The sequence below is a fragment of the Myzus persicae genome, unplaced genomic scaffold (assembly GCF_001856785.1).
Source record: "Myzus persicae strain clone G006 unplaced genomic scaffold, MPER_G0061.0, whole genome shotgun sequence".
NCBI lineage: Eukaryota > Metazoa > Arthropoda > Insecta > Hemiptera > Aphididae > Myzus > Myzus persicae.
Genome location: NW_019103881.1, coordinates 8,481 through 152,659, shown reverse-complemented (window position 1 = coordinate 152,659; position 144,179 = coordinate 8,481). Strand labels below are relative to the sequence as shown.

The 144,179-nt window shown below is 27.1% G+C and overlaps 3 protein-coding genes across 3 annotated transcripts; 1 reads left to right on the top strand and 2 right to left on the bottom strand.

Moving 5' to 3' along the window:
• The first annotated feature begins 27,012 nt into the window (after positions 1-27,012).
• On the top strand, positions 27,013-28,089 carry LOC111035839. Its single transcript, XM_022317630.1, has 3 exons — positions 27,013-27,327; positions 27,412-27,576; positions 27,658-28,089. Exons 1-3 carry the CDS (start codon positions 27,031-27,033, stop codon positions 28,087-28,089), a joined length of 894 nt encoding a protein of 297 aa, XP_022173322.1. The 5' UTR covers positions 27,013-27,030.
• A 31,825-nt stretch (positions 28,090-59,914) lies between these two features.
• On the bottom strand, positions 59,915-122,375 carry LOC111035837. The gene is made up of 6 exons (XM_022317628.1): positions 121,999-122,375; positions 92,803-93,815; positions 79,189-79,316; positions 76,372-76,534; positions 64,905-64,964; positions 59,915-61,796 (listed from the first exon to the last, which is right to left on the bottom strand). The coding sequence occupies exons 2-6, from the start codon at positions 93,770-93,772 to the stop codon at positions 61,363-61,365; spliced, it is 1,755 nt and encodes a 584-aa protein (XP_022173320.1). The 5' UTR covers positions 93,773-93,815; positions 121,999-122,375; the 3' UTR covers positions 59,915-61,362.
• Positions 122,376-127,883: 5,508 nt separating this feature from the next.
• Positions 127,884-137,852, bottom strand: LOC111035836 (flotillin-1). The gene is made up of 11 exons (XM_022317627.1): positions 137,486-137,852; positions 136,667-136,742; positions 135,252-135,342; positions 133,797-133,940; positions 133,072-133,191; positions 132,619-132,749; positions 132,441-132,525; positions 131,403-131,590; positions 129,233-129,443; positions 128,959-129,128; positions 127,884-128,585 (listed from the first exon to the last, which is right to left on the bottom strand). Exons 1-11 carry the CDS (start codon positions 137,535-137,537, stop codon positions 128,576-128,578), a joined length of 1,278 nt encoding a protein of 425 aa, XP_022173319.1. The 5' UTR covers positions 137,538-137,852; the 3' UTR covers positions 127,884-128,575.
• Positions 137,853-144,179: the final 6,327 nt, after the last annotated feature.

Here is a 144,179-nt window from a genome sequence, read left to right as displayed (position 1 = left end):
TTAGCATTTAAATTTGTTAATTTCAATTATAAATTGAATTCGTTCACTGGTCGAAAGATAAATACAAAAATTCTCATACTTGCTTTGAGGAACTAAATAAAAATATTTTTTTTGATTATCCGAATACATAATATGTACCTAGTTACCGAAAGGTCCAAGACTATCTATTGACCCTTGCTATAACTTAAATTTGTTGTATTTACCATTGATAGTAATTTTATCAAAAAAATTTAACTCTGAAACTATGTAAGAAAAAGCTTTCAAAAGTTTTAACTTATTTTTTAACAATTTAGACTTTAGGTTTAGTGTTAACATTCACAAGGCATAATTTATTTCTTATTGTATTGATTTCGTAAAAACAAATACACGTTCGATAAGTAGTTCACTCAATAATTCAAATTGTGTATGCAGGATAAAACAAATTGCATACAATATTATGTCAATAATATAATATATATTAATATCCCCATAGGAAATATGGAAGAAATACGGTAATAAATCATCTAAGTAGGTTATTAATTTTTTAATTTGATGTTTTGATATATTATTGTTTCCTATGTAGGTATATATTATATTGTACATCAAATATGTACCCATTTTATGTAATGACATTTATCATGTATCATATTGTCATCTCATCGCATATTAACATATTGTGTAGAGCCACATAGCGGTGAAATGGATCGAGTGTCTTAGTATGGAAAGAAATACAACTACAACAACATTCATTAAAGTACCTATTGGGAAATTTTTGCAGTAGTTTTGGTTCTCCAGATACTTATGTCCAAGATAACGATTGTCCGTTTGTGGTAATAAAATTTAGACAATTATAAGGTGAAAATTTGTTTATATAGTTAGTGTATTCACCTCTGTTAAATCCAGATTCAATTAAGTTGGCGGAACGCTTAGTTGAAAACACTAAAAATTCGGTTGATAAAGAATTTTGTGTGTAGAACGAGATGTAAAGAGAATTTAATGAAAGATTACTAATATATTAGTACTTTATCGAAGTACACCAACAACTTCAACAGGTTATTGTTTGTATACTCTATTTAAACCGAAAAAAAAAATAATGTTAAAACCACAGAGTAACATAGAAGAAAAAAATGGATCAAAACCATATTAGGTAATATTCGTTATTCACTATTTCAAAAAGAATGAGGTAAATAAAAAATGTTCGGTTCAAAATTATTTGATGGGGCAACAGTGGCTAACGAGGTGTATAATGAAAATAATAGAAACATAATATTATACATTTATAACGTTTAGTATTCAGTGAAATATGTTGATAAATGGATCACATTAATTCAAACAAGTCAATAAAAGAAACGTTTTTTAAATTAAAATTTGCATTAAGGTAAACTTGAGCAATATTAAGTATACAGTTTTAAACATAACTAAATAATAATATTGAAAATATATATACAATTGAATAGATCGTTATAAAGTAATTTATTGCACTGAATTATGTTTAAATTTCATTATACTGTTTTCTTTATTTAAAATTAAGGAGAGACATACGTCTTTGTATGTAATACACTAATACCATATTGTAATTTTATCGGGGAGTTGTATGTCAACGTTTAATCAAATAAAATTATCTTACTTATCTACCCACGGTCAAACGTGTATGTCAATACACTAGCATAGTCACCCCGAAGGTGGTAAGGTGCATTTCCTCCTCGGTTTTTCGAAATTTTTTTTTCAATTGAGTTTGTTTTTCATGGTAAATTACTATACAACAAATAGAAATTGATCGTACGAAAAAAAAGTCACCATTATACAAAATTCTATTAATCCAAGATAACAATTAATATTATATTTTATTTATTAATTACTATTATGTATGAACAAACTTACCCTTCCCTCCTTAGTTCTCATAGAACAATTACTGTTGGTGCCTATAATGCTGTACCCATCTTAATACCCGTCAAAGTTTAGAAGAATAGAATAATTATATAATTCTTAGAAATGATAAGCACATATGCAATTTGAAAGTTGTAAATTAACTTTTTTATTAAATTAGGAATATTTTATAGATATTAGATACCTATTCTAATTAAGACTAAAAAATAATTGACTTTGAAAAATGAAACTACAAAGGTGTTATGCATGGCAATATATAATAATATTTACTTGACAGTAAGTTGACATCATGCTGAAATATGATTTGTAATTTAAAATACCATAATTTAACTAAAAGGTGATTGATATATATATAAGAATAAGAGTACAAGACTGCAATAATAATACAACATGATATATTATTTAATAGTTTAATATAAAATATAACTTTCATTTTATCTGAAACACAAACAATGATAATTTAATATAACTAGTTCAAGTCACAACAAAGTAGAAACATTCATAAACTGACGTAATGCGACTTAAAGTTTAACAAACATTTCTAACCCATCAAAAATATTAATATAGGATTTAGATAATATCACAATATATTATTCTGAATTGTACATGCATAAAGTTGTAAAGGAACAAAATATTATTGTTAAAAATTATGTTTTATTATACTCAGTAAATTTTTTACTTAACTTTTAATTATTTGAAAAATACGTTGGTTAGATACTCAAACATATCTCTTATGATTTTTAAACTACCCATTGATTGTCTAGAAAATGACGAAAATCGAGGTACTTACTAAAATAAACCTATAAATAACATAATATATATTACATTCAAACCACAAATTTTTCAAACAGACTAAAAATGTCTATTATCCTTCGATTATTTCTGTTTGGAATAAATTTGGCTCACTTTATAATTGATCACTGTCAAATACAAGACATGCTAAGATATCCAAGTAAATGGATCTTTGTACGACAATTCCCAGCACAATTCTGCGTTGTAAATCGTCTTAGAAAAACGGTTTCGTCGTCGTCTCTCGGGACAATGTTGGTTGAAAATAATAATTACACAGTCGTTGATGTCCCTCGACGATGAATATCATCCCTTGAAAAAATAAAATGTGGTACCTAAGATTTAACTCTGTATATAAAAATATAAACTTAGCATGTATACAATTCAAAATAGATAACAATCTTACAAAATATTATTACAATGATTGTCTTATTTTTTGTGTTCATTTAGGTTTAGTTATCATCAACTACTACGCTAATATCAAATGCACGCGATAAATTGCTAACGTTAATTTTAATTAAAATGTGTAGTAATTTTAATAAGAAATTTCGGAGTGCAAACTGCATGTGTGTAACAAGCAATCACCTAAAATGGCGGGGCAATACTGTATGCTGGGACATATACAGATTGATTAAGGGGTAAAGTCACAAAGAATTTTGAATCGTGTTACCCTGTTGTAATTTCGAAGAAGTTAATTTTATATATGAGATAACTCCCAGATATTTTGTTGTCGGAGACCAGGATATGTTAGGATTTTGGGACGTCGAAGTGTAATACTGCTGTACTTTTTGAGGGGTTTAAGTCAACTTACCATTTTTTCACCCAATACTACCTTATATAATATATGTATACCTTTTTCAATTTCAGACTTCTAGGAAACTTAATAAGAAAATTTAAAGTTTATATAAATATATAATAAACAATTATTGACGTTAATGATAATTATAAAATACATTTGGCAAAATGCGCTCACATGTAAATGCCTTTTAAAATTAAAAAAAAAAAATGTATCATCGCAAAGAAAATAATAAAATAAAAATGAGGAAAGTAGATAACCTCTCTGCTGTACAGTAGGCGTTCAGTGTATCACGTCACGGAGTAAGTCTCTATAATATAAGTATATTATGTTAAATTTAAATTTAATGATAAATCATTCCTTAAGGTATACGATTCTGAGCGAAGACGATCTGTCAGCCTATTTATATTTTATACTATAAGTATATTTTATGATATATGTTTATTATTACTATAGTCTATAGTTATTTATTTTACTGTTAGTAATAATATAATACAGGTACCTAAGTTGAATTAATTGTTCCCAAAAACATTGCATTTATTGAACTATTGATATGTAATTATGATAATAGTACATATTTTTTATAGGTATCACATTAAATTATTAATAACTAATACTTCAATACTCACTTACCGTATAATGATGTAAATAGATCCGTGGTATTAAAAGGTAGCCAATGGGTCCCAATGGGTGATATGATAGGGAGTTTTTTGTACGGATATTTAGTAGGTTTTTATGTTGGTAGGATTGTAACACGTGGTTGTGTATGCATGGCAAAGATGTGTTGCTAAGAAACCCGGTGGTCACCCATCCGAGAGCTAGTAACGTGGACCGGTACGTACACTCAGATCGTTTTCGCAGATTGAGATAGTTACACATTAAAATTGTATTACATTTAAATCATTAAATTATATTTGCTTCCTACTATTGCACGGGTAACGATAACGTATACGTTGAATCGCCTGATATCAGTGATATTGTATGTGTCAGTTATATGAAAAAATTAATTTTGTATGACATTTTATGTTTATCAATTAACTTTAACCATAGCCATATTTATGAATGTCGTATAAATGAAAGCTTCATAATTTTATCTCGAAGATCGATACGATTATTGGTACGATAAATTTATTATAGCATTAAACGATTAGGTATTTAGTAATCATAGTTTATAAATTATAATAGTGTACCCACGATACTCTGGTGTACTGCATATGGATAAGTATACAAGGTAAAATGCCTACAGTTTATTTCAATTAAATTGATTTAAATAATGAAGAGATAATAGTATAATACATTGTAGCGTCAACTCCAGTTGTAATATATTCATTACTCAATGTTATTTTGAGATAATTTTTATTGAACTAAACAATGTAAATTTTTTTCAAATAATTAAGACCATATATTATATAATATTATTATGCATTTGTTCGGAAAATAATATGAAAAAGACAGAAATCACCGACTTCTCCGTCAAACTTTGGAGTAGGTATTTATACTATGGCATGTAAGAAGTGAAATGTAATATTATACATACCTACTTTTATACTTCGCGAAAACTTTTCTTACACGTATAGTGAATTTAATATAATATATATAAATTAATAAAATATAGATTAATATATCTATTACGCTTTTACAGAACATCTACTTTAAAACCTTTTCATCGGTGCAAACATTTAACAAAATGAATTTGTGTTGATACATTCAGTATAATAGGAAACGTAACCTTTAATAATGAAATACTTATTTATGGCCATATAAGACATTAATATATAGAGAACCACCAAAGTAATTCACATAAATTACACAACATACATTCGTAGACTGGACTACGTAATTCGGTGTGGAATAAAGTGTAGGTACTTAAAGTTAGGTAAATGAAGAAAACCTAGAGATTGTTTCGTAATTTGGTGTATAGTTAGGTACTAGGTACGCCTACCTAAATTGATTGTATAAGTATGTACGTTGTGATCAAATAAATTACCTTTTAAAATGTAAAACATCATCTATTGGTTTATTTATTATGTCAACTAATTTACAGAATAATAAATGTTAAATTAAATTTTTTTTTAATAATTTAAAAAAAGAATTTTCTTCACACATATTGTATTTTGTATCAATGTAAATTAATGCAAATAAATGTATTTATTTATTTACTTTAATTTAGTATACAAATGAGGATAAACGCATGTCTACTTTTAACTCACGCATTGAAGCTATGATTGAAAATAACATAGTCATGTAAAATAAAAAAGATGCATATCTTTAAAAACTTTTAACCAAATTGTTATTACGGGAAAAGGGAGATCTCATCCTCAGAATAATATTTCTGGGATATTTATACCCTCGGTAAACCCTTGGGTGACCACATCCATCAAGGGGCTTAAAAGTTTTTTTAGAAAAACTGTACAAAACAATATTGTATGTAAAGTTCATAATGTATCAGTATATGAAGTTAAATTTTGTATTTACAGTTATGTATAATAATATAATATGTGTACAAATTAGTTAGTTAATGAATTGTTATTGAAACAATTTTTTGTAACAAACAATATTATAATACATTTTGAAACTTCGTTTAAATTGTTGAGGACTATATACGACCTTGTTTTCATTTATTCTTTAATTTGTAGCTTTAGCTGTTATTATTTTTATTGATATATTTTACTATTATTTTTTTCACCAGACCAGTGTTTTAACCCGTATACTGTTGTTACATTAATTGACTTAAACCATTAACCACATTTGGGACGATCTGATACAAATTAATCTCGTTAACAGAGTTGTCATAATCATAATACTATAGCTGTGTGCACAATGCACATTGCACAGCATGCATCCTAATTTTAATTCAAAATGTACCCATCGTCTATTTAAACCAATAGGTACAGAATATAATGTCATGTTCAAAATATATTATTATCGATAGATCAAACTGTTTTCGTTCAATTAAAATTTAAGATATTAGACATATAAAAACAAAATATTATTACACTGAATAAACACCAATTGAAGGTGCATAACTGAGTATGAAAAAGTACAATGACGAGTCATAGTATAATACAATGTTTACATTATTACAGTTGTATTTGTTTAAAGGAAATGACACACTTGCATGTGTTGTCTCCGTTAGAATATACTACATTTTTGTTTAGCCCTTAATTTTTTGCCGTTAGCTATTATATTTTTTCTTTAAGTTTGAATAGTAGATAAATCAACTCAAATATTAAAGCCAACGACACAAAATTTCAACACTTGAATTTGGTATGATGTACGTTTTTAAGACGGAGACAACACAACATGTGCCCTCAGAACGGAATTATGTTGTATGTATAAATAATAATTCTAGTGGAATTTTAATATTTTAATATTAAAGGAGATTTTATTATTTTCTAGGTTTTTTCACAAATTTAAATAACTGTACTAATTTATTTTATTTTATAATTGAAGAAACAATTTTAAATTCTGAGTTAAACAATGAATTTAATAATAATTTAATATAAATGATAATACATATATATAGCTATACAAACAGTTTAAATATGTTTAAAACAGTAATAATGTCCGAACAAAATTATTGATTATCTAAGTATTGATTTATACGTTTTTTCTGTCTGGGTAGACACTTTACAGTAGAAAAAATGGTTCTATATTCAACTTTGAGGGTGGCCTCTGATAGAAAGTTGAATTTAGTTGGTACTTTAGAGTAGTCCACATTTGAAATTCCCAGTACATTTAAACATAAAAAAAATAGTGAAGACAGAAATTTTACGCTTAACTAGTTTATAACAAAATCGAAATTTTTTATTTGTTGTAATTCAAAAATATTTAACTGCAGATCAATATTTTCACCAAATATTTGTATTAGCATTTATACTAGAAAATACTACTTTCAAATTATTTTGGATAATTTTGCGTCTACATAAATACTTAAAATGTTCTAAATTTGTTGCTTCATTTTTTTAATGTATAGTAAATGTTGTTTTGTGATTAAAAATTTAAAGAAATTCATCAAAATCATGAAAATTTACTAATCTTTTAAAGTTGAAAATGTATAGTTTTTCTATTTTAATACCTAATTTTAAAAAATGTTTTACCATGAACACTGTACTAGTGATACTAGTCGGTATAAGTGGCGGTCAAATAATTTAGTCGATTGAGAGATGGGGATATGGACGATTTGGTTGTTATTTTAACATTCACTATTTGATTCTTAAATTTAAATTATTTATGGCTATACAATCTAGGTATATGAAATATTTAATAACTACATAAAAAAGAATTATTACCAAAGTTTGATGTGTGTAATAAATTACTATCTTAGATGATAAAATTATTTATAGAAAAATCTGTTTTATATGTTTATTAAAAAAATTCTTATGATAAATAACTGGTATATATGGTATAACACAAAAATTTTACTATCTACTACGAGTATAATATATCTTATACAAAATGTTAGAAATATTAAGAAAAAAAAAGTAGTATTAGTATAAGTAAACAGTAAAAATAGCAAAGGATTACGTATAAAAAGCTTGAGGAGAATGTGTAAACAGGTTCGTGATGAGAGTTAGAATTACTATAAGACTGAAGAGCTTTAAAAGAGTTGACTAATATAAACTAAACTGTATATAAATCAGGAAAGTACTGGAATAAAATCCTGAAATAAAAATATCTACTTCAAAAAAATTCTAAATTATATTTTAATGTAATTAAATTTATTTTATTTCATTGAGAATAATGTGACATATTCAACAGTAGTTTTCTTGCTTCGTGGCTTCAATTAGTTGTCCAATCGACGTTTGTCAAATTTGAGTTTTAGAATGATTGGGCAGTTTTAAATTTAAAACACTTCTTTCATTTCAAAATAATTTATTGTATACTTCAATTTCTATTTAAAATTATAATTATGACTACAATTCATAAATATAAAATCACATGCAATTGTTTACATTTTGTGATTTAACAGTTTGTGGTTATTTTATTTTAGTCAAAACGACCGAAGTTCAGATCATTTGTGAGTTTAAAATGTTGGAATATTGATTATTGTTAATAATATATAGTTATATTGTCATATTTTGTGTAACTACTGTTACAAAAATTAAATATGAATTATTTTTAAATTTAATAAAAGTAATAAAGTATAAGCTGTCTAGGTTACAATAAAAAAAGATTTAAATCATCTAAAAAATCATGGAAAATTAGAAAAAATCACAAATACCAATCATAAGTAGGTACTCGTACTACGCACCATAAACTCAAGTTTTACAACTCATCATATAAAATTCAAGTCTCCATCATGAAAAAATGATAATAGATATGTCGTTGGTATATTATAATAGTTATACATGGTTTTAGGTCAAAAGTTACTGTTATTTATTGCGACGTCATTAGTTGAAGCACACAAACTTATTCTTTGTATAATCTGCCTTTGTACAACATCAACTATAATATGCAAACCGTGTGTTCACTGTAAAAATAATGTAAACTATATAATTATTATAAAAAATTATGAAAATGATAATATTATATATTAATGAAAATAAATATTCATAGTACTTATATACATTTTTAATATTATTCGTAAATGAAATATGGGTCGGGTATTGTGGTAGTAGTAAAACTTTTATATTCAAGATTTACTCTGATATAAAACTTTAAAAGTGTTTTATATTTGCATTAATAAATAATGCAAATGGGTATTGATCTAATGTTTATTGTCAATAATAATACTTTATGGAATAATTCCTTTGCTGAACTGTACAACAAAAATAGTCTTAAAGCAACCAGCTTTTTCTACAAACTAATTCGTTTTGTTTAAAAAAACCCTGATTATTAAAAATATACTTAAAACATATTCATATACAATATAGGTATAATAATATATGTAAATTTATGTATAAATAATTGTATGAAAACATAAATTCAGTTTATCACACAATAAACTAATTTTTAACAGTAAACATCGATGAATTAAAAATAATAGATACCTGCCTATGCTCATATTATGTAACTTTTTGATTACTATTTTTTCAAAAACCTATTTGTTCATATCATTATTTAATAATAAATAATCAATAAGTTGTTGAGTAAAGGTTCGTATTTTGAAAATTTGTTTGATATTAAATATTTGCAATTTAAAAATATTATGTCAAGTTTATAATCATATTTTCTCCAATTAAAGATGAATTTTATTGACGTAAAAACGTAAAGATACGAGCATGTCTGAGATAGTTTATTAACAAGAATTTGAAATTGAATACAATAATTATGTCTATGACAATAATATTTGGTAATTTACTGTAAAAGGTTGTTACATAGAAAGATCAATCATGTTGTAAGTAAATTAAAGAGACAATATCAATTCTATAAACACAACTGACTTAATGGAGTGCATCGAAACGTTATAGTATTATTACATCAAACAAAATTTATTGAAATCAATCAGATTAATACTGTTGGTGTAGCAGATGTTTTTTTTTTTTTTAAGAGGATATTATAATTTATAAGTACGCCTACTTTTATGACTATTCTAGTTTTTCTCTCATAACCCTAAAAATAATTCTCTACAATAACTCTGAGGATCAATATGAAAATCATTCGCCTGTAGTGTTTGTGTGTGTTCGCTTCGTAGTGCATTAGCGACGCAACGTTTAATGAGTCTCGAATTTATTTACCAGCTGCTATCCAATTATTTAAACCCTTTACCGAATTAATACGAGTACTTATAGTAAATGTCACCGTGTCACCGGAGTAAAATTACGGTTTTCCGATTTCAAATAGGAATTCTGCACGAACGTTTTGCACCTTGAAAATGACTTGTTTTTATTTTTCTATAGCACTTAACCCAAGCACGCACCTGGTCACGATCCATCTAGTCTTATACCCCTACTACCATACTTTGTCAACGATGTCAAAATATCAACTTTATAGCAAGCCCACGTAATGTAAATAAAGATACTTTACTCCTAAAGGGCAATGCATAAAAGCCTCTGTTAAAAAAAAAAAAAAACAGTATAACTTAATATTTTTACAGTTCACTTGAATATAAATCCATCAAACAAGTAGGTACGTGTTAAATATCGCTTGTTCAAACAAACTGTTGTGTGATATTGAAAATAAGCGTCATTAATTAAATAAATAGGTATAATCACTTGATATTACATCCATAATAGCATCGCGGTATCTCATTAATAGCTTTCATTTTCAAAGTGAGTGTACCTTCGATAATTTAGGTATACTGACATTATGTATAATCGTCTTTAATAACTCTGACTTTAAAAGGAAGACAATACATTAATGTTGAAATGTAGCCAAATATACATAAATACATTTACAGAAGTTATGGTTAAGAAAATCGCAAGGTAACTTACATTAATAGAACGCCATGATTAAATTATGACTAGGTACCATCAACTATCAAGGTTTGTTATTGGTCCATTATAGCAGAATATCACATTTTTACACATTATAATAATATTTATATACACGCATGGAAAATCTAAATACGGGTTTCAGTATTTGGTTTACCTGTTAACTTAGCGATTGTACAACATTTTTAATGAGAATAATCAAGAATATAAAATATACCTTATGTTAAATGCTATAACTACAGTTATAACTGGGGGTTGCGAGGGTTGCAAAGTTAAAAAATTATTTCATACTTATCGTTGAAACGTAGTCTAATTAGACGTAATAGTAACCAGCATAGTCATAAGTCGGCGCCAATAAGGTGTGGATTATCTTCTTTGTCAAAAACTATCTTCCCAAATATTATTCAACAATAGTTTAATTCCCATTAGATATTAAATTTTAAGTTAGTAAAATAGGTTAACTCAGCTTGATTGGTGCTGCAGGATGTGATTTACAGGATTCCTGAATTCAAACCATATGGTCGAGTGCGGCCGTACGGAATTAAAATAAAATATAATATTTCTACAACACGAAGTATGAAAATCCACCGCTAGTGTAGAAATAAGGAACTATACAGTGCAGCATCGTCTGAAATTGATATTTGGTACCGAATCACGTATAGCATAGTATGCCGTTATGCATATTTTTTTGTTTATTGCACTCATTGACAGCTACTGAACGACTACATACAGCCACATCGATGCATAGCTTAAGAAATTGAGGTTGTTGTCGTTTTTCACCACGCCTTCCGGTGCCGTTCTATCGATTTTCGATCAAACAGTTTCCGCAAGTGCTAAAGTGTTACGTGGTGCAACAAAATCTCGTTGAAACGAATCTTTAAAATTCCATAAGTATGTCTATTTACTGGGAATTTTTTGTATGGTTATATTTACGTTTATAATTTTTTTTAAACAAATATTGTAATTTATTGGAAAACCGTTTATTTATTCGTCTCGTCATTACGTACCTACGAATCATGTAACGTTGAATGATATCCCGTTTGCTGTAACCATGTTCCTTAATAATAAACTGCGGAATTCATAAATATGTGATGGTTGGGGAAGGGTCAAATACCTAGGTATCTACCTGAATGTGAAAGTACTGAATAAGGAAAAGGTCACCAAGGCAACATCGAAGCTCATTTAAAATTTTCAGTTTTATAGGAACTCCATGAGCACACCTTTGAGGCTGGCGGTAAGCCATATCTACACAAACGACCCCAATTGTACTGTATAATGTTTAATTGTGCTTAAACATTTTTTTAGATATTTGGTCTTGACCAAAACATTAAGAGGGAAGAACGATTCGTACGATACGTAGCATGATGATGGTTCTAAAATATGTAATAATAATGTCACAGGAATTGTAGAAAACATTTTGTTTTTTAAATAGGTAATTTTTCTCAAACGTCATTTGATGTTAAAAATAAAGTTAATGTTCTAAGTTACTTAAGATAAATCGTAAAGCAAAAAATATACAATAAATATAGGTACAATATAATAATTGTACAATATTACAGTAGTTAATAAACTATACATTATTCTTAATTTTCATACATAGACAGTAGAAACTAGTTATTTTGATTTAGTTATTCACTGGATATTTTAAATTTTAAGAAAATCACCAGATGGATAGAAATAATGATAAATTTTAAATATGAGTAAGTAGTTAAATTGTTTGCATTTTTACAAATGTATCACTGCCTATTTAAAATGACTTGGCAGTTAGTTCCCGTTAATTTGTATTATAAATGGTGCCTACTAATCAATCAAAATATTATTTACTTATTATTATTTAGTATGCTGTAAAATATATAATAATATATAAAAATAAGATAGAATATTATTAATTACGATTTTATTGTGTGTTTGTTTTGAAATGAATGCATAATTTCACCAAGATAATGATAATGAAAAAAAATACGGATTTGTAAATCTAATTTATCTAAATGTTGTGAAATATTATGATTATTTTTAAATTTAAATTAATTTTTTACTTCCCTATTGTTATTAGTTAATGAAAGGGACTCATAGGTTAAGAAACACTGCATTACAATATTATATGATTAAATTGTAAACAGATAACATAGCAAGCAATATTTTTTAATATATATTTATAGAGTTTAGCTTAGAATTTAGAAACATAACATGTACATTGTACACAAGAAATAATGAAAAAATGTATGGGTCTTAGGTAACTACAAAATGAAGGTGATGATTTTTCAAATAGCTGATACACAAAAAGGCGTATGAGAGTCGTAAGAAATAATTCGGGTTGTATTTCATTTTACATTAAATCCTTCTGATGTTCTTTTTAAAACACTACAAAATTAACTGCATTTGAGTCACCTACGTCATAACTCATAAGGTTCAACTGAAAATAGTAGTGTCCCCGGATTTTTAAGTGGCGTGTCGCACACGGCACTTATGCCAGATTATTATTGCTTTTGTCTTGTTGCCGTTGTTCAGTGTTCTTGTTAGTCGTTTCCGGTACGTTTACAACAACATGTCAACAATACATGAGCAATTTAATGAGGCACATGCGATAAACGATTAATATTTGTATGGGGTTTGTTGTGAGACAAACAGTACAGCAGTGTTCCATATTTTATTAATTAATGCTGGAAAGGTGCATACATATCTAGTATATTGTTTGGTCTAACAATATTAGGTAGCCACCTAATTTTAATAAATTACGATTTATTAAAGTGTATATAATTTTTTCTGTTTACCCATTTTTTGATTTATCGTTTTTTCTTATTTCCAACCCTCAATACTTGTATGTTAGCGTTGTCCATTGGCGACTTCTATGGCCAAGATTATCGTATTATGCATAAATTATTAAATCCAGATGATGGATGATTTTTTGTAGGTCAATTATTAGGCTCTTCAGGTCAACACACATTCTGATCAATTCACCAGTTAAATTTAGTCTCATTTTAAACATAATATTTTTGACATATGATTTATTAACTCACATTTTAATTTTATACAGCAATTTTTAAAAATAAATCCGCATTATATTATAATACTAGATATATTATAGAATTGATAATATTTCTAATATTTAATGAATATTTTAATTAAAAATAAAATGTAACAGTTTGTGAAAATCACCAATTTACATTGTGAGGTCATTAATTTATTTATACATATTTTTAACTTTGCCATAATTTGATACTATGTTTAATAGCTTTTTTTAAAAATATTTCAAGAAATTTTATTTCTATTTTATTATTTGAGTTTATTGGTTTAAATTATAAATTATAAATTAAATATTTAAAATATTTCAATGCACCTACTCCTTTCAGTGTAAATACATAAATTTTTTTTTTAATTTCAGTGTATTTGAAACAAAATATTAATATACAGAAGTAAAAAAATCTGACAAAAGGATTGAATGAAAAAAAACTAGTACTTCAAACATAATAAGTAATTAATATTGTGTTCATAAAATATAGGAATACGGGAGTTCAAGATGGGTGCGCCCATGAAAGTTGGACAGAACATATGAATATTTGAATGATTTGTATTTAAACATACTAAAGCACTCTAGAGCTTGATGGATCAGTAGTCTGTCTTTTGTTTGCAAAAGGTCCAAATAAATAACAATTAACAATCCTCAACGTATAGCCGTTACATTTCTAACACACATTGATCCAAACTACTATAGTCATTTATGCTCTCATCGCAGGGAGTCATTCTCACCGCAATTTACACAACACATTCCGGTAATGTGCATTAAGTGTGACCCCATTAGCCACGAACACGAAAATTGATGCACAACAACGTATTTTGAAGTCTTACAACATTTCTTAGACGTTTTTGTGTGTTTCGTCTCATTGTAGTTTAATTTAAAAGTTCAATATGAAAAGTATGGTAACAAAATATACAAAACAATTTATGTTATATATATTATATGCAGTAATCTAATTTAATAGTATATAATACGAATATACATATACGATGCCCTCTGGCCTTACGCAAAGTTGATTTTAAGTTTATTTTTAATTTCAAAAATCGAAAAATTTCACCTGAACGATATTATATTGTAAATTTTCGGAACATATTTAATGAATAAAACAATAAAATCTAACTGGTTTTTTTTTAAATAGTGCTTTATTATGGTTATTTCATTAACTTATATTTAAGTTTGGTTATAACTATATTAATGGTAATTGGTACTATGTTAGTACTGTAACCATTTCCACAAGGGGATGTAGAGGGACATATGAGAGATAACTGTTTGTGGTGATAACTCTATTGAAACTGATTAAAAACATTTATTTTCTTGAGCATTATTGCAGGTCGATAATGCAACAAATTACAACAGTGGACAACCATGATTGTAATAAATGGAAATTATTTCCATTTGTTATTTTATCAAAAATGTATTTATTTTTATCGGATCGGATGTATTGTGTACTAATTGTAAATTAGAAAATAAAGGTTTGCATAAATTAAGTTTCATACAATTAATAAATTCACGATATTAAGAATCAATTATATAGTATAAATTAAAATAAAACATAAAATAATATAGGGAATTGTAAGGAAAAATAATTATATTATTTAATTCACAAAACTAATAGAAAATAGAAACATGATTCTAATTAAATATAATATGTATATAATATTATATATATAAAAGGTTTTATCAACATTTATTCTCATCAAGCGAATTCCCTGTAGTGCACATTTTAACAATGGCGTGTGGAGTATTTAATTGGATGGAAACAGTATTTTTCAATATTAGACTTACACTTAAATAACATTTCCTATTTGTACTGTTCTATGATTATTGTCTATTGAACACTAAAAAACATGGTTCTATAGTAATGACAACTAAGCCAGGTGCAGTGTTTAATATTATGTACTAGTTATAAAATATTATAATCTAACTAAATATTTTAAGCCATAAAAATCAATTTATATTCGTTGACATTCGGCACACACATTTTATTTAAAAAAATATTATATTTTAAATATTTTATTTGGATATACAAGGGGATTATTTTAAAGGTAAACACTCGTTTTCACGAAAAGTAATAACGTTTTTGGAAATATATTTTATGCATAATTTAAAGTCATTACTTGACAATATTTTTTTACTATATGTTTATGTTATTACTATTTGAATGTCAGCATACATTTTTGATTTTAAATCCTAAACTAGAATATTTCTTGAGAATTGAAATACAAATTCCACAAATATCGATTTAGTAGTTAATTGTATACATCTTGAAGTATTTAGAACTACTCGTTCAAATTTGATTCTTATACATTGAAATTACAAATCATAATTCAGTATAGCCAGTATACGTTATACCTATTATTTTTGTACTTACTACATCAGTTATACATTTATCATAAAAAAATTAATAATGCCCAATTATAAAAAAAAAAAATTAAAAATTACTGATCTTTAATAAATAATATTGTCTTTCGTTTATGAAACTACTTTTACTAGTGAAATAAAAATCATCTTCATTGTATTAATCATATAATGGTGTAGGAAATGTATACTATTCAGTATTCAGACAAATAAGATAGGTATACAATGAATAATTATAACTTTTAGTACAAAAACATATTTATGTATATCCTTGTGTAAATATTAAATACGGTTCAAAACTTTCAAAGAAATCTAAGTCGTAAGGAATTGTCGATACAATGGAAACTCTTCTCTATATTATTATAATATTATGGAGCTCGTTCACTCTATACAGAGTGATCCAGCTAAAGTATGCGCAATCTTTATCAAACAAGTCCTTGTTTACTTCTATACAAGTATGTGATTTTTCCATGTAATACATAATATTAGTATATCCTAAAGGCTCTTTTCTTAAACTCGTGTGTGTGTCCGAGTGTAGTTATTCGTCCACGTGGCTGTATAGTGTATACACATCTTAATAGCATTTTCCATAAAAATAGGCATACCATTAGTTTTCATAATATATGTACTTCTAATTCAGTACCTCATCAAACTACCAGCTATATTAAATTACAGATACACCGTGTAGTTGTCAACAATTCAGATCTATTGGCTATTAATGTGCTCTTGTATAAAACAACGTACAACGTCAATTCAGTCCATAATTCTGATAGAATATTAGAGCTTGGTATTTCTACTAAAATAAAATCTATCATATAAAACTATAGAATAATACTTTTGATTTATGTGAAACATAATAATATATTATGTATTAGGTACCATACAATGTACTTGTGACCTATGCACTCTGTATAATTTAGTTCAAAAATATCTTCAATATATATGAAATTCCTTGGTGAACCCGTAAATTCACCACTTTCCAAAAAATATTACATAGGTACCGTTTATATTATATTCATTGAATTTCATGGTTAAGTAACTTACAATAGAACTGAACATGGCAGCTTTTCAATCTCCAAATCTAAAAGAAAACTAAGAGTTTGATAGAATTCTAGGTCAGATATTGGAGTTCTAATACAACGTTTTAAAATGATTTTTAGCGGAACTTGGAACATTTACATTTTTTTGTATTTTTTTAATAATATTTTTACAATAACTACTAGGTAAGCAAATATAAAAACCTATTACCTAAAAGTACCGTTTAATTTGCAATCGAAATAATAGTGAACACTTTCAGCGCCCTTGCCATAAAAAGTCAATGTATTATTATTACTATTACAAACACTATTTATTTATTGAATTATTTATATGCAGTTTGCTTGGGTAATATTTTCTTTATGATGTTTACTTAATAAAATGGCCTATAGAATTGCGTTGCCAAATGATTTGTCAAATAAATTGTCTTGAATTGGTACTAAAAAGTCATTGACAGTATGATATAATTTATTGAAATAAAAATAAACCGGTCCATTGCCAAACAATAAGTTATTTACAAAACCCAACACTGTTTAAATAGCATATAATATACATAAATATTAAATACACGTTAGACACATTTCCGTTGGACTCTAACTAGGTAATAATAAGATATTGTTTTCATATATGTCATTAAATTACTTCCATATTATATTAAAATAAGATATAACATAGATCGTAATTGTTTGTTTGATAAATTATAATGTTAAGGGAAAAAAATGAAGCGTTCGATTGGAGAATGATATTGCAAATATTTTGAACCACACTATTACAATGACATAACCACAATGTAGTACAATACATCAGTATGTCAATTAACGTTATTGTTATTGACGCGGTAACTGGTAAGTATTACAAAAAATGACAATTATAATAATTATAAGTGTACTAGTGTACACGTATAATATCAGACAAGTAGGTACCCGTGTTCAAAGTACATTTCCCGGATGCAATATTTTTGACAGAATACTTTTTTTTAAATTCAAATTTCAGAGTTAAATTTAATATTTTTAGTGAATTCATTGGATGTACTAAAACATCTTTGTTATATATTTTATATTTATCTATATGTAATGGTCATTCCTATAATTATTAAAATTAAATCATATTTTACTAGTATATTATAATACGAATCTATGTTCTGTACAGGCCTACTACCATGTGAATTGTGATGTGCAAACTCAAAAGTTGTGTAAATTATCCATTGGTTAGGTTAGGTTAGGACCCAACTGTTAGGTGACCTAAAATTCACGTTAACTCTGTAGAGTTAATTAACTGTAAAATACGGATCGGATTCGTAATTAACCAATATAAGATAATTGTCTACAAAAATATTTTGAAAATATAAATGGAAGTCAGTGGTCTCACTGTTCTCAGTATTTCGGATAAATGATGAGGAAACGTTTAGACCTAAATATGCCTTAATCCATTGTTAATTCAAAATGTGTGCAAGTTTGTATTATAATTTCGACGTAAAAGGCGTTGTTACAAAATCACTATGCTGTTGGTGGTCGTGCGATAATCTATTTACTAATTCGAATTTATTCAACAAATTATGCCCGCAGGGCAGATATTCGACTTACATAATATGGGGTGCAACTGCAATAACACAATTATTATTATAATGATATACACTTGATCGTGGAAAAAGTTTACGGCTGGGTCTCGGCGCATGAACGTACGCGGCTTTTACGCGATGTTTCCGAATGTATGTTTAAGCCTTAAACATAAGATACATTGTGTGTATATAATATGTACCACATACGATATACAAGTATGTTCGATTTAATGGTTAACGAAGTGTGCGAATCGGCCGCTGGATATATAGGCACACGACGCAGGTGTGTTTATAACGAGATTTCACGATGAGTCACGGTGACGTCGATTATATTGGCGGCGGTGTGTCTGTCTCTCCGTCTCTTTCCGGCTCTATACCATCTACTAATTCATTCGGCCGCCGCGGTCCTGCATTAGCTTATTCCTGCCCGTTCTATGCATCGCATACATACCTACTCACGTCTATTCGCCTCACACGCGCACACACCCCGCCGCCGGCTTGTAGGCTGTAGGCTGATTTTGATATTTGCATATTGTATAGTGCCCCCCCCCGCGTTATTCCCCGCACATTGTTGTTCGATCAAGAGGTAATTTGAGAATGTAAATTTCTGCAAATCATCTCCATGCGCGCACGCTCACCACCGCCAAAGGGTGGTTGAAATAAATAAACGGAGAAAAAAACTGATCGAGGAGTTGTTGCGTAACATATTAATTATGCATAATATTGACATTCGCATACTTAATTTTATGTACCTATAGTTCTAAAGTTGTAAATTTCTAAAAATACCTTAAGTATATAAACAGTCCGAGCGTGCACGAGGCTCGTTCGAGTAGTATTTACGCATCTTTCACGTAACTTAAACATACGAACATTACGAACACATCACTTACAAGTGTACTACGACAAGATATAATAATATATATATATATATATATAATATTTGTTTTACAGAGTTTAAGTGTATTAGCATATTAGGTACTCGGCGTATTACCCATATAGTACCTATACATAATATTTATAATGATTATTTCCAGAACTATATTATGATTAAAAACAATAATGCATCACAAACTCTGTACTTTAGTCATTATCGATGACGAGTTACGCAGAGTTAGCAAGAAAATTTTTAACTTCAGTGTCGGGAAAAAATCAATTATTTTTCTAGTATGGGATTTGGATATAATAGAATATAGTATATCATTTATTTTTCAACAATATATACATCAATAACCTAAAGTTATAATAAATAAGTTATTTTATATAAATTCTATTTATGTTGCTTTTATTCAAAATGACATTATGAATTTGTTTTAATAGTTACAAATACTTACAATACATTTTTAAAATATTATAATATTAATTTCTACTATTACTAAGGTCTACTATTACTAATTACTACTTATTAGCATTGACATAATATTAATAATTCGATAAATATATATTTATTACATTACAAACCTTTGCTGTAGTTTTAAATAATAAATGGTTCAAACTACTAATTCAAAATATTAACAAAAACTAACCAACTGGGTCATTAATAATTATTTACCTATATAGTTATATTTTGTGAAATAATATCGTTATTGCACTATTTAATTGATAAACGAAATAGACAAACCATAAATTAGCCTAACAACGTCAAGTAGATCCTAAGTTTTTTTTCCAACCACTTTTACACTTGTAAACTTTTTTGGAATACCTGTATTATACTGTAATAGTGTAGTATTATACCGATTGACCACTGGTCATAAATTCATATTACATTATATTATGATTGTTATGCGTTATGACCAACAATCATTTTTGTAACACGAGATTTTTATCAAGACGAATATTATATATTATTATTGAACAAGAATAAACTTAAAGAAAAATGTGTAATTGGAATATGACTTTATTTGCATGTATACAGTATAATCTACAACTCTAACGCATTACCTTTATGTTATTTTGCAGCTATATAATTTAATTAGTTCTTTAATATATTATTTATATTTAGAAAATTTATTTGATTGAAAAATATAATAAAAATCATACACGTATAAATGTGTTATGTAGTAGTATTTTACATAATACAAGTATCTATCGTAAAATATAAACTGAGTTTGATCTAAATTCTAAGTACCTATTCATGTTTTGGTATTGTAGTAACAAATATTGTTATTTCCTTTATAATATGAAGCATTTTAAAATTTAAATACATATGGTAAGCTCATTCTGCTATAATGTTTATTACATCTATCATTCAATTTATTTACTATTGCATCTATATTTTAAAGAGGATAGGATACACTGAATATACATGGAAAATTAGTAGTTGAGCATCCGATACAGCTAGTATATTTTTTAATTGACAATGCACCCGATTACAAATAACTTTTTGCAGCTGCAGTCTTCACGGTCAATAAATCGCGTTCGAAATTCTTTATTATACAAACCTAAGCCTTTTAATGACAACTTCACAGTTCTTTTAGTCACAGTATTTTTTTCACGTTGACGTCACCATATCGTTTCGAATGCATTTAAACGTTTCAAAGTTTTAATTAAACATCGTCGTTTCAATAGGTTGAATTCTTTGGGGTTGTTTAACAATTGACATTTCTTTGTACAAGTAATTTTTATACGTATTACTTTAGGGGTGCTCGTTGAATTTATATTATATGTATGTATTCGGCTCCCCCGTATACGAACACCATAATAATTATTCATTTAAAATTCAACACCACTCTAACTAGGCGCATTGTGCCTATTTACCAACCGTTAGAATGCATTTTATTAATTTAATTACCCATATGGGGATGCCACATCAATGACTTGCACACAATTTTATTGTGAATACTATTCTCATATAAAATACTGCAGAGTCGGCAAATATTTATTTTTTTCATTTTTTTGTTTTGAAATCTCGTCATAAATACATTTAAAATTGTATTATTTTGCACATTAAAACATACATAAAATAAAAATATACTCTTATTACTCATGGTATTAATATAATACATAGTGCATAATGTATATTAAAAAATATGTATAATATTATATTAAATTAAATATGTGGTTCTTTAATAAAACATCTGAAAAAGAACATTTGTCATTACTCATCATTATATGCTCTAACGTGTACCTATATAGTATTATGTGGAATCAATGTTACCACTGAAAATAATATATAGTATCAACAGATCAAAGAAATAACAGCCATGGTACCCTTTATACATAAAAATATAAAATCAAATGAATATTTATTTTTAATCACCATCACACTCGTTAATCGTTATGTAAGCCCATTCAAATAACATACAATAATGGTCTTTGTCTAATGAATAAATTTCTCTGTTTATTTATTCTTGTACATATTCTACTCGCTTGAAAAAATATACGTTATGATGAAATATCATTAACATACATATTATGATTTTAAGATTTAATTTACATTAAGAATATTAATAATAATAACAACATTTTTTTAATAACTTTAGGTTGGTATTACATAAAGTTTAGATGCTTAAAATGATTTTCATTACATGTTAAGGGTGTAGGAATTTTTAATTTATACTACATACTAGAATGCATTTTCTTTGGACTTAAGTCAGTTGCGTAATATGGTCATGTGTAACATACTATTTAAATAAGAGTATTTATCACAAATGGTTATAAACGAAAATAATTATTTGTAGTTATCATAATTAAATTCAGGTATTTTAACTCTACTCACGCAATACATGTTATATACTTATATGATATTATATATGAACTTAGAACTATTAAATAATATAGCAAGAAAAGTATGTCTATAATCAATCCTCCCTCCCCTATTTTTATAAGAAATGTCAATAACTGTATCATTGTATCAACTGCAGGATACATTATTGTAAATATTTATAAAAAGATTAAGCTTTGCTACAGAAAGGAGTATCAATATGTATAAATGACTTGTACAAAATTTGAATTATCTATGCTTATATAATTTTTATCATCAATAAGATATTCCTAATTAAAAAAAAAAAACATAGACTCTTCAAACATTTTAAACCATCAGATTTTAAACCCAAAATATGTTGTATGAATAATATTAATGTATGAAGTATAAAACTGTTAACTAAATACAAACTGTTGATTCACTTTGATATAATAAATTACATAAATATGAATATTATATTATATCATTAGGTATAAAATTAAAATGTTGAGAACTCAGGTAGTTATTCTGCTATACAGTAGGTGTCAAGTGTACCCTTGATTGAATAAGTCACTGTTATGGATGTGTTAAATTTGAATTCAATGATAAATTATTTCATACGAAAAACGATTCTGAGTGGGGCTGTGCATCAGTCTATATCTCTAAGGATATATTATTATACATTTATATTGCTAATAAAATGAGAAAAAATAGGTTGGGGTGGTTTGTTAATATTATGAGGAGAGGTTACTCAAAGGCAGTGGAAGTTGCTAAGAAAATACATTTTAAAGGAAAGATAGAGAAAGACCGAAGAAAAGATGTACAGAATAGAAAATGATATTAAAATAGCTAGTGTAAGGAAATTAGGGATAGGGGACAGAGGCATATGGAGCTATAGCACAAGGGTGGCCAAACCCATAAAGTTGGGAGTGAAGGGTGAGAATATGAATAAGATATTACTATTGCCTATAAGTAATTTATTTTTCTATTAATACTACGGTCGGTTAACTAATTTTTGCAAAAAAACGAAACACTTGTGTTGTATACTTATATGCATAGTAATTATTATTATAATAATATAATATGATTAGCTGTTAATCTGTTATTAACTTATAAGTCAATACCGATTTAACACGTATTAACAGTGCAAAAAGTTTTGTGGCTTAAAAACCTTAAAATTAATCTAAGAACTTTGAAAATTTCACTGAGTGTAGTAAATAGTAAATAATAATATACGTAGTAACAAATAGTTTTAACTCCCCACGAATAATATTTTTTGAAATACAACAAAATAAACTTAACATTTATTTTCCGATTAATATCCTATTTCGTTTTAAATTTCTATATTAACTTATGTGGGATCTTGTATTAAGTTTTCAAGATTATTAAACAAGACAAAAATTATCATCAACACTTATTCTAGTTATTCTCATAATTTAAATTCAACATTAATAAATTTCAAAACTTTATAAATAACTCGAAATTAAAACAAAATATTTTGAAAATCTCATTCTGATGTATTAAAAATAATAGATAAGTAATAACTTATTTTTTTAGTTTCTACGCTTAATTTTTTTTGAATAATTACAAAATAACCAACATTTTTAGAGAATAAATCGTTATGACACTTTTGAATGGTGTCCAATATCTTCACCATTTGAACTTTAATCGCTCATAAACATTGATATGGCTAACGCTCATCTTTTTTTTTAATTTCGAGTAAAAAATACTATAAGGAATTATGTATTGCATTTTCAAAGTTTAGGGCTTAAAATTGAAAATGTTGTGAATTTTTAAAAACAAAATATCAATTTTATACCAGAAACCACCCATTTAATAACACGTTTTTTAAACATTTTATGTTTTGGTATAAGTAAGCTTATGGTGCTTATAAGATGTAATGTTTAACTATTATTTTCAATTTTATAACTTTAATTCTAATTCTATATTAAAACCATGAAATATCATTAAAATTAATAAGTTTATATTTGCTTAATTGTACCAATTACCTGCAATTAAAAATTAAGAAAAATTAAGAATACCCAAATTTAATGCTTAAAAAGATACTTATGTAAAATATGTATGTACGTATTACCATTGAAATGGTATATAATAGTTGTATAAGAATTGTATTGTTTAGAAAAAAAGGGTGGATAATGATCAAACAGTTTTAATAACTAGAGTTTGCAAAACATTACAAATTTGTGTGTACATAAGAAACTGTACCATTATATTCATGATGCATTATGAACTGTGAATACAATTGTCTATTTCTTTGCAGATCGTTCTGTTTTATTTATTCAATGATTTTTTTTTTTGGATTCATTAAAATCCAGGTTATAAAAAAACTGTTTTTGTGACAGGATAACCGATGGAGCACCGGCAGTCATTTATTATTTTTAGACATACCCAAATCTTAGGTACCTTCAAATCGACAAAAAGATTTACGATTATATAAATAAAAAAAGTTTATTCCGACAACTATCACGATTAATTATTTTCTGCGATCACTGCCTACGACTCTCAAGTCATTTGCAAACTTTTAAATTTAATTATATTTTAAATTTTAATTTAAAAACTATACTCGTATATACATGTATACATACACGATTATGTAGGCTTTATTTAGTTTATACTCGGTTATTTAATTCTACTTAATCAACGATTAAATTATATATATATATTGACGTAAAATTGATTTTGAATAATAAAAAATATTTTATTTATTTTTAATGTCCAATTACCTATTATTGTGTTTTGGTAAATTTTAGATCATAGTGATTGATATCACATACTATGTTTCGATTCTCATAAAAATTTGTTTTTTTTCAAATGATTTTTTAATTTTATTACTATTACTATATTATTTTAAAAATACTCATAACCTACTTTTAAATTAAAATATCGAAAAAAGCTTACGAGGGCCCTTACATCTAATAATATGTTTTCCAAACAATTTTATGGTATATAGACAATTCACTCTGGCTTAAAACATAACAGAGTTGAATAGATAATACCAACCACCTAGATATGCAATGTTGTATACTAATATGCATTAGTAAACCGGAGATAATAACACATGCAATTATGACGTTCTCATAAAAAAATATTTCCAATGCGATGATCAAAATAATACTTATGATAATTATAAGCTTATAACTTATAATTATGTAATTGTTGAATAATTATAATTAGATTAAAATATTTTCAAATAATACACAGTTTAAAATTATCTTGTACGAGTATATATTACATAATATTATGTATACTATGTCAAAAAGTGCGAGGCCCGGGTTGAAGGCCCTGCGTTAAGCTTAGGGACGGCCCTTGGTAAATATACTTACTAAAACCTACTCACGTATTACCGTTCTTTATGATTTGCTAGACTAGTGCCTGAGGATAACATCAATAATGACAACCATGAATACCAAGTGATGACAAATAGAACGCAAATACCTGCAAGTAAATACAAATGACGACGTTTTAACATCGCGTGATGTTAAGAGCATAAAAACGTCGACTGACGAACTGAGAATTACACGCTTTAGAGTCTTAACTCTTAAACTCAATGGAAAAAGGTTATTTAGACTGAAATCCTGCTAGGAAATTTATTTGTGTGTATAGGTTGTAGGCACGTGAACGAAAGACTTGAGTAAGTCGGTTCGATAAAACGGAACCGACACGATTTAAGTTTATCGCGGCACAAACACGTGAACACAGGTTTGTATTAAATGTTTGGACCAGTGCACCCAAAAATAAAAACAATAAAATAGATACATTCTTTTAAGAACACGAGGAGGACAGGTAAATTTTAAGTACAATACTACTTATATTAAAATATTAAATCAATCATTGAAAAAAATGCCGTCGCTGAATCAGATAAGATGTATAAATTGTATAAAATTCAAAAGAATATTTTTTATAACTACCAATTGATTTGTGATATATATGAAAAAAACATAATCATAAATATTACAAAAATCTTATTAACAGTTTGATAATACAGAAAATAAACCTGTGGGTAATATTTTATTATATTCAAAAACGTACAATTACATGTACTATTAAATAATATTATACTAGGAATAGTTAGCATTTAATACTTATTTAATAAAAACAATTCTTATTTCAAACATTATATTGTTAAACCTGTACTGAAAATATTACCTTTAAATAAATTACATGAATGGTTTTAGTTTCAAGGACATTTTTTACGTTTTATTTAATTTATTCTTCAAATTGTTATATTCATACACTGGTTCAAAAGTTATTTGCTATACAGTTATATTTGGTTGCAATGGAGTTCAAAGTATGTATTTATTTGTCACCAACATTTATTATTTAAAAATAATAAACAAGATAATTTATACATTATTTTATTTTTCATTAGTTTCACGAGTTTAATTATTTACTCATAATAGATAATCTGAAATCTAATTTAAATAAATATATAGAGGTACATTTTTTCTAATACATATTTTTATCAAAGAAATATAAATAAATAATTAAAATGGACACCGTGAGTATAAATTGGTTAAAAGGAAATATATCATACTTATGATGTTACCTATTGCGCAGGAAAATACAATTGATAATTGTCGATGCTACGGAAACCCAGCCAAAAAGGTTGCTGAACAAAAAGCTGCGCGTCCTCCACCTTGTTGTCCGTGTCCATGTCCCGCTGAAAAATGCAAAGTTACTTTACAAACTGTACAAAAGTTGGTCGAAGCAGAAAACAAAGATATTGAACTGTCTGAAGTTTTAGGCGGCATCACGATACTGGATGAACGAACACCGAAAAAGAAAATAATCGACATGTACGACGCCACGTCTAAAGAAAACCGTGAGGAGACCGTAAGGAACTTATATCATAATTGTTTATTCCACTGTAGACTGTGTTAAGTATTTACTCATCTGGTTAAATTATTGATATTTAAGGAAAACAGCGTAGATCCGCAGTATTTAGCGTATATAATGAGATCAATCGAGAACGGACTAAGCATGAAGACTGATCCGATCCAAGTTTACGAACACCTGTTTTCCAAAGGTAACCCCGACGCTCCTCTAGTAGCACTTGGTCCTACAGCAGCCATATCAACTGAAGTAAGGCGGTTTACATTACCCATTCACTGTTCAACGCATCACGCATACCAGTATTTACAATAATAATTGTTTTACGTGCAGGATATGGTCGTACCTCTTTCACCTCCAACCCTCATCAACGTGAAAGATCCGGAAATGGAAAAAGGCGCACGTCTGGACACTATTATTCCCAGAATCAACGTGGCCGTGGCAGAAGCGGCAGCAATAGATAATGTCGACGATTTGCAGGTATTGCTAGGAGGGAGTTTTCCCGACAAACAGTCGTCCTCAACCGATGACCAAGAGGCGCCCCGCAACATGTTGTTAGAAACTAAAGATCCCCATCAATCGGCGGCTGTGCTTAGGGGGTCTACGCCCCCTACTTGGTTCCCGGGCTACAACGTGGCTCTGCCGAACACTGCGCACCCGGCTTTGGAAACCGATCCAGAGGCTGTTCTGGATGAAGCTTGGTTTCACAGCCAGCCCCTGTCATTAAAATTAGAAGAGAAAGGCGCCAAGCTCATTGGGTCTTAGACATAAATAAAAATTCTACAATAATGTTAAATATCGGTGTTGTAAATAAATACATTTTTAAAAAATATAAGAAGAAATATAAACTAAACTCAAATTCGATATAATAACCAGATATTATTTGATATCTGTCCTGAGGGTCCTGTTATTAACCATATTATAATATTATAATATTCAATATCAAGATCAAACGAAAGCATAATATTATAGCCAAAACTTCAATTGCATTCATCGCTATACAAAACCAAAAAGTACCTACCTCGATGAATGATTCGATATTTGCTTAATTTTCTAGGTATTGAATTGTAATTAGTATTTATACAAAACAACATATTAATAATTACATTTTTAGAATCGTTAAATAGGACGGTATTACTATCAAAGTGTATTCATCAAACATTGTCAACGTTATTGTATCTAATTTTAACGATTATAGGTGCACTCCCTACCACAATCACTGACGCAGCCAATGTTAAGTATAAAGTTTTTTTTACAGTTTTTGTATATAAATTATATAAATAAGTAATACAAAATATAGGATAAAAAATGCAAAGTGGGCCATATACCAACCACCTTCGCTGTCCACAATAATATACATTTAAATTTTTACTTTTTAAAATGTTTTTTTCTATGCATTGATGTATTATTTATTTACCTATATTAAATATTAATATATGCGTATAGAGCAATGTTATAAAGAAATGGGATTTGCATAAAATGTTGGTTTCGATACATTAATCCTATTGTTATAAAAAAAACTATCCGTTGCAGCATGCTACGACATGACACGACATTTTACAGTTTTCCCAAACGGCAGACGAGAATAATAGAATATTATAACTTAATTGTTCGTCGACCGAACATTATCCGAACAATCAAAGCGAACGTAATGCTTTGAATATTAGAAACAACTGTTAATACGTCAAATGTGCGTGTGACACGATAACTGATCAGTGCAGATTGGATATACTGAAATGAAATTTGCTCTGCGTGTACTGTGTAGGCGTTATAGTTAACAATTACTATTAAATTATGTAATTCGATCGACATTAGTTTTGTGTATAAATATAATACTATACAAATCGGTTATTTATAAAGTATATAGTTATTGTCCATAAATAACGTGAATATTAACAAAAAAAACAAAATAAATTATAAGCTCAATAAAATATTTAAATAATTAAAAAAATTTTCGTTGGGATACAAAATTATTAAATTTATGGCGAATAGAAATAATAGTATCATCGAAAAGTCAAAAAAAACTATCATTGTACATTTATGTATCTAAGAAGACGGATTTAAATTTTAAAAGAAATCATTGCTTTTAACTTATAAGAAATGAAAATTAAATTAAAAAAACACTATAAAATGTAGATCTGTAGTTGGGAAACGACGTGGTTTACGAATACGACATAAATAAGAATTTTAAAAAAAACTTGCTAACTATATGCGGCTCCTTATGAAATAAATCCTACTTTAAAAAATTGAGTTCTAGCCCTTACAAATACCGCAAAACGATATTCGATGAAATGAAGTTTTTACAGCACAGCGTATACCTGCTTTTCGCGGTAATGTCTTTGAATTCTTTATCGTCTTATTCAAGATTGCGATTTCGAGAGTTTAGACTGCGAAGAAGGTTTATGCATATAGCATATTATACGCATATGTATTATAATATTCCGAGTATATATTATACCTACATTTCTGAATTCCATACAATCCGTTTAGTTCACCGTTAAGTAACTGTATATAGAAGTATAGAAATATTGTCTGTGTACGTTAGCAGCAGAGTGTGGTATTGTGTTCAAGAAATCGTATTTCCAGAAGACTAACGCTAAAGGTATCACATTTTCTTTTTATATAGGTATTAATTTAGCCACAGCATGTAGGTTTCAAACACATTTAAGTTTTGCTATTCGAAACTGACAATTCACAAAGTCACAAATACTTAAGTTCTTACACATTTTTCACTTTTAGATATTCATAACTATGTAACAACATTTTAAAATATAATGGGGTTATCACGTGAACAGTATTATAGCCGCTAATATAATTTGTCGTCTTTTCTAAAAGAGAACTGGAAATGTGTTGCCAGCTGACCTATGTCATTTACTGTGACACTAATACCGTATAAAGGTAAAATTTTCAGACGAAACCCATATCACAAAGTAGAAATTAATTTAAATGCACCTGTTTTGACCCAAACGGAATAAAGTATAGGTAGGTACTAACTAGGTAGATAAAATAGTATTTGTGTTTAATGTTTCAACCATTAGAATCTTATTTAAGTGTTTTGTTTGTTTTGATATCCATTTAAATTTAAAATTGAGTTTATTTTTCATACAATATATTTTTTTTATTTGTAAAATTCTAATTATACACAATTAGTATTTATTACTCCATTAGATAATTAAATTTATAATTTTTAATACTTATACCCGTAAGTAAATTAAAACAACTTTACTTCAACATAATAACTATTATGTATGATATGTATACTTTTTAGGTTTATAATGTATATTATACATATTTAACGTTATTATTACCTGATCATTAGAAAATGCTCAAAGATTGTTAATTAACTTATTTTTAAAAGTTGTTAAATGTTTAAATTTTAAAACTTTATGACGAAGTTATTTGTTATCCTTTTAATATAATTAATTATGTTTAAATAGTAATACGTACAATATAATAATAATATTATGTCCGTACAGTATAAGACATAAGCATTCAATAAATATTAGTATAAAATAATGGTTACGTGACAAAAATAGAAAAACATTTTAACGAAATTTAAAATTCACGGAACCCAGGAAACTCCATGAAATTCCAGCTACAATAACTCGTTTGCATGGAAACAAAATGGTAGGTCTTAGACGAAAACCTCAGGATCCATATAAAATATGAATCCGCAAATTGTTGCAATGATCGATTAGCTTTAAATTGTCATCAACTGTTACTTATTTTCCCCGACAACGAAATGTCAACAATATTATCATATTATATTATCGTTAGTAGGCAGGTACCTATATCGTTATAGAGTATGCAAATCCACGACATTTTGGTACCTAGGTACTTGCGAACACCTATAGCTGTACCGACCTCGCAGAATGCGGATGGATTCGGTCGATCGTGTTCGTGCGAAATTAAGTTTGAAATAAAATGGCATCACAAAGAAACTCGTTACACGACTGTGGTAATATATTGTGTGTACAGCACAATATAATATATCAGACGCGCATGTGCAATTGTATACCAACAATAAATACGCCGTAGCGTGTTAGGTACCTAAACGAGGCTCGTCTCAAGTGCAGCGTGGCTGTTTCGATTCGGTCGTCGAACAGCGAGCGTGCTCGAGACAAATATTTTATTGCGGTTTACACGGGAAATGTGCCGAAGAGAGGCGAGCGTATAGGACCGTGTTGGGGTGCAAGCAGGACCCAGAATATAGGTGGTGGGCTGCGTGAGGGGGGTGTTGAGACTGTTTAACGGAAAAAAAAAAAACCTCGAAACAACTTAAAACCATGACCGCAACGGCGTGGTGCTGCTGCCGCGGCGATGCGACGACGTTTACATTGTGCGTGCCAAACGAGGCGTGCCAAAGGCGTTTTTCGCGGACCTAAGTGCACGTGTTGGCGTGCGTGCGTGTGCGGAGACGTTGACCAGAAAATCTCAGCGGGTAATCGCTGGCGCACACATAACACCGATTCGAGCTGCGGCAGTCGACGCTGTAGCGTTTATATAATTATATATATATACATAATATATTGTATATTGTACGAATATATAGGACGGGTGACAAATAATGGGACGACGGTGGTATATAATATAATGATATAATGTAATAAAAGGAAATGAAATAAAACGGAATGGGACAAAAAAAANTTGTAAAAGGTAATAGAGGTAGAAAAAAAAAAAAAAAACGAAAGAAAAAAAAAATCGAAACCGAAAAAAAGCTGCTCACCCCGTGACAAGTGTGAAATTATCGTGAATTATTTACAAATACACGGGCTGGTGTGGCTTCCGAGGGGGATCGAAGTGAATGTTTTTCGCGGGTCGCTGCTGCAGCAGGGGTCCACCTAGCGACGGAGAGTTACTATACTACTGTTGTAGTAGTAGTAGCAGCTAGTGGTGGTACTCGAAAAGCGGTAACAAGCAATTATACACGCCGCAGCGGCACTCGAAAGCGTTCAATATTATTGCGCCCCTGGGCCCTTTGCCGCTGTTCTGCCGCCGCCACTACCGGCAGCGGAGAACACCGTCGCCGTTGATGTAGGGTTAGATTATTATTATTATTATTATTATTATTATAGTTGCTCAACGAAATTCGCGTGACGAAACACGACGACGATACACACAGAGTACAATAATAATATAATATAATATTAGATACCAGTGGGCCCGGTGTACATAATAGATCGCGCGACGCTCTCCGCGAGATGACCGGTTTTTATTGGTGTCATCCTCGCCGACCGATTATCGTCGTCGTCGTCGTCGTCCGAACGCACCCCTTGTAAACGTCGACAACAATAACCCCGCGGCGTATTATTAGGTATACATTTTATTAAAATGACATACAAACGACGATACGACACGACGGCTACGAGTGGAATTAATCATTTGCACGGCGCGAGAGGAGGGGATGGAAAGAGAGACCGACACTCTATACGACACAAACAAAATATGATAATTATGCGAAAAACCCATATACTTATTTCGTTTTTACAATAATGCATTCGTCCCAATATAAAGTATCCATCACAAATAGAAGGAGGGGCGGATTTTTATCACAAACGACCGTATATACATTAAACTATAGTTACCCACCTGCTTTTATATTATATTATTGCATTGTTTCAAAAATATAAAGATTTTCCAATATGATTTTATGATTGAAAATTGGAAACCATGGAAACGTGCAAGGGAATCAGTAATCACTGAATCTAATCATACGAGAACTGTTTGCCGATGATTAGAAGTAGCTCGATGTCTCGATGTATGCTTTTAGCACTAAATACTATTCATACCTATATAGGATTTCCGAGTAACGTATTTCCGAGGTACTTTGTGTGAACGTGAACGGGGTGAAAATGTTCTTGAAGACACAAGGCACGCACTGGATGAACTATTTACACAATTATAAGAGAAATTTGATTAAGACGGGCTTTTACGGTTGAAAAAGTCACACATGCCTCATGACTAGGGTTCCAAAAAATCTAATTAGTAAATGTAGGTTTATTGTACAACCAAACCGAGATATGCTGTAATGCCATTAAAAAGTCTACAGTTTGTATTCGATGTTTTACTTTCATTTTAAGAGTAAATTTGATTATTTTTACCAACTACGTTTTTAACTAAATTTTCACATCAGGAAAAAATCTGCTAGAATATTTTACAATCTTGTCGTATTATATTTACATGAATATTATACGCAAGTACCTAAATGGCTGAATACAAATAAGTAAAAAACTTTTTACTATTTAACTATTTGTAGGTATATTTATTTATTCATATGGGAGACGACCAAAGTGGAATTAATTTTAATTAATTGGCATATTTAACGAGATACATTTTTTTACATTTGCTTTTAAATGCAAACGAGATACTTTTTATCCAAAATTGCCAGTTAATTTTTCAATTAATTATTTATTTTCTCATAAAAGTCATGTTAACTTATTCGTGCTTGATAAAATATTCAAAACTGTAACAAGATTTTAACTGATTTAAGCTACCAAAAGATACATTTTAATTACCCCTCAGGCCTTGGATATATTTTATAATATTCGGAATAAAAAATCTGTAAAATTTAAGGATTGACAAAAAATACATTTTGTTGCATACACACATTTTATTACTGTTCGGGGAATAAAAAAACTACAAATGGAATAAAAAATTATACAACCACAAAAATAGATTTAATTTATTCCTCTACAAGGACTCATCAGATATCAAAACTAGTCAAGGAACATGATTTACATACCTACCTTCTCTAAAAAATTCCAATTCGCAACATTTTATCCTTTTTATGATAGGCACCATATTATAGATAATGCACAGTCCTATAAAGCAGATATTGCTACGTGGTTTGAATACACTTTGTGATCCATTAAATGAAAAATAACATAAAAACTATCATCTTTTATGACCATATCCGTTATATGTAATAAGTTAGTAACTAACTTATTAAACATTTAATAAAGTTTTAAAGCGTATACACATGCATTCAGTTTTAAATTAAATGATAAAAACCATAAATATTTTCTTACGATTTATTCATGTATGATGTATAATATTATTAATGTAATGTTATAAGCAAAATACTGAAGAAGCAGATCTAAAAAAAAAATGATTATGAATTTAAAAAAAAATATGATTCAAAAATTGAAATGTACATCTTTTAGTTTTTAAGAAGAAAAATATTATAATGTTACATACTGATATTATATTATTATAAATTATATTCCACAAACAGGTGGTTTTACCTAGATAATCAAATTGAATAATATTTCAATGTTTGTATTTTGCATATTTTATGAATGGAAAAATTCTTAATTTTCCAGTAACACATAAAACAATGGTAATATGTCAATAAATTCATAATCCTAGAAAAGTAATCATGTAGGTACAATATAATAATCCACTAATAGTGTATTATAAATACGTTATTCATTTAGTATTCGTATTTAATTTAAGATACTTTGATTTTGAAGTATTTTTTTAAATTGATGTATTTTTATATTAAAAACTATAGTATTCAGCTAAATGGAAATATTTTATTTTTACATTTTCCTGAAAATTTACATAAACAAAACGTTTGGGTAGGATAATTCTTTAAAAAAATATTGACTTAATTTAGCATTCTTATTTTTTATTTTATAAATACCATTTTCTCAGTATTGTGATAAGCTTCTAAGAACATTTGCTTCATCAACATTTGGTGTCCAAATTATTTTTCTCTGTTGTTGTAATTCAAAAGTCAAAACAGATTCAATCATCTTCAATTTATAAAATTAAAAGTGTACCGTACCATTCACAATCAGTTGTATTACTAAATTTAAAACCTCATTTTAAAGTATAAACATAAGCTTTTTAATATATTCTATTTTGTTTTTATGTTTTACATAATAAATTGATAGATCATATTTTATTCCTTGATATTTTCTTTTGTTTTATAAATTGTTTTAAAATTTGATATTTTTGGACAACAAATGTCATAAGTTAACTGTAAATGTTCACTTTTGAAAAATCAATAACTGTTGCTGCTTTAAATCTAAAAATCTATAACCTAAAATAATAATATTAATATCTGATATTTTATTTAGTTCATTAATTTACAAGAAAGTTATTTATTTATTTTAAATATTTATTATTTGGTGTACGAACTATGTAAGTGCCAAGTATTACAAAAAATTCTAGTAAAAGTTTTTTTATTTGGAAACAGTTATAATTTAGAGTTTAGAAAAAATCATCTATAGAGATTAAGAATTATTGAATGATGAATTCTATGTCATAAATTACCAAAAATGAATGAAAATATTTGTTAACTAGGTACCTGATTATTAATTTTGGTTTTTGAATAGAATTAATTTTAAAGACAATTATGTGGGTTTTGGTTTAATGACCTGTAGGCCGTAAGTCAATGTAATTACACAGTGTTATCTACCTAATATAATATATTATTATGTTACATTTAAAATCGTAATATAGGTATTTAATTTAATCGTTAATACCTAATCATTGTATGTTTATATTTATACAAATAATGTTGATTTAAAGCCAAATATTTTCAAATTTTGTAGTATTTTATTCCCATTATGTAACGGGTGATACAAACATATTATTATTATATTGGTTGGTCAGTAAACATTTCGCTGAGGCCAAGATGTCTACACAATAGAGACGTCGTTCATAATGATGATGTAGTGATCGTGCTTCATGGGTCTTTTTTTATAGATTACTTTTTATTTGTACAAAGGGTTAAATATTGAAAATTGAATAACATCCAATGTATTCACAGACGGCCAATAAATATTTTTATTATTTTATTATATAAGATAATATTATGTGTATTTTTTCAAATTATTATATTTATATTTTTAAAATTCTCCAACATCCTTCAATCAAAAACGAAGGACACTCCTGACACGTAGAATGCATATAAAGTGAAACAAACTTCAATCATACTTTGACCTTAATAATTTTTAATTCAATCATATTTTTGTTTTATTTAGACAAAGCTTCAAGCGCATTATTGTGGATGAACATACATAGGCATACGATATATAGCATATAATTTGTTTATTATTTTAGCACACAATATGTTTTTGTACACGAAATCGGACGAACGTGATTGTAAATAATAATAAAATGCTAATAACATTGTTTATTGGGTCCTAACATGAGCATTGTATTTTACCCGCGTCTCCGGTATACGCCAATTTTATTGTAAGTATATTATATGCCCACGTCATTCACAACGAAATTCGGCTCGGCTGTGCTTCCTACTATAATATATACTTTACAGTTTACACTGTTCAGTATTGGGACGATAATGCATATAGAAGGGTTGTGGACGGTGCGAGTAGTGGTATACGTATGTTATAAGCCCTCTTGGCAAACAAGCTGTGACGTGTGTGCATATAAGTATGCGATACACTATGTATACAATGTGTATGAAATGTGCATAGAAACATTTTTTACTTTAGTTAACACTCGATTTTACCTCCCTGAAAACTCTTCCATTGTTGACAGACGGCCTCGGCGGTAGGTGATCGGTAGGAAAAAAATGCCAAAAACCTGGTCGACGAGACTTTATATTATTATTTTCGTGTTTACCTGGGGGTCTCCTTTCAAACACGATTAATTTCATCCCTTCATTTATTATCGGCCCGCAGCATCTGACAGCGTATGTGTATATAATATATACGTATCGCAACAAAACCGCAACCGTATACGCGTCATTATATTTAGCGTATGATTGCTGTACACTGATACCTATATGTTATATATGTATATTGTATATGCATTTATACAACACTGACTGCGCCAATATTGGATATTTTTGATATTATCCATCCACTAGGGTAAATATAATGAAGTTTTTTGTGTCTTGTGTTTTTTTGTTTGTTTCCCACAACCCTTCCTTTTCGTGCAAAACAAAAGCCTTTGGTGCCCATCACGTAGACTGCAATACTACTATCGGAAAATCTTCGACGTCGTTGTCTTCGTCAATGCAGTAGTCGTCATTGACTGTTTTTTAGGAAAGAGTAATAAAAAAATAATAATAGTAATAATGATAATAGATATTATCTGACTGGTTATATTATTTCGATATCTATATCCAGTCATCAACAAAAACGGTAGGTACCTACCATTATTATAAGGATGAAATAAAAAGAGAAATGCTACTGTGGCCTTTGTTGAGCGATGTCACCGTCCGATAAACCTCCAACAGTACAATTTAATCAGTTAGCATGTACCTACAGCTCCGAAAAGTACTTGAGCGAAATCGTTGAAAACATAATATTGAATTCGAAGTGTGTGCTACTTCGGGGTATAATCGTATAATATGTTTTCTTGTATATTGTACTTCTACCACTGTTCAGTTGTCTCTACACTATGACATATTATTTGGAACGTCTACGGTGACATTCTTTTATCGGCACACAAGAGTGTCGTTAAGAATGTTTTTATCTTCGTTCATGTTCTTTATATTTTTAGAGTTTCGTAAAACATAAAACTGCAATTCGTTGAATACCAAACAATGACATCAAACAATTTTGATTTAGATTCTTGAATAGGTATGGTACGTTTATGATACATGGATTTCTGTTTTTGAAACTACATAATATTATAGTATTGCTGTAGACTATTTGAATATATAAAAGTCATGTTCCTTCATTGTTAGTATAAGATAATATATTCAATATTTTTTAATTTGAAGATATTAGTACAGAATATTATAGTAGGTATTATACTATCATATTAATATTTGTAAATGTACTTATCGTGTATGTGTATGCAAACATAAACGGTAAACTTAAGTTTATTTTCTGAAACTATTGTAACATTAGTTTTAGAGTATTTAAGTCACTGAATCGTCAAAAAAATACCAATACACTAACGAACTAATACGAACAACTAATATTTAATGAATAGATAAAAAATTAAAATCGAATAACAATCATTGTATTATTTTAATTTATTACCATTTAATCTATTCTGTAATATAACTTACAGTAAATGTATAAGTATTTATATTATTATAACCACAATATTGTAATCATACTTTGAAATAATTAATTTTAAAAATCCCATTTAAGGTGCATTGTGAATATTTTCTCCTAACCCAATATTTCAAAATTGGTTTGGTACATTTTATTTATATAAAAACACAAATATTAATTCGACAGTGATGATTGATGAATTATCATCGATAAATAATAATAATTAACTATCGCGCGTTGAGCAATACAAAGGGGGATGGGTAGTGCAACCTTTTCAGGGGCCCCTCTATCCTTAACTGTCAAAGGCCCTGCAAAAAAAAATTATAAACAAACAGTCAACAGCACACTGCGGCGAAAAAAAATAGTACACAGTAAATAAATAACTTAATATTAAAATAAATATACTTTTTTTGTACAAAATAAATAGTGTCTGTACTCATTATAGTGAATAATAAACCGTGTTTACTATATAGTAGGTGTTACTAAGAGGCGAATTAATTGTATTTGTTGGATTATTATTGTGCGCATAGGCACAATATACTATTCGTTAGCACACGATTGTCTTTATTTAAGCGTAAAGAGACGAATACTGTTAAAATAACAATATTCTAATTAGGTATTAAATATTAATAATATCTCAGTAGAATGTAAATCAAATAATTTTGTCTACATTTCAAGCTCTAAAATTGTGCCATCTGATATTTGTGTGTTAAAAATAGATACATGTATAAATATTATATATTATTAGAACCCCAATTTTTCCAACAGGACCAGGAACAAAAATATTGTATGAGAGGTGTGCTAATCATGCATACAAATCTATTCGAAAATCAACAGATTTCCGGATGGTATATTATGTAATTAATTGTAGTGACTTTGAATCGCTTTTATACCATTGCCATTTTCGGGCGATTAATCGCAATCGATTATAATGCGTTTTTCGGGATTCGCGATTTACGAACGTATGTAAATGATGCGTAGCATCACCCGGTGCAAAAAAAATAAAATGCAGTACTGTATTATAATATTAATATCCTACATAAGTGTGTGGATTTCATTGTGCGCATTCGGCCGGGAACGCGTATATAAAATAAACGTCGAACCGTTGATAGGTCGTACACGCTCGTGTGTGTGTATACGTACGTGTTTATTTTCGCGGGGGTCGTGATTTCGGCGACGACGGGGAGGAGAAGTAAAATTCAAGTATTATTGCCGTTTTCTCTACATTTATAATAATATAAAATGCATATATATATATATATATATATATATGTGCGCGTGTGTGTGCTGTGTAGTATAATACACAACGCGTTATTTTATTATTATTATTAATGATGATGGCCTGCCATCGGCACAGACACACGGGGCACGGAGCTCACCCACCATATGTCCGACGTGCACGTCGGTCACGTGGCCGCATAATTACAAGGCGCGTGTCGCGACTCCACATACACTATACATAATATAATGTTATATATTTTTTCCGGGCGCAGACCGATTTTTTTTTTTCGTCCGCCGGACAATAATAATACGTATAATACGCCGCGTACATCACGAGTGGTTCATTGTGACGGCGGCGGAGCTGGTCGGTAAATATCGGCTGGCACTGCAGTAAGTAATATCCGACGGCGGTAATGATAATAACAATAATAATAATAAAGCCATATATATATATAGATGCGCGTGTTTGTGTGTATACAGACGTCGGCCGAAGGGTTGGGTGTAAATAACGCAGTGGCCATATAATGGATTTAACGCATCGTTCGGCTTCGGGCTGTGCGCGTGCGTGCCTGTATGTGTGTGTGTGTGTGTGTGCGTGTGCGTGAGCACTGTGTGTAAATGTATATAAATATGTTCGAATGTGTGAGTGTAAAATTCACGATGACAACAACCACGAAGGTTTTTAAACCGACGTCAAACACACGCACGCACGCACAGGCCACCACTAGCAGTTATAATGGTACTCTGCTAATTGGCCGTCATCGCGCGCAAAATTGTCAGATAATTTCCCGTTTAAAAGTGATTTTCGTTTCCTCGCCGCACGACCACCCCGCCGTTGCCCACCCACTGACTCCACCCCCTAGACCATCCGGCCCGGATGCCGTTGACCCGTAAGCCGCTGGAATTGAGATCGATTTTTGCGATTCAATGACAAAAATATTAGGTAAGTATATTATTATTACGGTAGGTATATCATCACAGGATCGGATGTGTACAGCTTTGCGGCTGTTATGCCGATACCGAGTTTACAGAGGTCAACGTCCTCGTGTTGCCCCTAGCAGCAATTTTAATGGGCGACAAATATCAACAAATTGCATATTTATGCTTAAAAAAAAAAATAGACGAGATAAAACTAAAATAATGTATTGTATTTTTTATGTCTCAATTATATTGCCCAAGTTGGTGGAAGCTAAAAAATCTAAAAAAGAACCGGAGTTACACGTTATTATTGTATTATAACAAAATATTTTGACACTGTGGTAAAATTTATCATGTAGGTACGTTTTGCATATTGTTACAGACTGTTATATTTTATAATAATAATAAAATATTTAATAGATAACAACAGTCAACAAGTCTACGTGAATTTCATCATGAAACAACTCCATTACCTATATAACATTTTAAATACCAAGGAATTTCTTCAAGTCTAGGAATTGCTTACAAAAATCTAAAGGTTAAGAGCACAGAGCGATTACATTTTAATGACGAACCTTGGCCCTGCAAAAATTCGAACAATATTGACGGTGTTGCTCTAAAATTCTGGAACTTCTGGAGTAATCTTAATTGGAAACTTGTCATTAGAAAACACTTTAAAAGTTAAAAAACATTTTACTGACAAGGGTTGTTATTTTGAGTCGTGCAGATTAAGGATAATAAGGGGTTCAAATCACAACATTTCCGACGTATTCTTGAGTCAGAGTAAGACCACATTCAGGTCACGCAGTATTTTAAATCCTCAAATCGAAGTCAAATAAAAAATACCAAATATCAAAATAATGCAAAGCGCTAGTATTTTAAGTTTTAATTTAACAAACTCGATACCTACCAATAAGCTTTGACTGACTGATTGTTGTTGCAACGTTACAAAATAATATATAATGTTACGCTATTCCCACTATAAAATATATGCATAGTATATTATTAGTATTACTAATATATTCCGTGTAATGTGAATCCGAACTGCTAGAATAGATATAATATATTAATATGAGGACACGTTGAGGGTACCTACTAATAATGTATTTCATATTATACACACACATATATATATATATATGGATATGTACTATATACATTCGTCTACAGAGACTGTCCGGTCATCCTCGATGCTGCAGGGATAATCGGTTGCAGACGACATTCGCGATTGCCTAATTGATAATAATAATAATAATAATGTTGTCATCCTTTCACAGACTCCGAAATCAACATCATCGAAAATACATGTATAACGATGACCCGTGTGCTTGTAACTCGGCGAAGAATAAAGAACTTTCGTATTTTTGAATTTAATTCCTACAAGCCTACACAGGTCTACTATGGTCTATGGCACTATTATAGATAAAAACGAATACGTAGATACCTATGGTCTGTATACTAATATTTTTAGCTTATGTATAAAGCAATATTATATTATATATATATATTAATATACGTTGTATCTTATCCCTTTGATCCATTTTTAAATGTTTCGCATTTAATACTTCAGCTGTTTAACCAAGTTAAAAACACGACTGAAAACATATTAAATCGATATATTTATAGGCACAGAAAAAATGCGAGATTACATGAATACAAACAATTATTTTCTCTTCACTTTGATGCAAAAACATCGTTTAAAATTAATTAACAACGGAGGAATTGTAATGAAATTAATATTTTGTTGATAATACTTTTGATGTTATGTAGGTAATAACTAACAATGAATATAGTAATATGAATATGAAAGCACAAGAGTTTTGTTTCATAATAATCAATTGAATATAAGCATTGATCGATTAAAAGTAATGGAATGATATTATTACACATTGTTGTATATTCATTGCATCAACAGTACATGCATTATAAATTATACGGATTGACTGCTGAGTGGGTATAGAGCATTCGTTACGTTTTCCGAGTACTTCAGAAAAGGATAGTGATGTCGTATTATAATTGTTATTTATAATTTAAAAGAAATGATAATCATCGCGTTCGGAAAATGATTCTAAACTGGGTACGACGTAGCGACGTAGGTACCTACCTAAATATACTGTACTCAATGTATACACTGTATTTAACATTTCAAGTGACCATAGAAAAACCAAGGGCTACATTATTTTAAAAAATATCTTCAGTCTAAATAAGGTACAGTTTACTTTGCAAAAATTAAGGTTTCAAGACTAACTACTTTTTAATTGATTTAAATAAGATATCTTTTGATTATAGTAGTAGGCTTATATCTTAAATGCGAAAAAATTAAAAACAGCAATTATTTGAACCGTCTTTATAGGCACATAAAAATAACATCATTGAAACATTTTATTAAAACTGTAAAATGCTATTTTAGTACTCGTTCAGAAATTTGAAATATCTAGGGTTATTATTAATATTAATCTTAATTACAACACTGGGTAACTGCAGTTTTTATTACAGTTTTATTGAAAAATACTACCTCAATAAAATACCATCTGCGTCCAATTTCCAATTTATAGTGAGGATATGTGAAACTTTCAAAGTAATCCATCAACCTAAATCCATGTTGAAAAAAATGAAAAAGAAACTTATAGGTTGCTTGCTGAATTGTAGGTAATTATATCTAAAACAACCAACTTTTATCAATTAAAATTTAATTTTTTTTTTTATAAACAGATAATTATTTTTATAAGCCAATTACTAATCCACAGAAACATCGCGTACTTAATTTATTCTGGTAACATAAAACATTTAATTATTATTATTTATCTATAGATTATAAGATATGTGTCAACCATATTTTTTTTCAAATCGTATTTAGAACGTTATATAATATAATCTGTATTATTATTACTAAAATTTAAATTGTATATTTTCTGAAAAAAATTTAACCCTCCCCCCTTCCGTTTCAGATTTCTAGACATGTATCATTTTTAGTTGTTAGCAGATCTTAAATTATGTCTGCTCTTATTTTGAATACATATATTTTATGTTAAAATGTATACAATTCATTTATTGTGTAGCTCAGTAATAACGTCATCATGGCAACCAACGATATAAATGTACCTAAGTATGTTTTAGTATATTGGCAGGATAGAAATATCAATATTGATTTCAAATCTAATTTGTAACCTGGCCCTACTCGAAATGAAAAGGTCAAGGATAATTATAATAGTCAATTGTCATGCTCATCATTTATTTTCAGTTTATAATATATAAATTATTAATGCACGTAAAACTCAAACACTTGACACTGAAAATGTCATCAACAAATGTTTAATGTTTATAGAGTATTTTGATGTTTAAATAATTTATCGTGACCACATATTATACTTATTTAGAACTATGTTTGATTATACATAAATATTCAAAATATTTTTAGTAAAATAATTTTTGAATTTGCTTACAATAAATCATGTAAAACAGAATAATAATAACGTAACATAATATAAAAAAATATGAGTTAAATAACCGTTAAGTTTTAAATTATTCTTAATAAAAATAAAAAGATGAAATCACAATAATTTCATTATGAATTAGGTACCTATCGTTATAATTAAAATTTAATCATTTAATTTAATGTTCTAAATTCTGTTTTTTGCATTGCATGTGTTTATTATTAAGATTTGCAGATGAATAAAAATAAGTTGGCTTGATCGTACGCTCAATCTGCGGCAACGCTCTAAGCGTACGTACGGGTCGTCGTTGCTAGCACTCGGATGGGTAACCACCAGAGTTTTTAGCAACATATTCTTGCCACATATACAAATACGTATTTCAAATCAACTAATCACCCCTACAAACAGCTAACGCCACAGTTGCTGGGCTTTATATCAATATGACAAAAAAAAAGTTTTTATATTTAGATATTAATGTAATTTGTAGGGTGTTTTACATATTTCATCAAAAGTGAAAGTTTAAACGTTTGAATTTATTATCGAAACATGTGGTTGACCTGTGTCCTGTTTAGTTTTTACATTTTAAAAGTTTATAGAAATATAGGTAGCATATATATATGTGCGTCATCACACATTATGGCTTATTAATAATTAATACCAAAATGCATAGTTGTAAAGCCGATCAGATTACGCAAAATGAAATATTTGATGTTTAATAATAATATTATATATATGTATTATTTAATAGATTGAAAGTTGGCCGCACACGATTGGACGAGTTTTCAAACTGAGTCAGAGAAAACTTTTTGGCAATTAGGACACTAAAAATTATTCAGAACAAAATTTAATTTGCAACTTATTCCACATTCTACACTAACTTTTTGAAATCATACGTGGGTGGTGTATACACGTAGTCTATAAAAACCTTTGCCAAGTTTTTTACAAAAACTTTCAAGCTTTTGAAACTATAGGCGCGTCAAACTGACTCGTCTTCAACGCTCGATTGTAACGGCTAACTTTGCCACAATATTTCTGTTTTAATATATTTCTATTGGTACGTGTCAGTGCGTCTTTATTGCTTACTCAAATGCTTAGGTATTTCGTGGGCAAGAGTCGTTCACAACATAATAATATAGTACGAGGAGTATATACGTGTGCTCAGTAATATGGACTGACTTTACTACCTATATTAAATATTTTAATTTAATTTTCTTAGCTGAAATTGTGATTGTAATTTAAACTTGCCCTTCAGTTATAATAATACAGCAAACAATGTAATCAACAAAATATTTTTAAAAAAAATGAAACTGGGGAAGTTGCTAAGCTGTATAATTAATATACCTTGGTAATCTACTACTATATAGAAGGATTCGAAAGAATCGGAGTTGCCCGATTACGGCCCGAATACAGGTAGTCGCATTTTATCCCAAATATAAGTATCCCGATTGCGGCCCGTCCAAACACACATTGGTTTACAAAATAGCTCATAATTAATAAAATTAAGCATTTTGTATTAGACATATTTTTATATGCAACTCAAATACAATGTCTCGTTTATAATTGTTATCATAAATATACAAGTATTTCTTACAAGACTGTAAATAGTATATATTTAGTCTTACATTTTATCTATTTTTATTTATCTTTAATGGACTAGAAATTACCACTCCGAATATTGGTGATCATGGGAATTGTGAATACGATAGTTATATATTTATGCCAAAATACGTATCGGGATATTTATTTAGTTTTGATAACCACTGTATAGGTAGTTTCGTACCTAATGTGTACGGGCCGCAATTGGGATAGGCGAAAAGGTAAAATGGGCCGCAATCGGGAGACACCCGAAGGAACCTAGTCATCTAGAATTTTAATTCAATGATAAGTCATTGCATACGAAATATTGTTCTGAGCAGAAACGGCCTATGTAGTATATAGTAGGTCTCTATTTAAATTGATATTTTATATATTTGATTTAATGTATTACTACAGTAATACAGTTTGAATAATTTTTCAACAAAAATATCCCATAAATTATAAACTAACATAATTGTGAATAACCTATAAAGTCAACATCTGTCTACTAACTTATTAGAATGGTGTGAATAGGATTGTGATATAAATAGCTTACAACAAGTCTAAATATTTTGAAAACCTTTTTTTCCGAAAACTTATTTTAAAAGTACAAGCAATTTTTACTTTTCAGCCCCCTAAGCACCAACTCATTTTTCTGCCAGAAACCACTATCATTGTTGAATCATTTTCACTTGGTAGTTCAAAATGTAATGACAGTACCTGATACAAAAAAAAAATACACCACATTATTATAAAGCTAATGAATTCATCATTTCATTCAAAATCTAAAAGATATTAAATATGGAATGTTTTACAAGTTAAAATATTTATCTACCTACTGTAACTTGTAGTACATATTATTGTGTTTAATAATTTTCATTTAAAGCTATATAGCTATAAAAACCTACATATTAATATATTATACAATAATTCTTACAATGCATTAAGCGTACATTGTATATAGATATACATGACCAAATTACAATAAATAAATACCTACCTACAATTTCAACAACAAAACATGAAAATGTGAAAATAATGAAAAAAATCCCTATGATAAAATCCCATACCACACGTTTGTAAAGACACTAGTAAGCTATCATATGCATATCATAATCTCGGAAAAACTCCATAACTAAGCTTACACAAAATAAAGGGTTATAATTAATAAGTTACTTACTAACAAATCATAAGTTCGTCGTTGTGGTAAATACTGGGAAAAGTAAACTTGTGGCTATATATCAGCCTTGGAACTATCATTATTCGAAAAGGTAATAATTAGCATGTCGTAAGTATAATACAGGCCGCTCCACAAATAATGAACCGACTTTAGTCGTTAACATTTTTTAAAACTAAATATAATGTGAATGTATACATATATCTAACAATATCTACCTAAAGTACTTACAGAGTATCACTGTGATGGAGATAATTGATAATGCATCAATGACAATTGCAATGTGTTTGTTTCACATAGGTACCATTTATATAAAAAAATTAATTACTGTCGCAGTGTCGTTAATAATTACAGTTTCATCTCTTAAGTTTATGGTGTTCACCAACAGGTTTGGGTGTATATTTTATAACAATTGACATTATAGAAACCCCTAATGACGTCTATAGTTTAGTGCAATGGAATAACATAGTATTATTCTTGTTCTAGTTTTTTTTTTTAACTTTAATAAGATCTATATTGTTTACAAATTATATTTAATAGTGATACAAAGAGTTTTGATGAATCGTTTTATAGACCATTAGAGTATGATAAATCATAAACAATATAGTACAGCCTATATATATGATCAAATAGCCATATGAACGGAGACTCCCTTTTTACCGAGAGTACGGACTACGATGGGACCAGTTGAGGAAAGAGGGCGTTACCCTTGAGCGTTGTTTTCCGGGCGAAGCTAATCCGGTTTAGTTCAGAAACATGGCCGCGGGTACGTTTTATAGGTACCTAGTATTACCTACACGAATGCCACGGATACAAATAGCCGCTAGCCATAATAGTGTAAAAACTGGTCGTAATGCCTATTCTTCGGGCCATTAGGGTTTCATATGTTTATTCGGATAAACATTTGTCCCCACAGACAAATCCGGTGGTGTCACTGACGACAATATTTATGGTCTGCAAACAAAAGCGATTCGAATTATTATTGCTGTGGTTCGGCTGGGCTGTTAAACGACCGGTCTTGCCATGGTTGAGAGGGGTAGAGAACTGCAGAGATTATTAAATGCTCCATTTACTGTTGTAGTTATGTTGTATGCTGCTAATGTTTAATACACACGAGACTAATACATACTATAAAAGTACTATTCGGCCAAAAGTCGTTCGGTGCTTATTTTATATTTCGGATGTAAAAATATAAAAGATATTTTATTGTGCTATTTAAATAAAAAATTATAACTTGTACAAGGGCGTTTGGGACAAAAGAAGACAAATTTTGTTTTTATTAATTAGTTTTATTTACTAATTCTCTGTATAAATAATGCGACAACGATACAGCGGTATTTAATTGCAAAAAATTGTACGAGAAAAATTATTACAAAAAAATGAATTTAAATTAACGTATTTGAAAAAAATAACAAAAATGAAAGGCTGTAATGATCAATGATCACTTATCTCATTAAGTATAAAAAGTACCTATAATTAAGCTTTAAAAAGTGTTTATAGTGATAACTTCCTCTTATTAAAATAACCTCATATTATTTAATTATGTGATTAGGTACCTAATTTAATAAAAGTATTTTTTTCTTTACAAAGTTTTTGTTAATCAATCAATTTATAACAATTATAATTTATAGGTACTTATTTTGAATTTCAAACTAAATATTTACAGTTAAGTTATATAGAAGTTCATTTTTTTACAATAATGAGACAAAGATGATTAAAATATCAATATTTATTATTTTTATTACATAGTTGGAAGTAACTATCCATGTTTAATAATTTCATATTATATAACCGACATTAATATTGATACACGATGCATTTTTATAATCAGGAAACTTTAACGAATAACTAATAAATTGTACCCACAAGTTTTACAAGTCTTACCTATTATATTATATTGAAAAGTATCATTTGAATCAACTTAAAATAAATAGTAATAAATGTATTTATTATTATATTTTAAGTTATTTTAAATTGATTATTTCTATAATATTAAGTTATCCACTTTATTGTATATTATATTATTAAAAAAGAAATTGTTCCTAAAAATGTAATAAAACAATTCATTTATACCAAGTTGATGAAACATTAATTTATTAAAAATAATTTATTTTTATTTTTAATAAGATCATAATATTATTATTTAAAACTTTTAGTCTAGACTGAGTAGAATTTCAACTAGCCTTAATCAAAAAAAATAATTATAGGTAAGTTGAAACTCTTTCTGAAGTAATATAATATATAGCTTATAGTTTCCTGAACCTACCTAGTGAATAGCTGTACGTTTTATATTTTACAATACTATAATATTTTACTAGGTAAGTATCGTTAAAACCTATAACATCCTTTACAGATATTTATTTAGGAGAATGTATGAAAAAAGACCGGTTGGTTATTAACTATAATTATGAGGTATACATTTATGTGTACGAACCTCAAATGGCAAAACAATTAGAACAAATAAAACACCATACTTAAGCTAGACAAAACAACATTCAAATATAACAAAAATTCATGCCAAAAAAGGAACGACGAAATTATTATAAATATGAATCACATTCAAAACCCACAATCATGTGGAGTAGATTATACTGAATATCTAAGAATTTGAAGTAAATCGTTTAAATATATAGAAAAAATGTAGGCGATTTGTATTCAAAAAGTTCTAAGTGCTCTTTTTCACGTCCTAAAAAACTCAGTGACATACTATATGGTATAAATAAAGATATTTAACTTACTTACTTAACATTGATTCCATAAAGTTTTAAATGTTTTCCGGAACACAGTACAAACCACTCAATTCTGAATTATCGATGGAAAACACTAATGTTACCTCAGCATATTATTAACTTTGTTTTAAGTAATCATCAGGCTTAAAATAAAGTTTATTTGATTCTACACCGTACCACGGTACAACGACAGTGTATATAATGGTTTATTCGTAAACGACGCCAACGCAGCAACACTGACACGTTCATTCGTAAAACCTGAAGGTATCCAATTTTTTTTTTATTATTACAAACTATTCAATGTGTCCTCATTTTCCTTTGTACTATGCACCATAAACGTCTAAACTGTAAACGTCAAGTCGTATGGCAGTATAAATAATCGCAGCAGATTGAAACGATGCCCCGGAGACGACAATGAAACATGCCTATTGCCTATGGCCATTGCGAAATCCCTGTGATAAAAATCTTCAAGAACTACGTGGCACATTCTCTTTATATTGCTCAGAGAGAGACTTGAGCAAAAAAAATACACAAAAACAAAAGAAAACGAGCCACTTAAAAAAACAAAATATAAAGAGAGCGAAGATTCTGCAGCGTGACATATTGGCTCAAAGCCAAACGTCGCGGAAACGAATTAAATTTTCAAAACAACCGCTTTGCATTTTACAACAATTTTACCACTGCCATTTCCCGACGTCGAAATCTTTTTTATTTTATACCAATATCATAATTTATATACATACTTACGTACAATCCAAACTAGTGAAAAAGTAAATTGATACATTTTAAGTTAAAAAACTGAATAAGAAGCAATATCTCTATGGAAGCAGAGTATTTATGAAAAATCGGTTAATTTTTTCGTAAGCACTTCAGTTATTTGTTCAAAATTCAAAACATTTATAATATTTAGATACATGCAATGTACATAATATATTATAAATTATAATACCTATATTATAACAATAACGTACATTAACAATATATTATATAATAAAATATCAATACCTAAAGTGGCAAGGTTTACATATTAAATCCCATTTAAAACGATACAAACCTTAATTTCGTCACATGATTTTCTTGCTTAAGGTTGATTTTGTTTTACAGATTTAGAATTGTGTGAGTAAGTCTCACAACTCTTCTTGTTTTGTGACTTAAAAATACAGTAAATTATTCTTATAATAACGGACTCCTTTTAAGACAGAAATTTCCTTACAAAGGTAAATAATAACAGTCCTATATATTATCCTATATCCTGTATAATATTTTAGTCTCCCTATAACGGAAAATCCTTTTCAGCAGAAAACTCAGTTGGTATAAGGATTGGTATAACGATTTCGGTATAAGGAGATTTTACTAGGGCTGACGATAATACAGGTATATCGACTTGAGTTTTATATACCGGTACATGGTATTTAAAAAAAAAGAGGTATACCGAAAATATATCAGCTCATGTTTATATAATATCGAAAATACCGAAATATTGAACATATATTATCCGTACCGAAATTAATTATACATAATTTAAGGGTTTAAGGGTGGCGGGTATAAGTATACCAGTATACCAATTTTAAAAACTATATCTACATAATGCTTTAAAGATAACAATTATATATTGTTTGTATAGTATAAAGTATACATTATACATCATATATTAATTTAATAAACTAATACAATATGATTTTTATATTAAGTACCTAATTAGTTCACATAATCAACAATATTGTAATAAGGTACAAGTACGTATGTACAAAAATACAATTAAAAAAATTAGAAAAATGTAATCACATTACAAGTACTTTCGAGCCACACATTAATAATTAATACCTCTAATTTGTTTTTAAATTCAATATTATATCGTACGATTTATATCGTAATTATATTTTAAGTTTTAATAAATATAGACCGCTCGAGTAATTTACCCATCAGTACCTATATAACACGTGTCGTAGCTGTTTCCAGAGTTCATAATAAAACATCCCTACTCCAATTTGGTTTGAGTATACGAGGGAGAAGTTTTTAGCAAGGGTGATTGAAAGCGTGTAGGATAAAAGTGGGTTGTTGTGGTCGTTGAGTTTGACGTCTAACCTTTAATAATGTCGCCAGGATAGCTGTTATAGTTTCTAGTGGCGCATTTATTAACATTAACTGATGTTGAATAATGTCGGTTTGAGTAATTTTTAAGATAATTTATCATGTATTTTTAGTATTTATAAATAAATTAAACCAAGACGATTATGTGAATAAATCAGCATAATATTAAATATTTTTTTTAGGAATATTTATAGTTGAAATTGTTTTAAAATATATTATTAATTTATTATATGACAATTATTTGCTGATAAAGAAAATCGGAGCATTTTTACTACCCCAAATGTTGATGAAAAAAAAACACACATCATTGTAAGTATGTACAATACATTTATTCGCTTCACTCAGAATCTAAAATGAAAACTGCATTTATTTGAACAGGTGTACATTTTAATGCTATCAATTTTATTTAATTTGTTAAAATCGTTAAGTACATTAAAATCAATAATATTCATGAATGTTTTATAAAAATATTCAAGTAAAGTGAGAAACGACGAATCTACAATTATGTTTTTTTTCTTTGGAAGCATTTAAACATTTTTAACCATTTCAACTCCGGGATTTTGTATCTTGTATAGATTTGGACAATTAAGTTAAATTTTGGTTGTTTGTATTATTCATGCCATAACTAGGCATTTTTGATAAATAGACTTATTCCCTAAACCTAATGAATGGATGTCTATATGGCTTTATTTATATTTAATTTAATAGAAATTTTTTAGAATTTTATTTTTATGTTATCTTTTTGGATGAAATTATATTGTATAGTAGGGATATAATATTATAATATAATGCAAAATCTGCTTTCAATAAGATAAAAATAAATGTAATTTTTTTATTTATATAATTAAAAACTGTTACTTATAAGGGAATTGAAAAATGTTATATGGTGCCAAGCTTGCTTCTTGTTGCAATAAATCGTGATAAATGATCTATGTTTTTCTTTCTTTAATATTTCCAATAAAAGAATATATTCTGCAAAGTTTTCAAAGTTCTAAGATTCATAAAGAGGATTTGAGGGTCATGGTTGAGTTCAGGTTAACTGCTCATCGAAATGTCTGAACTTTGCATTTAGTGGGGTCATTTTAAGAAATGGTACCAACTATACTACTTCATACTATTGCTCGGGGAGCTTTTACCAATATCTATATATTATTGAATCGGACGGTATTCTTAACGTCAGATAGGTACGTCTTAAAAATCGATCGATCAAAGTTTTACTTTTAAATAGGTAAATCATATTTTTTAAGTTCTGATAATAATGACAATTTACTGTCCGTAATTCTATATATTATGATGATCGTATGAAGTTTTTCGTACAGTCATATTATGCGTTTCTTTTTATACATAATTTTCCAAAAATGTATTAAATATTTATACTTACCACAATATTCTTCCATGAAATTGGACTAATAAATGTACACAATTATATGTTGAATACAATTATTTTGGACCAGATATACAGAACAACTATATTGACAGTTCAGATTATTAGTTCTAAAGTATCAAACTCCACACTAGATTATAAAGATGATACACATTATATTCGTGAGAAATTCGAGTATAAAAAATTTAAAAACAAGACGAAGTCTTACATTGGAAGTGTTGTCCATAAACAATCGTATTTCTAAATAAAAACAAGATAAGAATAAAACAATTCAGTATTATATTTTTTGCACATAAAATACACAACTATTTAAACATAATTTAATAATATATTTTAAACTAAGTATAGTAATAATTTAGTGGTATACAATAACTTATTTTTGATAAAATATTTTGGATAATTTGTAAGAGACATAAATCATTAATTAAAATATAGATTTTATAACATTAATGTAGCCTTCGTGGCCACGTCATTATTAATAATACTATACCTATGAACAGTTTTTATATAATTATATAAAGTTTGATTCCTTAAATTGTGTTTGGTGTTTTATTACAATTATTTAAATGAGGAATTTTGTCTGTAGAAAATAACAAAACAAGTTTCGACGAAAAAAAATAATTATAATAATAACAGTGAAATCTTATTAAAAATAAATAAACTGAAACTTATTAAATTAATATTTTACAACTAGAAAAAACTTAAATCTTGGAATAGTATTATATGATACATACAATTGTAACTAAACATAATTATTAATTAATTATGTTTAAATAATACATACATGGTTAAAGTATACCTAATGTTTTTCTACAATAATTAATAATTATTTATTCATCTTAACAAATCCAATAAAGACCCATTTATATTCTTTAAATTATTTTACAAATCTTCTTGTAACATTATGATAAAATACTTTAGTATAAATTGACCATATCGAGACTGTATCTAAAATAGTTTGATTTTTTTAAATGCATGAAAAAAATTATATATTTTTTACATACATTCATTGATAATTTGTATTATTATATAATATAATTGAAAATTATTATTTAGTACAATTTAAGATATTTTTTTAATTTCAATTGTATGTTATGTTTATGTGGGATTTGTGGGTTAGTTCAAAGTATTTGTTTGTTGAGTATTTAATTGTTAATTAATCATTTTGGTAACGTTGTATAACCATGTAGAATTTTATTTTCCTAATTCTTGTGTTGTTGTAGTATTTAAAACCAATTAAACTAGGTACATATTAATTGAACGTATGCAAAATGTTGAATTATATCTTTTACTAAAGGTGACTTTTAACGGGTCATTAAAATTTTAAGGAGAAATCCATCTGTTGAATCCACAAACATTGTTATTTACAATAACAATAGATTTTCATAAACAATTTATTTCCAACTAACCTAACCTGAAAAACGTTCGTATGGATTTAAATAACCTCATTCAGTATGTTTTTTTAAGGTCAACTTTGGAATAAAGTCTCATTTTTTTAACAGAAAAATGAATAAGGTCTTTTGTTTTTTTTAAGATAGTAAAAGTCAGGTTAATTAGGGATTTGAATTCACTACACCCAAATCAAACACATAAACTAAAAATAGTACCTAGTTATTATTTTAAACTTAACAGTTATTAAAAACAAATTAATACAATTATGTATTCATTTTTACAGTTTGTAAGTATAATATATTAAAACATTTAAAAATTGTATACACGTTTAGTAAATATGATATTTTTTAATTGGCTGTTTAAATCAAGAAGAATATTTATTTTAAAATCTGCAGGAACAGACTTTGGGAGCTTATTAGAAAACGGATTTATGTAAGATTATTTTATGTAAGAGCTACAGTTAAATATATCTTTTATTAGTTCAACTTTCCAAATTGTCTTCTCACTGTCGCTTTTGTGATAATAATATTATCATTTGAAACATTAAAACGACTTTACATAATAATACATTGATGGTACAATAATTATATTATTTATGATAGGTATAGTTAATTAATGTGATATTACTAATAGTTAACAATTCGATTTACTCTTTTTTTAAGTTGTATATACTGATGATAGGCGTTGGAAAACAGAGTGGACAGCTGCCTCCCCAGCGAGATTTGGGACATGAGATATGTTGTATTTTAATAACACTCGTGGACTAGATTCCAGAAATGATTTATCTCAAAAATGAATTATCCTTTTACCTAGCCACGAGGGTCTGGATACGGCTATGGAGGAGTATTTTCTTATTTTTATAGTGACGTTTTCCAAAGTCTGAATTATCATTAAACAGAGCATTATTATAATCTGATAAACCTATAATTAGTTATATTACAGCTGTTACTTGAAATTTGAGTATACATTTTCTCAAATAATTAACTTCTTCATAGTTTTCAACTCATTAATCTTGAGAAAAAATGGAAATCGATCAAAATTCCTTAACAATATTTGTTCCTATTTGTATCTAATCGTTATTATATAATATTTTAATAGCACATTATATAATATGTTTTGAACACAAAGTATATACAATATACATAATATATTATTCAAAGTAGTTTTTCTCTAATAATTATGAATTTGGTTCATGACAACTAAAATACATGATAAAATATTTGATATTAAAATACATATGAAATTAAGTACCTACTGAATAACGTATAGACGGCTTTTTATAGAAATAAATTATAACATAACATTTTTTTTAGGCTAAAATTATGCCAACAATGGTCGATAGTTTTTATAACTATAATTTTATTTTTAACTACCCATATCAATAAATATTTACGATGATATTAAAATATCTGTATAGTAAATAATGATTGTAAAATTGTATATTAAACAAAAATTAGGTTACGGCTGCACAGCAACAAAAAAATCAATATAGGTACAGCTTAAAATATATTAACGATTTTATTTTTTATAAAGGTTCGTACGAAGATCTTTAGTGTTATAAGAGTGCTTATGTTTTAACCTTTTTTATTCATTATGCAATATCTACAAATTTAATTTCCATAAAAACCGTTGTACAGGAAATCATTTGTTGGAATCTCTAATTAAGGGGTATAAAATATTTACTTTGAACGCAAATTATTATATTTTAAAAATAATTTTAAATATTAGTTTTTTTATAGGTATATCTTAGGAATCAACACTCTGTATTTTAATTATATTAAATTTGTAGAAAATATATTAAAAATATTAGGTAACTTAGACAAAAGTATTTCAAGGAAACAAGAAGGTACTTTGGTTAAAACTGAAACAAAGATAGTCATAATATAATTATAGGCTACCTACACTTATGTTATATCGAAGTATAATAAGTCAAAGTAAACATTATTACAATGAAAATATTTATTTTCATACACACCTAGGTTTATGCCGAAAATATAGAACTTAAAAGGAAAATAATAGATTATTTTTATAATCTATAATACGATCACATCTTTGATATTTTTAGTATGATATGGTAAGTATTGGTTTAGGAAATATTATTTAATAAGTACATTATAATTTATATTCTATAAAGACTCGATTGAATTATATAAATTCTACTATTTTGGTCCCAGCATTCATAATAATTGTTAATTGGGTTATCTGTATGAAACAAATGAGTTTAAGCATAAACCTCATGTTTGGTACGTTTAGATAATAATTCAATATAAATCCACAAACCTACAAACAATTAAATGCATATGGTTGTACAGGACAATATTTGAAATAAATCATATCATATTTAATTGTATTAAAGAAATAAAATATGGTTAAAAAACTATTCATATTACAGGAAGATCAGATGGATAAAAATATAAATACATAGATATATTATAGAATTGTAATTAGTTTTTAATTTTTATTTCATAGTATAAAACTTCTATAAAATAAATAATTTAGTTCTTTTAATTATAATTGATAAATACTACATTTTTGGGTTTACATTGGTGGAACATGTTTCCACTCTTGTGTTGACACTACTGAATGATTCGTTTTTAATTTCACATATTGTCTTTAAGTTTAGATACAATTGTGTACGGTGTAAACATGGGCAGAAAGGCTCTCGAGAGAAAATTGAAACGAATTGTTAAAAACACCGAAAACCCTAAGGGACAACAAAATACAGGGATTTTCCGTTTACATTTGGACGATAATAATTCATTGTTAGTGTACATCGACACTGAGAGGGCGACCGAGTTAATTGCAAACTTAAACACCAGTATATAGGTAGTGAATAAATAAAATCATTGTCACGTCATAGGTAAGGATGATTCTGGTATTGAAAAACAATTAAAAAAAAACACTAACGTTTAAGCATTAAAGGACGGACAAGATATTTGGAAATTGGATTACTTGGTTTTAAAATGTCAATCTTTTCAATTATAGGTTATAGATACATCTATGTGAAACAATGTCAATTTCAAACCTTTCATCCTGAATTATAATGTTTTATTTGTATATATATTATTAAACATGCATGACCGTCATGGTCCCAAATTTATTTTTGTTGTAGATACTAGAACAATTTTAGACCAAGACAATACGCTTTTGCTGACAACAATTTTATAAAGAAACCTATTTTGATTTTTAGGAGCAAAACTTAACTATTTGTGACAAATATAATATAATATCTTGACATTGGACTTAATAAATTCAATTTCGTACAAACAATTTGAATGGTTTATTTAGATTTTGTTGCATATATGTATACAGTATAGTAGATATAACAATTATTTTTAAATGATTTGTGTATAATTTTAACAGTTAATTATAGAAGATTATAGAATAATATTATAAACATTAAACACCATTAATAATTTTTAACCAAAAACCAAATTTAAGTTTGATAGTAGTATTTAAAAATGATAGATCATTAGATAAATTCATTACAGTCATTAAAAATAGTAAAAAAATTTATTTTATTTGTCACAAATTAATTTTTATTTGACTTTAAAAGCTACATTTTATTTTATTTTTTTTATTCTAGTTTAACCTTATTTTTTTTTTTTATATCAAATTTGACGGGTTAACAGACACGAATTTTCGATCACGATGGCCCCGATTCATAATTTGTTCTGCACATACAATTTAAAAATATTATACATGATAAATAACATTCACGCTTATCTTGGTATTGTATATTATAGTAATAATGACAATTAAACGCTAAATACATTATTATTTATTATCTGAACGGCTATTTTGCCATAAAAAAGTCCATTGATTGTTAGAAATTTAGGTCACTCTAAACCTGCGCACTAAAAAATATATTTAGACGGTACGAACAATTTTGACGGTTACCTGCGGGACTTACATTTAAGTGCTAACTTGCAACCCTCCGCCATTGTCGTCCTCAACTTAACTCATGTCACGTACTCACGTCCAAACACTTAAAATCTTTTAGTCATTGATACCAATGGTCATAAATCAGAATGATATATCTGTTTTGCATTCATGCGAATACTCGTTAAACGAGTAGAATATTAATTTAACTTTTGAGAGTATTCTAACTGAATTATTTCTGTTGTATTCACGAAAATAATAAAACAATTAATAATCAATGAACGCGCCGATTGCGTAGTGTATGAACATGGTCTTATACGTATGAGTTTAATACACGAGATAATAACACTTCGAAACGTCGTAAAAAAACATTCAAAACCAAGTTTAATAAAATAACACGCATCATAGAACAATTATTATTGTGATACATTATGTGTGATTAAATTTAGGTTCACGGAATAAATTTAATAGGCCATCCTCTTACCATAATCCAAATCACGCATGGCATAGCTATAATTGCTTCTAAAAACTTTTAATAAATTTAAGTGTTAAGTACAATACCAGTACCTAGTGACTGTTTACTTGAACCATTTTATAATATCATAACCAAAATATACAAAAGCAGCAGACATATTTAAATCAAATGACAGTTTGTATTAATATATGTTTAATTGTATGCGCTATATAAACAATTATTCCTTCAGATACGAGTAGCTTAGTTCAGACGTAACAATAGTGGGTAAACTAATATAACTAACTTCACTATACAATATTACAATGTAATAAACATTAAAGGATTTAATCGTTTGCTTTAGAATCTTTATGACTACGATTAATTTGTTCGTTAGGTGAGTTTAGTATTATTTGCCCCTTCTTAATGAATCTAAAATAAGCATAATACCTACTTATATTAAATATATATTACAACGCATTTGAATTTTGAATTAAACTGAGTATTAACTGTAAAATATTTTATACATTTAAGAATGTTTTCAATAATGCATATTACCTATGTACTTAACTATTCAAGTCTCAACTGTAACAATAGTATATTATACGATTAATACATTTAACATGATAATATGCCAGGAGGCACAATAATTTTTTACAATTATAACAATAATAGAGCGAATCATAGATACAGTTTTTTTTAGTTTAAGTACATATATTATATATGATATTTATAGTGGATATAACGACGTTCTCGTAAAATATGTCATATGCATATTTTTATTATTTTTTAAAATAATTATTAATTAAAAAATGATGAATACATATTACACTGTGTCACAAGTTAAAATGCATTATTTTACAATATAAAATTAAATATAATAATAATATTATTATCAATCGAAATGTATTAAATAGTTCAGATGCAAAGATAAATCAAATTGTCGGTTGAACTACGAAACGCATTTAACCATTTTTATAGTGTTTCAACTCGTTTAACACGTGTTGGACAACAAACTTTTAAGTAAAACAGAGAACAAGGATTTCAAAAAAGACGAAACGACTTCAAATAATTAAAACATGAATTTATACTATAAAAATAACAATAACAGTAATGGAGGGAAACGAACGAGAACAGCTAACAAAATATCATACGTACATAGCACGTGATGCATTCAAACACAATGATAGGTAAACTAGCGTACGAATGTATGACGCAGGAATAATAAGAAGTTAGTATTCTCGGTGAGCGTTGACCCGTGTGCAGTGAAACAGGCTGGGAATCGGGGGTAAGTGCATTATTATAATATAATATAATGTGTGTGTGTCACATTATACCTACGGTTGTGGATTAAAAAAAAATCGTTCTATAAGGGAAGCAAGGAATGTAGCAGGTTTATCGTGACTTATATTCGTTAAATTACACTTAAAGTTGCACAGGGTATTTCACGGTTTTTATCTGTATCTTACATATATTATCCGCCACCCGACAATATATTATGCTCCTCTACCCACCGCATGAACTTTAAAACTTTCTTAACTATTTAAATAATGAAAATTAGTAAAATTCTACTTTTAAAATATTTACAATCGACTTTTACGAAACACGGTTTCTAAAGTTTAAATAGACCGGGCAAACATGAGAGAAATTATAATAACCGTAACTCGGTATAATGCAATAATAACTGTTCAAAATCATAATTAAAAAATACAAATAATTAGAAAAATAGAAGTTATTTACGGGAACGAACACGGCAAGAAACAGGCCATAAATATTCTATAATGCTCACATAAATTATAAATTATACGCAATAAATCGTTATACCTACGCGTCTACGTGGTATCGGATCTGTGCCATAACATATCGGCCATATTTGACAATGAGCGAAACAACTCGACGACGTGGCAACTAGTGCACATGACACAGATGTCGTACTTAGGTAGGTAGGTAACTAATAATATGGATGCACACGAAATGACTTTGCGTACCGATGCGTAATGCGACGATCTTAATAATATGTTGAATACAAAGGGCAAAGATACGAGAGATCAGAGGTACTTACCAATCACCAGCGACATTATATATTATTATGATCTCAGTAGGTTTCTCAGCATTAATCTATTCGATTAAGAGGTGTTCCTTATGATATTATCCGAAAGCTGCAAGTGCTGATATATTATTATGATCGTGACGGTTAGACCCTTACACCACACCTCAGCCGTACCCGAGAGTTCTACGTTTTTACACATTATTTAAGGACCAAAATAAAATATTATACTATTGGTAAATATAATAATACATCTATAATCTATATACATATAACCGTAAATAAGAATTAATTACCAATACGATAATGAGGGTCATTCGTCAGTATAATATTAGAATTTATTGTTGAAAAAAGTTGATGAGAAATAAGTCAAAATTATTGTATTTTAAAACGGTAAATGCATTCGAATATTATTGCACGTGTTGTATCGAAAGTACTCGAATATTTATGAGTTCCTACTTACACTGTGGCACGATTAGCTAGATGCGCAAAAGTACGACTGCAGAAAGTCTCCGTCGTCCGAGGCATCGCAGTGGTCTCGGCGTTGGGGATGAGCTTTGGTGGTCGGGGCTGATGGCGGCGAATCGTGGCGGTCAACAGGACTACAGGGCCACGTCACATCCACCGTCGTCCACGGGTTGGGTGACGCTGATGTGGATGGCGCTGTACGGCAGTATGCTGGTGATGGTCATGCGGCGGCTGCCGTGGTGGCCGTGGGCGCAACCGCACAGCGCCGTGGTGGCCGTATGCTATTTGAACCGGAGCGCGCACTGCTGGAACACCAACACGGCCACGACGGCGGCGAGCACTACGGCGCCGGCCGCGTACACGAGTGCGAGATGTACGAGGCTGGTGACGTACAGCGTCCGGTTGCACCACACGTTGGGCTCGTACAGCGACGACGGCTCCGAGTCGGGCCAGTACACGGACAGTATCCAATAGTTGCCCAGCGCGAACCAACCGGCCAGGAACGCGGCCAGCCCGACGGACGCTATGCGCGACCCCATGGACGACACCATGTCTTCCCGCGTGCCCATGTCCGGCCGCCGGCGCTTGTTGTACCGCAGCGACTTGACCTGCCGGCACAGCAGCCACACCATCTTGATCATGCCAAATATGCCTCCCACGATCATGTACACCGGTATGTGCGGTTCCCGCGGACAGTCCCGGACGAACTCGACGCCTGCAACAAGCCAAAACCGACGACGAACGCCATCGTCATCCGCCGCGTTATAATATAATTATTATTATAAAATCACATTTTATTATTTTGTCACTATAGGGATATAGTGGCTGGCTGCCACTGGCACTGTCACTGTGCATAATATAAATATACTTCCCACAAGTGTGATGTGCATGTGCAAACGCCAGTTGTATATATCGTGTCATGTCAGGGTGATTATTATGTCCCGGGACAATCGATATTCCTTGACCCGACCTATGGCGCCCACGCCTGTGTGGCCCAAACTCAATTCGGTTCGGTTGGTTACGTTTGGGTTGGGGATTAGGTTGAGCTAATCAATTCCTATACAGAGGTCCTAGTTACTAGTAAAGAGGAGGATATTATTAGACACTTATTTCTGGCAGCGAGACAATCGTGTAATATTGCATTTTGTTGTTGTCAGTTCTTATGTGTTTCACAGCCCTAAGACTGTTAATTAGAAATATTTATTTCACCGAAAAACGATGCGACTATATAACAGAAGAAAAGTATAGTATCTATCGCAAGACGATTTCTCTGCCAGTTTTCACTGATCTGTCCAACTTTTATTAACTATATTTATTGTCCAAGTAGTTACCTACTACATATGTGGCTATATGTAACAGTTGGTCGATGTATAAATATCTCGGAAAAACACACACTTCATAAAAAGAACGAATTCGACTAATTAATGCCACATCATTTGTACATTGTTCATAAATGATGATAGGTATAAATGTATATTATAATATATTATAATAAACATTCTCCTACACTTAATTTAATCTCGGCAATGGCTCTTCTTCTGATCAGTATTTTGGAAAATGATTACTAGATAATAATAGTGAGACTAAATTAGTATGCAGTTACATGGTTTGAAAAAAAATGTGTTTACCTAAACTACTTAAATGGATGTAAAATATGTTGAAAAAGTCTGCATCAATTCTTAATACAAACATTTATCAGGTACCAATTATTTTTACCAAGTATTTTTTGAACAGGTTAGTTTATAGGTTATTTAGATTAAATGTATTTCTAAGGTGATATTGAAAAAAGTTTCCTCAAATTATGGGTAAAATTATATGAAATAAATAATGAGTGTACAAAAATATTCTGTATTGTTATTTAAACTTTCACTTTTAACAATTTAAAGAATTTTGATTTTTGTTATAAAATAAATCATTATCTGGCCATAAGCTGAGTTGCATCAAATCTTCTAAGAATTAATACAGTAAAAGCTAACTTCATCTTATTTTATTTCCACCTACGTACTGATATTGTACAATAACATTGTTAGACTGCGTATCTTATATTTGTTATCTCTTCTTAACTGGTTATTAAAGGTAAAATTGAGTATAATAGATGACTGAAAAATAACGGTTTCAAATAAGTTTTCAAGAAATTATAATTTATGTAAGAATCAGAAACATCTCATCAATATTGCATAGTTTTTCTCAGTATTAACTCAGATGTTAGAATACAATTTCTGAAAACCGATAATTTGTATAATTAAATACAAAAACCAAAAACAAGGGATTTGCTGTAGCATAATCCACTTAGTGTTAGGTTATTATTATTAGGATTGGACAAATTATCTACAACAAATGTGAAAACAATTATGAAAATGTTGACGGTTCCTAATTTTTGTTTTAAAATACATGCTTGAAGACAATATTCAAATAGTTATTCATCAATATGTAACCTCTGAGGCTCTAAATCGGGTGATATGTGCCCTATGTATTGTAAAAAGGAAAAGTGCTTCAATCAAAATGCAGTCTGTAGTAAGGAGAAATATAAATAATAAATATAAAAATGGGCACGTCACAACTGTTAATTAGTTACAATGAATTGATTGTTTACAGAAAGATCAATAAATATCTATAAAAAGTCAAAAGTTGACTACTTTAGTCATTTTCGTTTGTTTTATTATTTTGTTTCTGATATGTGACAACTATAACAAAAAATATTTTTTTAAATGTGAGTGTTGATCTTACGCTATTTTTGTTTGTTTGATCATATCAGTTTTTAATTTTTAAACGAAATATATTTTTTATTGTATTCCCATATTAAAAAAGAATATTGACCAATAGTTTTACCAAAACAAGAATGTTTTGACTTTTTGAGTTTTCACGCCATAAATTATTTATTTAGACATTAGATAGATAATCGTTGTATAAATTATAAAACCATAAATACATATTATGAACAGAAATAACTAACTGAAAAATGTATTAAAAATATAAACACATAATATTTAAGTTTTATTTTGTATCATATAATATAAGTGTTATGTAGTTAAATTGTAATGTTCGTATTAAAAAAAAGACAACATATGTATTTTTTGTATATCTATATTAATACCATTCGTAAAATATTTAAGTATACAATTTCGAAGTTGACTAAATTGTACAACTGTTCAACTTCTTTATATACTTATTATAATATTAAGTTATTTTTGTAAAAATAAATAAGTGAGTATAAACATGTTTAATATCATATTTATATAAGTACCATTTCTAAAGCAACTGTATTATATAAATAAAGAAGCTGGACTAAAAGAGATGGGTATGATTACCTAATATGATCATTATGCATTTATAAACATCCCAAAATATGTTGTACATTTAAATTTGATTTCCTATACCTATCTGAAAACTACATTTACCCGTACTATGTATATAAATATATTAAGCACCATAAATTATTATTAAATGCCAATTGCTGTTTTAAAAATATAATGAAAAAAATGAACCAATAATTCATTACAGATCACATTTACAATATTTATTTAATTCATAAGCCATCGATATACTGCAATGGTTGCATATTACATTAACTAAATTCAAATTTATTGAAGAACTGTAATGACGTTTGAGGTTTTTCGTTAAACCGCAATATTTGATTAACATGAAAATATTAAATTATACACTAAAGTTACTTTAATTAGTTGTATTATGTATAGGTACACATAGAAAATTATACTTTAAAATTAGTTTTTATAGCTAATACATATACGCATGCATTCGCATAATGTGATTAAATAATATTTGCTTTGATTAAATATATACTCTATATTATAACAAAACTTACCGACAACGAACATAATTAAAGGCACCACCGTGAAAATGGACAAAATTACCGTCATTATCACTGAAATCATAAAATTTTTAAATCCATTATTATAATTGAGCAGTCAAAAACTAAACAATTCGACAGTTCACAATATGGATATCGCAATTTAAAAAGTTCTTTTTTAAGAGTACCTAACTAATAAGTAACAATATCTTTCATGTTAGTCAATGCAATCAATGTTGAAACTAATAACAGATGTGATCTATTTAGTTTATTCTTAAATATATTTTTTATATTTCATCTTTTTTATGTTGGTTATTTGAGTTTATAATGCTATTATTATTGTACCTTGTGTTAAGATACTTAAGAATTACTTATAGTATTTATCTGATAATTAATTCTATCATAAATATAAATAAGAGACTTAACATTGAATGATACTTTAATACATTTGTTTATTAGTTATATTCATTGTGTTAAGTATGTAACATTACTTCAAAATACAATATAACATTATATTCAAAAGAATAGGATTCCCCCCGTAAACTGTATTTTTTTTCAATAAAGATAACAAGACACGAATGGTAGGTAGGGAACTATTTCTTCAAGAGGCTCACAAGTGATTTTTATTGTCCTCTGGTCCGGTGAACTCGTGGTTCAGTAGTTCGAAATCCTTTTCAGGTAAATTTACCAGAGAAACCAATAAAATACGACAGCTCTCTGTGAGAACTGTAACATATAACAAATAATCTCGTGGGAACTTCTAAAATCTTTGTTAGTACCAATTAATCTCGAGACAGAGACAGATTTATAGAGATACATTGAACTAATTGTTCAGATTATACAAAGTACACATTACATAATACGTTTTCAGAAAACATTCTCGTAGACAATTACAATTGAATAATAATTACTAATTAGTAATAACCCAACTATGATAACCCAAATTTTTCTTGGATTCAGATTTTTTGTATTTGAGCAGAATTCTCTCTTCTTGAGCTGCACACAGTAAAAAATTTAAATGTTTATTAATCATTAACTTCAATGCTCAAGTGTCGTAATGCACACTTAAAATACAAACTGTATTGTAGGTAGATGAATTCATGATATTTTTTAATTTGTTAAGTGCCTAATGTAATTGTATATTTTACCAATATATAAATTCCCAATTTATAATTCATTATACTTTCAATATTTAATTTTCATGAAAAAAAATAAAAGGACAATGTATATTATATTAATTTGTATATACCTAATCATCATATTAAATATAGTTATAATTTTTATCAACCCGCTTTTAAGTTATTAAATATTAAAATTGATGGCACATGTCAAATGGTATGCTTTCATTTCACAATATCAAAATCAATATTTTCAGAAAATTTCTATTAGTAGACGCAATAGCTTAAAATGCTAATAAATTATAATAATAATTCAATTTCAATTTGTCATGGATAAAAGTTAATTTATTGTATAAAAAGATTGTTTTTATAACAATTTACTGTCGTGAAACTGTCGAAATAATGCTTAATATATATTATTATTAGTATTATTGTTTTTATTATAAACCATTGTTTATTGAAAATAATATTAAATTGAATAATTTATAACTATGATGATTGATAACTAAAGAACAAAAATGTATTTTGTTTATTTACAGTTTACCACCGACAAGGGATAAAATATACAGTGCATATTATTTTATCATATATAAAATGTTAACAGAAACAAACAGTAAAAACACAAAGATTTATTTAATAAAAAATATACATTTTCAATTTAGGAACTTAACCAAATTTTATGTAACATAAAGGACTATTAATTATTATCTTTCTTAGAAGCAGGGGAAGAGTAAGAAAACAAAATATTTTTTAAAATTTATATAATATGCATACCTAATTATAGTGTTTATTTACTTTGATTTTTAACCATCGTTAATCTAAAACTGAATTAATCTAAATAATCAAATATGTCAACTTATAATTCAAATTTAAATAAATACTTGTTTAAATTAATATTTGTCTGTGGCATTATTATAATATAATATATTATGTTAATTCTTGAAATAATAAGTGATTTGTACCTCTATAAATAATACGGCACAGTCAAAAATATTTAATATCATATTAACAGTTCAATCCGACCTACATTTGTGCCACTGGAATCAATACGTTTTATAAATCTGTGGGTGCTTTATGCTCTTTTTAATCAACAGTCATATAATACTGGTACACAGTAATAACTTGTAATTCTCACATGATATGAAATTTTCATTAACTAAAATTGTTTTAAAACTGAAAATATTGTCTATACCTACCATGTAACGAGTTGACATGTCAACGGACAACGATCCATAGTTTATGCAAACTGTTGTATTTTTTTATTTCGTCTAATATAGATGGAATATATAGATAATAATGATATTACAAAAAAAACTTAGCATACTAAATAACATTTTATAAATAAAACGATAAAATACAAAAGGTAAATAGGTATGTATTATACATTATGACTACATCACTGGGTAAATGTATTACCTATTAAAGCGATAGTTCCTTTTAATTTTATTAATCTAAAATACATTTATGCAGTTATATTTTTAAAAATGTAGACAATTGTAGAACAATATAATTTACGGCATACGTTAAAATGAGAAGTTAAGTGAAAATCCAGTATAATTAACTGTAGTTTTAAAATAGTATCAGCAGAGAACTAATTATATGCTATTAAATTTTGTATAGGTACCTACCTAATATTCCATATTATACTAGTCCCCATTAGAACGTCAGTGCACCATGTGACTGAACAGCACATTCGATAAACATTGTAACGTATTTCCCTATTATATAATTAAATATTGCAGGTATTTATTTATTTTAAGAACCATGTTATATTTTCCTTAAATAAACATTAATAACAAAAGTAATATTTGGCAAATAATTTATGTTGTGCCATTGTTATCACCATGAATAGCGTTTTGAAAGAAACGCCACAGGTAATGTAAATATAAAATATTTTAGTTACTCTACCACATTTACCATAAGTAATTGTATTTAGGTACAATCAAATAATTCATTATTCGTAGAATTACACCTGCGTTTTGAAATACTTAAATATATTGGTTTTATAGTACTCTATCTTTTATTTTTTTTTTTAGTAATCCTTTTTTGAACAATTTAAACACTAACAAAAAGAATCATGAAGCAATTAATTGAACACATAATACCTGGGAAGGGACTTTAAAAGGTGATTTTGATGTTACGTTTCATGTCTATGTTGTTCTTATACAGTTTTACTAATTTAAAAGAGTGAACTATTTAGTCTAAACAGATTATAATACAAGGTAATCCATTTAAGTGTTATTTAAAAAAGTTTAATTTTTTTTGATTTTTTTTTTTTAATATAATTTAATAATATGCGTTTTACTATGTTTTATCATTGTTATTTTTAAGTGTTTTACTTTTATGGATGATAACATCCATTTTAAATTTCATAACCAGAAGCAGAAGCTATAGTTTACACGTATTTTAAGTTTGTATGAGTGAAGTTGTAGTGGACCGACATTTTGCGAGGTAATATGTCAATACTCAGCTCATTATATATTTTAATATTTATGGGAAATAATTAATTACATGTCATTATGTATCGAAATACTTTGAAAAATATTCTGCTTCAAAATATTAAATTTAAAATGGAAGTTGTCTGTGATAACATTAAATTATGAAAAAATAATATTTTCAAAACAGATAAAGCTTGATGAACTAATTAGTATAACAGAAAATTTAAGTGGGTCACCTTGTATATAGCTCTTTGATAATTCTTGTTAGTCACAATAATTCTTATTAAGCATTTAATATTACAATCTAATATTTACTACATATTTGAAATTCGATTTTGTCATGTTTCTAAATCGTTTAAAAATATTCTGCTCCAGAATATGATAATGTATGTTCTGTCATTCAACAAAAATTAATACTTAAAAATCATGATGTAAGTAGTAACAAACTAACAAAGTTATTTTTAATGAATTAAAATTATCTAAAAACCATAAAATATAAATATATTGTATTAAAAATATGAATACTTTTAAAATTATGCGTGTTTACAGTTGAAATGTTAAAAATTTACCCTGTAGATTTCTAACTAACATTTTGAATGTAGGTAATAAAATAATCAGAATATGTATAATAATACTATCTCGAACTACGGTATTAAAGATATATTTAGTAATATACTAATATATTTAATGATTTGTAAAAAAAATACATTTTATTTTATTGGGAGATCAAAACCATAATAAGTACTACATATCATGTTTGAAACTATTCAAAATTCTACGAATCCGTTATTTGAAAATAATGAACCTTTAATTATTTTTGAAAACCACACATACCCATAAAACATTTTAGTACTAGAATTACACGTGCATAATAAATTATCATTATTATTGTTTTATATTCATCATAAACAAAGTGTAACCCAACCTAAAAATTACGAACCATCTAATATATTATTATTTTAAGTCTAATATTTGGCTATTACACGAGGGGAAGTAATGAAAACTAATTATATCTACCTATTCATAAAACTACTACCATATCCCATGAACTAGAAATATGCTTTTAAGTAGGTTTATGGTTTTATTTTTTTTTATGTGTGTTATAAACTAATTTAAGCAATAAATATTATTTATAGAAAGCTTAAAAACTTTAAATGTGTGGCGATGATCTTATAATTATTATAACCAGTCACATCAAGTATCAACTCACACGATCAGGGTTAAAAAGATTTGCTATTGATTTTCATTTTTCATTACCTACCTCTAAATATTTTCATTCGCATATTTTATGCTCTCTTTCCTTTGTTAATTCTCAATCTAGATAGGTTATAATATAATCAAAAATATAAATTTTAAATTAATAAATTCTATTATTTTATTAGATTGACATTTAAACTAAAATGTAATTACTGTTTAGTGTTTATTATAGTGTGATTATTTTACATTCATTATTTTAAGTATTTGAAATTTAAACTATAATCAACTAGTATAATAGAATAAAGTAAATTATAAATTAAATATTGTTTCTATACCGTAGTTTGTTATAACTACTTATAAGTAATTCTCCTCACTAATGATGTTCTTATAATGTAACAGTTAAAACTATGAAATAAATAAAAACTAATATAAACATAGTACTTGTACACACTTAGTAATTAATAATTATCTTGTATTCATTATATGTTTTCATAAAATCTGGTCCTCATTATAAATGTAGAATTTACAAACTTACTAAGTATACATTAAATTAATATTTATATTTTATCAACTTTTATACACAATTGTTTGGTTAAGATTTTTCCATGGGTCTGCATAAATGAATAAGATGAGTATAAGATGTCAACAAGATTAGTAATATGAATAAAATTAGTTTCTAAATTTTACATTTACCTACTTTAAAATATTAATTTAATTTATACTTTTTAATCGAACTGCCATTTTAATAAGTAGGTATAATAATTGATTTTCCTAAGGGAATTTTCAACGTCTATAATTTATTATAGTATTCATCTAAGTAACTTATAATTATTTTCTTGACATTTAAAAGGGCTATATAAATCATAATATAAAATGTTAATCTAAGAATTTTTAGATAACTTAAGCAAAATATTTTGACTAACTTATTTTTTATTTATTGTTATTGAACTTATAACTTATTAGTTGTTAGGTATTATTAATGAGTTTCGTTAATTGTATATTTTGAGAAGTGGTAGTCCAAAATATACTATCACCAAAACTACAAAATTAAGTTGGATATGGAAAACATCAATAAATCGATTTGCTTTGTCAAAATAGTTTAAACTATTCTTTTTCCTATTTCTAATAAAAAATTACCGGTTAATCCAGAACGAATCTTTTCCATACATGAAAAGATATTTAAATAATCAAAACGTACTTATTCCAGTTTTATGCAAAAATGAACTATTTCTATATATTATTCCAGATGAACAACTATTGTCTTTGTTGTAGCCTTGTAGGTATATAGAAAAATAAAATAGTTGATTTAAAAATTGCTAAAATGTAAATGTTAAATTAAGTTAGGTGTTACTATAATTTGTATAATAAAATTTGAAATTACACTAAGAATATAATCCTAGGTTTTTGAACCACGTCTGAGTCGCTTTAAAAGAAAACAACATATTATCAAACAAATTAAAAAAATATCTAATCATCAAAATTACTTTTCTATTAAAGGAAATTGGTTTGTTTTTATTGACAATGTACTATATAGTTTCTGCGAATGTTTTCTCGACGACAACTACGTCATTGTTGTCTTTTTTTAACATGGTTTTTATTAACTTTCAGACTTTCTTATGAACAGTTTGATTTCTTTTGAATGTTTCTATAGTCTTTAAACTTTTTATATTTCATAATATTAATCTTTCAATAAAATATGAATATAAAGAAAAGATTCAAAAACCTAGCGGTAGCCACAATTATTAATATAATTGTAAGTAGCTACATAATTGTAATACTCTAACATATAAATTAGTAAGTAACTACTTACTACCTATACTATCCTTTAAACATTTCAATCATAATTTTAATAATACAGAGTTGAATTATTGGGGTTCCTTCGATGTATGAATTGATATAATTATTGTTATTTATTTTCTGTACTTGTAAGATACATAAACATTAGGTACCTACCTACCAAAATTGTAACTAGAGTGGGCGTCATAAATAAAAATCCCAAGCCTAAAAATATTGACCAAGCTGATGACCTGCCCAAACAAAATCCTGTTAAGTTGGTAAGAAAAAAAGATGTTATTAAATTAACTAGAATTTTTAAAATCCCGTCTGTTGCTGAAGAAATGTACAAATACATTTTTCAAAACGTAATATTAGAAATGATAACAACGGAATTTATAAAGAAGACCATAATTAAAGAATTATTAATAAAATACATTTTAGCAACGCGGTAAAACTTAAAAATAAAAACAATATTAATAACCTTTAGAGATCAATATTTTTGTTTTGGAAAATATTTATTTTGGATTAAATTTTTTATAATTTTTCAAAAAAGAACAAAATATGTAATGACATTTTTCTTAACATTTCCTTAAAATCAATATACACTTAGACAATATATACAACAATATACACAATAGACACTTCCCTCAGGGGGTAGTATCCCTCATTTATGTTTATGGGTAAAAATGAATTATTTAAAATTGTTAAAATGATAATATATATATATATGATAAACGATTGATAAAAAAAAATACTGAAATAGTTATTAATAAAATATTATCAAATCAAATGGTTGGTCTGGAATTGTCACGTCATAAAATGTATTCTACTTGTGGTCTTTGGTTAGTATTCTACGCAAGAAGCCTTGTCACGCAAACTAAAAACTAAATGGTTCATGGAAACTGTGCGTATTTTAACCCAGTTTTCGATAACAACGTAATACCACCGACAAAACAATCCGGTGTTTGGACAAACAAGCAGATTACCAGTGAGTAGTGGTGTCTATGGGGTTCAACAGAAAACTCAAGCGAACATGCGAGGTTATGGGATTTGGTCAAATTTCATTTGAACGCTTTACTGGGTAGAACGTTTGAAAGTTCGGGTACGTGACTTCGGTAGATGAGACCTGTTGTGACAAACGTGATGGGAATGCACGGTCATCAAAATTAATCTGAACGAAAAATAAAAATAATGGGGATGACAAACATAATAATAAAACTTACTAAAAATTATTTTCTTACAAATTTCGAGTTCACTTTGTTGAATAGGCTTGAAGAGTTGTTGCTTTTATCGCAAGTGAGTATGTAGTACAGCTTTTGTACCTACTCCTTATACCTCTAACAGTGTCTATAAGATGAAATCACCTAGAGAGTACTTTTGGATTTTTGTACATAGATTGTCAGTCAGCAATTTTCAAACTGAGTAAAACAAAAGAACATTCGAGTTGCTTAAGTGTAGTAAGGTTCAACAACTCGGCATTCTTGTAAACTATAGGACAGGTACCTAATTTTTCTTAGACTGATAAAAAACTGAAATAATTATAAAGAAATATTTTTGAAATACGTATATAAACTTGTATAATTTTTTGAATGTACGTTTGGAATATTTCTCCAAAAACTTAAAATGGTATTATTTTTAAAATTCTATTTGAGAACAATTGGTATACAATAACCAATGTTTATTTTAACTGATTTAATTATTCATATTTTTGTAATACTAAACAATTCCCAAAAATTGTATAACTTTTACTATTCCGATATTACAAATATAAAAATAATTTGTTCAGTGTAATATAATATTTTAGAAAATATAGAATTGATGAAAAAAAAATGCAACACAAATTAGACGGTTACTTATTATATCTAATGTCCTATATGCCCTTTTGTAGTCTAAGTGACTAAGTTTATTAAGATCAGAATAAAAAATAATTATTAATCAATTACAAATCAATGATACTTTAAATATAGAAAAAATTTAGTGACACAAACAAAAATGAATACATTAAAATTTGTCATCAGAATCAAATAAAAATAAAATTATAAAACAGAGACGTGGAGATTAATTACATTTAATACATCCATAAGGTTAAAGCGAAGAACAGTTTAAATAAGTTTCAATGAAGAGTTTCAGAACTTTTTTGATTCATCAAATTTGTAATAAATATGATATTTTATTCTTTCTACGTTAAACTGCTAAACCTAAGATGTAAGTTCATGCACTTAAATATTTTACAAATTTGAATTTACTTTTTAGTTAATTTTATTATTTCATAGTATTAAGCTACATTTCAATATGAATTTTAACACAAACAATTTAACAAAACCAATGCCAAGTTTATATACGTTATAAAAATATAATTTAGGTTTTAGATTAAAATGTATAATAAAATAATTTTAATCGTTTCATGTATAATTGTTCACATTGAATAAAAATTCTAAATCGAAGGAATTTTATTTTTCTGTAAATTTTTTTTTTGTTTAGGTTTTCAAATGATATTTTTAAACATAAATAAAAAAATATATATATTATATATATTATTATTACTATTTATTTTTTCCAATTTAGAATATTAAACACTAACAGATTTAAAGAGTAAAAATAAAAAATGATAGTTTGAATACGTATTTTCTAATTAATAATTTATTTAGTGCATATTTTATTAAAAAACGTGATTTACATAAATAAATTTAAGTTAAGCATTTTTAACTATATCATTCCAGTTAACAGCTAAGTTATTTAATCTCTCTTTATAGAACACACTGTCAAAAAAAAAAAGATAACAAATGTAATATTTACATTTAAAATATTATGCTAGAACGATATTCAGTTATTAAATTATAGCTTGGGAGTAAGCTATCAACATACAAAACTACAAAAATTAAAATTTTTTAAATATTAATATATTATTTCGATGTTATTTAAGATAAGTTAAACGGACAAAACAATCAATATTATTGCCGAAAGGTTTAAGTAAGGGATGTTAGATAATAGATTATGTTAACCCATAATCTATTAAAATGAGTACAATTTTGAGTTTAAAAAATGCAAGATCGCTTAGTAGATGGTTAAAACTCAAATGAATATGAAATAGAGACTATTTCACAATATAAAATCTTAAGAGAACTTTTTTTGGTAAATAGATTTAGCTGGTATATGGAAATTATGTCACAATAAAAATGTCATTAAGAATCAATCACGAATTTCATTAAATATAAATTTCCATTATTTAAATTGATTTGTAAACGATATTCAAAATAGGTACGTCATCAGTATAATAAGTATATAACATATGCTTGATACATTCAAAATAAATCTTCGTTAAACTAACTACTTATCTCTTGAATACTATTTTTGACAAATGAAGCAATTTTTGCATATTGTTGAAAATATCATCTTTTTTACTTATTTTTGTACAAATAAGATTTTAAACCATACTAAAAACACAAATATTTTTTTTATTTCATTATAAACTACAATAGTAAAAATATATTTGTGGTTTTTTTTTAGATAATTATGTATGAATTAATGGGTTGTTTAATAATTGTAATTAATTGTTAGATTATGGTATACAAATTAAACAGTTGAGGCTATTGTTCTTGTTTTCACAAATAGGTTCTCTGTATTATAGTCGTATAATATAATATAATTATTATTATATGTGTCTTATTTATTATATGTATAAAATATGATTTTGAAGAAAAAAATTAAATCATGATGTTTATATGTTGTATAGACAATACCATTAATAAAAACAATTTTAATATCCTGGGTAGTCTTTCTACTGTACAGTAGATATCGATTGTCCCTCATCAATGAGTAGTTGTTCTAAATTAGAATTCTATGATTCATACGAAATACGATTCTGAGTACACGAAGATGGTGTCTCAACATTTATTTCCAAGGATATTTCATAATTTATTTATAGTATTATAAATTACTTTTTTATTTTTCTATTAATAATTATGCAGGTTAAACTAATTTCTTACAAAAATCTTGCATACATTATACAGTTAATTAGTTTTTTTAAAGATCAAGATTTCAACATCGTGGGTTTTTAGCCAGATATTATGTTTAATTATTCTAATATAATATAATGCAATTCTTAGTTTTTACTTATAAGTTTAATAGTATTGATAACAACTTACATTATGCAAAGGATCGTGGTATAAATAGTTGAGAAAGTCTAAATATTTTATTATATATAAATTAAATATGTATAAATATGTGAATACAAATAATACAACATGTAGGCAATGGCAAAAAGTTTCAATTTGTTTTTTAATTACAACTGAACAAATAATAAAATCATTATTTCTTGTCTAAATACCCAATTTTGTCAAAGACGTTATACTCCCACAGGCGTTATCTCTGTTTTACTAACATATTAACGTATTCAATTTTACTTTCAGGATAATTATTTTACTCCGTGATTCTTAACATTGCAGTGAATTAACTTATTACAAGACATAAAGGCAAGACTAACCATGAAGCAGAGTCCGTGTGAGGCATTAGGTGAAAATATGTTTAATGATGATATTAACCGTCGGGATGTTTGGCTAAGCATTGCTATCAATGTAAGACTTAATATTAAATTAAATTTATACTTAATGTATTTAATTGATTTAAAAATCATTATCTCAAACTTGGGGAAACACCAAACACAATTACTAGTCATAAATACATCTTTAAAGACACAAAGTATTATATGATCAAAACGTTCAAAGTTGTTATCATTTTATTAATTGATTTTGTAACTAATATAACAATATTGTTAATAAATTAATTGCTTTAGTGGCTGAAACGGAATATTCCTTTTTTTACAGTACATTATCGTCGATTTTAAATGACAATAATAGTTTTAAGTAATGACATTGGGTAACAAACAAATAATAATAATATCCATATACTTTGAACTACTATAGTGTTAATGGTTAGTAAATTCGTACAACTCACCTGTCCTATGAATAATACTCAGTGCTTTTATGATAAAATCGAATATGCCTGTCGACTCCATATTGGCATGGTTCAATTGATATGTCAACGAACCATAGACGGTCAGGCCACTGTCGCAAGGCTTAACATGCTCGCACAAGCGTTTCCTCTCGTCACCGGAAACCTGAAACACATCACGAAATTCAGGTAAACGTGATACAGCACCTTTTATATAACTATGATAAACACGTTCAATTTGATTTACCGTACACATATTATTTAAAATAATAATATTCCGACATAGTGTAATATCGTTTAAGACTTTTTGAATTATTAAAATGTTTACTCTAATGAACTTTATTCTTTAGATGTATCAATATGTATGTACTATACGAATTAATGTACTTAAAAACCAATATATAAAGAATACATTATTATGACTATATTATGACGAAAAAATATTAACTCATTGTATAAAATAATTAAAAGTAATAGCAAATGTTGTATAGTATCATTTATTTTCGAATCATAAATCAAAAATAAATCAAAATTAGAATATTTTTCTTGAAAACATTATATCTACTCGTATTATCAAAATATTATATATTTTTTTTATATTGAACCAATAGCACCAATCTTGTAAAATTGAATCATAATTATTTATATTTGGATGCCAAGGAGATTATCATATACGATAAATTTTTTCCTTTTGGTTCAAATATCTATAGACTCTATTGACTCTTATAACATCAGGTGTGATTTAATTGAGATAATGTTTGTCTATGATATTTTAAATAATAATATAAACTGCCCAGCTATATTAAATTTAATTGGATTTAGAATCCCTAGTAGGTTTACACGTAATTGTAAGTTGTTCCATACACCTAATTTTAATAGTATTAGTGGAAAAATTCGTTATTTTCAAGAGCCATTATTAACACCAATAGAATCTTCACAGTCTTGGGTTTTTTCGTTTTGAATCATCAAATATTTAAATCTAAAACTTTGTTATTTTTAAATCATAGTACCTAAATATTTATTTTATAGCTATGTTTTGTATACTAAAATTTTGTCTTTATATTTCTTACTATTTTTACTTTTATTATTATCACTTGTCTATTGTTTTCATATTGTGCCAATCATATATAATGTTTTTCTTTCTTTGTTAAAGGTCTTTGGCCCGTTAATTTTATATAAATAAATAAATAAATAAATAAATAAATAAATAAATAAATAAATTCCATATTATAATTTGAAATTGTGACTAAAGTATTATACAAATTATTTCTTGCCATTCTGGTATGATATTATATAAATATAATATAATTAGGTATTTATATTTGGGATATATTAGAATATGTGTGCATTTTAGAAATTAAAAAAGTTGAAAGCATAAAACCAATTAACTAAGTTAATAAAATAATATAACATATTATATAGGTAGAATACCATAGGGATTTAGCAAAAAGGGACATTTCGGATATTCCTGACTTGTGCATGTGAATTGTGGGTTTCATAATGGTGTGTATTAACTAATTTTATTCAGATGTCGCAAATTGTTTTTTTAAAACGTTTATACTATACACAATATCTTCTACTCTCATAACTTTAATTTGAAGCTTTGAAAAAGGCACCTAAATTACTACAGCACCATTAAGTACAAATTATTTTTCTTAGTTATTATTCATTTGATATGTACTTTTGTGTCAATGATGTCAGTGAACCAGAATTTAATACAGGGTTTAGTTTTTTTTTAATGTTTAAATTCTAGAATAGTAATTTTCAAAATGATAATAGAAAGATATACAATTGCGGCAGTTTTTGAAATAAGCCTTAGAGAAACTGTTAAATTGATAATGACTAGGTATAATAAGACTGAATGTGACATATTATTTACAATGATTAATAATTTACTCAGCAGTCAAAAGTCATAGAAACTAAGTTTCTAAAAGACATTTAAGGTTAATGACATTTTACGGTGACATTAAACGACCGTTTAAAAAACATTATTTCTTTAATAAAAAAAACCTCTATCCGGAAAAAAAAATTAATTAATTTCATGATAATAATTGTAATGTTCAGAATGAAAGTATGTTATTTAATATACTTATACCTTAAATTCTACGTAATTAATCGTTTTAGAAACTTTAAGGAAACATAATATAATAGATAAAATACATCGTCAACCATTATTCGCAAATCATTAATTATTGTATAAAAATTATCATAAATCAACTTTGGTAGGTTATAGTTAGGTAAATATAAATAACTACCTTTAATGTATACTAAATAGTATAGAATATAAAATCTACATAGGCACATATAGGTACCATTTACTTAATATTATAATATAAATATATTTATATTATACATTTTAACGTTATTTTCATTAAGTTCAAGATCCACACAATACAAAGTACCATAATGCAAATATCATTACCATTTGGTTATTAAAATTTTAAATTAAATTTATATTCTTTATAAGTATGACATTTTAAATATCTATTAAGTGAAAAAATAGTGACATTATAGGTAAGCATTATATATTACGTTTATGCTGGATTACGAATATATTATATAAAAACAATTGTTGGAATTAATAATTGGAAATAAATAAATGCATTTTAAATGTATACTTAACATGTTCTAATGTTCTATGAATATAATTTGTTACATTTTTACTTTTTTTTCATGCACCTATTTACTAAATAACTATCCAAAATTATAAAATTATTAGAGTAAGTTAAAATTTAATTTGAATAAAAAATAATTAAAATAAAATAAGCTACTGTCATTAAAATGTCATCCAAACTGAAATAAAATATTTGGAGTTCATACTTGACTGACGCTACTACTAGCTCTTCTTGATTCGTCGGGAAACATCTGTTTTTGTGTATATTGTGTATTCTTATACGGTGACGAACTTTTTTGAGTGTCTTTAAGAGTTCCTTTTGGAGATCCATTTCCTAAAAATAAAAATAAAAACATCATAAAGAGCTATGTGATCAATTTATCAATCAATACATGAAAACTTAGTTAGATTAATTTTAATTTTATTTTTATAAATCACATTAGGTTATAAATGAAACTCTTTGAAGTTATAAGACAAAACTAACATCGTATACTTAATGTTAATATTGCATATAGGTACTCATTCATATTAATAACTAACTTATTTTTTATATTATACTTAAATCAGATTGAATTTTTTCTGGGCGCTGGAATATGTTACTTTAAGCTGAATAAGCAATACCTACTATAAATTATTTTATAATCAATAGAACGATAACGATTTTAAATAGAATATAATTTAAGATTTTGATATGAAATCTATAAAATGTTCAATTTGTACAGCTAAAGATTAAAAATCAAAAATAATGTTTATCATGCCTAACTAGTTAATATTGTTAACAAGTTATTTTTATCGACATTTTGACTTCAAATGTTGACAAGATTAGATATTTAAACGAAGATTGACGATGATAGTTATTTTGATGTAATTAATAAACATTATTCGTAGAGACTTGTAAAATATTATAATTTTTTCTATAGGTATGCAATGAGCAATGATATATCCAAAATAGTTAGATTAATTTTAAGCTTTTGTCTATTTATACCATTAACCTCTTTGAACTATTCTAAGGTAAAGTGGACGATAGTATTGACTCAAAGTTAATAAAAATAATATCACATGATAGAAATATAAACTATTATAATAAATCGCTAAACAAAATACTTTACAATCACCCTTAATCCATAGCCAACATCATCCGATTGATCACAGCCACCGATCTTCAAATCAACATTTAAAATTAATATTTAGAATAAGTACACATAATAATATGTTTTAGATTTAAATTATTTATAAACTCAATGGCCCATGTCTCCAAGGGTATTGTAATAATAAAAAAAAAACAAATGAAGTAAACTTATGACAGTTGTCAGTTGACATCAACTGACAGACCATGACCGATCATAATCATTTTCCGAATAGGTATGATTATATTTCATTAAATTCAACTTAAGGGCATTTAGTACGTCCATAAATCCACTCCAGTGACCCGCACTCAACACTTACTGTACAGCAGAGCGGTACCCGCTGGCCTAAATATTTCATAATAGAATAACTGTATTCATATACTTAAATAGTAAACATCTTTTTATTTTTAGTAGTATTTCCACTTTAATTTTATGTATTTAATTTTAGTTGCTCATTTTCACAAGTTGATCTTTTGTATACATTTATTGGTTACTAATAAATGTCTAGTAATAATTACATTTCTTCTTTTAGCCTTCTTTGAGGTGCGAACATTTTTAAACATTCCTTTGAGTGACTCAGATCTAGTTTATACTTTAAAGGGGATGAAAATTTTTCAAAATAACCAAGACTAGAAAAAAAAATTAAGAGAGACATTTTTTGGGGAAAACAGTTTTTGAAGAAGTTGATTTTGTTTTTTTTTTGTAATTCAAAAATGAATAACCGTTGAATTAAATTTTTTAGCTAAAAATGTATTTTAGAATTTTCTAGATGGAATATAAATAAAATATTTTAGCTCTTTTTGTTTTATTTATAGACATATTAAATTATCACATTTTTTTGTTTTTTCTATCTATGCATTGTATATATTTGAGTAAAAAAAGCTGAGCAATTTATTTTTCTCATAAGTTGTTTTATAGAATAGATTAGTCTAAAACAAGTAAAAAAATTAATTATTTTGTAATAAACAATTCATTAAACAATTTTTTTATCAACAATACCTAATTGTAAAAAAAAATTAAAATGTTTCATGTTTATAATATAAAAAGAGTCAATATTTTGAAAATGTAATTCTGTAGTGAACACTTTCAAGTACCTACTTGTATTTATTTTTGAGCTATACCAATAGAAATCAGTATCAATTTCTTCAAAAACTGGTTTTGTATAAAAATTCCATTTTTACTTGATTCATTTTTGCATTTTCCGATCATTAAGAAAAGCTTAGAAATGTTTTTAGTATCACCCAAATTACGAACTAGGTCTAATTTTATACCATAAGCCACCCTCAAAGTTAAAAATTGAAGAATTTTTACTGCTCCTCGATGCTTAAGGTGTGATGACGATGACTTTATGACAGGCACACAAATAAGTACTACACACATCATGTAAAATCAATACATTTATTTCTCAGAATGCATAATATGATGACCAGATAACAAACTTGTCTTTTAACTAATCTAAAATAATGGCATGCCTAAACTAAAAATATTGTTTCTACTTTCTTTTATAAATATGCATTTTATTCAACTGTTTTGAACGCAAAAAATGTACAACTATAGAATTTTAAAATCAAGGAATTTTAAAAACTCTAAAATATAAAACAAAATATTCAGACTGTATTTATTAAAATTACTTAAAAAAATAATATTGATCTTTAATTAGTTTTGCTAGGTATCCTTAGTATTCTAACATCCACTGTTTTACGCCCTACATACGAGCTAGTCACGCAATGTTCCAGTGTCCTTTTTAAGTTACTTTTAGCATTATTTATATAAAGAAAAATATTAAGTTACTTTCTGAGTGGTCAACCCACAATGTCATTTTTAAAATGTATTAATAAATTATTCAAATATTATATGAGTTATAACTTTCACTTTTTACTTAATCATAATATTATTTCTGGTCTAGAATAAATGAATAAGTATACCTTCATTAGATTTTGAGCCATTTTAATGTTATAATATTTCCATATAGAACATTATAATATTATAACATAGCTATTAGTTTATTATTTATTAGGTACACAGTTTAAAAGGCATAAAATAATAAATTTTTTAATTTAAATATAGCTAACTATTGATTAGCCATTTACACATAATATTTATTACGATTATCATTAGGGTTTTTAGTAAATTGCCTTATTTTTAAATACACAAATGTTGAAATGTATTGATAATAAAGATAATAAAAAGTGAGAAATACATATTTTATATAATAAATATAGGTACACGTTACATTTATATAATATGATTTAAATTAACTTATATATAATCACAGCAGAATGATATAATAATTATATAATTTTACAAATAAATGAAATAATTATTTTGTTATTCGAGATATTACGAAAATTAGTATGAATAATTTATTTATTACGTTAAATATTTTATTTCGACTAACCAATTTTACTAATTTGTCATATCTACCTATACTGTACAATATAAAATATGTATGTTCATACTAATAAAGTATTGAAATAGTATACAATATTAAAATCTGTAGACTGTAATTACAAATAATTATTACAAAAAGTAAAACGTTAAGTTTCTTTTCATTGTTTCATTTTGTTGTTTTTTTTTTTTTTTGACTATGGACATGGAAACAGATGATAAGAGGGACACAATGAAAAGAGAATTGCCAAGTGATCATAAAGTGTGAACTTATATATTCTATACAAAGAATGAAAGTAAAACTATAAAAATAAAACCACAATTTGGATCTAAACCTGTATAAAATATAAGAATAATGTTTTTAATGATTTGAAAAAAGTTTTTGTTCAATAAAGAGTAATTTTAAATGTAAATGTTTCAAAATTTCCTATTATTGATAATTTAAAGATATGAATTGAATTCAGGTTGTATATACCTAAGTACTTATTTAAAACAATAATTATTGTTTTAAGTTCCGAGCTTGGCGATGGATGTTTTAGTTGTAGGTACAATGATGTGTATTTTTTTCTGTCCGTCATCAACTTTAGGGACCATAAAAATGCTCTAGTTTTCTTAGGAGGTTTGTTTTTTTAAACTATAGTCAATAAATAATTGTTTACTTGATAAAATAAATGTAATACAAGATATCACCTAAATTGTCATAGTAATTAAATTAAAATAAAACAAATATTCAGCATAAATCTACAATATTTTTTTATGATTCTCTCAAATGTTGACGATCATTTGCAAATTATTTTTCAGTTAGAAATTCAAACTCATTATTCTTTCATATTTAACATTGTTACCACTAACATAAATTATGATTTACCTTTAAAAGACATTGGTCCTGTGATATAATCTTCTCCGTGTAACTAACAAAATTAAAAACCAATTATCTGCTGAAAGTAGTGTTACTGGGCTCTTCCTTCTTTGTAATATCCACCATTTATTTCTTTTTATAATATATTAATTCCTTATTGTTTATAGAATATAGATGATAATTTTTTTTCCATTTTTAATTGAAAATATATACTATTTATACATTCCTAGACGCCTAGTATCTAATTTCAAACATTTACAAATTAAAATTATTTTTAAAATAGGTATGTAATTATAAAACGAATACGCCAGGTATATTTTATAGTAATTCAGATAAAATTCAGACTTATCAACTTCCATATAATATTTAAAGTTGTATTATATACCATTATATTATAATCTACTTTATAGTAAAATCCTTGCAAACAACTTGTTGGAATTCAGTAAATGTATATAAATTACAGCATCGCAGATATTTTATTACATTAGGTATTGCAAGAAATTCTTTAATACATAAATAGAATAAACGAACTCATTTTTATTTTGAATGAAATTCATTAATAATTTTAGTCGTCGTTAGTTTTTTGTGGAAATATGTAAATGTCAACTTTAAACATATTTAATATTATACTCCATATCTAAATTGGAATTAAGTATAATATGACGTATAAACATGCAAATACGAAAAGAAAAATGTGCACCAAAAGTTAATTTAAGCGACACGATGATTTAATTAAAAATATTTTTCTTTGCGTAAAAAAGAATAAAAATATTATTCCCAACAAAAGTCATCATTAAATATATATTATGTTAAGAAAACTAACATATTCTACTGAAAAAGAAATGTAAAAAACACATTAAACCATTATTCTAGTTATTCGGATTTGTTGCCGTAAAATATATCTGACTTGGATAAATAACAATAGACATGACCGACGTCACCAAACTAAAATGATTATAAGCTCAACATTATATAAAATATGATTGGCCAAAAATTAATTTTCATATTTACTTTAATAGATTTAGTATGGAAGAATAATTATTGTTTCAATCTTATAATTTTTTTTGTTTTTTATTATTTTAAAGTTTCCATGACGTATGTCATCTAAAACTTATTTTTAACAGAATTAATATATTTTAACATTTGGAAAATAGATAACAATTAGTAATAAAATATTAATAATGAAAGATGCTATCTACTATTTTATATTGTATTTACAAATCAAAAGACAAAAAAGAAAAAAATTAAAAAAAAAAAATTATTATAACAAAAGGTCGTCCACGCTTGAGTTGCTTGAGAAGGTGGAATATTATAATTCAAACGTAAAACATTTATATTTTATACTGGTTTTCAAATATATCGTACCTATATTTGATTAAATCGTTACATGTAATTTCGTATTGCTGTAATTTTTTCAACGATGTAATTTCCGTCAATGAAAAAATAGTAAGCCCACTTCAATCAAATGATATAAATAAACTAGTAGTTGTATAATTAAATTAGCTCAGTCAAGTCACTGGAATGAATAAATTATGGCTTTGAAGTATTTACACAGAATTAATACGAAAAATATGTTTTTTGCAAATCAATCCGTTTTTGGATTACAGAAGATCGGGATAGGCGTTACACCACAATCCACATTGAATATTTTATTGAAATACATAAATTTTACTGATAATTTCATTGTACCCAGTGTTTCTCAAATAATTTTAATTGGTATTGTAACAGTCAAAATGTATCTTCAAAATATCATCTAGTAAATTGAAATTCATTTGAATAAACCACTATAGTTTTTGTATATGAATATATGACGTCCAATGTTATCTTTTTAGTAAAGAAGTGAAAAAATTATACCAAGTAATGCATACATAGCATGTAACAGATAAGTACAAGGTACACACAAAACACGTACAATTATGAATTAATATAAGTATAAACACTAAATAAATAATGTACAAATTTAACAAGCAGTAAAATATAATAAACTTAGTACCTAACTAAATTAAAAATATTATTGAATACAATAATTAAATATGCCAATGCCAATTTTTTAAGCACTGCTTTCTAGATTTTCCAATTAGTTTGTTTTTACTTGGTCTTTATTCTTCAACGACCAGTAAGTATGAACATATAAATACCTTTCAAGCTGTTCCATATAAAATATTTAAGCCATTAAAATTTTCCTAAATTCCTATTATTGGTGATTTTATGGACTTGTTTTCAACGCTCCTAGAGTAGTGTGTCGATAATTAATTTACAATAAGATTTTAGGACAACCTATACTGTCGGGAAGGTTAAATGTTTGGTTAGGTGGACTGAAGTTTATAGTCCTGGTACTCTAGTGTAAAGGAGTGTAAGATCGATGGCAACACATCTAACTAGCCATAAATATAAACTATTATCATCGCTACATAACTTGTGATATGTAAAATTGTGTGCTTAAACACTTTGTATAACACACGTTTAACGAGTTTTGCACTACCTATGTATATTTTAACTTTTAAGCCTGGGGAAATATTGTGTTTTATAACAAAATAAATGTGTAAGTTTACATTTATATACATATTTTATTATTACTAAATATAACTTAGGTATATTTTTTTGTGAGTTATTTTTTCAATATTATGTTTGTAAAAAATATTAATAACTTAATCAATCTCCACGATAACATATGAAATGTAAAATGTATTCTACTTTACTTTGGATAAGAAATTACATTAGTTACGATAAAACATAAATACCATTTCATTGATTCTTACCTGCAATCTAATTCTAGTGTAAATAGTAAAATTAGTAAATTAAAAATGATTGAATATGACATTATGTCTCACAAGTGTATTAATTTAACAATAAAAATGAATGTTTAATAATATATTATATAATTTATATATTTTAGAATAAGTAAATAATTTTAACTATAAAAATAATAATAATACAATTATTTTGTAGTAACTATGTAAGTAAAATAAAAATAAAATATTTTTGCTATCAACTTTTGTCACTTCTTTGACTTTTGATGAAAAGTTTAAGTGTCGTCTTCTTTAGTTGTCGAATGAAGATTTTTATGAGTAATAAAGTTTACGATTTTTTATTAGTTCAACAATAAGGTTTTATACTTAAAAATCACTCTCAAAACTTACGGTCGAAAAATACATGGTTGTATTTATATAATATTCAGCGGTTGAAACGTTCATTCAACAGAATTAAATTATAATCAAAGACTTTTGAAAAGGCTATGAAAAATAAACTAAAAAGAAAAATCATTGAAACGTATACATGGTTTTTCTGATAATATTATTTATTATTTATTATTTAATGACACTCTTTCTTATACACCTACGTAGCTTACAGTTCAATAATCACAATGAATAATAATGATTTATGAGTTTTCTTTAGTATGGACGAACATCATTATAAGTTGCACTCTAGTAGACAGTAATCTACTATAATCATAATAAAGAACTACAATTATTAAGGAACAATATGTATTATAAATTATAATAGTATAATATTAAATGTTATCTTAGAAGTTAAAAGACGATTACTCCTTATAATTTATATTATACTAAATATCTAAAAAAAAAAAAGAAATAAAGAAAATAAACCATAAACCAATCGGCAATGAGTAAAATAGACAGTCAAGAAATATGTATTCAACTTGTATGAACAACATGAATACCAGTTGAATTTTTATGCAGAAGTAACTTAAAAATAGATATTATTTTCGACCCTATAGGCCAAAACCAATTTATAAATATATTATATTTTCATATATACCACCAACACATATAATAATGGTTGTAAGTTGACACGATAGTTGTAGATTAATATGCATAGGCTAAATATAATTTAGGTACATTGTTATAACTATACCTAGTAAAATATCTTTATTTCATAGCTACTTTTTTTTTTTATTATAAACAAACATCAAAAATATAATATTTAAAGATATAATAAAACTAATATTCTAGTCAATGAAAGTGTATTTTAATAAGGTGTTTAAGTTTATTTTTTATTGTTCGTCATAAATTATTTTAAAATTTAATGGGTCAATAGTTTGATAAAATAGACTTATAAGCCTGTAACTTATGTTACACCTTACAATTTATTTACAGCGTCGTAGAAGGTTTACTAGTTCTGTTCTAGAGAAAAAAGAAATTGGCAGGAAAATCTTTAAAAATCTTGAGCCAAACAACGTGCAAAAATGATTGTAAACCACAAAAACTTGAGAGAGAATATGTTGTAGAGTAGACAAAAACGAATTGGCACGGTTACGGTAAAAAGTAAAACTGACAAGATTTGTTATAGAAAATCCATTGATGTTTCAGATGTAAAATAAAATTAAAGCCATATTGTATACTTTAGTACAATATAAAATGTGTAAATATATTGGGAGGTTTATTTAATTCTATGTTTATAATTAGTAGGTACATCTAAAAGTATTTTGGTTAAATTAATTCTATTAATGCTGATTGATCTTTGTATAATTTGCATTATTACTCAATTTGATAATTATTATCCTGGTGTAATTGCTTAGGTTAAAATATATTAATGCTGTTAGTAATTATATTATATGGTATAATGTAGGTATCTAAATTACTGTTTTCTGTTTACTGCCAAAACCTACTCCAATACGGTGGTCGGTGATAGGTAAACAAATAATATTAACAGGGAAAGCCGATCTGCTTTTTAGTATGTTTTTAATGTACTCCGTTTTTGAGTAGGTCACTGTATTGAGTGTGTTATAAAATTTGATTCAATAATAAATCATTGCTTAAGATAAAAAACAACGGTCTGTCAGCCTATATTTCAAAGCATATTTCATTATATTATATTAATATTGCAATTAGTAATTTATTTTTCAATTAGAAATACGGTAAATCATGGGACTATATTTATCCAAAAATATATCGCATACCTAAATTATAAAATTGTATCATGTATTTTGTATCATTTTTCATTATTGTTATTAACTTAAATTAAGTTAATAAAAAAAATTAAGTAAATACAGCGTACCGTAAAACAGTGTGAATAAGTTCGTGGTATAAATAACTTAAAATTATTCTAAATATTATGAAAATGTCATTGTGTAGGTATATAAATAGTAATATGCATGATGGCAAAATGCTTGAAACTATACCCTACGGTTAATATTTTTAAAATTATAATATAATAGCTAAAATCGTTTGAGTAGGTATACATCTTTATAATATATTAATATGTTTATATGTTTGAATATGCAATGCCGTTGACATTTCAACTTCAAACGCTCATCAAATATTGATCAATTTTTAACTACAAAACAATATACATATTTTCGTGATTCATCAAAGCCTGAACTTAAAACGCTTTTAAAAAAAGTTGTGACTATGTATTATCGATATTTTTAATTGCTACATCAACTATATTCCAGGAACCTTGTATACTATATTCTCCAAAAAGGGACGACAGGTACAAAAAAATAAAAATTACACATTGTAAAACTAATACATTTATCCCTCCACTTAGAATCTAAAATAATGAAACAAAGAAGTATATTTCCAATCAAATTTATTTTGGACTATATATTGTTGCTAATATTAACTCAATAATTTTCCTTTTTTATTCTGATACCTACCTAGTAACAATTTATAATGACATACTTTATTAAAAATATGAACTATGTGGAAGTTTATAATAACTACGAAATCACTAATTGATTTAATTTAATAAACTGTATACTTTTGTTCGATGTTATGTTAAATATAGTTATAGGTGTGAATAATCAGTATACTTTTGAAATATGTTGTATTCAGTTCAGTTGTAAACTTTAAAAAGATTTACTTATGTTATCCATTAACTACAACTGCATTTCAAGTTCCAATATTACAGTTCATATTCACTGAATACATTATTAAAGTTTTTTAAGTACAACCAAGTTTTATATATTTCAGTCAAAGAATGTTATAAGTATCTAATACCACTCGGTAAACTTATTCTATAAAAATCATAGAAACCAAATGTTGAAAATATTTGTATTTCCTCCCTTAGCTTTTTAATACAAATTTCAAAACGACCTTCATTAATGTGTGCCAAAATCTGGTAAATTCTAAATTACTGTAATGCTGTACATCTTATTTATCGTCAATTTTATATTTAATCTAAATTCTGGGAAAGTCAAAATGTATAATAAAGTCATTATAAAATGTATGGTTTACACCGAAACAAATAAATTAAAAATAACACCATATTGTGCCGGTTTTTTTTATTTGACGCATTCTGAATTGTATTTTAAATAAGATTGTGGTCACCTCTAACTTTTTCTAAAGTTATATAATCACCTTTATGATACACTTGAAACAGTTTTTATTCAACGTAATAGGTAGTATTGATTTTATTTTTATAATAAATATTAATATTTCATAAGCACAAATAAGTCTAATTATATATTTCTATTATGCTGGTATATACCATCCAGTTATACATTAGTTTTACTTTGAAATTAAATTTAAAAAAGTTGAATTACTTTATAAAATAATAAATAACATTTGTTATTTATAAACAAGAATTATTTTTACCATTTTAATTTAAAAATCGATTATTTTTTCTAAATGACCTAAATTGTATATTTGTATCATAATAGTTTCTAACAAAAATATCTTTTTAATATTTTAAGTCAGGAAACATCAAACTTCAATTGAATAGGTATCTACTTATACTTTCATTTAATATGCTGTGTAAGGTTCATAACTTTTTTTAAGCAGTGATATATTTTTAGAATTCAATAATAAGAATCACGTTCAAATCTAGTTTACTAACACGCTTTTCTGAAGGTAACTAATTTTTATAAAAATATTATAAAACTGCTATCTAACTGACACGAGAACAACAATTTACTTTTTATTTTCTATTAAGTGCCCAATAATAAATAACATTAATAAATTGTGAGTATAATATTTTAATCTCACATTCCCAACTTGTAGAACTTATATAACAGTAGACCATATATTATTCAAATAATCAAATGCCACTAATACCAGGAAATAAGGAAATACTACAAACTGCAAACAGCTAACACCGACAGAAGTATTAAACAGAAAACTGATTAAATTTGCAGATAACTAGATTTAAAAAAAATTGTAAAAAAATAATATTTAAAACGTAAATAGTTGTAATTTATTGTAATTTATTGTAAAGTTAACAAATGTTGATGACTTAAAATAAAAGAAAAAAAATGTTATTTAACCATATAAATATATACAATTATATTTTAAGTTGATAAATATTTTACTTACCACTATTTTATTCAATATAGTGATAAATTAGTTTTAACAAAGTTACGTAATTTATCTGTATCTTTTAATAAAGCGTTGCGAAGAAGGTTTTATAAAAAGAAAAAAAAATATTATAACAATATTTTCCAATAATCCAAACGTCTTATTGCCAGATAAAATCAATACATTTGAAAATACCTAGTGGAAGCGAAAAACCTCTTCACTCTGCCTTATCAAAAATATATATGACAATCCTGTCGTAGAAATTATTAATTTTAAAACACCCTACCAACTATTCTGATGAAATTATCAAAAAGTCTAATATATTTTAAAATCTTCTATTTTTGCGGTGGATAATGCTTTTAATACCTCTTAAAAAATAACATTATCCATTCATGCAATTTAATCTAAAGAAATACGGATGGGTGTACTGTACATCACAATATGTGATCAAAAGTAAATCATTGAAAATTATTCCCTATGAATGACTGATTAAAACATGGCCATAATGCTTTTTCATTATATTTTACCATTACCTATTAGCTTCCGGTTTCTTTTTAATTTCATTTTAAAGGGGCTTATTATCTCATAACAAATTCCTTATGAACTGCCCTTACTGAAACAAATCGATGAATATAAAATTCAAACTTGAAGCCACGTGAACGGATGTCATTGCGGTAAGGATTTCTATGAATACGCACGTGCCTACCGGCTACCACTCCGGTAAATCGTCCAACCATGAAATGGCCATAATATCAATACAAAACTACCAGCTACCTATTATACAGACATACAATATACACCACAAGTCTATTTTAAATACTTTTTATTTGTTTAATTTAACCGAACAAAGAACCGAGCTCATTTCATTATAAATATTACCTATGTGGTTATGCGAACGTATATATTATACGCTTAATGCCACTATTTATTTTATTCATTGGTTCTTGTCAATATATTCATTCATTTTCATCTATAATATATTTTCATAAGAGTTGGCACATTTGACAAAAAAACATTTTTTCCTTTGTAGCTATGCGATCTACTCATGAACTAAACAATTAAGACTAGTCTAATTTTTATTTTCAAATAAAAACCCAAAGCTTTTACTTTTACTTAATTATCCTTACAGTATAGATTAATAGTTGTAATAATTCAAAGTTAATTATAAAAACATTTCTATTTTTAGAAAATGTATTATTTTATCATTAAATACATTATTGCAACATTTAAAATCAAAAAATAAGCAACTTAATTTTTTAACATAATAAATGTCTTATGCTAATTTTAAAAACTTAAGTAGATGATTAGCTATAAATTATTCATTATTTAATTTGAAAAAAACATCTTTACGTTTTAAAATGTTTTAAATCTTAAAACGAGTCATTAGAGTTTATTTATACTGAATCAATACGCATAGTGCATGTTGTCTGTAGCATTAAGGCACGTCTGCGCTCCTGAATGTTGGATGAATTCAAAAAACATTGTATTCATAATACAAATTACACAAAGGAAGTCATTCAGTAAAAAATATACTATACCTATATACATTTAGTCAATAAACTTGAAAATATTAAATTATTAAATTGCACAAAAGCAATTTGTCAAAATGTCCATGTCAACCATCAACCAGAGATGTATTTATGGATTATTAGAGTTCTGGTGTCTGTAGGTATAAAGCGGAAATCTTATCCCGAATGATTACCAAAAAAAAAAAAATTAAAATAAAATTCCAACAATATTTTATTTACTCTGTAGGTAGTTAAACCCCTGTATTATGATTCATTTTTCTATGAAAATATTTGTGAATTATTTATTTTTATCATTACTAGCTATTTCGTACAAAGCATTAGAACAATATTATTTTGTTATTTTTATTTTTCATTTTTCTTTATTTGAATATTAAATTAAATTTTAAAGGTTTTATTAATATTGTTGTAATATTACAGTAAAATAATAATTACAGATACTTATTTCTTATAATTATATAATTGTATCTCTAAAGTGATAAAGTGATTAGTGTCATAACTCATAAACATAGAGTTGTTGGTAGATATGGTAAATATCAGGTATACTTATAGTGTTTCAATTATAATACTCAATTTTTAGTTTAGTTGATAAGATAACTTTCTAATGCCTAAAGACAGACTTTATTAGATTAATTTAAAATAAAATATTATTTGTATAACTTACCCGGTTCAATTGAATTCCTTGTTGATTTTAGCTGTGGATCAAAGTGGACACAAGACACCGAGCCTATGCTTCCTCTTGGCGTTCTTCCCAAAGAAGCTGATTCGGCCATTGGTATACTGCTTCTTGCTGACCGACTCATATTATACGCACCTTCTGATACCACACTACCTCGGGGACTTTTCCCAGGGTCTGGTATCAAGCTACCTCTAGGACTCCGATTGGCATCAGGTGTTACTGCCAAACTACCTCGAGGACTTCGATTTAAATCATAAGCAATGCTCCCTCTAGGTGATCGACTTGGGTCTGGCACTAAACTATTTTTTGGACTTCTTGATGGATCTAAGCCAGCAGTACTTGATCTTGGGCTTCGGTTGAAACTCTCCACGTCCAATCGCAGTCCTGATCGTAATTCTGAATAATCATCTTCTGGTACCATACTACCTCTTGGACTTCTTGGGCTTCTTGGATCTGGATGCTCACATGTAAGACTATGCCTAGGACTCCGATTGACATCGACTTCAAGCCGTGAAGGACTAGACCGTGCATATGAGTCTTGTTGTTCGTCTGGTAATAATCGTGGGGGTTTTCGATGATCTGATGGTACCAAACTCGTTCGCGGGCTCCTTGACATATCTGGAACCAAACTATTTCTAGGACTCTTATCAATATACAGTACTTTGGTTTCCGATACAAAACTCGGTCTGGGACTTCGTTTATGAGTATATTCAAAGAACTCCTCCTCTGGCGATACTCTAGTCCTTTGTCGCATTTCAAAGCCATCGGAAGGTGAAGTAGCTGCTATACTAGCTCTTCTATGTTGTCCACCATGTTGTGGGGACTGCTGCGTCTGTTGCCTTCCTCCTTCTGCAAGTCTCGTTGACTGACTTTCCAGATTAAACGCCACGCTGGTTCGACGTGAGTCATTATTGGCGGTACGCCTCTTCCTTGATGATGGAGATCTCTGAAGCATTATGGCATTCAAACCATTAGCAATAAGATGCACAATATGCAACCTAATTTCACATAAACAAACAAAGATCAAGATTAGTATTTCATTATGGTTTAAAAATAAATATAAAATTCGTTTAAAAGGCAGGTAAGTAATGATTTCTAGTTATTTATATTATAACATGGACAATGTGAAAATATTATAATTAAATAATCAATATAAAATTGCATTGTTCTCAAACACTCATACTACATTTTAAATTAAATTCAAATCGAAGGTATTTATTAAAATAATATACTAGGTACCTGATTTGTTAATTCTGTTTTATTTATATTTATTGGTTACAATATTTAAATAAATCATAAGTCAATTTTAACTATTCGTTTATATGATATAATCGCTAACGGTGTAAAAATAAATTACATATAATTTGTACCAAAATCAGTAGGAAAAAGGCAACAACATATAACTAAACTCAATATATGCCGAAAGCGCAAAAAATATAAAACAAATAAATATGATGTGTAGATGATAAATTGATTTTTTTAATCCCTAGTTTTTCAAATATTCAATTCTATTTATTTCTTCCACTATACAATTATTTCATCATGAAGTGTTCTTAATTTTGAATTTGAAGGAGAAGAATAAATAAAGAAACATATTTTGACTTTGTAATTTTAATAAGACATAAATTATTATACATTAATAATGTGAACTGATCAATGAGCAACATGGAATTGGTCGTTTAAATGCAGATGATTCAACTGTATAAACTTTTTTAGTGTTTATAATATTATAAAATCCTAATCTGGAATTCCAGCCCAAATTTCTGAAGGTTGATGTGTCCTAAAATCAATGTGTATCCCTAAAATATAACCACCGGCCATTTCTCTCAAATATCTATATTTTTATTCATCAAATAAAATGCGTAAACCCCCTGAATTTGTAGTTATTTTTGAAAAATTAATTTTTGTATAGATTACGATAAATGCGATTGCTTACTAAGTACATACCAACAGTATAATGTTATAAGTTTAACACTAAAACTATGACGCTCTATCCTAATCAGATAATAAATTTGTACCTGGGATTATTTTGGAGCTTTTAGACGATATGATTTGACTACCACTTTAGTGCTTATGTCTCCCACTGAAACTTACTATTCGTACAAATGACAAAAGACCATCATAATTGGAAAAAAAAATGTTTTTACTTAAGCAATACCTAGCATTAAAAAGTACAATGTTTAATTCCTATGGTTTGAATCTAATATTATAACAAAAAGGTTTATACCTATTTTGAAAACAGCATTAAATAAGCTTTACTTCCAAAATGTAATAATTTATTCATTCATAAATCATAATAGAATAATACAATACTTCTAAGTATAATTATTATTATTTTTATAAATTAATATAATATATTCTTATGATAGTAGGATAATAACTTAAATTTAAATATTTATCAGATTAACATAATACATATCTGGAATGAACTTTTTTTCATATATTTTTACATACATAAGATTTATTTAAAAAAAACTATTTTCAAGGTTCTAAAATATTAAAATTGTTAAAAAAAATTAAATAGGAAACCAATTGCTACTATTATTGTTTAGTCACACTTTCAATCGATTATAATTTGTATCAAGTTGGTAATTCAGATGAGCTTAATTCTTTTCTCTTTAGTACCTACTCCTCCAAATCGTAAGGAAAACTCCAGACACATAAAATTTATTTATGGCATTCTCTTTTATGAAATAGAATTTATACCTATACTCTAAAATATAAATTAAATTGGATTTTTAACAAAATTGTTTTTATAACAAAAGGTCTATGCAGGAAAAATAATTTATTTTTAAACTAACGTTATTGATTGGGATCAGTGTAGTATATGACGGAGTCATTTTTACTTAAATATCATATTTAGATACATAACATACAAAGATCATGAAAATAATGATTTCATAAGCATATCGTAGTAAAAATAACTTCTGATCCAACTACCTATGTTGCTTGTATATTTTTATAACAAGGACTTCGAGAATCCGTTTCCACGAATTCAGCCGAGCACAAAAATACAACAACAACACTGAGTCGGTGGCTTTTCTAAACCCACCTCCTAGTCTTTACCGTTTACTCATAAGCTAGAAAATATTCTGTATAAGTACAGGACTCTTCCACAGTAAAATTTAGAATTAGTCTAACATTACCCAACTGTAGAACTTAGTATGGTCGTTGAGCCTTGTTCTCAACATCGCCGCCATACCTATCTATTATCTAAGTTCATTCATAGTATATTTTTTTGTAACTAACTTCTAGGAATAGATTTTTCACTCTGCCCACAATATTATATAACATTCAATAAAATACTGTCTTATATTATAACTAGTAAGTAAAACTTTCCTTCGTCACGCCTGATCCGTACGTTGACGACATCATCCTTGAAAAACTATTTTTATAAACGATAGTGAGGAATCACTACATCAGGATCTAACATAATAGAAACTTATAAAATTATCTGGATTATTAAACTATAAAGCTTAAAGTTTTATAAACGGCTTATAATTATTTATAACCATATCTATATTAATGCATTTCTATAAAATGAGGTTTTTTTAAGTTTCTTTTTAGTTTCTTTTGATAGTTTAATATTTGTTACCTTAATAAGAAACTTTTAAAATGTTTATTCTAGTATATGAGTCATTTATAAAAATGTTTAGTTAAAAAATTGTCTAAACTCTAATTGTTGACAATGTTGAGTCAAACTCAAATTTATTTTTAACACTGAACCACTCGCTCAATTCAGTAGTAAGTTGGTATGAGGACGTGTTAATTTACACAAAATCAGTGATAATAGTGACAATCAATACCCGTCACAAACAGAAATGACCTGTTTGTCCACTTCAATTATTTTCAAGTTAAAAACAATCATAAAAAACAATAAAATTTAAATAAGTGAGGTGTTAAAAATAATATTGGATGTATGCATTACACATTGGTGTGTATGTATATACATTATACATGATATATGCTTTATTATATATCATGTATTTTTCGTACATTTCACACATCAAAATATTATAACATTTTCATGTATAATATTTTGTTAAATAATTTTTTAGAAACTAAAAAACATTAAACTATACTGCATGTTATTTTTTATGACATAGGTAATATATATCTCGTGGCATTCTAATAATTTAATACAGATACAATAAATACATGAAAACAATATCTTTGCTTAAATTGTTTTGAAATTGAGAGTGGTAAAATACTATTATAGTACTATCAGTACCTAATTGTTAGTTTCGAAATGTCCACTTTATATGCTATTTTCAAAAACTACATAGAAGTAGATAATATCCGATGAGTGTGAAGCAGATAATCTGAAACTTTATAAAATTTAAAATTTAAATTCATCTTTGAGGGTTCATCTTCTCAAGTGTTATTTATTTTTTACCTATATTTTTAATAATTCTTAAATTTTGGTTGTTTTCATACATAAAGTTTAATATTGTTTGTGGTCATAGGCCCTTTTGAATATTTTTTTTTTTAAATTTCCACTGTCCAAAAACCACAATTTATTAATTTAATGTTCAAGCTAATAAAATATTTAATTAAATTAAGATTTTGATTCTTAGGTTGTCTTTAATGAATTGAGTTTAGGTATCTATAGCGAAATCTTTCAACAGTTTGATAAATCTTTATATAATTTATGTATTATTTTAATAGTAGTTTTTTTTTCATTTTTGTAGATGAGTAGCATTGCACCCAAATTGTTAATATAAATCATACCGAAGTCCGAACTACAAATTAAATAATTCATGGCCTACAAATATTACAATCCATTAAAATAAAATTATATTATGTAATCATTAGGTTCTAATGCACTGATAGTATTATAATGCACACAATTGAATGCAGGTATGTCACATTTACACAATTACACATATTAGTAAAAAGACATAAGGTTCAATCAAAAGCTAAATAAATGTGACACTCACGTTAAAGAAACTTTATATATTCTATGCCAAGACAATCACAAACTGAAATTAATAACTTATAAAAAGGTCTCAAATGTTTATTATTAAATTATAACATTAAAATATTACTGGAAACTACTTAATGCTCCACATTATATCTCCAGCCATTCTATACATCAAGACCTCAGGATGAATTCCGTCAAAGACGAAGCAAAACTATATTATAAGCGTTTCCACAGTAGGTTAAGGTTAACCAACTATCCTAACCCTCTTATAAAAAATCTAGCAATCCCGCTAGACGTCTTAAACGTAACTGGTGTCGTGACCTTCTAAATGCATGAATCCTAGAAAATCCCCTTACTAAACTGAAACAAAATAGGTAGTGTCATCAATGGGTGGCTTCTTCCGTCATATTTTTCATGCTTATTACTCTTATCAAGTTTACTTATTGTTCTATGAATAGATTGTAATTATTTTGTAAACATAAAAAAAATAATAAAAATAATACTATCTTGATTTTTGGGTCAAAACCAGTGGATTGTGAGAGTTGTTCAACTTCCAGTTTTAAACAGCTTGAATACCTAGAGTTTGTGTACACATCCCACAGATCCACATGGTTTAAGCAAAAACATTGTCATATTTCTCAAATTCAACGGATTTGTTTACTTAAAAACTGCCAACAGCATAATATGTATTTTATTCAAATAAAAGTTACACTAAACTTGTACCTAGTGTTTAATGTTGTATTTTAAAAACTTAAAATATATTTTGCAAATAAAAACATATATGTGTATAAACTTAACACTTTTTTTATAATATCAATAAAATAAAATTCAACACCCTAAATGAGAAAATAATAATGCAATTAATGAACTAGACAATTATTAGTACCATATTTGTCTCCTTTGTCAAATATAAAATATAAAATAGCTTTAGATCATTATAAACTATGATTAGAATTTTTAAAGACAAATATAAGACAAAGAAAAATTTTTTAATTTCTGTTTTTAAATTAATTTGTATTTAATTTAATTATGACAATTATGTTTTAGCACAAATTGACAAATTATAGATATTAGATATTTTATAAAGTTGCTGAAAGAACTTTCCTTTTAAGTTCTTAATCACAAGTCCCCCAATATTTTCAAAAAGGAACTCTATCATTCAAATAGACGAAAAAATTATGTACCTACTTAAAATCTAAATATTATGATTAAAATCATATAAAAACTAAGTTTTGCAATATTTATATTTTAATAAATATTGTACATAGGTACCTACATTTAAAATATAGGTATTAAAGTGACTAAAATTACATTAAATATTTAAATGTTGTTCTAATTACATTATTTTCTTATTTATATATATATAAGATACTAATGTTATTAAATGATTTCAATTTAATTATATTAATATAATAATATAACATAATTGTATTGGAGACATTACAGAACAAAATTAAGTTATTCACTTATACATATAAACTTTACCTACCTTAACAAAGTTTATTAAATTATTTATTAAAATATCTATATATAATATACTAACGTTAAATATAGAGTTTTATTCATAGCTCAGAAAGACTGTCATATCGTATCTCAAAAATAAATTCAGGCAGGTAATACCTACCTTAGAAATATATATAAATTAATAGATTTAAGGAGCAGAATTAGATTATCCTGAAATCGTTGTAGATACTGTCTTGTATGATGCATTTATTGAAATAAGCAGACATTATACAAGTGATGGTATTAATTTAATTTATATTTATAAAGAGGTCAAAAGTCAAAAGTCCAACATTTTTATTTTATTCATTTTTCATTTTATTGTGTCACTTCCCTGCTGTTAAACAAATTGGTATAGAATTCGGTACACTATATTATTGAATATAAATTACTGGCACTGAATCATCAAAATATTAAATGTTAAATTTACTTATTAAAGATTAAGTTGCTGTATTCAAAAAAAAAAAATTTTAACTGTTAATATATTTTGAATCTCTATTTAAAAAATTGTGTTGATTACACCTAAAAATATAGTCTAATTCTGAGTTGCATGAATAAATGAATAATCAGTAAACATTTATTGAATCAATAGTGAGCTAATGGTCCCATAAACATAATTTAGTAGCCCACGAATCACGATTGGTCCATTTAATTTTATGAACCATTTAATTAATTAATTGCAACCCGGCATACCAATCATAATTATAATTTTTAAATAATAAATAAATAACAAACACACTACTATATTTGTTTTAAAAAGGTAAGAGTTAGAAGAAAAAATATGTGTTGGATGTTGATTAAGGTACTTGTCTCATCTACAAGTCACCTCGACATTAGCCAGTATTTTATTACATAATTCAAATGACTGTGCAAAATAAATTATTTACAAAAAAGTGTTTTCATAAATAATCATTTTTTTTTGGATGAAGATGACTCATTAGTCTCATTCAGAATCTTTATTATAATAAAGATCAGAACTTCTTACTTATAAATAATATTACTGTAATTCATGAAGTCGGGAAATAGATACCAACTATTTACAGTTTGTAACCAAATAGCAATGTATAAATGTATTTATTGCAATAATGACTTATGTTGTGTACAGTTTGTAATTAAACAGTTCATATCCACGCGATCTGTAAAAATTAAAGCTATATAGTGTACAAAATAAATTATTTTGATTTAAAAATGTAATTTTAAATCAAAAATTACAATCCTAGTATGATCGAACTAAAATAAAGATATATATCGTACGTTCGTACCGCCTTTGGTTCTAAATCAAAGGCACCTAGGAATCGTTGCAGATACATGTTTCATAATAAATCCATTATTAATTCTATATTTTGATATTTGTGTACCCACCTATAAGTGTCCCTTCATAAATTGACCATTAATCTTATGCAGTATCTAAATTAATATTTTATTTCCATTCCATTTCTCCGGTCCCTCCCATCTCCACCATCATAATATCTTACTGATCGCTGCCACCATTGCCTCTCATTCTTGTTTCTGCTACAGGCGGTAACCTCGTGTATTCGTGTCATACACCAAACACACGCATCTAAATTCAAAACAGAGAGGCAGCGACGCCCCCGTATATGGTGATGACGGCCATAGCAGCTGTAAGAAAATCACGTCGAAATGTTAATTAAAATGACAATACAGGGCTACCGCCAATGCTAAATTTGACCCCGCTTTGCACCTCGTCTCGTGTTAACCCTATTGTTGGTTTAACATCGTTTCCTACATTGATTTCCTGTCAAACAACTGTTTTGTTTTCTGAAAGGTGTTTAATGTGCAATTATGGAAATGTTCAATATTTTGATTGGTACATTAACATTTAAGTTACGACTTACGAATGACCAACAAACATTGCTACAGCAATCTGATATTTAATTTCAAATAGATCAGTAAGACTGGGCGATTAAGAGGTCTTTATTTTATTAAGCCTTACAAACATTCATGTTGAAAAAATAAGTTCAGCAGTGCCGATTTCGTGTTGTTAGTTTTAATATTAAAGTGGATTGACCTATTATCAAACTTAAAAGGAAGAACATTTTTTGTGTTTTTTGAAGGTTTATTTCCGACATTTTAATTTTAAAGTGAAATATGAATAAATACGTGACATATCACAATTTAAAAATAGACTAATCTAACAGAAAAATTGAAATATCGTAAAAAAAGATAAAGTTCTAACCTTTAAGTTTCATAATAGATCAATTAACTCTAATATTTAATTTGATTAATATAACAATTTGATGCACAATTTTCACGAAATCTACATAAAAATACATCATATAAGCTGAATAAACACGATATTTACAGACTATCATTACGGTATAACATTCTAAATAACTCTTAAAATAATATGTAGATCATATTTAAATTTCCATTCATATCAAGTTTCACCACAGTTATATTATAATTAATATATCCAATAGTATGTTGTGTACGTAAGTCAAATTAAAATTACTTTTGAGAACCTATTATAAGCTATGCAATTATAAATATCTAAAACTCTTAAATTGTAAATAACAATTGGAATATAATTATTTATTCAATTTAACAATGCATAAATAAAATATTAAATTTAATTATGCATTATTAAAGTTATTATAATTACAATGCAAACAACTTTGTCATACATTTATTTAAAACTTTTCATATTGAATCGTGTACTATAGTAAACTAGACACACAATTAAACTATATACTACTTGCTAATAATAATTTAACCGTTATTATAATTTTTGAAATAACATTAGAAAAAGGATCTTAATTTGGTTTTTATTTAATTGATCACTTGAAAACAATTTATTATTCTAGTTAGATGCCAGAGAAAAGAGTAATACATTTTCCTTAACTATTTACATAGGTTAGCTAGAACCAATAATAAAACTTACCCCGCAACAATAATAACTACAACAACTGATGGATGAAAATTAAATAAATCTACCTCAAATAATGACCAAAGAATACACTTCAAAATTTCTGTGGACTTGTTTATGTGGAATAAACCTAGAAATATGCACCTTAACCAAACAGTAGACATCTCATATTCTCATGTGACATATACAAAAGTTACTTCTAATTTCTAAAGTATACTGAAAAAGCATAAAGACTACCATGGATGGGCCTATACAAAGACTCTTAAAACCGACGATTGAGGGAATTTCTCAATAGTATTCACCAATAAAACACTGCGGTACAAACTTAGATGTTAGATTTGTACAGCTGACAATACTGACAATAATCAATGAGAAACATACAAAATATTATGTAGTACTCAGTGACTAGCAGAATATTCTCAATAATGTATGTTCGTAAGTCGTAACAATGTTATACCAAGGTATATTGAAACAAAAATCCAAAACAAAAATAAATAGTAATAGCATCGAAAATAAACAAACAAATATCACCTTCGTATTATGTGTTTACACAGATATCTTAAAGCTGACGAATAACTTAAAGTACCAAAAACTAATATTGAAATATATTTTATCAACCATCTTATACGATTACATAAAAAATGTATTAAAAAAACCTAATTTTTAGCAACTTACCATATTTATCGAAAATACAAGGCACGAAATAAAATAAAATTAAAAATACTAAATGGGAAAAACCTGAACTGAAATAGAAAAAAAAATTTTATTAAATCGACTACGCATAGGCCACATTTTCTTATTGGAAAGGAACAAAACCCAGATAGAACCACAACCATATGTGAATCCTTTGGAGTTGGACTAATAGTACAAGACATTTTAACCAAACGGTATAATCCTAAGTGTTATCATATAATCCAACATATAATCTAAACATACGGCACCACCTAGATGTCTCACACAGACCCAAACACCAAAGGGCATCCTCAAGTTGTTGATTTTTATGAAATAAACCAATCTGTTTGACAACATTTAAAAAATAAATGTAAATTAAAAGTATTGTTATACTTTAATGGGCGTTCAGTAGCATACCTAATAGTTATAATTAAGGTTAGTAAAAAAAATCAATATCACTAATAAATATTCAATTATTTATCAGTTATTATAATACGAATACAGACGCCTACTAATCAATATAATAACTCTCTTTACATCTATTCTGTATATACTCCTGCCTGTTTTGAAAAATATATAACAGACTTTTTAATTGAAATCATTAAATGTTTTTGACAGTTAATTTAACAATCAAACGATATGCAATATTGTATTACCCTTTTATGGGAATATAAATTAAAATGTCATTCTTATAAATATTAATATATACCTACAAATATATATAATATATATAATTATTTCACATTTTATAGGCAGCAATAATTTATTATTTTATTAATACAGGGAATAGTCATATGAAATTGAGTTTTTAAACTCCGTTTTTCCCAAAGTTTTTGAAGACTTTTGTGCATTTTCCAATTTTCCCTCTCAAAAGTACTAGGTAGATTCACTTTCCCATCATAAAAGATGCTGAGTTGGACATCGGAGTATTGGGTATTTCTATTAGAAAGATGTTTACAAACAGAAAAAAAATCACATATCATAGTAAAATCAATGATCACTCCTCTTAGAATATAAAATATGATGTAACTTCATAAGAATACAATAACGTATTGTTACGTTTTTATAAACACAATAATGTCCATACTTTTATGCAATTAAAATTGAACGTATTAAGCTTTTATATGATTTTTTCACTCAGACTTTTTATTATCATTTATCAACTATATAAATCATAAACTCATAGGTTATTGCATCCACTACTGAAAAAACATAAAACATATTTTTTCTAAGTCCTAATTTACTGCTAAGTGCATGTACTTATTGTCTATACAGGATGATTCTAAGCACACGTACCCACTTTTTTTCTGAAAGATTTTATGTATAAGAATCAAAATATTCGTACTTTTAGTTTTTAAGTTATTTAACTTTGTACTCTAAGGATAAAAAGCCCACGAGATATAGGGCTTAAGTGATTAGACAATTTTAGTCAATTAATCATTTTGTAAAAATGGCCCAAGTGTAATAAAAAACTAGTTCCAATATTACGTCTATGTTATATTTTTATTAAACCATTTTTAAAGACTATTATTACCCTTAGTACCAGCATATCTATAACAAAGAAACTGAGAATTCAAATTTTGAATTAGGTATCTACATCAAAATGTTCAAAAAAATTATTCATTAAATAATTAACAGTAAAAAAGGGGGTAGGTCTCATTTAAAAAACAGAATTATTATCGCCATAGGACACTCCGTAGTAGTAGTGAAACCCCGTAATACAAAAAAATCTTTAGTTTTTACTGTTTTTAGTATAATTAAAAATTCCGAAAGTGAGAATTTTACTAAATTAATTATTAAAAGAAATATTGTAGTGATTATGCTTGGTGAATCACCCTTTATAATGGAATATTTAAAAAGCATAATATATTTTATAAAATTGGATTTACAAATCGGATCATACTAATATTATAAATAAAAATTGAAACTTTACAAAATATTAAAATTTGTATTTTATTAAACACATATACAATTCCATTACTTTTAGAAAAATACTTAAAATGGTTGGAATATTGATTATAACAATAAATTATTTTAATCTATGTATAATTAATCTATAAAAAGTTTTCGATAATAGTAAATACCTAAATCTTTGATAAAAAATACACTTGATTCAATCGGCATGCATTTTATTTACAAAATTTACAACTATTTTCGTAAACCGAGAAAATTATTTTAAGAAGTACTTTCGTTATTTTAAGAAAGAAATATTTTGATAGTAGAAATTTAAAGCACCTTCCTCAAAATCTTTTTATGAAATCGTTTTACCTCTTCGTGTTTCTTGTCGTTCAATATAAACATTACTGAAACATATTTTTAGCACCTAACTAAATCATTTGACAAGTCCATTCAAGCGTTTTTTGACAATCAGTTGTGTAAAAGAAATAAATGTTTACATAAGTTATAAATCAATGTTTTTATTTTATTTCAGACTTTTAAAGGCGATTGTATCTTTGAATAAAACATGTGGATCGAAAATACAGAATCAGTTGAAACAGAAACATGTGACAAATCTTTCACCCTTACATGCATCACTCTCACCCACCATGACTTACATAAATAATGATGGGGAAAACTTAAATATAAAGTGCACTATCTAACACTCTGTATTATTCATTATATTAATAATATAATTGAGTCAATTTTCATCAACAAAAACACCATAATAATATATGACTTTTATTAAATTATTTTATATTTGTTATTATTTTAGGTATAGGTATTTAAGTTTAAAATGAAAGAATACCTCTACTTTATGTACATTTTATATTTTTCATCACGGATTTAAGAATATAGGACTATTAGGTAGGTACCAAAATTTTACGAATAATACTATTCACATAACATATGTATTATTCATATTTTATAACACAAATAATTACATACAAAATAATCAAGTTGATGTATAGTGAGCGGAGGTAGATAATCAGTTTATTGATTAACTTATCCCATTGTTAGTAAATCTATAGACTCGTTTTTTTTTTTAATTTTTTTTTATTATTTTTTATTTTATATTTTATTTATTTTTATTGATATATTTTTGTTTTTTATTTTTTTTTTTTTTTTTTTATATATATATAAATTATTTTTTTTATTTATTTTTTATTTATTTTTATTTATATTTATTTTAATTTTATTTTTTTTTTCAATTAATTTATATTTTTTATTTTTTTTTTTTTTTTTTTTTATTTATTTAAATTATTTTTTTTTTTTTTTTTTTCTATTATTTATTTTTTTTTTTTTAGATTTTAAATGGAGCAATGAATGTATTGGTTTTACATAGATGTGTTTTTTCGTGTTTATGTTTAAGATTTATAGTAGAAAAAATGCTTCAATCATCTTCAACTTTGAAGGTGGTCTCTGATAGAAAATTGGAACTATTTGGTAGTTTTGAGAGAAAATATGAGAGGAAATTAAAAAACTCAAGTATTTTCAAAATAATCAGAAAAAGGTGGACAAGTGGGTACCACTCTACTTTACAGTAGGTGTCAAGTGGGTCACTGTTAGAATGTACTAAATTTAAATTCAGTGATAAATCATTGTATACTAAAAACGATTCTGAACGAAGACGTTTTATCATTCAATATTACTATTTACTATTTTACATTTTTACTGTATTACCTATAGTATGGTAGGTTGAATTAATTGTTGACTATAACATTGCAATTGAAAATTACATTGTGTATTTGTGTGTTTAAAAATATATAATAAGTAATAACATACTTTAAGGTTTCAAGTAGGTACCCATAAATAATATTTTTAAATTACAACAAAATGTATAAAATCGTTACTCTTTATTCAAGTATCTAATTTTGTTCAAATTTGAACTTAAAATGTCTATAAAAAACATGTGTTTATATTTTTTGGATTCAGTATGGACTAGTCAATAATTAAAATGTATTAATTATCAATCATTGTCAAAGTGAGCATCAACTAGTTAAAAAGTTAATTTTTGTTTCAACTTTAACTTAACTGTTAACTGTTAGTTAATTTTCTAATCAATAATTGAGAGCTGAAATAACTAAACTTTTCTTAATTGATTTAAGGTCAAGTTAAAATTTGTTTGAAATATCTCGTTGTAATAGTCTTTTACGTAAATATTATTATAAAAATAATACAATAACATTTCTGTTATTTTTCTTGATAAAATAATTTTTCGTCGGTAAAGATATATTTTAGAAGATTAAATAGGCATAATGTAATTAGAACTTAAATGGCTAATTGATTTAAAAAAACTTATAATTGTTAAATTATTAATTTAGATGTGTATAGTTAAAATATTAAACAATATAAAATAGGTGTATACGCTGTATATAATGATAAGTGTAGTATTAAAAAATCTAAGTATCTGAAAATATGGTCTTTAAGTATAGGTACTTGAATATTCCAAAATATTATTTTTAACAATTACATCATTAAATTAAAAAATGGGGGTGAGCGAGCTCGGTGAATCACACTGTATATCTGTATAGTGTACATAGACAGTATAGGAGTATGGGGTACAATATTAATGTGTAACTTGTGATACAATTCAAGCGTGCAGATACGTCCGAATACAAATCGAATGGGATTGTGGACTCCTTATTCTTACCCTTTGTACAGTATATTATATCGTTAAAACGTACACACGGCACTGTATGAATATTTTTTATGTTAATAAGCCGGGACGTAATTAATTCACCACACGATTTTTCTCTATAAACACTGAGCAAGTACAATGTATATATTTAAGTGGAAATCATGAACTTTTGTATATAAAAATAGCATTTTCATCATGCAAATGTAATAATAAAAAATTATTTGATTAGCTTAATAGTGAAAAATATAATACAACACATTGTAAAAAACTGGGTATACCTACTTTTTTAAATATATCATAATAACTTGAAAAAAAACGTCGTACTTTGTATACAAACATATTATATTTATTTATTAAATCAGATTAAAATGTAAATTTCTTGTAATATAAGTATAAATTTAAATTCGTTACAATAAGAATAAACTCAAAATAACACGTTAAAGAATAATTATTAATTGAAATTAAATTTTAAAATGAATTAAATTTATCATAAAACTAAACATTTGAGTTGAAGATTACTGAAAAATGTATTTTATTTAATTTAATAACAACATTTATTGTAGAATTATCTTTTTTTATTTATTAGGGCATATGTCTTCGGGGGAATAATTATTTAAGGCTATAAACAATAATCGTATTCAATTACATTAAAAAATGATTGACCAATGTCAATACTATAGGTACCTACTCAGTTATATAGGCAGGAATAGGTAAGATACTCAAAAATCAATATCGCGATACTAGATACTATAGATACTTGGATTTGGAGTATCGAGATACTAGATACTCGATACTTACATTTTAAGTATTTAGATATGCAATGCATTTGAAAAAATTAGTCATAGCTTACGACGCATAGGATTTTTTTTTTTTAATTTTTTTTACACACAATTAGGTAGGTTGTGAATCTAGACAAATGCATTTAACTTTAAATTTCCAAATATTAGTTAAGTATAAATATATTATAATAATTCAATCGTTAAATTAAATAAATAAATCATAATAAAAATAAATTATAGATACCATCATATCGAATAGCGTATATGACACGACAATGAACGCTAAATGCATTTAACTTTAAAATTTCAAATATTAATTAAGTATAGTAGTATAAATATACTATGATAAGTCAATTATTGTTAAATTACATAAATAAATAATAATAAAAATAAAATATAGATAGATATCATATCATATTCTTATTTCCTTTTAAAAATACTAATTTTTCAAAAGTATTGTCGGATAATTTATTTTATTTATTCCTGGTAGGATTATGATAAAATTAATTTTTTGAAAGAACTGAGTACTTTTTAAGCAAATTATTTTGTGAAATACTCGATACATTGTCTAAAAATGTATTGCGATACGAGATACTCGATACTTTATATAATTGTATCGAGATACAAGATACAAGATACAATTGTATCTAAGATACTGCCCAACCCTGTATATAGGTACCAAGTACCAGCATATTGAACCAATAAAACCAAATCGTAAAATAAATATATTCCTCAAAGATGAATACTAAATTCGGCTCTCAATAATTTTACATCGACATTAAAGTTAAAAATAATTTTACAATTTTTTTTTATTTTTTAATTCATGAATCATGAAAATAATATAAATAAGTACCTACCAACCTACCCAGAACTAAATCCATTATACATAATTAATTTTATATACTGCATAAATAATAAATGTAAACACTAAACAAAGATTAAAAATAATAATGACGGATACACTTTAAACAAACGTTAGTAGTTTGTGGACTGATAGTCTATAAGTTACCAAAAAATAATAATAGTAATAATAAAAGTCAACCGAGAGTGTCATTAATGGATGACTGCTCACATCAAAACTTATCTCGAAAATATAATGTACCTAAATACCCATTTCTTATTTTTAGTTCATTAACGTGATTAATTAACATCATTATATATAATTATTTATCCTCCCATTAACACATAATATTATATACTATTTGTGACAATTATAGGTATATAGATTTTATATGGCAAATCAAAAAAATTAAAAAATTAAAGTCAGTAAAATTAAAATGTCTCTACTAAACATAATATTTTATAAATTCGAAGATAAATAATTAAAAATTTGATAACCACTCTACTGATACCTCGTTATGGAGTAGGTCACTATTGCAGTGTTTACCAACCGGTGGTTTCGAGGTACCATAGATTTTTTCTTCGATTTCTATTACAAATGATTTTTTTTTTTTTTTTAAATAGCGAAAAACATTACGACTTATTGAGGAAACGTATTATACTTGTAAACGAACAAAAATAAAATAAGGTCTTCCTAGTTTTCGTAAAATTGAGGTGGTCCGCAACCTATAAAATATTGTCCAAGTGAAAGGTTGGAAAACACTGCTATATTGGATGTGTTAAATAATTTAACTTAAATTTGAATAATGATAAATCAATGTACCTATATTAAACACCATTCTGAGCGTAGATGGCGTATTTGCCTATATTACATTAGTATTTAGTAAGTTTATTTTATTATATATTTATATTTCTATTACAATAATTTACTATATTATTAGTAATATGGTATAAATAGGCAAAAACTTACAATCAATCTAAATATTTTAAAAATTGCATTACGTTTAATATCTCCAAGAATATTTTTGAATTATAACAAGATAACCAAAAAACATAATTCTATTTTTAAAGAAAAATATTTGGATACTTAATGTCCACTTTTGTTCAAATTTGGACTTCAAAACGCTCCACTTAAAATCAAAACAAACAGAATTTCAATATCAAAATATCAAGTGAAATTGTGAAATAAAAGTATATCACATTTTATCAAACTCACATATTTTGCAAAATGTATTAAAAGTCTTTTAATACAGGGTGTTTCTGAAGTGTGTGAGGTAAATAGTATACGCATACTCACTGTGATGCCACAATGAAGAGTTTTTTGGAATTTTTTTTCTAACTTCAAAATCTGGATTTTTGTAAGTTATTTTTAGAATATTATCTCGAATGTAAAAATAAACACTCTAGTCGTATTTTTTGCAAAATTCTCATACGAATCGAGATATCGCATCATTTTTGCGCTTGTCGCGTGTTTTTCGCGCTCGAATCGCCCACTAAAAAAAAAGTCGTGCGACACATCGATTTGTATGAGAATACTGCAAGATAACCAGTGGTGATAATTATTTGTTGTCATTGATAATACACGATTAATTAACACATTGTTTTACATTGTCGACTAATAAAAAATATGAAATAATAACAAAATTAGGGTTAACAGAGTTTTAAACGATCAAATTTATTAGCATGCATTTGTGTCATACCTTTATTAAATAACTTTTAACTTTATAAAATTATAATAGTTAGAGGTAAAAGGAACTACCTATTTGTGTGTTTATACCTACTGAAATTCCAGTTTTTGGATATCATAGTACTTAAGATAATTATTTTGACTCGAAAAGATAAACATTTTATTTTATACTATTATTACTATTTACGTTCTGCCCATAACCTAGCTGCAAGATTTCCATTTCCATCAGCCAAACCTAGTCACCATTAATAAACAAATAAATAGTTTGTTTCATATAACATGTCGGTTACGACAACTTAAAATAGTTACACGGGTATGTTTTGTGATAAAGTAAAATACCTAGAGTTTTTAATAAAATAAATCACCAATAGGTGATATTAGTTAAATACTTAATCTAATTAATTTAATTAACTATTACTTATCCAACATAAAAACCATGTCTGCATATTCAATGTTTGTGTACGCCATTGCGCAAAAATCAAAATTTAAATTAAAAAAATAAATAAATCTTAAAAATAAATATTCATATTTTAAATGTCGTTCAATGACAAGTATTGGACTGAGCTCTAATCAGACCAACTAATGTTCATCATGTGCTTTGTAAGGAGTACGGTAAATTCAATATTAACGATAAAAGTATAATATTAGGTTTAATAATAAATAATAATAATAATAGTGTAAAATAAAATGTTTATCTTTTCGAGTCAAAATAGTTATGTTAAGTACTATGATATCCAAAAACTGGAATTTCAGTATAAACACACAAATAGGTAGTTCCTTTTATCTCTAACTATTATAACTTTATAAAGTTAAAAGTTATTTAGTAAAGGTATGACACAAATGCATGCTGGTAAATTTGATCGTTTAAAACTCTGTTAACCCTAATTTTGTTATTATTTCATATTTTTTATTAGTCGACAATGTAAAACAATGTGTTAATTAATCGTGTATTATCAATGACAACAAATAATTATCACCACTGGTTATCTTGCAGTTTTCTCATACAAATCGATGTGTCGCACGACTTTTTTTTTAGTGGGCGATTCGAGCGCGAAAAACACGCGACAAGCGCAAAAATGATGCGATATCTCGATTCGTATGAGAATTTTGCAAAAAATACGACTAGAGTGTTTATTTTTACATTCGAGATAATATTCTAAAAATAACTTACAAAAATCCAGATTTTGAAGTTAGAAAAAAAATTCCAAAAAACTCTTCTTTGTGGCATCACAGTGAGTATGCGTATACTATTTACCTCACACACTTCAGAAACACCCTGTATAGTTTGTAAGAGTCTTGAAATTGAAATACAAGGTTACTCTTACTTATATTATAATATTTATGAATTATGGCTTTATTTAATATTGAACGTTTTTTATTTTTATGAGCTAGATACTTAACAACATTTTTAAAATATCACCATAGATACAAATACTATGATGGTAGTAGCCAGTAACTAATCATAGTTCCATTCAAAACAGTTTTCTGAGTAGGTTCAAGTACCTACTATTATTTCATACGAATTTATAAAAATATTATACCATTAATGGTCTCGAGAACGAAGGTAGTAGTGGATACAGTGACACACCATATTTTATAAATCTTTATGACAGTATCTGCAAACTGCAGCCTGCAGATGTATTAAGTCACACGTTTTGCAGTTGCTTGTTTTCGGCTACCGATTAACCGGTATGTTACATACGGTGCAAATGTGTAATCCAGACACGTTTTAAAACTATAATTATTGAAATTAAATCAAAAATATGCTTCTAGGTATCTTGACAACGAGATTAGGTACCCGGTTCACTGTATATCACTGGATTTTTTTTAATGCAATTAAATTAATCTCTAAATTCTAAAAAAACTTGGAGTGCATTAAAATTTAAAATACATGGCATACGAATACATTTTAATTCGATTTGTATTGTTACAGTGTAATATTGTATGGTTAAATTACACGTTTAAAATGTTTCCACCATTATTTTTGTTGGACTGCAGGTTGTTTACTTCCTATTAATTTTAAATTTTATATAAAACATTTAGTTTAGAAATATTAGTCGCATACATACGCATATTTTTATTTATTTCAGATCAAAAGGACTTATTACAATTCAATTTGAACATTTAATGCTTACTGGACATCTTCCGAAAGTATAAAATATTTTTCCAACACTTTTATTTATCATAACTTTGAAATTTATATTAATAATATAAACCACGATTTTACACTGAAGTCAATGGTGAACAATAAACTATACGAATGCCCAACATCACAGGTAACTGTTTCTTATCCAACTTATTAAAAACTATAGGTACTATGCATCGATACTTAAATTAATAATTTGTGAACCTTTCATATCTTGGATGATTAATTACAGGTTTATATGGTTATAGGTAGGTACTTCTTAATATACTAAAACTTTCAAATGTGAATTTGCAATAATAAAATGTACATAAATGTGACAGCTAAACTACAGTTAATATTCAATGTTTATAAAGTATGATCAATGAATTAAATCAACGAATCACATTAGATAATATATTTCAGTATCTATATCAAAATATATTGAACCACTGTCTCAAGATATTAATCTCTATTCGTTTTGTAAGTACTTTTAAAGTACTTAAGGTTTGAAAAACAAAATAAACACAATACACAGTAAACTTTAGAACCTCATTTAGATTTCTCATTAAAAATTGTATAATATAGTTGCATTAAAACTATTGTACCTGTATGTCTATTTAAAAATATTCAATATTACCAAATTTGCAAGGCCATTTAACAAGCCTTTCGACTTAATAAACGTATACAAATTAATTGCATGATTTTGATTTTAAAAAACAATGAAGAAATAATCAATAGAGTAGGACTCCCAACTCACCAATATTATTTTGAAGCCATTAAATATTATGTTAAATATAATGTTACCATACATGGTCTATATATTATACAAATTAGCAGATAATACAGTTGGGTATAACATTGATTAATTATATACCTACGCATCTACTTTATACTTAATCAGTGAGTATAAATAATAACAACCAATTATGAGGGGTTAGTACCAAATCCTGATCTTCACAATGATAATTTAATTAATAAGGTAAGATCCGGTAAAAATTGCCTTTTTTTACCTTTACAATATTACTCATATCTTATAAACCATAATACAATACAGTTCATACATATAGGTAGTAGGTAGGTACTATTATATTACAGAAACACAATATCATATTATAAAAACTGCACAGAATTCTAATCCTATCCGTACACTAACAAAACCGGTAAAGCAATATATTCAGTATTATAATTAAGTAGCGTGGCCTGCGTGTTCCATTCTGGCATAAAAATCCCCGAGGACTTATTAGTTTAGGTAGGTACATGTTATATATGACGGTAGTTGAAGTAAGTTTCTTTACCGTCTGTTTAACGTAAGTAGAAGTAAAACTATTTTCTTCCATACAATGTCTAGTTTTTATAATTATTTATTTGTTTTACCGATTTAATTTCATATACATATGAACTACTGGACTCACTGGAAAGTAGCATACTTGAAATAATTATAAATACCTACACGCTTACTATAATTATTATTTATTGTTTCTCTGGTCTATAACAATTATATCCAGACACGCGCTTAGTTTTTCAAATACTTCAGTTACATTATTGTAGTCCATATTTTTCAGGTAGATATTTCAAATATTTATTTTCATATAAACTCCAAATTCGGATATAAAAATTGTCATAATACAAGTACTGAAGTACCTACAATTTTGTTTAAGACTAATTGTTTTATATTATTCAAATCATTAAACATTCGTTTTTGATAATGCTGACTATTAGTAGTAATACAATTTAGATATATGTATTTAACATGCCTTTTCAAATAAACATCGCAGAATTAAATACGCAATAACTCAATCATTTCAATACATATTATACATTTTAAGATTTATCTAAAATTATGTATACATATACCTCAATTGAAAGTTAAATGCATAGCGCTATTGCTTCTTCCTGTAATATTAATATAGAATAGAAGGCCTTTTATACATTGTCTTAGTTTCTAAATTTTACTCGGAATTTTGTACCAGTGTACTATTGCAAAAGTGTTTTACAGAACAGTTGCAGGTAAGTTATGGGTAGATATGTAAGATAAGACAAAAATAGATATTTATTGAATTTATTTATTGCATTGTATCTTCAACAATGCCGATAAACAGTTATGTATAATTTTACATACTTTCCTATTAAATTGTATGTTTGAAGAAAGTTATCTTTTTATACTAGAATACGCATTATATTGATATAGATTATTATACTTAATAAAATAAACGTTGTATATTAGATGTTGAAATACTATTTATCCACAAAATTATAAAAATAAACACATTTTTAGTTTTTACCTAAAAAATGCTATTTGTGTGTAAAATAATAATCCTATGAAAAAAAAGTAAATAATATACAAATATTGTTACAGTAGGATGAAATAGCTGATTCGAAAACCTGGTCCCTGGTACCTGGTTTCTGGTCCCTGGTCCCCGAGCGATTCGAAAACCAGGAACCAAGTTTTCGAATCGCTCAGGGACCAGGGACCAGGGATCAGGTTTTCGAATCGGCTATTTCATCCTACTGTAACAATATTTGTATAAAAAAATATTTTCTAAATTGTATATCCTTTACTTTTTTTTCATAGGATTATTATTTTACATACAAATAGCATTTTTTAGGTAAAAACTAAAAATGTGTTTATTTTTATAATTTTGTGGATAAATAATATCGAATCGGCTATTTCATCCTACTTGTTACCTAGATAAAACTGTGTAATCAATTAATATATCATTGGTCAGAATTTAAAATATAAAATAATTTGTGAAAATTAAAAATTAAATAAATTTGGAGCTCTTGTCATACGTCTTAACTTTTTCTAACTGTCTTAAAACTTCTATTTTATATCTAGCTAAATCAATGTAGGAGGTGTAACCTGAGAAATATAATTTTTTTATATTTACCTACGAGGACCAACCTAGTATGCATATAAATAAATTGTCAACAGAAATATCGCTAATTAAGTTTACCTATACTAAACATATTTACATGAAAATATTTGAAAATAAGGAGTATAAAATACGAGTACGTTCATACAACCATATCTCATAAGTAGTACACATACCCACGTTGATTTATACTAGCTGAGTGGCAATACAATTAGTTAAATATTTCTTAGTTACAGAGAACCCAAAAATAATTATTGCCACGCGGTTTCCCAATACATGTCAACTATCGGGTATTATAGGTAAATACACTACTGTCAGAAGTCAAAACGACCCGAACTAAACAATCGTTTCTGTTAAATAACCAATTAGTCTCTGATAATCGAGGGTTACGAGTGTAAAAATATATCTACCTATAGGTATGCCACATGGAGCAAAATACAAACAAAGTGAAAAACGTCAAAGAATCGCACGAAAAAGTTTACTCAGTATATATCATATATATTATATATATTCATTCCTAACCTTCGGAACCGAGTCCTAGACGACGCCACACATCAATAAACTGGCCCACACCGTCCACGTATCATTCACTGCAGCAGGAACCGTTGTCTATATTGCCAATAATAGTGTCGCGATATTTTATTATTATCCTCCGTGGTCTTTGTTTAGAGATGACACATAAACTATATAAGGGCACTCTTTGCTTTGCAAGTCACAACTGATGAATATTGTATTTTACCTCATTTTTTCCACCCCATATGAAATGTTGCTCTCCATATTCATATTCACTAGCCCTGCGTTATCTTAGCATTGACAATTTCAGCAAATTATTAGTAAAATAAATCATACTCGTATCTTAGAACAAAGATTGTTTTTCGCTTTTATCTAAAACTCAAAAGCAATACAATGTTTCGGCTTGGTTATTCTTATGAAAATTTTTATTCTTCCTCGTGACACAAATTATGATAGTAATATTGCACTTGCCTATTGGTTACGTTACACTCGACTTACCAATTGTTTGGAGTATTTTATCGATATTATACAAATTATACATCTCCTAACGTCTTGGGACTCTGTAACCCTTTGTTTCTATGCTTAATTTATACCGCTAAAGACTACAGTACTGCTCTGATTACGGCCACCGTAACTATAAATAAATGAAATCATGAATTTAAAATAAAAAATAGTTTTTAAAATCTTATAACTCTTATTATACTCAATTTCCCCAATACACCATTTATCCACGAACAGGCTTTGCAGCCTGCACTTATGATTGATTCGTATTCACGTGTTATATCGGGTTGTATTATACATATATAGTGTACATAAATAATTTGTCGCGAGTGTGGAGAGAGATACCTATTACCTACTACATGAAAGCTGATAGTAAATCTTGATGTGACGTCGCGACGTCCGATTGCGACTGCCGCTGTGATACGTAGCTGTAAATCTCTTCGGGAACTTCATAGGATAAACGCTTGTTTACAACTTGTGTGAACTGTTAAGCTCGACTATACACGCTGTCATATTATGGTTTGTAAGGAAATACAATTAAACATATTATCTCATTAGTGTAAACTGCGAACTGTAAACATCATCAGTTTTGGAACATCTAAGTCGCATCGTACGATATTTTACTTCCACCGGGATAACACGTACCTACCTATTCATGTGTACAACAACGGGACGTATACAGAGGGCGTCCATAATATATTTTATTATTTACATACATATAGTCTAATATAGAACTTTAGGCATCCATTTCACATGCGAGGTCCCCTCGAATATCGAATTATTCTTTCGTTCGAAACCGGTCACATCAAATTAAATATTTCTTCAATGTTATGATTCCATTTCATCTTTGGAGAACTTTTTTAAAATAAGTATGTCTAGTATGGAAACTAAGCTTTAGTCCCACCATTGTTTTTCAAATTGAAGTACATTTATATCTTTAATCATGCATTTAAAAATAAGATATACTACACTAGTTTCAGTGTGGACCTCTGAAGTAGTTGTGTTGTGATGTTGAAAAGAAATATGAATCATCATTCATCAGAAAACAATTTATATTTAATTCGAAAATTGGTAATATTAAAAACATCCCATGTTTAATAAAAGTAAAACTAGTAATAGCTGACAAATGTTGAGTCCCTAAGATTATTTTAGATTTTGAGCGGAACGATAAATGTTTTGGTGTTCAACTTTTGGGTGGTTTCTGGTAGAAAATTGAATCAAGTTGATGCTTTCTTTTAAGATGACAAAATCAATAATTACCAATCGTTTTTAAAATCCTCGAAGTAATGAGAAGAAAAATTAAGATAAAATGGAAATTTTTAACAAAATCTATTTCATCGTTTTGTAGCAACACAAAAATAAATTACTGCCGAGCATTTTAAATTTTCACTAAATATTTATATAATCAGTTTCCATACAAGATGAAATTTTAATTTATTTTTTTGTATCTTTTCTATAAATGTCGATAAAAATTTTTTCACTAGGTCAAAAAGTTTGAAAAATTAATACGAGATTCATCATAAGTTTTTCTAACTTAAATAAAATAAAAAGTTTACCGAAAAGTCACATCCATTTTTTATGAGTATTTGAAGTTCAAATTTTTACAAAAATATGAATATTCACCCGTAAATGAACGAATTCTCTTCGAGCGATTTTCTTATTTTGTTGCAATTCAAAAACAAATAACTATAGGTTTTCTCAACATATTTATTTTATCAAAGTTCTTAATAAGTTGTCATAAGAGCAATTCAAAAATAACAAACATTTATAGGCACGATTTTTTTTTTATAAACATTTTAAGTTTAATTTTCTTAAATATCATTTGTCATAGAAATGTTTAATTTATTTAGTAGTTAGAACTACTTGCATTGATAAAGATTGAAAAATTGAAAAAAGTTTTCTCATTACTTATTTTTTTACATATATTTTAATTCAAATTTGAACAAAATTAGATATTATTTAAACGAAGAATAAGAATTTTAGTAAAATATCAATACATATTAAATCGATGTATAAAATCGTATGGCAGGATGATTCGCCAAGCATGCTCATTGCTCACCTCCTTTTTCTTCGACAATGCAGTTATTCAAAATCTTATTTTTTTAATTTTTAAATATACTTAATCTGTAAAAACTATATTTTGAAGCACTGGAGATGTTTTTACTACTGTAGAAGTTTTCTGTAAATATAAGGTACAAAAGTTGTTTTCATATGAGAACCCATTTTGTCAACTAAAACCATAAAGTGAATATTTGTATGTTTGTTAAGAAAAATTATGACGTTTCAAAATCGAAAATTCGATCTATTCGTTTTTGAGTTAAGTAACTCAAGTATCTTAAATACTGTTAAATAACTTTATGCACTAAGGATAATAGGCCCATGATAATGAATTTGGAACCTATGGTTATTTAATTGTAGTAATAATTAATACTAATGTACTATTATATATGTTTTATATATTAAGTGTAAAATCATCTTTAACGACTATCATCATCATGACATTATTGTAAATATTTTAATAACTGAGAAACTACTTTTTGGATTTTGTACTATTTTGTTAAATTAGTTATACAACATTTTCAAAAAAAATTATCCATTAATTAATTTACATTAAAATTGGGAAGAAGTTCTCATTGAAAAGTCAGAAGGTTGCATCACCTCAGGACACTCTTTAAATAGTACAAAAAATCTTAAGAATTTGAAAATCTGTTCTTTAAGTATATCTGTATAGTATAAATTTTAAAATTCCAAAAATTAGAAATAGAATGAATTCATTAAAAGAAAAAAGGTTGAGGTAGAGCATGCTTGGTGAATCACCAGAAAAACTCAAATCAAATATAATACAAAAATAATGAAAATTATACAACACAGATTTTTCGTTTTAAAAATTATGTACAAACAATATTATTGAATAGTATTAATACTATTATATGAAACATTTCACCTGAACTCTAGTCGAGGATTTTGTACAAAAAACCAATTAAATTAAAAACTGATTTTTGTTTACACAACGTTTTGACGAGTTCTCGAATTTACAAAATTAATTTGTTTCACATAAACCAATTATTATGTGTGTTGTATAAATTATATTTTATAGCTGGAATTAATATATTATATCATAGACCATAGTAATAAATAAATAAATAACATGGTTAACTTCGAAAAAAAGTCCTTTTACGTTTATATATTACCTAGCAATGAATAATGTAGGCAGTTGGTACCTATAATATTAGATAACAATATTTATAAACGCAGTAACCTATAAGTATAAACTATACAAAAGATATAATAAAAAAATGATCATAAAACAGTGTATTTATATTATTAACAACGACGGTACACTTGTTTTTATTGACATAAATATTTAAGTATTATTTAATTTTTGAGGTTTGCGCTGGAAAAATCTACTAAACGCTATGCAGAAAAAGTAAACAATAATACGTTTAAACTTTAGAATAAAACTCGTACTAATCGTGTCAAGAATTCAAGATGGCTATAATGCTGTATATTAAGCTTCAAAATTCAATCAAGTTTTAGTTACACTGACTATTGAGCAGCAACCATACTAAAAAAAACAAATAATCAAACCTTATCAAGGATCAAAAACGACTGTCATGTCTAGTAGAGTAATCGGGCATTAATCATATTTTTTTTGAGATGAAAACTTTTTTTGGGCTTCATTGGACTGGTTTTTGAACTATCTTTAAATAATTTCAGGAAAATATATTTTAAAATTCCTAAAAAAAAATGGATTATTTAGACTTTAGATGTTTATGACAACTTTTAATACCTAATTGAGTTTTTAAATCACAATTAAATGCGAATCATATAATTTTTATATTATTCATAATTCGAACACAAACAAAGTTATCGGAATTCGACTTCGTATTTAATAGGGAGTAACAATTCGCTTCAATACCCTTAATTTTAATACTATTATGTATTAATAATAATTAATAATAGCTAATAAGTAATAATAACCATTTATGGTGCAGTGTGATTAGAAATGTGGCTGAAGGACTCTAATAAGTTGTTTGTTTTGCTAAGAGAGATCAAGTTCTATATCTATACATAGGTACATATCGCTGACCTAACTGTCGCCTAACCATTAGGTACATAAAATAAAATTATAAAACCTATTATCTCAATAGTTTTTATTATGATTTTATTATTAAATACAATACGATACAACAGTACCTATATACCGGCTACCATAATTAATCGTGAATAAGGTGTCTGACTGTCTAAGGAAACTGTAAGCCATTTGAAATATTTGTAAAATCTATACAAAAAAACCCATCTCCTACTTTTTTATATTATTCTAGAGGTCTGTTATTGTATTTAAGAACTATTTTTACAAATCATTAGTTCACCATCAGCAGTTATATACCTAGTGTTTTAATATTTGATTCAACTATATTAGTGATGAAACCAAAAAAGGTTATTTTTCAATCACGGTTTTTCATTAAAATTCCATTTCAAATAATAAAAGTATAAGAATAATCAACACCTATTGTTTTTTTAATTTTTATATTTTGGATATAATGAGTAGGTATAGTGCCTACAGTTTTTGATAGTTTTTGAGAGTTGTTGTGTTAACAAGTAAACCAAATTCCATCCCGGAATTTTCCACACAATACAACATTCAATGGGTGATAAGTTTTACCTAATAAAGCAATTTTGAATGCCAATACATTTATTTTGTGTGGGTAGGTACGAGGAGAGTCTAGCTTTAAGTAGGACACACAAAATATGTTAAAGTTTAAACTTTAAGTAATACTTGAACTTGGGCTATAGCCAAATTGTTATTTAATCATTCTCTTCCGCTAGATTATAACTTGACTTATTATGTATTTATGTGCAAGCCTTAATAGTACGTATATTAAATGTGATCATTATTATGAGAGTGGTGAATTTTAGAGTAATTACATAGAGTAATTCTCATAGATATTCTATAAGAAACAAAGCATTTTCGATTGGTATAGTTTTAAAATTTCACTAAGAACTCCTCAAACACACACGTAAACATAAAATAAATACAGTAGGAACCTAATTGAAATTGTATTTATTTCCAATTATTGTATTGCTTAGTGTATACCTCTATAGTATGGTTTATTTATTATACAGTTTACAGTATACAGTATCTCCCGTGTTATTTTTTAGTTATAAACACCCCAAGGGTACAGAATAAATGTAGATTATGTATTTTATTCGTTATCACTCCTCTTGTTTTGGGCACTATATCCATTATCCTGTCACACTACCATGCACAAAGACGATTAATTAAATTTATATTATTACCTTTACGTGGCCACCACGCCACCACTGACGCCACAGACGGACTGCAGCCGCGGTCTACGTGGCCCCGTAGGCCATATACGATTTCCCGCACGAGATAAGAAAATTATGGGTACGTGACAAACATTCCGAAATCGTGCAAATGGTTATTGGTTTGGTATTAATGTTTTAATATTTATCTCGTCCCTTACCGTTACAAAATCAAAATAGGTAAGTGGTTATTATAATAACTTGACCATCAACCAATAGATTTGGCTTTTGAGTAATAATGCTTTTGATTTTTTTTACTCTAAGCAATCCTATTTCATACGGACGAACGAATGTCTGCACGCGACGAGAACACGACGACGAGTGCACCGCGGCGCGCGTGTTGCACGGCTATAGCGGACGGGAAAACTGACTACACCGAGACTGTAGTAGCGGGGAAATCGGCGGTTTCCCCGCAGGTCACGTGACAAGCGTTTCCTTTTTTCGTATCCGATTTTAACGACGCGATCGCATGACCACTACCGTGTTGTGTGATGTTGTTTTTGTTTTGATTATTATATTTTTTTTTCCAAAAAAAAATCACACCGCTAAACTTGCCAACGTGCAGCCACCGCCGACAGCTAAACTAAATATACATACTAAATAATTCATTATAACTTTTAGTCATTAGAGTACCTTACTATGAATTTGGTTTGGTTGGATTTTATTGAAAATTTTTATTTTTAGCTTCGGAATCCTTGCTTACACAAAAATAATCAAGTTCGTGATTCTTGATTGTGCCCAGGGCTGTATTTGGGCCGTATTTGGCCTCCTCGGGGCAACAAAAATAAAAATACCTTATAATACCAATAAGACAATTCTAAATAGAAAACTAGCTATAACCTAACAAAATATAATCAATACAAGTGTAAAAATAAAATCTAAAACGGACCAATAAGCAAGAGGAAGTGGCCACTGCGTCATCTATCCCCTTAAATCCACCACTCAACTATATATAGTCCCGTTATTATTGTATAACACCTACGCGCTTTAATAATTATTATCACTCACATGCACAAAGCATCCACATTGATTGTCAGCGCCTGTCCAGGGGATGATAACGCTCCCTCCCCTAAATCACTTCAGTAGCTTATCAGTGTGTTTAATGAAAAATCATGACGATAATTGTTATGAGCTTATGACCAATATTCATTTTTTTTTTTATTGTCTTTATTATTTAATTATTTTTACTCTGAACTTAACAAATCAATGCATTAATTGGTAGACAAAAAATATTAATAATTTGCAACTGTAATATATTTTGACATTAATGATTATTGCCTATAAATACTGTATGGACTACACTTCAACACTTGCTTATAAATAGGAACAGCACAAACGACAAATTTTGTGTTTTATCTTTTATGTCATTCTAAATTCTGTGAAAACAGTTTTTAATTCCATTTTTTGATTTACAGGCACAGAGTTACCAATATTATTGTAACTTCGAGCTCGCACTGGATGTCTGCACCTATAATGAAAATACCTATACATTATTATGGTCATTATACTCATTCATTGTGAGTCCGGGATTTATATTAAAAAAAAAATAATAATAATAATAAAAATGGTACATTTTTAATTATTTGTCATAAATTGGTTATAGGAATAGGATAATTTAAAAAATAGTTATAATTCAGCTATAATAATAATAATAATATTGGCACCTACCAAATAAGAAATTATAGAATAAATCTTTAACTTCGAAGTGCTAAAGCAAACCTTCTCACTACTCCATTAGGATCTGCAACGATAATTTCTTATCTAATTTATAGAAATTATAAGAGCTAAATCTTCGCCTATTGTGTTACGTAAATATGTTTTGACATGCCGTAGAGTAGAAAATATTTAAATTCTGCTGTTGCAATTGTAGACATGGGTCAAGTTGCTAATATTTTGGAAAAATCTTTTATTCCATTCTAAGAATTACTCTATTGCATTCCATGATTTTTTTTCGACTAGATATTTTGTCCATTTTAGTTTCCACATGGAGAAATTAACATATACCAAGGTATTTATTTTGTTTAATAATTAATATGTTAATAACTAATAAGGATACAAATTATAGTATATTAATTTCACATAGGTAATAAAAGTTTTAATTAAAAATAATATTTATTGTTTTACTTCAGTATAGTATCGATACTTTTGAAATAAATAAATGATTTTTGATATTCTAAATGCTCTTTAAATTGTTGTCATCGAGTGCATTTTTCATTAAATAAAGATTCATTTTATAGTATTGACAGGGCTAACATTTAGAAATATACGCCACGGTACACTTATAAAATTCCACTTTTATTTTTAGCAACAGTAGGAGGTGGATGTTCCGTACTAAAAATAAAAACTATGAATACGTATATAAAATTAGGTATAAAACTTTATATGTATTTTATATAAAGGTACAAATTCAATTTAGTCACCACGGCTTTTCTGATTTTTTTGTTTGTTTTTGAAACCTATATTTTAACGAGTTAAGAACGATGGTGAAAAAAAATTGTATAAATCCTTATTTTGGAAGTTATATTTGTCCAAAGTTAGCTCGTAAGTTAGTATTTAACGAATGTTGATTTTTTTCTTAAGATTCTAAGTATTTTAATTGGTTAAGAACAGCTCATAGTAATATAATATAGTATATATTAGTAAAGTATCACAAGTAGACGGTAGTCGCCCGCTACGTCTACCGGCTCCAAACGCCAAACTCGAGGTCCTACGCAGACCCCTTGTAACGTCGTAACAATCTAGCATTGCCAGTTAAAGTAACTCAAGTATATATAGTGACTCCCTTCGCCTGCAGGCTCCGATCTTCTAATTTCTGATGTATTTTAATAAACATTGAAAATGTATAAATTCGTTATCAAATAATTCATCCAATTCTTCATTATATATTTAAATATTTTACATAACTTCTAAGTTCTTAGCAGCTTTTCTAATTTCAGATGGTGTGTATTCTCATATTATATAGTTTCCAAATAAATAAATATTTCGATCGACTCGTTCGACGCACTAGTCTTTATCTTTGATAAAATTACAGAAGTTAATAGGTATGTAGAAAAACGCATTTTATACAGGTAATTATGAATTATATTTATTCCAAGTTGGATAATCACAAAAAAAAAATCCCTAAGAATTTACCGTCCCAAACATTTCACAAGGGGGGAAATTCCCCCTGCCCCCCTTAAATATTTGTCTGAGTACAGTGCGTTATAGATTCTGAGAGAAGCGATCATTGAAATCAAATTTAACACATGACAGTGACCCAGTGGTCAGCCTTTTTTTTGATCTTGCGAAATTTCATCTGGGGTTATTATTGTCTTTTGACAGGTCGATTCTTTTTCAGAATCTATATTTCTGGGGTTTTTTTTTTATCGATGTGAAAGCTTAATTATATTCCCGTACATATTATATATAGTATATACCCAACCACTCAGGTAGAACGATCGTTTATAATCCTGGATAGGATACGATATTATCTATACCTTTGTAACTTGTACATGACTTTTCTATATTTTAATTACAGATTACCTACACTCCGAATAATCCAGAACTATACACAACGGCTGGTGTTAAACAAGGTACCTATCTAAACAAATTTGCACAAAAAAACAAGTTTAAATATAAAATTATAAATTTACTTCATATTATACAGATTAATAGATTTTTTTTATTATTAGCAAAATTAATATGATAGTATTTGTTGCTTCAGTAAATATTAGATAACTTACTGTTTAACTGTTTAACTGGTAAATTCTTGACCAAAATTGTATAACTCAAAAAATGTAATATGATAGTATAAAAAACTATTTTAAATACTATAGATATTATCTAGGTAAGTCTTTCATAAATCTTGTATTATTTAGCTTATGTTGACCAGCGTGAAAAGCATTGGTTCTAAACTTCTAACTAAAAGAATATATATTAAACAGGTTAGTTTTGTCATTGAAATAAAAAATAAATAAAATAATGATTCTGAATTTCATTAATCTAAGTAAATATTAATTTTTACAAGAAAAAAATTAGATAGTAGAGTAGGTACCTACATTAATTATTATGATTGTCGTTTACCCGCCTTTAACATTGTAAAAATACCTGGTGTATTGACACAACTAATTTAATAAATAAATAAAAAAATTATTATTTATTATACCTATAGGTATACCTATTGGTTTTTCGATATTTCAAATTGTAATATGATAAAATGAGCATTTTTAAATTGCAGTACCTAGGTGCTAGGTATTTTACATATCTACTCTTAAATCATAAGTAACTTATGACTAGTCATAACTCACTTAAAAATTATGGTAAAAGTAAACATTTTTGCAAGCGAAATTAATTTTCTCGGGAAATCGAATTTAAGCATGATATTGTGCAAGCTACCACGATGAACGCTGTTATCTTTAAGTCTACAAAAATTACAAAGACTCGCCATATATTTTGCCTGAACTCATATCTAAGATTCTAAGAGGAGCAATGAATGTATTGATTTTACAATGTGCGTTTTTTGTGTGTCTGTCAATCTGTCATCACTCATCACAATATTTAGGACAGTAAAAATGCTTCGATTTTCTTCAACAGCATCTTTTCTGGTAAGAAAATGAATCTAGTTAGTACTTGGGGACTGGGGTAGGGGGTCGGAATAAAATAATTCCCAATAGTTTTCAAAAGCAAAAGGAAAAAACAACAAAAAATTAAGAAAACTGAGATTTTTACACAAAACAAGTTTTAGTGTAACGCTAAAAAAATAACTGTAGATAGTGGATACCTTCATGCAATTTTAACTGAATATTTCTACAAGCAATTTATGTGCATCATACAATTTTCGAAATATCGCGATTATGTTTAAACAACTATGAGTATACATCATAGCCATAAGACAATTTCGAGTATATTATTAGTTTATTTTAGTCGATGAAAAAAATTGTCGGTTAGTCAAAAAACTTGAAAATGTACCGAATACAATATTCCTGATTTTTCAAGTCGTTGTTAGTGGAAATTAAAAAAAAAATGAGCGTAAATCCGCAGTAGTTTTTATGGGTGTCTGAAGTTAAAATTTTGTCAAAATTCATCAAAATCAAGAAAATTGGTACAATTTCTACACTAATCAACTCAAAATTTTTCTATACTTGATAAAATAGGTAAATAAAAGTTTACCAGAGTCAAATATATTTTGGTTTTGTTTGAGTTATAGATATTTAAAATTTAATTTTTTTTCAATAAATGTCAATACAATGTTTTCGCTGGGTCGAATATCGAAATACTTAAACATTCAATACAAAGTACCTACCTCATATAACTAGTTAAAATAGCATTTTGGAAATATTAAAGATCCATAGGCACGATTTTTTTTTTAAGTACCTACCTATATAGTTCAAATTTTATCAAAATCCCAAACATTTTCAAACATTAAGAAATATAAACACCTAGAATACCGCTACCGAATTACCACCGTTATTTTTTATAGACATTTTAAGTTAAAATTTGGGTGAAATCGCATATTAAAACCAAGACTCACAAATTAAGTTATTATATAAAAAAATTTAGATAAAATTCCTGTTTATATTTTATATATAAATTCTTTTTGATAAAATAGGTTCATTAAATACCTACAATACATTTACTATTTAGTAACGTTTATTTTAAAATATAATTTTTTCTTTGATAAATACATTGCCCCAACACTTTAGATTGGTATACACAATGGTAAATCAATGTGTTTTATTTGACCAGCAAAATTGGATATGTACCGTTTATGGGCTATCCAGTGAAGGATATGGTTGATGTAAATAAGATAAGTAATGACTCTTAAAATCAACATAGGTACTTAATTAAAACAAAAAAAAACATAACCACAGTTTAATAAATAATGTTAGGTATATTTTTATTTTAAAAACATATAAATGTACAAGTTTAATGCATAATATTACATTAGATATATGGTATTACTAGTAGGCAGTGGTCGAGAAGCTGCTTTTTTTTTTAGGGCGCCAACACTAGTTACTCCCCTCAAAAAAGTAGCCGGTTATTGCTATTGACACTTTCTGTGAATGTATATAGTATATGGCTATATTAGGTGTATTATAGCAACACTACGTTAATCTATACAAATAAGGTAGCGTTGCTACACATGCCCGCTGCTACTCTCGACCACTGCTAGAAGCTTTAAGCAAAACAAAATTGTAAGACTTTTTATACCATGACCTGTTAAAAGTTTATAGAAAGCAATAAAAAAGCATCAGACACATTCTTTATTTATAATAAATAAATAAATTTTATGTTGTATTGGAAGAAAAATATATAATGTAAAATTATTTATGATAAACAATAATATAAATAATAGGTAATGATTGATAATTAAAAGATAGTAATGATATAAGGAAAACTAATATAAAAGTAAACCTGCCTACAATAACTTAAGACATTAAGCAATTGATTAATTATAAAGTATAAATTATGTTGTTCTTTATTTACTCGAGGAGTATAGGAAGACAAGGTCATAAGCATGAAAAAAAATTTAATGATACAAATAAATTGATCGAATTTCCAGCCAATTTTCTTACAAATTCCTGTTACAAGATAAAATAATTAAATAAATATACATATAATAATTATGAGTTATACTTTAAATTAATTAGATTAAAACTAGTATAGTAATAAATGAATGTATTATTTCGTTTTTAATTCAAATAGTTCAATTTATAAAACTAATGTTTGATTTATTTTTTTTTTTTTTTTCGGAGATGTTATTTATAAATTTGAATTATAAATTACGTACAGAATATAATATATACATAAATATTTATTTATGTGTATTCATATTAAATATAGAGTTTGATATGTCTAATAAATCCATCTCAAATGATTCAATTAAATTAATAATTTACATATGACTAGTGACAGTTTTAATATTTTTGTTTTACTTAATTCCAAAAGACTTACATGACATCATTTATTTTAACTCCAGTTAGAGTAGTAACCATTTCAGGTACTTTATTAACAATTTGAATAATTTCATTTGTTAACCTTACAGCCCCCACATCCCCATCACCACTGGCCACCATTGTAATCTTTTTGGTATTCTCAAAAGGGGCTGCAACTTCAGCAGCAAGCTAAAATAAAATTTAAAAAATAAATATAACTTCATGAGTATATTATCGAAATATTTATATGATATCAATTTATAAAATGTACATATTATTCTCTTATAAATCACCTTTGGTAATGCTTCGAGAACCATATTAATAATTGCAGCTTTTTTGTATTCTCTCCATGCTTCTGCTTTTTTCATTGCTTGTTCTGCATCTGCTTTTGCTTTTGCTTGGATGGCAAATGATTCTGCTTCTCCTTTAAGCCTAAGTGTTTCAGCTTCAGCTTCAGCTTCTAATATAATTCGAGTTCTATTTGCTTGAGCCAATTTTTCTAGTCTATTTTCACAAACAAATCTATGTTAATAAGTTATTAAAAATATCTCGATGCCACCATGGCCAATTTTCACATGTCAGTGAAAAAAAGTTAGATGCCACCAATTATTAAAGTCAACATTTTGAAGTTATAAAAATATTATGCACAAGTCATACCAATTTTTAAATTGTAATATGTTTTACACTCATAACTTACTTCAAAATTTAAATATTGCAGAAATTCAACAAACAAACATATATGACTTTAAGTTTGATAATTATAGATCAATATATATATATTTACTCCAATAGCATTTTCAGTATGACTACACCATTGCAATTAATTTATAATTTACATGAAATATCAGCTCATAACTAGTGCAGTTTGTTATGTTTTACATGGTGTCGTTTTGCCAGTTTCTAGCACTTAATGCAGTAATAATTGAATTATCCTTTATTCATAAACAACTAAAGGTACTTATATTGAACTATAAAAAAAAAAATACTTTAAATCACCATATAGATTTTTACATGATCCTAAACTTGGCTGCACTAAGCGAGTTTTCAGGTTGATCATTCGCCCATTCTACATGCAATTTTCCGCACCGGTACAGTCATATGGAAAATGCTATAAATTTAACTACACCACATATTATGATACGCCAAATTGTTTAAAAATTCAAAATTTAAACCACGGGCTATGTTTTCATAGCAATATTTCTATTCGCCAGTGTCCTTGTGGCTCCTAGCAAATATCATACATTTTGTTCTAAAAACCAGAGTTTAAGATTCTTACTAGGTATAATCTTCATGTTTGAGACCAAAACCTGGAAAACCTATACCAACCACTGATTGCTACAAACTTTACTCTCATATGATATAAATATTTCTGAATACTACACAACATAATGAACATTTTGTTAATTACTGTTACTATATACCACAAACATTTTTAAAAATATTTTGACCTTTAAAAAAATGCTGTTGTATTAATAACTAAAAAATTCAAAATATTTTATCTAATTTCTTAATTGATATCAACTATCATCTATGACCATTGACAATGTTGATTTTTCAATCAATAGAAGAAAACTATATTTCATTTTCTAATATTTGCCGACGCCGTCCAAAAACATTTTTAAAAAAATACTTCAAAAGCCTGGTACTTGTTTATTATTGCCCCACCAGTACACCTTGTAAAATTTATCTCCCTACCACTCTTGTTTGTCATTGCCCCTCCTTATAGTTGTATTAGTGTGCCATTATTGTTCCTACAATCATCGTGTTTAGCATGTGATAGATGATCTATTTTAAGAAATAATTTAGGAAATAACTACATTTTATATCATAAGTATGCTTTCATTATTATATTAAGAACCAACTTAGTTTAAACCAATACAACAAATTTAATTTAGTACAATAAAATTAATTTTTATGAATTTATTAAAGATGTTTTTAATAATGATATAAGAATGACATTTTTATAAAAAAAATAATATGTGATTAAAATTAGTGAAATGTATGAAAATGGCCAAATAATATTTATTAAGAGATAGCGATGGAGGTGCTAGAAAAGAAGTTGCACGAAAGAAAAGGGTTTGTGAGTTAAAAATTGGCTAACTGGATATAGATTACCAATACACAGGTGTAAATTTAATATACTACTGGGCTCAAGAAATGACTTTTTAAAATTTATAATTATAATACCTTTTTTAAATTCAAGTTTCACATATCAAATAATATAATATATTGAAATATTTATTTTAAATTTATAAGTCTAGTAAATTTTTTTTTATTTTTATTGTTTATTTTATTAAATATATTTTATTTATGGTGGGGCAATAACAAACAAGAGTGGCGGAGAGACACATTTTATACGGTGTACTGGCGAGGCAATAACAAACACGTACTAAAAGTTTTAAATTACATTTATATAATAATTTATAACACAAATAATATTTTTTAGTTCAAACATTATATTACCGAAATTTCTCGGCTTCTGCTGGTCTTCTTACAGTAGCTTCTAACTCACGTTCTCGTCTTTGAATTTCTTGCTCTTGGACAGCAATTTGTTGAGTTCTTTCCACAACATCAATTTGCATTTGTTCCTCTTTTATGCGTTGCTTTGTTTTTGCAGCTTGAAGTTCAAAAGCCAATTCTGCTTCAGCTTTCTAAAATATTTAAATATTTGAAATAATATCAACAAACTGATGGAATTATGACAGTATAGAGGCTCAGAAGTAGTAGGAGTTGCATATTATTTTATATGCTTTCAATTTATAGCAGACCAAGCTAGAAATCTAAGCTTTACATTGGTGAGTTTAAAAACCAAAAACTTAAGACGTATATTTTTATAATTTAAGGGGAAAAGTGCATATTTCTTGATTTTCATACGTATTTAATATTTTCTAAAAAAATTGATCTTTTTCTTTCTTAAGCTGAGTAGTTTAATAATAATATTGGATACAAAACTCAGTATTATTTAATGAAGATATTTATTTTTATCGTCGCAGTTGACTATTAATTGAATGATATTGATGCAATGTGCATTTAATGTCCATCTCACTATATTTAGATATACTATCTTTTAAGTAAAATATTTTTTCTTAGTTCAATGAAATGTCAAAATGGATAAAAGTTTTTTGCCATATTTGAAATATTAAACATTTTCTTTTTCTTTTTACGATTTTGTTCTTGAAAATTAATAACAACATAAAATGGTTTTTATGGAATTTGCAATTTTTATGAATATTTATTAAATATTTTTGCATATTTGACATTTTTTCATGCATATTTTTCTATTTTTTAGCTCCTATAACTTCCTAGCCCTAACCTTAACAATTTAAATTAACCTTAAAAATATTTCCATTTAATTGCAATACAAAACAAATCTGGTATAAACAAATCGAATCAAACAATTTAACACCTAATTCAACTAATTTCTGAACGCATAAATAATTTTTTTTTATATACAAGTCAAAATAAATATATATACTATAATTTCCATATTTAATAATATACCTTTGTTTGAATTTCTACATCATATGCTGCCTTTTTAAGTTCAAAATCTCTTTGGGCTTTGGCAATTTCTGTATCATTAATCAATCTGTAAAACAATATTGATTAAATATTTTTGAAGTTTGATAAGCTACATAATAAGCAGTATATAAATATTGTAATCATATAAAAATGGTAATACTTGGCTGCCATTCTTTCTTCTTCTGCCATCGCTTCTTTAATTGTTGTTTCTCTTTTTGCCTCAGCTTCTCCAATACGAGCATCACGTTTTACTTCTGCAGTTCTTGCCAACCCAAGAGCTCTAAGGTAACCCTAAATAATGTAATTAATTATGGATTAAATTCACTAAAATATGAAAATAGTGTACAAAGCAAATACAAATCATTGTTAGAGCATTAAAATTAGACCTAGTAATAAGTGGTAAATAAAATAATATATTACTATGCTAATTATGTTAATTGGACACATGTGTTAAGCATAAATAACCTGAATACAGTAAACGTATTTACTTAAGAAACAAATGAAAATTATAATATTGTATTTTGAGAAGCAATAACAAAGTATACAAATTATATACACAACAAATAAAATCTACTAAAACAGTTAAAACAAAATTAATCCAAATAAATCTTACCTCTTCATCTCTTATATCTTTTATTGTATATGACACAACAGTTATACCCATGTTAACTAAATCTGAAGAAGCTACTTCAAATACTTGTTTACTAAACTTTTTACGATCTTTATAAATTTCCTAAAATTATAAAAAAATAATTAAAAAAATAATAAAAATGCACAGTTCTTCAACTAAACAATTTAATAAGTTCTAATTTTTAAATGATTAAGCAGCATAATTTGAATGTAAATCATTCCATACTTAAAATAGTTTACACTAAAAAACTATCCATTAATAATTTAATAATGTTTTTAAGCTTTTGAAATTTTATTTTTAAATTATCAATGTAGGAAGTATTATTATACATTAATTTAGAATTTTGTAAAAATATTAGTCTCACTAGTAAATAATGAATGATTAGTAATAATAAAATGTAAAGTTTTAAGTTATGAAGGCTTTTTGAAAGCGATCAAAAATAAATAATAATCCAAATAGAGTTATAACTTGTAACTAACGTACTCTTGAAAATAAAAATAATTTTATGGAATTTGTAAAAAGTTAGTAAAACAATTCAAATGAAAATGGGAGACAAACATTTATTTTATTGACAGTAAAAACTCGCGTCATTCAACAGAATTTTATTTTTTATTTATTTTCAATTTTGATTTAAAATTTAAAATATAGCAATAAAGTAGATCATTTATATTAACACACAAAGAATAGACATTTTTAAATAAACAAACCTCTACAGTCATAGAACCCATAATTGCTCGTTGATGACCTTCAAGAGTGTGCAATGCAATTTCATGAATCTCTTGCTTGGGTTTCCCCAAAAATTGTTCACATGCTGTTAAAAGCATTTCTTCATTTTGCCCTTGTATTTTTACCTAAACATTTAGGTAATTAATAATTTAAAGACACTAATAACCAAAAAAATCTTACTTTATTAGCTTAATAACTAAAAAAAATATATCATATATTATATTTTTAATTAAGTATTATAACATTTTTATATTTTTAAAATAATACAAACTCATCTCATTGGATTTGAACTACCTATATAAATATAATGTTGGAAACTGTTAAAGGGAATTTTTTTTTATATATACACAAATGAAATAACTAAATTGTTTTTTTATTTTTATCAATCACATAATTTTAAAATACATACTAACATATTTTTAATAATTTGTCAAAGAAGAGGTTAGGTAAATTATTTTCAAGTTTAAGCACATTATTAAGTGATGTGCAATTAATGGATGGTAAATACTAAATATAAATATTATAAGTTTGTAAGGTTAATGTTAATATATACTATATATTTTACATACCTAACTGGTATAAGAATTTTTGAATTATTTGAATTTTGAAATTAAAAAAATAATATATTTTACCACTTTAAGGATTATTAAGAAAATATTTTTAGTCATAACTTATAAAAAGGGCCCAGATTTCACTTTGGAGCGCATTACTTTTGTATGATATAGAACAGTGGTTCCCAATTGGTGTTCTGTGGTTATGTATACTCCGGCCCACGAGAGATCAGTACCGCTATTCGACCAAAATGTGTCCGCTTTCACGCATCTCCCACGTAGCACTCGACGATTGAGGCACATAGTGGGGGAAATCGGGTTCCGCGCCGTCGCTGCAGGTCATTCTGCATGCGCGTGACGGTACTGATCTCTCGTGGGCCGGAGTATAGTACTGTGATGATTTTTCATTTTAGAGAAATTATTAAATTTGTAGTCATTTGAAATTCTGGATATTTTTGTACTATTGAAACTCGATTGTCGTGAAAAAGATAGGTAGTCAATTTATTATAAATATAAATCATTATTACTCGCACTATTTTTACATACTATTGTTGTTTATTACTCAAATTGGACTCCAAGGTTAGCCCAATTTGATTATTTTCTTCCCATTAGATAATAATATTATGTTTAATTCTTAGTAGTTTTTAAAACCCGTAATAAGGCAACTTGTGCTCACATGCATCAAATACCACTGTTTATCTTTATTAAGTTTTACATTTTTAATGGATTATATTTATTTGAATTTTCAAGAACGTTTGTATTTTCTACATAATTCTCCTATTTTATTGACCACTTCTAATCTCCATAATAAAAATGATACATACTGAATTTTTAATTTGTCAATTATATAGGTATTAAATTATTATTTACGATTAGGTACTATACCTGAGCTATACCAGTAACAGATAATGGCACACCTTGGATAGTATATACCTTGGGACTATCAACTTGTATTGTCATAGTGTTCAAACAAATTCTAAAAATATTAAATATCAATTAATAATGGTATTAGCCGATAACAATAATATAAGTATAACATGTCAATACATCAAATTAAAAATTGCGTGCACACATATAAAAAATCAACAATGTCTTAACTAATATAATATTCTAATATTTGTCCATCATTTGAATAAGACTTGTATATAAGCAATAATTTAACATAAAATAATGTTACAAATACGTAATATAGTCTTTATGTAATATATATAATCAGTGTTTATACATTATAATAATAAGTTTTTTTTTTAAATTTTTTTAGAGAATATATAATTTATACATAAAAGCATAATAAGAATATGTGATACAAAAAAATTTAGAAACATGAATAAGGTGAGAGAAGAAACCATCCAGTGATCGCACTTCCTTTTGCTTAATATATTTGCATATTTTTTTTATTTAGTTGTTGTTAATTAAATGTATATATATTTTTTTTTTTCGTTATTCGTTTAGAAGCTCTGCACCAATTTCTTTTTAGTCACCGTGGTGAATTTCCTGGAATAGTGTGAGTGGCTAGGCCGGATATGAAAGGGTCAGGATGAAAAGGCAATTAGTATAAGAAACGTTTATAGTACGTTTTAGCTTCTTCGTGGATGGTTTTGATTTTTAAATCAGAATGGAGAGTAAAATTAAAAATATGAAATGGAGCATTGGTGATGGAGTGCAGTATTTTATTTTGAACAGTTTGTATTATGGTGCAATCAGAATTTATCGTTTGGACTTAGTTTTGAAGTTATGGCCTTTGGAAGTAAGGCACTTTGAGTTTTTTTCACATACCCGATACATATTCGCCTGCCAGCTCCAGTTGTAAAACTCAGTCATTCAAGCATCATTAATAGTGTTCTGAGCATACATATAAACGTAAAATCGCAAACTTTGGGATGCTATAATTTCAAAAGTAAGTCCGAGCGACCAATTCTGATTGCACCATTGTTATTAACTTGTTGATTTACATGAGTTTCAATACAAAAAAAATTTAATTGACAAGGGAGAACTAAACTGATTTTATACCAAATAAGTTAATAATACATATGAAAGTACCTATACTTAAAAAGTGGGTATTTAACCTTTTAAATTGGCATAAATTAATTGGGAGATTTGCCAAAAACAAACATTATGTCAATTATTAGACTCAGCTATTGACAATTATTTTTATTTATATTGAATTATATGGTTATCGAAAAGGTACTTAATTAGTAATTACATTCATATTTTTCATCCAACCTACAAGATACGAGTATATGACAAAGTATATTTTTCTGAAGACAAATTTATAAAATATGTGTCAATAGTATAATTACCTCTGACAATATTGTATAACGGGCCAAACAAATGCTCTTCCACCGGGTACCAAATTTGGTTTACCATAACAAAATCCTAGAAGAAAAAAAAAAAATTAAAATTTCAATGTGTAAAAACTGTTCCACTAGTAATTTTCAATTGTGACTCGGATTCTAAAACTAAATTCATATTCTCATGTTTTCTATTATTCCTTCCAAAAATCATAGAAATTCACAGCGTAACCAACATATCAAAACTATAAAATAAACACTTTAACCAAGACCTATACAACAGTGGGGTGACAAACTTGAAATTTTTCAGAGGCTATTCTAATATTTCACCTACCCAGATTTGTCAATTATCAGATAAAGGCGAATTGAATGTCATATTATAAATTAACTGTTGTACCTAGTTATTATTTAAAGTTAAAATTAGATAATAGTAAATTATCACCTATAGGCTATTACCCACCCAGCCTCCCTTAAGAAACTCAGAAGCTGCCACCTCTAAATTACACCTCTTTACAACCATATACATTCATTCATTTTTGATGTATTTATTATTATACATCCCCAATAATTCTCATAGAAGTTAAAAAAAGTGATGTCAATAAAAAGTATTAAGGTTAATTGAATGTAAGTTCACACATATTAAAAGAAAATTGAAATACTAAACAAGTTTAAAACTAATATGGTATAAAAATAATAATAAAGAAACAAAAAAAAATACCATTATTACTGACTCAACAAAAAAAAAAAATATGTATATCAATCAATGGAAATTATAATAAAGTAACTAAATTAATCAAAATACAATTACTTGAAATACATTTAAATTACCTGATATAACCAAAGCCTCGTTAGGACCACAAGTGACAAAACCCCAAGTCATATTTGTAGGTATTTAGATTCTATGTAACAAATATATAAAATATAGGTAGTATCAAATAAAATTGTCACATTACTATATTATTCTACAGGACTATAGAAGATAATTAACCAGTGTAAACTAATTCCAAATAATAAACTTGTCAATGAACAATTTTATATGAAAAATGTTTAGTTGATTATCAATTTGTAATTCTTTTTTAAGTTAACATAAAAAATGAAATTGATTAACTTTATACTAAAAAATCACGACCATTACTGCTACCTAGAAAGCCGAATGCCGAAATATGAAATACAAACTATGATTAGTAAACAAAAACAACAAACAAAATTCAATACTGGGAAATGGGAATGGCATAAACGATAAGCGGTCCCCACTCCTTTTCCAAAACTATGCATAAGATACAGCCGTGCAAAGTGGTGCGAGGTACAACTAACGTAATATTATCGAGGTTCCAGTTAGGGTGACGTCATACATAATAAACGTCACTTCGTCAACACCCATGAATTACATTACAATGTCGATAAAATAAATTTATCATAAAGACTAAATAATATGTTTAGGTACCTATTACCATCTATTACCTAATAATTATATATCAAGCCAATAAGAAGACATTAAAGAGCCTAGATTGAAGAGTGGAGATACAACCACTATGACTATGAGGTACTCCTTGACTCTTTTCAGACAAATAAATGTAAGACATTATTTGTACCATGCCCTATGCCATGACTAAATATACATTTAGTGGTAGAGAACTAGAGAGCCTAGATAATATTATTATATTAATATCTAGGCTCTTATTTAGCGATATTCGGAATTATAGCCTATAGGCACAGAATAGGTTACCTCACCTATCGCGTAATCTATATAGTGTGTCCCAAAACTCCCGTTTCACCCTTAGCATGAACTAAGATATACATATCTTAGTTCATGACCCTTAGCAAATCTTGCGGTTTTTTTGTCTACAGTAGGTAATTTGTAAGTCAATTCTAATTGAATATATTGCATATTACCTATGTTTTTTAGAACATATTACATAATATACTCCCAATAAAACTAAAGTAACTGGCATTTGAGTATTTGACTTTATCTTGAAAATGATGAAGGTATTATAAAATATTATATTATAAGCATATAGGCAGGGCCTGGACACTGATAAAAATTAACACGGTAAAGACGGTTTAATCTATTCTGTGATATAGGTATATCTGTGAAGTTAGCTGCCGGGCGAATATCACATATCAAAATTCTGATAAGATAGGTAATCGCATCCCTGCAACTATATTGCCTATTCATATTTTACAAGGGGCTTTAATACAAATATTTATTTTTCAGATATAATTCGCATGACTCAAAATGGATGAACAGTAATTTTTGTTAATGAGATTATATACCATATAAGTAAATATTAATTATCATATTATATAATACCATTAAAACAATAAGTATCAATTGTGCACGTTACATGTTTGAGTACCACAACAATTACAGAATTTTACAATGTATGCACGAAAACAAAGAACAAAGTCATTGCATGGCATATACACATTAACATGTTAATTCAGGCATCAATAAAGTGCTATAAAACCGAGGTGATTAAAATATTGAACATTTATTGCCTTCCCCTATGTATTTTCTAGATGTTTACTTTTTGCATTTTGCATTTATTGTTTATGTGTTTAAATATGATTATTGAAGTTTACTTTAATATGAATACCCTATAGCATTAAGCATGTCATTAACTGACTATAAGAAAAATAAAAAATAGAAGAAATGTAAAAATTTGTATAAATAAGTCCTCGTCGGCTTTCACACGAGCATGCTCAATTGAACACATTCTTTGAAATAAACGTTAATAATAATAATAATAAAATATTTGAAAATTAAACAACAAAAATAAAATACCAACAAAGTTTTGGTTTTATTTTCTATAAGCCAAGTATTCAAACGTCATTTGTTTATTTTTTGGAAATATTTGTCTTCAGGTTAAATAAAGGTATCTCATTAATAACAATTAACTTCAGCTACTTTTGACAGTTGATGTACAAAAAATTACTAGTTTATAAAACAAAATTAGACAATAATCCCACAAATAAATACTAAAAATAAAACATTTTTAAAAAACAAACAAACAAATTTTGTATTTTTTGAACTTAATATTTTTATATTGTAATTAAGGTACCTAATTGCAATTTTTCTTATTCGTAGATATAAAATTATAAACAATAAAATAAAATATGAACAAGAATTAAGTGATTTAATTAATTTTGTATAATTATGATAAGAAACAACTCATCGAAGATTTCATTAATGATTCCACACATTTAATTGTTCGGGGGTCACAAACAAATAAACAAGTTGACTTATGATTCTTATGTTTAAAAGATTCACTGAATCAGTTTATTAAAGTAAACATGTCCTATCTTGACTATTCAACATTGTATTCTTCAGTTCATACACAATATAATACTACAAACCTTAACTAAAAAATAAATATAATTATATTTTCAATTTCAGCTATATTATTAAGGTAAATTTAAATTCAACCAAATCATGTCATAAAGTGTCGCCATTGGGTGGCTGCTTTTACCACGTTTATGTCAAGCTATATTATATATTTCCGCATGCGTACTTATTGTAATAATTTATTTACAGATTGTACGCTTTAAAAAATAAAAAAAAATAAAAAAATTTCAGCTACATAATTTTTTTTTTCGATACAGATATAAAATCACACTTTTTTAATAATTTATCCATTTATTTATGTGTCTATATCGTGTAACTAATATACCTACTACCTTTAACATAAAATATAAACAGATTTTAACAAGTAAATGCAATTTTTAACTGTTATATGGCTTATAAGTTTGAAAAAAATTACAACTGATATTAATTTATGTACGTTTTGGAAATTTCCTTTCAAACAAAAAATATTACGAATAATTATTGTTGAACATATAATTAAAATCATTAAACCGTATTCAGCATTAATTGATACATCTTAATGTTATTGGAAATACATATTACTTGGATCATGTGTTAATATATCAGTATGGTACGATGTGACATTTCACATGTGACTTATTATTTAGGTACTTAATTCAACAACTTTTTTGGTATTAACCTCGCATTAACTAATTCAAATTGGTCTGGTAAATTCATGTGTACCTAACTAACAAACCTAAAATGTTCATGATTTTTTTTTTAAATACTACCTATTTTAAGAAATATCCACAGTGACCTCTGCAAAGTATAAACTATACTTGGAGTACTTAATTTATAGGGTAAGTTTTTAAAATATAAAACAATAAATATAGGTAGGTACGAGGGAAGCAATACATTTTTTTTACCCCGTCACTTACCTTTATGTGAGAGCCTTAATTAGGTACTTATACGGCTGTATACATTTTATATTATTTATTACATTACAGTGTAGTAGTATAATATAACCACACAATTTTGTAGCAAATACATCGGTGACTGCACACTATTATAAAATAATATTGTTTAATAATATATTAATGCCGAGCCCAGAGAGAATATTATAGGCACGATTAAAGTATCCATTTTTTTTATTACTTCTGTAAATTTCAAAGCCTAATTTTGAATTTTTTTCAAGTCTCGACACTTTTAGGGTTTTATGACTTTATGTTAAGTTATAGTTTAACCGTTAAGACTAAAAACAATATTGTTAGATGCCGGACGTAAAAATTGACTCGCGACAGTAGTGTATATCTAAAAATCTAAATGGCCTATACTTAGAGTGCCGTGTTCTGCATTGTATAGATTTAAATACTCCTAATAATATTCTGTTTCGGAATTTGAAATAAAAAATGTATCGTGTAATCCAAAGAAGTCAAAAACTCGAAAACTGATGACAACATACTATATTATATTACCTATCATCTATGGCAAAAGCCGATCGTCGTCACTCACCGGAGACGATTCGCAATTCTAATGATTTCATTGAAGAAAATATAAATGTGTATGGCAACAATAAACATTCACTCACATATTTCATTCTACTCAAGTAATTTTTATAAAAAATCTCGATTTTTTCAATTCGCATTTAGATGAAGAAAGAAGTTCCTCGATATGGCGTCAGCACTCAAAAAATGGCCCCTTACAGTTATATATTACCCGAAGAGTCGATGTATACGTAAGTTTGATTACTTATTCTTTTGGAGCTTAAATATTTTACTTTTAAGTCTCATCATTAAAATTTGATTTGCTACCCGGGTGAAGTAGGGGCATATTTTTTGTTCCCGAGCGCTCAACACAAAAAATACTCTATCACAAACGACGACGGCATATCCAGGTCGCAGAATAATAACATATTTATACAATTAAATAGTGATGTACATACTAGTCATACTACAGTAGTACAGTACACGGGAGTTTTTATTTCCCCGCAAAATTCAACAATTTTTATTTTTAGTTTATATAAATGTTAAGTTATATATGAATATTACTATGCCGTCTGCTTATGGTCGAACCGCGAATTAAAGTGACGCCGTCGTACATCAGACATCAAATTATTTTATAAAGCTGGGAAAGTCGCTCTGCTGATTATTGAATATCCATCGGAAATTAAATAAGGAAATGTTAAAATTTAAATATTCTCGAATAGCTTAAAATATACCTAACCAATGCACTCAAAATGAATACATAAAATATTTATTATTAATTTCGTGCTCGACAGTATTCAGAGAAAAGATTTAACTTGGAATTTTACAAATTATATAGTTGGTTAGTCGATATACGGAAAATGTGATGTATTAGGCACTGCATAGCTTTATTTTAAATCTAAAAAGTAGTAATCACATTTATTTACAATAAGATTTTTATTTAATAACTCATAAAAACAAAAGTTCGTTCTTCGAATATTTCAACACCACCTTTATCAATTATTAAATTAAAAATTAAAATAATAGGTACTTTATATGTTTTTGTAATTTAAATTTTAAAATTATAAACTATTTCGGTTATTGTTATACCTCATTTCATTATCTTGATGATCAAATCTCAAACACGGACCTCCTTGATATAAACATTTTTAATATACCATATATCTATGGTTGTATCATATTGACGTAGTATAAATTATAATGCAATCCGTGGCGATTGTCAAAGTAGTTGCAATGACGCAATCGATCTAAAATTTCAGTTAGAAAAGCTGCAGACATGAACAAGAAACATGAAGCGATCCGTACGGTTTTTTTTTCATAATAAATCTCAATATTTTAAGACTAAGTTCAGTCGTATTTCTGATTTATTCCGCAGTGCACTCACAATATCAGGAATTCCGCCGAAGCCCGAAAGCGTCGATGTTTAAAGTAAATAATTTTGGTTTCATATTTTTTTGGTACTTAAATTTATTTTTTATACTTCAAATAAAAATTTAATTTCATGAAAAATATGCTACCCCTATGTAGACACGTATTTTATTTCTGTGAGTAAATGCATAAAATACGAGAGATCAAATAATATACAAACTCTGCTCGTCGTCGTCGTTTTTTCTGCTCTCTTATCGTAGGGTAATTGTATAATTATAACCTATTTTTAAGTACCTACTTGAAATAGACATTTATTAAATGGTTTAATTTAGAAATACTCGTTATAAGTGATTACTCATAAGACACAATTTTCATTTATAACTTATAATTTTTTTAAATACAAAGTTAGCAGTTGCAGGACACTATTAATTTAGTGTTGTATATTTTTCATTGTTCTATTATATATTAATATATTACATGATATTATAGTTATATCTAAAAAATAAAAATGTTCACAGAGTGGTAAACTCACTATAATAACCCCGTACGAGTGATAACGAAAAATATACTTTTATACTAGCATAGCTGGTATCTTTATATAATATTGTGTAATATATAGACCTCTCAGGCGTTCAAATATCCTTAAATTTTGTAGTTATTCAAACCTAGGTGTGTACGAGTTAAACAATTAAAGTTATTTCAATTTTAACTCTTAAACTTCTTTAAGATTTCGAGCGGAGCGATGAATGTATTGATTTTACAATTTATTTTTTAAAGTTTTTTTGTTCCTGTCTTCACTTTATTTTAGGAGAGTATTTTCGATTTTCTTCAACAGCATCTTTTCTGTTAGAAATGTGAATAGTATCGGTACAGTACCGACGGTACTTCGAGGAGTCCAAATAAAAAAATTCTCTATAGTTTTCAAAAGCGGCAGGAAAATCAAACAAATAATTAAGGAAAAAAGTGAATTTTTACAGAAACCCGGTTTTGACCAAATCGATTTTGGTTTTTGATGTAACTCTCAAAAAAAAAATACCGTGGATATACGTGAAATTTTTACTGAATATTTATAACGGCGTTTTCTATTAACAATACAATTTTGACAACACATTTTTATAAGCGTTTGAATTTTGAATTTTGACAAAATTAGTATAATAGTCACGAAAATGTGCAAAATATTTTAAGTTAGAAATTCATAAAAAATTTTCGTTTTATATCTAAGTTTTTAAAACTTAATACAAGATTCCTTATAAGTTTGTCTACCTTTATCAAAAAAAAAAATTCTACCGGAAATTCAAATTAAATTTTTATGAACATTTGAAGTTGACATTTTGACAACATTGAATATTCACTCCATTTCTCATAT

Coding starts and splice junctions, on each gene's coding strand:
- LOC111035837 (XM_022317628.1), bottom strand. CDS start 93,772: ATGCTTCAGAGATCTCCATCATCAAGGAAGAGGCGTACCGCCAATAAT. Junction 76,535..79,188: donor CTAGTAGTAGCGTCAGTCAA/GTATGAACTCCA, acceptor GATGTGTTTCAG/GTTTCCGGTGACGAGAGGAA. Junction 61,797..64,904: donor TTTAATTATGTTCGTTGTCG/GTAAGTTTTGTT, acceptor GGCTTGTTGCAG/GCGTCGAGTTCGTCCGGGAC.
- LOC111035839 (XM_022317630.1), top strand. CDS start 27,031: ATGATGTTACCTATTGCGCAGGAAAATACAATTGATAATTGTCGATGC. Junction 27,328..27,411: donor AAGAAAACCGTGAGGAGACC/GTAAGGAACTTA, acceptor TTGATATTTAAG/GAAAACAGCGTAGATCCGCA. Junction 27,577..27,657: donor CAGCAGCCATATCAACTGAA/GTAAGGCGGTTT, acceptor TTTTACGTGCAG/GATATGGTCGTACCTCTTTC.
- LOC111035836 (XM_022317627.1), bottom strand. CDS start 137,537: ATGACTTGGGGTTTTGTCACTTGTGGTCCTAACGAGGCTTTGGTTATA. Junction 131,591..132,440: donor ATGTAGAAATTCAAACAAAG/GTATATTATTAA, acceptor TAAATATTTTAG/AAAGCTGAAGCAGAATTGGC. Junction 129,444..131,402: donor GCAGAAGCCGAGAAATTTCG/GTAATATAATGT, acceptor TTGTGAAAATAG/ACTAGAAAAATTGGCTCAAG.